We start from the raw sequence: 144,179 nt of genomic DNA, 5'->3' as shown, positions 1-144,179 counted from the left end.
TAAGAGGGTCCTGGTTACTATCGTCTGGATTTCTAACATGCTTGTATTAAGTAGTTAACAAAGAAAAATTAGAAATAGAGACCTGAGTCCTGTACTCACAGATGGTGTTTCTGAGCCATCAACATCATTCATTTCTGTCTTGTTTTTCATCTTGCTCTTGGAATGTAATTTCATTCTGTACAGAAAAACAGATCCAACAAAGCAGCTCAAGTCTTTCTCATAATTAAAGTTGTAGCTTTGAATACTCTGAGGTCAGATCTGGATTATCTACCTGATGTGGAACACTAACATCTTTTGCACTAAAAGAGCTGTCAGATACCTAATTCTGTAACCACTTACATACTCTTGTCTATTTCTAAAAGTGGCACTAAGCAAACAAAGTAGGCCATGGGCAGAACTGAAAGCCTGAGTGCAAAACCATAATCTAAGTACAACCAAATAGATCTGGAGCTACTACATATTCCTCTGAGTTTGTGTTCAAAGAATAGAATTGGTATAATTTCATTTAACCCTCTAGTAGTTAGACATTTTTTCTCAGCTAGTCACTAAGTCAAATTCTAAGGTATCTAAGACTCTACAGGAATTCTAGATAAATTTTTAGCCTGTACCTAAATATCTGATGGCTGAACTTAGGATAAAAGGCTTCTTATACTTTTCAGTGGTTCTTATTTGATGTGCTTCCTATTGTGTTTTTTTGCAAACTTTAAGACCATCCAAATTGCATGCAGTTTAGCACCTGTCTTAAAATTACTTCTGATTGGGGTTGAAATAAAAACGGCTTTGAAGTGCCTTATTTACTGTGTGCCTGTGCAAAGCATACCTATAGTATACATTTTCTTACAGTAGAAACTGCTTTTTCAAAAATGGCACAGGCAAAAGAAAAGCTGTGGGTGCCATTGTGTACTATTTTAAATAAAGCAGATTAGTGGCTAAAACACCCAGGCAGAAAAAGATTTAGATTTAATTCTCTTCTTGGCCTGAATGGGAGCTTTAGAGTGCCAGAACAAAAACTGCTTTAATCTTGGAGATGCAATGGTATTCTATACTAATTTTTGGGTATATAAACAGAATCAGAAAGTAGAGAAAAGTTATAGTGGAGTGCTATAAAAGGAGATGAAAAATATTGTAATGATACATATTAAAATAATCAAATGATTTGGCTTGGAATGGACCTTAAAGATCATCTAGTTCCAAACCCCCTGCATATTACTTCAATGTCTTCAATTCCTATGAAGGAGCATGAATAAAATTTCCCCCGGCCAAGATCAGAGGTGACTGGCATATCAACTACATATTGTTAGTCAAAATACCTGAATATGACAAGATTAATCTAACCTAATAGATACTTTTTTTCCTTCTTTTATGTTGGGAGTTTTCTATCACTCTCTCCAAAGGTGATGTTGTCCATTAATGCTGATAAATAAAATAGGGCAAAGACTCTTTTTTAAGCCCTTACCAAAATAGCAGTTTTGTTCACCTTTGTTTCAGAACTACCCCCCAAAAAAGCCTGTGTAACTTGTTAAACTGCCCATAAGAAATGGGTTTTCTCCAGTAATATTGCACCCAGACAAAACCTGAGCATTTTTAACAGATTACCAGCTAATTTGGGCCACAACTAAAGGCTAGTCCTTACAATTCAACTGTATGAACAATTTTGTATTAATGTTCAGATCTGTAGTCAAGTCCTTTTTTTGCTACTGTAGATATGTACAATGTAATCAGTAGTGGCAATATGGCTTGTAAGAAATGTGCTATGTGAGAATTAGATCCTCAACTTCACAAATTGAGTATATTATATCTGTATCAAAGAGCAATATTCTCCTTCTCACTCGGGTAACATCTCCATTGTTGTAGAGATTTTTCTAAAACACTGCATTCTTAAAATTATTTCTTTGTCAAAACTTAATGCTGTGTTTTGTTTTACAGTTCTTTGTACTTCATAAAAAGCAATGTGACAAAACACTAAACAAAAAACAAGAAATGTATCTTAGTCCCCAAAAAAGAAAATTTCAGTCTGAGGCATGCTTGAGTAGCGGTTTATGGCTGGAAGTATAAATACAGAGGTGAAGAAGTTATGCACCAAGAAAACTGCATGAGAAATAATGCAGTTCCATTTTCAGTATTTCATTTATGCAATACATTTAAAGACTTTGAAATATAAAATGGATGGTTGCACTGGATGCTTGGGGTTTGACTATTGCATGACATACAGCCATGAAGTGTAGAGTCTGTTTCAGCTAATTCCAAGTAGGTAATCTCACCACTTTCCTCAATAGTCTCTTTCCTTAATAGTCTCACTATTTTCCTTAGTAGCGTCACTGAAACTATGGTGGAAAACTAAAGGAAAAAGTGGTAGGAATTCCATGGTAGAACATTTAGGATAATTAAAAATTGCCAGTCTGAGATGAACTAAACATTAATTCTAGGAAAATGCACTGTCCTAAATTTTAAAATTTATCACAGTGCATAGGCTCTCACCTTAAAGTGTTACATTTTTCTTTTCCATTATATAATTGAAATATATAATCAAATAAAGTATTAGACTAATTATATTTTTTATTAGTGCATCCATCATCATTTTAATACAAGTATGGAAAAGACTAGCTAAGTTTTATAGCAAGATATTAGACAAAATGTACTGGCTTTTAAGTATAATGTCAAGGGATTTACAGAATGCTATTTCTGAGTGTATACATTTATTAAGATAAAAACAGTAATTGGGCATATACAGATTAGTCTTATAGGAGCTTCACTGAATAGGTGGGGTGTGTTTCTCTTATTACACTTTTGACCAACATAGAATAATTTTGGATTTGCTTTACACTTTTGTCAGTAAGAGGAAATAAAGACTACACTGCTGTTCATTTAGTTCAGATCAGTCCAACAAATTCTTTAATTGTATGAACAAGCATTTAATCAGATGACTCTTCCCCATTCACTCTTGTGAGAGCCCCCACCTGGAGTACTTTGTCCAGTTCTGGAGCCTCAACACAAAGAGGACATGGAGTTGTTGGAGCAAGTCCAGAGGCCTATGAAGATGATCAGGGAGCTGGAGCACCTCTCATGTGAAGAAAGGAGAGAGTTGGGGTTGTTCAGCCTGGAGAAAAGAAGGCTCTGTGGAAAGCTTAGAGCAGCCTTCCATTACATCTGGAGTATTGTGTCAAGTTCTGGGCCCCTCAGTTCAAGAAGGAAAGAGAACTGCTTGAGAGAGTCCAGTGCAGAGCCACAAAGATGATTAAGGGAGTGGAACATCTCCCTTATGAGGGAAGGCTGAGGAAGTTTAGTCTCTCGCTTGGAGAAGTGGAGACTCATTAATATTTACAAATATGTATAGGGTGAGTGTCATGACGATGGAGCCAGGTTCTTCTCAGTGATGTCCAATGATATGACAAGGGGTATTGGATGCAAGTTGCAGCATAGTAAGTTCAGTGTAAACATAATGAAAAGCTTTTTCACTGTGAGAGTGACAGAACAGTGGAGCAGGCTGCCCTGTGAGGTTGTGGAGTCTTCCCCTTCTCTGGGGGCATTCACAACCCACCTGGACATGTTCCTCTGTGACCTACACCAGGTGATCCTGTCCTGGCAGGGGGGTTGGACTAGATGATCTCTCAAGGTCCCTTCCAATCCCTAACACTTGGTGATTTCTGTAATTACCTGAAGAGGGCCTACAGGAAAGTGGGGAGGGATTTTTAACAAGGGTATGTAGCCTAGGACAAAGGTTAATGGCTTCAGACTTAAGGAGACGAGATTTAGATTAGACGTTAGGAAGGAATTATTTATTGTGAGGGTGGTGAGACACTGGAACAGGCCACCCAGAGAAGTTGTGGATGCCCCATCCCTGGAGGTGTTCAAGGCCAGGCTGCATGGGGCTTTGAGCAACCTGTTCTAGTGGAAGGTGTCCCTCCCTATGGCAGGGGATGTTTAAGATGATATTTAGGGTCCCTCCCAACCCAAACCATTTTATGATTCCATGATAGTATCTTCTCATCTCCACTGAAGCAGTTGCCTCTTTACAGACCCCAAATGAACTCCATGCTCTTTGCTGTACATTCAGAGCAGCTCTGCAAAAGAGCAGTATGTCTGTCACTAGTGGCATGTTGCTCTACACCTTGGAAACAAATGGAAAAAAAAATAAATCTGTGGGTTAACATTCTCTGTTTCCTGGCCCACACAGATAGGGAGAGATTCAGTGTTAGTGATAAAATGGTTTTATTTGCTTTATTCATAGAAGTAAGAGGAAAAATTAGGATTCATCTGTCAACATCCATTACTTTTTATATATGTTGCCACAGGCAAGAAACATGTTGTTGCTAATTTTAGTTTACTTTGTTAATCTCACTTTACTTTAGGTAGCTTGCAAATGTGGCTGCCTACCGTGACATGACCCAGGTTCACAGAATCATAGTATCATGGAATGGTTAGGGTTGGAAGGGACTTTAAAGATCATTAAGATCCAACCTCCTCCCTTCATGGGCAGGGACACCTACCACTAGACCAGGTTGTGCAAGGACCTCATCCAACCTGGCCTTAAACACCTCCAGGGAAGGGGCATCAACAACCTCCCTACGCAGCCTATTCCAGTATCTTACTACCCTCATGGTGAAGAATTTCTTCCTGATACCTAGCCTAAATCTACCCTCTTTCATTTTAAAACCATTACCCCGTGTCCTGTCACTTTCCCCTCTGTGAAAAAAAACCCCTTCATGTCCTGGAAAGCCCAGTCTTCCCCTTTCCTCTTTTTCCAACCAGTGGGAACCTCACCAGATCACCATGACCTCTCAAATGTGATGGACAGAAGCTTAGCGCCTCCATCCACCAGCTCTCTGAGGACCCGTGGATGAATCCCACCAGGACCCAAAGACTTGTGCACCTTCAGGTTCTTTAGGTGGTCACAAGCCTGTGCTTCTCCTACAGTGAGTAATTCATTCTCCCGCTTGCCAGAGAAGAAGGTTGCTATGGTTTAGCCCAGCTGGTATAAACCAGGCCTCTGCTTGCTCACCCCCCAACCCCACTGTGGAACAGGGAGGAGAAAATCCACCCCAAGTCTTGTTAATTGAGATAAGGATGGAGAGGCTTTCATTCCCATTATGATAACAGGCAAAAACCAGACATATTCAACTTGGGAAGGAAAAAGAAAATTTAATCTACAAGAAGAAAGAGAAAACGTGGCCAGATCTCAATACCTCTCCCCCACTCCAAACCCCTCCCTTCTTCCTGGGTCCAGATCCTTCACTGCTGCCTCCCCCTCAGTGCCACAGGGGATGGGCAGCGGGGGTTTAGGATCAGTTCCCCACACATTTTTTCTGCTGCTGTTTCCTCTTCAGGGGGAGGACTCCTCAAATTCTTTCCCCACTCCAATGTGGGGTTCCTCTCATGGGAGAATGTCCTTCAGGAACCACTCCAACATGAGTCCCTCCCACAGGTGCAGTCCCTCAGGCACAGACTGCTCCAGCCTGGGCTGCAGACAGAGCTGCTGCGGGAGCAGTCACCCCTTCTGGCATGGGGTCCTCAGTGGCTGCAGATCCACATCTGCTTTTCTCCATGATCCTGTACAGGCTGCTGCTTCATGTCTGCCCAACTGTGACACTTCAGGAGCTACAAATACACATTTACCCCACTTTGGTCCTTCAAGGACTCCTCCATGGTGCTTCTTCAGGCAGTGCTCCACTGTGCTGCTTCATAGGCTGCAGGGGAACAGCTGTCATCTCATCACAGGCTACAGGAAAATCTCTCCTCAGGCACCTTCTTCCCCTCCTTCACTGACCTTGATGTCTTTTGTCTGGCATTGCTCTCTCACCTTTTCTCGCTCTGCGGGTCTTGTTTTTTATATTTTTGCAGTTTTGTTTTCCTTTTCTTGAATATTTTACTTGCAGAGGCACATCCAGCTCTTGTGTCTGGAGAAGGTGATCTTTAAATATCAGTTTTCATGGGTCCCTCTTCCCTCCAGGATGTTATCCCATGACACTCTCTTGAGCAGATCCTTGAGGAGGCTGAAATCGGCCCTCCTGAAGTCAAGGGTAGTAAGCTTATTGTGAGCCCTTCTTGCTGCCCTAAGGATCTTGAAAAATGCCATTTCATGGTTGCTACACCCAACACTGCCCTTGAGCTTAGTGTGGGTGTAGACGAGTGCATCGTGTGTAGAAGTTTCTTGAAATATTTTTTTGATTTCTGTTGCTTTTTTTCTGTTTTTCTGTTTTGTTGAACATCTCAAAGCACAGTAAACATTTGAAATCTCAATACTGCAGTTAAAATAAAATAAATAGACCACTTGATTCTCGGCAGTCAGGAAAGTTCAATGAAAAGGAAGATGTCTGGAATGCTGAAGACTAAAGATGAACTAATGTTATAAGTCCAGTTAATAAAAGATCTGCTCTTGGCATATGTGAGGTCATCAGTTTTGTCTCACTCTGTGGCACTATACTGAACAGATTTTCAGTCCTATGTTCCACAACAGACAATAGTTTCTCTGTCCATAATTGCAATATACATAAGGAAACACAACCCAAGAGTATGTTCCTCAGCAGCTTTGGTAGGTTTTGTATGGTCTCTCTTTTTATGGTCTCTCATGTCTTAAACCTCTGCATCATTTTTATGGGTACTCTCATTTTTTGCCAGGAAGTTTACTCTGTTAATTATACCTTTAAAAATTACATTTCTTGTATTGGTTTGAAATACTCTTGCAAAGCATGGCTAAGACTCTTTTTATCTCCTAATATAGACAGAACCTAAACTATACATTTATTGCAGTTTTGTGAATCTGTTATTTTAAACTTCATTTTCTACCTTAGTAGAATATTCTTAGCAAAGTACTAAACACAAAGAACAATCACTAGCCTGTGATGCAGGACAGCGCTGTGGAATGGAAAAATGAAAAATATGATGTTATTTCCTCTCATTACCCACCTAATAAGATAAAAATGTGTACTATCCATGATTTTTTTGGTGAATATGACAAGATTTGTACCGAGCCTTATGCAGCCAGAGTAAAGGAGATTCTAAAATCCAATTATCTACCTTATAGTCTACTTCCTCCATATCATAAGTTCTATTCTGTGTATGCTATCTATATTCCATTCATCCTCTCATTCACTGGTGTAGTTGCTATATTCATACCAGCTGCAGTGCTTAAAGAATGGGTGTGCAAATATCAATGGTTGGAGTCTAGTATAAAAAAACCCCTTTGTATGCTCAACTTTCTTTGATAATCACAGAACAAAATCAATGGAGAACAAGCTAAATCAAATTATTTGGAGTCTTGGCCAGTAAAGCTTAAAATCTATCCAGAGATGGAAAATCCACCCTAGCCTCTCTTAGCAACCTGACTCAGTTTTTTATTATTTTACTGGTGAAAAACTTTATATGAATATCTAGTTTATTTTTACTAGTATCAGAATTTCTCTCATTGTAATTTTTGTCCAGAGGTTCTTGGCCATCACTGCGCTCCTTCAAGAAGAATCTGTTTCTAAATTCTGTGTAAAGCATCGTTAATACCTTCCCTAAGTCTTGTCTTCTTAGCACTGAACAAACTTAGGTTTCTCAGCCTCTTAGACATTTTGTGATCCATCCTCCCAAATATTTTGGTGCTTGTCTGATGTACATCAATATCGTTCTTGCACTGGCAAATGAATACTGGACACAGGACTTCAAATGCAGCCTCACTACCACTGAATAGTTGGGAATAATCACTTGCCTTGAACAGCAAGCAATGCTTCTGCTGACATAAATCAGAATACATTTGAACACCTTTGCCACAAGGCCATTATATTTGCAAAGCTTTAGGATCTGCAGGTCACTTTTTGGTCTCTGGCATAATTAGATGATATAAATACAATCTTAAATGAATAGTAGGAAATATTATAAAGTGTATGTGTGAAAAGGTGGTGTGACAACTAGTGTTTATCTGTAGTCCCCTCTTACATGTATCATGCAGAAGGTGAGTTGGTGCTATTTTTAATTATTTAATTATTATCTTGAATGACTGGAGATAAAATATATAACAAAGCCACAGGGATGAAATAATTAAAAATGTAATGGTGTTGACAGTACCATTGTATGCTGTTAATTTTTAGTGCCAGATGGTATAACTGAGATCACCAACTCACCTTCAAGTGATAGGCCATTTCTGTGGCAAAATGGTTTGTTAGCTGTAATGGTCACTTTAAGAAAGTATTTAAGTACTATATAGCTCTAACTAATGTAATTAAAGATATGTAACATAATGCTTATTGTGTCCCTGTGCAATGCTCCTGATTATGACATATTTAACTTATTTTCACTAATGTCAATGTTTCTACAAAAAAAGGAAATTCTATTTAAAATTAGCTAGATGGAGTTAATACTTTAGGAGCAATAAATGCTCAGAAATGTTCTACCAATTAAATTTGCAAAGTTCACATTACACATGGAAAATTTAAAGCACGTTCTCTTTTCAAACAGCTTGTGTCCTATACATTTCACTTTTGAATGTGTGTGTATATATATTCTGTATTAGATTATGAAAAATTCTAACAGTGATAAAGTCATGTAAGTAATTTAAGATTATCGTAGTTTTCCCATCAAGTAGAAAGAAATCACAAAAGTAAATACTGATGTAACATGTTTTTTTATCTGTTTGTCTCAGTATTTTTTTCATCCAAAACAATTTTTCTTTTGTGTATGATAAGTTCGGGGACTATACAAAAAGACACTGATGTGCTGCCAAGTTTTTTGCAAAGATTTCCCGTACAAGCTTCCTTTTATACTGTAATTTCACATCTACGTGAATGGGGTATTCATTCTCAGATAAGATGGGTAAGAAATTAGAAAATGTTTTCTTTTTGAAATAAGAAAGTTCTGTCCAATATCTCTAAACAAAGAAATGCATCACAGAAAAAAAAATTAACAGTAACACTTACTTTGAATGCTTATACTTTTCCTAGAAATAATATTTTATATATTTTATAAGATAACATTCTGCCTGTTTGCATTTCTATTTTGAACAGACTCTAGAGTTTTTCATGCCTTTGAAAAGTATGTCCTATACAATTTATATTGAAGGAAAAAAATTGATTTGTAATAAAAATACACTTAATTTTAAATCTCTTGTTCTTGTGAATCCCAGATACTTTAACAGAATCATAGAATGGTTTGCAAAAGTCCTTGAAGATCATCTAGTTCCAGACCTCCAAACCTGGCCTTGAACACCTCCAGGGATGGCATCCATAACTTCTCTGGATAATATGTTCCAGTGTCTCACCACTCTCAGCCATGTGCAGGATCTTGCGTTTGGCCTTGTTGGACCTCATGATGTTGGCATGATCCCACCTCTCAAGCCTGATAAAGTGATCCACTGAGTTGTCCATCCATTGAATCCATGTCTCTCCTATCTAGAGACAATGATGTTATTTGAGATAGTGTCAGACACTTTGCATAAGTCCAGGCAGATGTTGTCAGTTGCTCTCCCCTTGTTCATCAACACTGGCCCATTGTAAATGGCCACCAAATTTGTTAGGCATAATATTCCCCTGGTGAGCCCATGTTGGTTTCCACCAACTACCTCAATTTCCCATGTATCTCAACAGAGCCTTCAGGAAGACCTTGATTTTACAGAGGCACAGAGATGAGGCTGAATGGACTGTAGTTCCCTTGGTCTTTCTTTTTTCCTTTTTTGAAAATGGGGGTTATGTTTTCCCTTTTCCAGTCAGTGGAAACTTTGCCTGATTGCTGACTTTTCAGATACAATGGAAACAGCTCAGCAAGTTCATCCACCACTTCCCTCACGAGCCGTGAGGCTCTTGTCAGTTTCCATGGACTTGTGCTCTTTCAGGTTCCTTAGATGCTCTCAAGCTTGCTCTTCTTCTCTTCACCTTTTCTCATCAGTTCTTCTACCTCTTGGAGAAGGAAACCGTCATGCATGCATTCCAGGAACCTCCTGGATTGCTTCTGTCTTGCTTCTCCACCTGTCCCTTCAACAGACAGCTGGTTGCCTGAAATCCTCCTTGAGGACCAAAGCTTGTTAGGGTGAAGCTGCTCTTCTCTGCTTATAGATGGCCTTGGCCACTTGGTCTTCCTGCTCATGTGGCCCCCACTATGGTATCACCTGCCCCTGCCTTCCCTTTAGTCCTGACTTGTAAACTATCATCCACTCCTAGAGGTGTTTGTTCCTGTGAACCAAAGAGGAATGGCTAAGAAGTTATTTTGGGTTTTGTGATTGCACCCGTAGCCTTAAGTGTGTTAAATCTGAGTAAAATCTAGTACAGGAACTTAGATTTTTCACATAGGATGTCACCTGGATCTTCATATTAAGCTAAACTATCTGTCTTTCAAATTTGCATACAGATCTGATTTTGGACATTAGTTTTCCTGTGTAGAGTGTGCATATATTTCGAAACACTGAAAAGTGAAATTAATGGTACAATTAAACTGCATTTAATTGTCTCTTTAAAATGTCATTTATTATTCTTTTTTGTATTGTTCTAGTAAAATAAGAATATATTAGGTACTTATACAGTCACTGGTGAATTAGTTTACAAATTGCGTGCTGATAACCTTTAGAAGAGGGCACTTGACATTTGAAATTATTTGTTCACACTGGAACTCCAAACGTGTCAAATGTCTGTACATGTGTCAGCGAGCATAATTCTAAAAAGAGTTAAAAATATTTTTTTAATGGAGAATTTGAAAACTGGATGGATTGGAGACTGTGGGTCATGTTTAATGAAGAAATATGGGCCAACCAAACTGAATCTTCTCTGTCATAATACTTGAAGAAATAAAGAAGAATATGACTCCTTAACATTTATTTGCATTAATGTTTTAAAGAAATTAAATTATTTCAGGAAAAAGAAAAAAAAAAAAATGTCCTTTCCAGGGAAAATAAAGAATAAGATGCAATTTAGTCAAAATTTGCCTTATCCAGCTTGATATAGATTCAAAAGCTTATTAACTTATTTCCCATAAAACAGCAAGAAACATTGAGTAGTTATTTAATGCATGAAATCATTACATCTATAAAGCTAAACAATGTAAGTAATTTTTTTTCCATAAATTTCAAGGCTCACATGGGATTTTCATTAAAGTGTGGTTTTGTCATTAGATTTCCCTGTTTTAGAAGTTTTTGTTTCCAATCAAAACTGCAAAACCTGCAAAAAGGTCAAATAGTAAAGTATTGAGAATTTAGACATATGTTCTTAGTGCTTTTATGCAGCCACAGGATACAGAATTCTTAGATTTTTTAATCCAGTTTTATAAATATACTTACAGTTTATCACTTTGTTATTTTACTACTTTCAGTGATAAATATATTTTTAAGTAACTGCATTTCTAAGGTCATATACACGATTAACAAAAATGCTATACAAATTCCTTCTATTTGGATAGCAAGTGCTGTCTTCATTTGAAAGCACATTCTGTTGCATATTTACATGAGTTTTTTTGTTTTTTGCTTTTAAATTTTAAGATGCAGTAAGTGCATTCATTTTAGACAGCAATGCAAACTGTACATATAGTAATGGTACACCTTCTCAGGGCTTGAAAAATTTTATATAGGCTTTGATAGCTTCCATGGCAAATACCTTTTCTATGTTACTTTATATACAACCGCTGTTTCAGAAAAATATGACTAATTTGTCATCTACTGAAGGAAGAACTATTATTTTCTATTCTTTTTTATGCTGGTTTGTAGACAGAGTTGGAAATCAATCACAACAAATTCCTCATCCAATTGTTTGATCAATACTCCATGTGCTGTTCTCAGGGGATTTCTTTCTGATTGTATTTGTGTGTCTGTAACTGTGTCTGTGTAGGTGTGTCTACCTGTGGTATTACCAAATGGTAAACCACCAATTTAGTTTGATAATATTCCCAATATTGCACTGCATTTGAAATTTGAGGTGGAAGTATTAGATACGTCAGTAGCTGATGCATTGTTTTCATTAAACTAGCAAATTCCATTTCTTAGTATTTAATATTACTTATATAGTCTCACAATTTCTCTAAAAAAGGAATCTAAGTGAATTTTTTCTTCTACAAACTGCAGAACTCAGGTTGGATTTTCCAGTGAACTGTTTGCTATCAAGGAATTTCACTGCTCTGTAACTTTTCAACTTTAATACAGTCTGTACAACATTTGAATACTGAAGCAATCCTATTGTTATGTCTTCAAAGCACAGAGCAATAGCAGGGAAAACCTTAAGAGTTTTCAGATTACACTTGTTATTACAGTCAACAGGAAAGCCCTAAAAAGTTACCTCACAGCCTGTTCTAATGCATGCAACAATTACAACTTTCAACCTGCCATGAGCTTGACAATAATGGAAGCCTCTGTCTTCAATGTCCCACCCCAAAAATTCATGTGATGATGATTTTTGTTCCTGTTGTTGGATTAACTATTGAATCTTAACATCTTCTATCCTCTTCTGATCTTCCTAGAATTTAGAGAAATCCTTTATGAAACTCTCATGAATAGCCTACTCAGTGTGAGTGTCACATCCCACCAGGTGGGCAGCCCAGGGAGATTTAGATTGGACTCATTCTGAGAGAGGAGCCAAGATACAGTTAGATCCAATCCTCCCCTCCAACCTGTCCCTCCCAGGGAGGGTTGTAACTGCAAGCAGGAGAGTTAGGTTTTTCTAGCTGCCCCAGGGTCAGGGTTAACCGTCTCAGTTAATCTTTTTAAATAACCCATTTGATGAGATTAACATCTTGAATTCTCTCTGCAGTCATCTAAGAGTAAGAACATTACCCAGATGGCATATACAAAACACTACTTAAAATTGGATAAGATTATAAAGCTTGTCAAAAACACAAAACAGTCTCTCAAAACAACAGGTTGCAATCGGCAAAAAGTGAGCAAAATTAGAAATTATGTTACCCTTATGTGCTGAGAATAAGGTTAGAAACAGAGAGAGAGATAAAGAAATGAATAAAAAGATGAAGAAAGAGGGGATAGAAAAGATATCACCACCCTTAGATCCAGCAGTTCTCACAGCATCACATTGTGGTCCTTGGATGGTGGGTGGGCACCCAGTGTCTCAAATACGCTGCTACAAATACGCTTCTTTCATGCTACATGGCCCCACCTCTCCTGACTGAGGCTTGGTCTACTTTGTGCAGACACAGTGTTGGTTTCAAGAATGTTCTGGAAATGAGTTGGTGGTGTACTGGGTTCCAGGTGGTCACTTGACACACCTCATACCAAGAAATGACCTTTTTTTTTTTTTATGTTTGCACTCTGTCCTTTAACAGGAAAGTGGTCTTTCAAAAGGTGACTATCTCTGCAGGGCTCCTCTTGCTGGCTACTCTTCCTCATTGAGTCAGGACAATGTTGTGTTCATCAGGGTGGCTACCAAATGAGGGGCTTCCTTTCCTAGAATAGTGTTGAGATGGCTTATCAAATTACAACCCCACCCAAGCACAATGTCCAGTTTGTCAGGGCAGCTGCTTTGAGACAGTTATTAATTTCAGGACTCTACAACGAGTCACTGATACAGGTCCATTTACTGATAGACTTGCATTGCATTTTGTTCCCCAGTCACAGAAGACATCACAGAGGAAGTTAAGAGAAAAAATCTAGAGTTAAAGAGAACAAACCTACTTCATAAAATAATTTATAATGTGAAAAGGTATTTTGCTTTCTAAAACAAAATGGAAAGGGGGAAACATTAACAAACCTCCCTGAAAACTATTCTCTGGAGTAGTTTCTTCCTCTATAGATATTCTACTTTTTGCATTATCCTCTTGGTTTTTTTCTTTGAACAGCTGTACTTTTGCATCACTTCTGCATCTTAGCCAAAGAACAACTTTCAAGGGTATTGTGCTATTTATTTAATGATTTTGGAAGCTCTTCTCAGCTTTTTCTGGAACTGTATCTTCCTTCTGCACTCCAACACTAAGACTTAATCGATAAAGGTAATGTAAGTCTCTCTTTTTCTTCTTCTCTTGCTTTGAAAAATACATCTCAACCACCTCACCTTTACAATACCCAACTCAAGAAGTGTCAATGATCAATGATAGTGCAGTGTCCAGCCTTTTTGTTCATATACTTGTAACAAAGAGATATGCACTTACCTCTAATTGACACTTAAAAATCCCACTGCAGTCAGATATTCATATAAAGCCCATTTCTTCTTTCCTTATAAAAATTGGTTACGTACCATACTTCTTTCCTTCATACAATCTAATTTCTTCAAATGTTCATGACTATTCTATTGCAAATTGAGGTAGGAGATGTATTCTAGTCTGAATTACACTGGATCAAATATAGAACAATTTACAAGAGCATTATAAAATCTATATAATTATTTTAAGTTTTTAGGTAAGTTGATAAACAAGAAGTAAAAATTGTCTGAAGGACTACACAATATTTTATAAATACATGCACTGTATGAGCTTTATATAACAAACTTAAGTAACAAATGGAAATACACGTAAAGAGTAAAAATTAGTTCCATATAATGGATTAAAAACTTGTAACTCTTTTTTACCAAGCCCTAATCAAAGTCTTAACATTTATTTATTTTTTTTTTTAACTTTGGTCATATTGTCATAAGTCATAGGGAACATCCTCTTTTATATTCTATTATGCTGTGTGAAAGTGTATGCAATTGCATTTTAGGGTAATGCAATTGCCTTTTAGTTGCCAAGTCGAAGAAATCTGTCTCTGTATGAGTAATAATGCAGCAATTTTATAGTCTAAAATAGCTGCTGTCTTTTGAAAACTGCATATGAATGAACAAGGCAGTTCATGTAATATTTTTAAAAATTTTTCAAAGTTCAATATTTTTGGAGTTGAAAGGTCTTGATAAAAAATTATTTTAGATAAGCAGTTAAAGATCTAGCACCATTTAGGAAAGCATACTTAACTTTCAGTATATACCTCTGCTGTTAAAACAAGACTAAAGTGTTTGCTTAAATACAGTAAGAATACAGTAAGATTCTACAGCTGTATGCTAAGTTTGATTTGAAACATGTCGCTATTTAGAAGATTGGAAGGAAAGAAGTAAAAGTAACAGTTGTAGTTCTAGGTATACCAGTATATGTTACGTATAGAATACAATTTGTTTTTTTCATTGTCCATAAAGGTGAAGTATGAAGATTGTCACCTGTTAAATGGAGCTTGGTAATATGCTTAAAACTACCATGCACATACAAGTTTCTGTTTATAATTAGTAAAAAGTCAGCAAAACAACTATGCCATATTTCTAGGAGACAAGTTTTCCATGAGTCTTTAAATCATTAAAAGGACTTATATCAAAAAGATGATTTCCATATGTCCTTGTACGTACATTTTTGTGGGAGAAGAAAACAAATTTTACAGTAAATAAAAACAGCTTCTTGATAGTCATTCTTCTTTCTCTTTCTTAGGGATTGGCAGCTATAGAGCTGAAAACAATTTCTCATCTTGTTTTTATCTAGAACCTATTCTCTGAATTATAGCTGGTTGTTTATATTAAGATCTTGAAAACAATTACAGATAATATTCCATATATACTCCTGAGGGAGTAGGCAGGAAAGTGCATTTCTTGTAGTTAGAATAAGACGTCCAATTGGCTTGTCATTGATGAGGGGTTTTGTAGCTTAACTTGTAAACTGTACTGATATCATGTAAATACAAGATTTGGAAAAGGTTTAAATTTATATACATTTTTGTGGAAAAAAAATTAATAAATGGTAACATAAGAAAGAAACAAAACCAATTTTTCTTACAGGGACATCTTATACAGCTTTTCACTAAACACTCTTGACCAAAACCACTTCATAAGATGCCTCATTATGTAACTCACTAATGGCATTGCAGACCTTCAAAATGTCAGGAACTTCAACACTAAGTTCAGATGGGTTTTGAACTCAAGTGAAACAGGTTCCTCACAGCTTGTGATCATTAATTTGCAAGCTTTTGTCAGTTGCATGGTAAGCAGATGGAATGTACTCATCAGGGAGCAACCTAAATGTGAAACAAATAAAAAAAAAAAGAAAATTGAAAATGATGTCACCAAGCTGTCAGGACATTCAAATACTTCCAGCAATAAGCGTTAAAGAGAACTGAAGTCAATTAAACAAACAAACGAAAAAAGCTATATACAAAAGAAAATAAATTCTGCTATTTTAGTTCCAAACTGCATTTTGAGTGCATTTGAGACTGACACACTCTTTAAAAAAGTTCTGTTTGCTTAGTTTATACAGGACTGAGGGTAGATGAGGCTTCAGTCCGTCTGTTATCTGTCCTGCGATCTACTGTTTTTAAAAAAGGATAGATATATTAAATCATATTTCCAGTGTGCTGTTTCTACTAAATATTTTTAGTCATATGAATTAAAGAAAAAAAAAAACCTAACAATAAAATAAGGGTTGTTTTTTTCCCAGTTCTCTATTTTCTACTCAGAATTATAAACAGTTGGCTAATCTAGGGAACAGTATATGACACTGGGAAGTTTTCATTTCAGTATATCATTAGGATATGCCAAAATTTAGTCACTCGTCACAAATATAAAACATAATTTTCATTAAAGTCAAAATCGGCTTTGGGATTTCATCTCTCTTGATCGGTTGGAACTTTTACAAAGTTTATATGGGTGATGAAATTATATCTAATTTATCCAGTTTGACATATCTCCCCAATCAAATTTACAAAGGAGCAACTCTGTTAAATGAGTTACATAAATGAAGAAAAGGGAGGTCCCTTAAGAAATTCCCCTTGATGTACATAATTAAGTGTCTTGTTAGAGACAACTCTAGCAATTCTCTTCTGTTAAAACAATATTTTCTCTGAATTTATGCTAATTAAGAAGATTATCATGAAGTGACTTATTCTGCTGTTCATCAATCTTTGAAGTTCTTTCTGTGAACCAAACACAAAGTGGTACATTTACTGCCTTCAAATCAAGAGATTTTCTACTTCACTACTGAATATATGGAAACTGTTTTTTCTGTTTCTAGTATTTCAGCACAAAAAATACTGGACTAGTTATGTCAAGTTGAGACTAATTTGGAAAGTGAACTGACATAAGTTACAGAAGAAGGAACATCACCTCTAGCACAGAAAAGTCCTGGTAACAAAATGGGAGGAACTGTTGCAGAGAAGACCCCCATCTCAGGTGGGCTCCTCTTTGGGTTACCCTTGTGCCTCCATTATCCTTACCCTCCCAGTCCCAGGCAGAAAAAGAGCTATGGTTTGCCATGCAGTGACTGGAGGGTGATTCACCCCCTCCCCAGCAGGGCCATCCCCAGAGCTGAAGCTGGAGCAGGAGGAGAGGAGACAGCAGTCCCTGTGCCCAGTGCAGGGGTTAAACCAGCAGCACCCAGCACAGGCCATGGTGGGGCTGAGCTCCTGCACTGCTGGGTCCATGGGCAGCCAGGGCATCCCCCAGCTATGGCAGAAACCATATTTACTGGGCTGCAAGTAAAATGCTGTAGATATTCCCGAAGACCTCAGGAAGCAAATTATGCACAGTAGAATGAAGGAAATTAAATTCAGGATAGTCACAATTAGACAGACTGGTTTCCTATCAGACTTTTGATTAACTTGCAACTGAGGTGAAATGAAGTGTTCAAGGCCAGGCTGGATGGAGCCTTGAGCAACCTGATCCAGTGGGAGGTGTCGCTGCCCATGCAGGGAGGTTGGAACTGGATGATCTTTAAGGTCCCTTCCAACCCAAACCATTCTATGATTCTATAAGAAGGGATAGGAAAGGCAAGTCCAGCTGAAAAAAACTGCCAATATTTTCTAGCTTGGCAGTTTAAAGAGACTGAGAGTCATTCAATCTAGTTGCATTATTACTAATTCAGATTAATAATCTTCCTGTATAATACATGATTTCCAAAGGTAGCAAGTAATCAGAAGAGAATTAAAAAATAGTTAATGAAGATGTCTGAATAAAGCAATTCTTGAAACTGTGTGTTATTTGTTCATAGTGTAGATATGTACAAGTCTTCTTCATCCAGCATTAGCATCCTTGGTTTTTTGCTAAGGAATAAAATGGTCAAAAGAAATACCAGTTTTTCACATTCTGAATAAAATTAAATACTTTATATTGAAATGAAGGTAACAGTGGCACAGCAGCATGATATCAGGAGTCTTGACTAATTTTTTAATGTCAAATATTTTGCAATTTAGCTTTTGAAATGAAAATGCTAGTGGTTTACCTACCTGCTCATTGAGGAAGCAGTATCATCAATGGTTTCCCAAATGCCTTCTTGCTAATCTAATCAGAAAGCACATTTCTCTTTATGCTTTCATTTATCTATATGCTTTCCTACTCTAACAGGAAGGAAGGAAAGGAAGCAAGGAGGTAGCAGGTTGTGTACATCTTCAAAGTAAGAAAAAAAGCTGCTTTTGAAGGCTCTTTCATTCCAAACTACTGGCTGCAATTTAGCAGTTCTTAGATAGCTCTGTTGATTTGAGACCTGACCTTATATCCATAAAGACTTGGTGTAGTTTATCAGCGTAGACATTAGATGAGTTCTGTTAGGATCCTTTGCTGTGGAAGAAAGCCTCAAGGTTGAAACTGGGTATCTCTGATAAAACTGTAAAGAAAATGCTGGTTATATTATAGAGTAGATGGAAAGAGAAAGGCATAATCAAAAGCATCCATAAAAAAAAAGCTGGGAAGAAAGATAACTGTAGAAAATCATTGCAGTATGATGTAGGGTATAGGGAAATACAGGCTATTGATTTTTATATTTTGCACCATAATCTGTGTTTGCAGCTAGATGGCATTTCCAAATATGGAGTGTGTTTGGATTTTTACTGATTTTGGGCTTTCATTTGTTTTTTGGTGGGGTTTTTTTTGGGTGGGGGGATTTGGTCTGTTTTTAAGAACAAAAGCTATTATAACATGACTGTAGCATGTGATTTCTTACTCATTGATATCTGTCCTATTTTTCAAGTGAATTGGATACTAATATCAGCATTGTGGAAGTTGTACCAAAATACTCTGTGAACTTTAATTAAATGTGAACTCTTAATTAAATGGCTTTCTACTATCATCAGTAAACTGTATTCACTAAAGCTCAGAACAAAGAAAGTTTTAGAACAAAAACTCTTATGAATTCACATATTAGCAATTTAACATGGCTTTGCTGAAGCTTCTATCATTTAACTTTAAGCTAGAAATTCAGGGTGTGTAATTCCCACTCAGGCAGCAAAGTTATACACTTACATTGGTTTTGATGGGATTCTGATCATGCTCTGTAAAGTATACACCTTAATTCCAAGATTATTCTGGAATGAATCAGATTTATAGGAGAGGAAAAACTTTTAGTGACTCATAGAAAAGAAGAATTAGTAGAATTCTCTTGCACACACTTTAAATGCTTCAAATGGAGACATCAGGGAGGTTCAGGTCCTGAAGAACTGTGCAAATACTTCAGCATTGGATGAGACAGAGGAAGAGCAAATCCCTGGATTTGAGCCTAATAAACTGTGAGATTCTTAACTCCAGAAAGTCTACAACATTCTTGACAGATGAGCAATTGAAACTTAATCCCTCAGAAACTGCATGTGAAAGTAAGCATAGGTCCCTTTACTGGGGACCGTGGTTTGTGGTTGTAATTTTTGGTTGGGTTTTGTTTGTTTGGGGTTTTTTTGTTGCTGTTGTTGGCTGGTTGGATGTTGGGTTTTTTTCGGGGGTTGTTTGTTTTGGGGTTTTTAAATCACTTTACTAACTGGCCTGCAGCAGGCAAGAAAAGGTTATCTAACTTATTTATACACCAGAAATTCATCTGCACATTAAGAGTTTCTGTATAACAGCTAGGCTTCTAGAAAACTACTTCTTGTAAAAGAGCTGAAATGACACACTTCTAACCCCATTTTCCTTGCAGATTGATACAGTTTTATACATCTATCCTGTTACAGAAATTTATTTTTGAAAAATATTTTCAGGGAAATTCTTCACTTGAAAATGTTAATAAATTTCCAGCCTTTAAAAAATAGTATTTTCCTCTCCTGTCCTTTTTTTTTTTTGTCTGGTTTTTTTTTTCTTGAAAATATACCTCTTGTTCCTATTATTTTGGTTTGTGTTTTTTTGATTCAAGGGCTCAATTCATTAAGACATGAAAGTTACTTTTGTATGAAACATCTAAACTATGTCACTAGTGGTAATGCCTTGTGTTAGCCCTGCTGTATTGTGATAAGGTAGAGCTACTGTGATTAGACTTCTTCTGAAATCTGCTTGTCCAAAATTAGCCTACCTATTGCTAAACAAAACTTTGTTGTCCTATTTGGACAGGAACTCCAAGGTGTTGGGAAACTTTCAAGTGAGTGAAAAAAGACCCCTGAACTCTATCCATCCTGAGTGCAAGAATACAGATCTGTAGTTAATATAGTTGCATCTTTTAAACTACAGAAAGATCTGTGGTCTGTCTGGCCTTGACCATATGGATATGAAAAAGGTACAGATCAGACTTTAGTGAAGATGTATCCATTAAGTAAATCAGGGGCAGACTGAGCATTTCCTGAAACATAATGAAGGAAAAGAATTAAGACGCAAGCTATTCTTGCATTTAGTAGACAGAAATAAGAGCTGAAACATGAAAAGCAAAATCTAATGTCTTTACTTAGGATGAGATAATGTTAATGAAAAACATAAATGACAATAGTATTCAGCAGTGAAGTGTTACTCGTTCTTTAATTACAAATAGAGACTGAACATTACTACATTGGTGACATCTTTGTAAAATGCATTTCCAAGTTAGAATATATGTTTTTCAAGTGTTCCTCTTCTCAGACAGGGGGCTTGGCACAATTTAGACAAGTGAAAAATCACCTGTAGCAGCAGTATTTAATTAAAATAATAGTTTAAAAGTTTTTGTTGTTGCTCCCATGCCTCAACCATTTCCCAATTCCTAAAATAAAATTAACTTCTCTTGTGGTGTGAGATTGGTTTGTTACAAACAGTCTTTCCTTCAACAAAAACACTAAAAAAGTCAAATTGAATTGTCTCTGATTTAGTTGAACGTATTGATTTTACCTGCTTTTAGAGGTAATTAAGATTATATAACAAACCTTACTAAACAATTTCTGTATTGGATTACTCCCCAGGGTATTCCATTTCAACATGCCATAGCATTTTGGAAATACTCAGGTATTCCATTCATATCTAATTCCAGAGTGGCGTGGGTATTTTTTTGTAAAATAAAATACATGGTTTTTGTTTCAGTATTTGCTATGGTTACATAGTTCTATATGTAACAGAAAAAAAGAATGTCTACTTTGTATTTCCTAGGTACTTTCCAAAGGTTTACTTTCCAAAAAAGGTTCATTATACAGTAATTCAATATAGTATAGTTATTTTTCACACAAAGAATTGTCACAGTTCTATAAGACCTCTAAGATCATCATGTCCAACTGTCATCACCCCCCTCCCATTAAAATGTATTTATCAATATCTGTATTAGCCACTAGAGCATGTCCTGAAGTGCCTCATATACATGTTTTTAAATACTTCCAGGGATGGTGATTCCACAACCTCCCTGGGCAGCCCATTCTACTCTCTCAGAAAATAGATTCTCACTCATCTGTTCTGAACCTCCCCTAGTGCAGTTTCAAGCCATTTTTTTCTAGTTCTATCTTTGTTCACTTGAAAGAGGGCAGAATTAATCTCCCTAGAACCTCCTTTCAGTAGAGAGCAGTAAGGTCTACTCTCAGCCTCCTCTTCACCAAACTAAACATTCCCAATTCCGTAAGTCTCTCCTCACAGGACTTGTTCTCCAAACCCTTCACCAGCTTGGTTGCCCTTCTCTGAACTTGCTCCAGGATCTCAGTGTCTTTCCTGCACTGAGGGGCCCAGAACTGAGCACAGTACTCACAGTGCAGTCTCACCAATGCCAAGTGCAGGGGCATGATCACTTTCCTTCTGCTGGCCTTACTATTCCTGATACAAGCCAGGATGTTGTTGGCATTCTTGGCCACCCGAACTGTCCACCTGCTGTATCATATTCTGCTGGCTGTCGATCAACACCCCCAAGTCCTTTTCTGCCTGGCAGCTTTCCAGCCACTCCTCAAGCTTGTAGCTGTGCCTGGGGCTGTTGTGACCAAAGTGCAGGACTCAGAACTTGACCTTGTTAAACCTCATTTTATTGACCTTGGCCCACTGGGTCCAGTCTGTCCGGGTCCCTTCCCATCCATCAGGCACATCAACACTCCTACCCAGCTTGGTGTTGTCTTCAAACTTACTGATGAATTATTATTTTGTGAAATTCTTTATATTTCCCAACTGAAATTAGTGGGTGAGTCTCAAGGTTCTTATAAACTTCAAAATGAAGATTTTCATTAGCAGTTATTTTATTAGACATTAAAGAACTAATTATCAAGGTTAATATTAGTTTTACAGATAGCGGACTTGAAAAGAGTCAAGGCGTCCCTTCCCCTTCCCTTTGCTCAGATAATTTTATATTTAACAACATGATTATGTGTCTGTATACATGAGAAATTGCAGCTTTACTACTAGCCTTGATTCTGGGATTTCCCAACTTTAACTGTTGACTATTCAGCCTTAATCTTGCTTTTTTGTATGCATTTTTGTGTTGAGTGGGTTTTATGGGTTAGACAGCTTTAATTGTTCTGAATGGGGAATTTAAAGAGCATTAAAGCCAAACAGAATAGTAGAATAATCCATTTAATATATTAAAATAAACCAATAAGTATTTAAAAATAATTCTTCATTTTAATCAAGAAAGTTTCCATGAAGCCTCCATACAGAAACATAGCTGAAAGACATTTTAAATTCACATCTCTTAAATGGAAAATTAATGTAATTCAAATAGTTTTGGTGACAGGCCTGTAGTTTCGTGGGTCCTCTTTCCAGCCCTTTTTGTGGATTGGCGTGACATTCGTCAATTACCAATCATCTGGGATGTCCCCAGTGAGACAGGAAATATTGTATTAGAAAGCTAATGAAGATGCTAAAGTTCCTTTTTTCCCTTGTACAGCTAAGTACCAGAAATTTGTAACAACCATTACCAAGAAGAGTCAATAAAATTCCCTACATTAGTGTTTCCATGTGAATGTACTTAACTGTGCATGCAAAAATATGTGTGTACTTACATAAATATAATTAATCTTTTTCTTTTATGGACTATTACTGGCCAACTATTAAAATATTTTCTATAAAACTGTCTCCACTAAAAAAAAAAAAGAAAAAAAAACAGTGTTCATGGAGATGCAGTTGATGAAGAAATAAAATTAAGAAAATCCTTTGTGTATAAAAGATCTATACAGACTGTAATTTTCAGCACAAAAAAAAAAACCCTTTGCCTCAAGATACATTAGTTATACATAGGTTTTAATAAAAACATTTTTAAGTGATTGTCTATCATTGTGGCTGTTGCTAGGCTAGATTTCCCAGTCATTTTATACCTGTAGTTATCTAATAAGAGTTTTCTTAACTTCTTCATCTAATAGAAAATGGAATGATCTTTTAAGACAGCTGAAGACATTTTTTGTCCATGTGCTGGAAGAGGTATTTGCTTATGCTCTTGTGGAATGACATCAGGCAGTCATCATCATTGGCTACCAAATACCTCAGCTCTATTATAATGTAATATCTGTTTTGTTTTCTAGTTTGTTGCACCTCATGTTACCAGTGAAATCACACAAATGAAGTGCAAAATGCTAATGGGTTAAAATATTTGGGTGTAGCTTGTGTGATATACTCTAAAGTGTCTGCGCCTGAGTTCATCCCCATAGTCTCCCTTCAGAACCAGTGAAAGAAACAGGTATTTTGAAAAGGAAGTTGTTCTTGTTTGGAAGTAAGCATCTTCATTTCTTCAGATTATTTTATCATAAAATTACAGTTCCACTGACTGTGCAGAGATGTACAGACTGTTGGGATGACTAGCCCATACACAGATACCAACATTGCAATGACTGCAGTTTTGTGAGATGAATGCTTTCTAGACTCCCTTAATGGTCAGTGGAAAGAAATGACATTTCAAGGGGATGTAAATCTTGTTTTAAATTAGATGTCCACAACAGGTGAACAGATGAATGAAGCCTCTGCTTTTCTATGTGGTTCTTTCACTGAATTCTAAAAATATCCGACAGGTGGAAATTATTAGACTCATTTTCTACTCAGTACTGGTTAAAGAGCAGATTTGAGAAAATTGTATACAAGGCTTGAATACCAGTTCTTTCTCTACTTCTTCACTTTCAGTGTATTTATTATCTTCTTCTATGTGTAAGTAAAAAATATTCACTTCTTTGCTTATTTAATGGGTTAGGATTTTCTTCATGCATGCATTCAAAACTCCTTCAGTTAGACATTAGTACAATCTTTCCTAATTATGCATTAACTAATATTAATGAACACTAAGTCAAACATACAAATTAGCAGTAATATCGATCAGAAAATGCAAGACAATGAATCACAGACATAATTTTATTATTCATGTAAATGTGTGGATATTTATATTTACTACTACTCATATCAACTGCTGTTGCTATTTATTTGTAATGTTAAATAACATCTTTGTCAAATAATCAATATTCAGACTCATTTATCTTTAGCCCAGCATGACTGGATTCAAGTTACTTTGTAGTATTTCTGCCCATCTAGCCATCATCTGAAGTGTGGGAATGTATGAAGAATACTTCAATCTCTGCAGCTAGGATATTGGTTCCTTCCTCCGGATGAGTACAGTTAATCACATGTTTCCTAGGGAGCGTGTTTGCTGTGGCAGCTTATTGCATCTACTGAGCACTAGCTATGAAAAGTCACAAATATCTCATAAGCAAATACATGCATTTAAAAAATTCTCACTCCTTTTTCACCTAAAGATAAATCTCTGTGCTTGTTATAAGGCTGGTAAAAAAGGAAAACAAAACCACTTACTTGAAAAGAAATTCTACCGCAGACTGGAAATTAAACAGATTGAAAATAATAGGAAAATCAGTTTTAATAAAACCACAATACAAAGCATGAAGGAACATAGCAAATATAACATAGGGACAGCCATACCCATCAATTAAACATCTTAATTCTTCTCCATTCCCAGCTGGGGAAGAGCAATAAGTGCCAAAAAATTCTGTCCCTCTTCACTTCTGTTAAAGCAAACATAGTTCCAGCTGCTTGTACGACTGAAGACCTGGAACAGACAGATCTGTTCTACCCCACTTCTTCAACCTTGATAAATTATTTCTTTGCAATGTAATCAAAATTTGGGGGAGAAAAGAATTTAATACCTTTCAAGTAATGTCAAATTTGCTGGCAGCAATTTTTAATTGCAATTACACTTGTAAATGCCCATTTTGATGCTTTCATCTGGGCTTTGAGTTTTTTGTTTTTTTTTTTTAAATTTTCTTTTTCTTTTTTCTTTTTCTGGGAAGCTACATGGAAAAGACATGTCACTCACAATAATTTATCCAGTTATCCTGCATAAATTACAGAAGAATGTGTTTCATTTACAAAGGTGTTTTTCTCTTGGTGTTTATGGGCACCCAATTAACAAGGCAAAAAACTATGAGAAGCTCTAATCTGTATGGATACAGAATTTTCATTACTTCTTTGTAAGAAGTGAAGCCACAGCTTTCCAGGAAGATCACAAATTAGTTTATTGATCCCAGGGATATTTAGAGAAATGAAAGTGGTGCAATTTATTTCTTTCTTCTTTCTTTTCTTCCTTACTTCAATGTAATTTCTTTCATTTGTTCACTATATAATTTTTTTTCTCCCAGACATTCATAAGTAGCTCCTTTCAAATTAGGGAAGAAAGTCCAATTTCTGAATCAAAAGCTACAAAAGTCATAGAGTCTGTAAACACTTTCTCACAACTAGCCTAGAATACAGAAGCCATGTAGCAAGAAACACTACTGCCTTTTTTAGTCTGTCTTTTAAGCAAAGGAATATGACACAGCTGCCCATGCCAGATATCTAAGGTTATCTAAAACAAGAAGCAGGAATCTGCTTCAGATACTGGGCTTTAATCTTACGTTCAGAGTAACTACTGACTGATTTAAGCAGCTCTCCTGCTTTGGATTTAATATATTCATTGTTTTGAATCACAGGTACCTAATTTAGCTCTGTGAACTCTACCCTCATAGTGTGATGCCTAAAATGTACATATTATGATACTAACCATTGTAATTCCTAGCTCTTTATGAATATAGGTTTGACAAACTGAAATAGAACTCATCAAGACAAAACTAAATCAGTATTACACAGCATCCAGCAACAGAAATTAGTAGCTTTTTCAGTCTTAACAAAAAATCTCATATTTGGAAATGTTTGGGGTTTTTTGTTTTTTTTTTTAAGCTAAAAACACCTGCCTTCCTGATCTTATCTTATATCATATATCTGTTTCTATAGTACTTTTTATCTGTATGGCAGTATACCTTGATTCTGAATGTTTAGATATATTTTACAATGGAGAATCCAAAGAATATTATAAGCTACTCCTTAAACATTTTCCTGTACTAATTGAAACAAAGGACTATATTCCTGAAGAGAAATTGCAGAAAAGTGCTCTAAATTTATTTTCATGATCCCTATAGTTATATGTAGTAGTTTTATCGTACAAAGGTATTCCAAACTAAGAGACAATTTTTTGTCTTCATAGCTGTAAAAATTTACTATGATAGAAGATATATGTTAACTGAATTGCAATAAAAGGTTGGTTTTGGTTTAGTTTTTGTTTTTCCCTACTTAGCTCCTGCATGCCTCTAATCCCATCTAAAGATCTGTCTGTTGGACCTTCTCAAATCTATTCATCAATCTAAATATATCTGTTGTGTCCTTTGCATGTCCAGCAATTTGACAGTGCAGCTCCAAACTATGATGCTTTTCTTCAGAGATGTTTACCTTTACTAGTTCTAAAGTGGCTCTGCCCGGTATTTCAGGAAAATATATCTAAGACAAAACTTTTCTGCTATTTCCCTCTCTTTCATAACATACAGCTTCTCCTCAGTAGAGGGAAATAGATATCTGAAAATTAGCTCAATTAGTTCAATTAGTTGTGATCTCCTCTCTATATACCCTGCCCCTGCTGAGCTATAAAGAAATGTGCTTTCTTCTACACACAAACATAGAGCAAACATGAAAACTGTGCTTTAATATAGCCATGGATGTAGGTATACACCCAAGAATGCAGATCAGGAGGCTGTAGCCTGTCTTACAGTAACAACACAGATGGACTCCATAGGGAATGAGAAGAAAGTCAAGTTATTGTGTGGATACATAGCTGAAAAGTAGGAACAAAAGCATGATTTTACTTCTATATGAAATACATGTTATACTTTAAGGGTCTACGTTTTAAAATGCTGAAAAATTAGAGAAAAAGTTGCACAATAAAGTTACATAAATTATTCAGGGTCTGGAGAAAATGTCTGACAGTAAGAGCATTAAAGAATTCAATCTATATGTCTTACTGAAGGAAGATAGAGAGATGAATTGATTATGGTGTATAAAAAACCTTCAGGCAAAGAAGACTGAACCATGGAACAAAGATTTTGTTCTCTTTTTCTTCTCTTCAGTAAATTTCAGACACCTCTCTACTTTTTCACTCCAGGTATATCTAATGAACTTTGTGGAATCTATCTTAAAAAATCTCAAAAAAGGAAGCAGAATTTGGAAAACTGATCTACTGCAAATGTGAACATTTGCTGAACTCGGGAGATTTTGTATGAATGACCTAATTAAAGCAGTTAATGTCTTCAAATGGTGTGCCAACTCCTACACTGCCTTGTTTTCAGCAGGTACCCTGGGAACCTTGTCTTCCCAGGGTTTCATGTTGCTGGCTCTGCTGTGGGAAGTGTTGGATCTCTGAGCCCTGCCTGAAGCCTGGATCAAAGAAAATCTCATCTCCCTCGGCCAAGTGCTGGTGAAAGCCAAGGCTCCAAAAGACTGTATGGCAGCAAATCAAAAACAACTTGCTCAAGACAGACTTTAGAGAATGCTTGCCCTAGCACCACAGATCTCAAAATTTTCTATTGCAGTCTGGTAAGTGGGCTAGCATGAAAACAAACATAAAGCTATTGCTTTTTTTTGTGAAAATCACATTAAAATTTCATCCAAGATGATGCTCTGTAGAATGTTTGGACTACACCAAAGCACCAGTGTTTTTCACATTAGCTCATTTCAATATTTCAGTGGAAGATTTCTCATTGTCTTTTCCACCAAGTCTAACAGTTGCTGCTTCCCTAGTTCAAGAAACAAGATTTCTTGTGTTTGAGATACAGAACTTACTTTAAAATGATGTTCCTGTTTTTCACAGAAAGGAGAGGGGAGGCCTTAAAGCATATCCCAAAGAAGAATGGCTTATGTTTGTCAGGGCTGTAGCTTTCTTATAGAGAGTAAAAATCTTCAATTTCTCTTGAGACCCAGCACGCCAGTCAGTATTTCACCAATAAATATAGGCCTTGATCTTCAGGACCACACTATGGATCTACTCTACATACAACTTACATGTGTTTAAACCTCATAGCCTTGATTATTTTTTTAAGTGATCCAATTCTGGTCCCATTGAAAGGTTTGGCATTGTCAGAAACCCCTGCTTTTGTCTGAAAATTCATTCTACATCACTGAAGTCAGGTGATACTTGCCATTGAGCTTGCTTGTTAAAGAAGTCTGAGCAATGACTCATAAATTAATGGAACAGAAGTGAGACAGCTACTACCTTTCCATTCAGTGTTTATTGAAAAGTTAAGAAGGAAAAATTAAAAAACAAAAGATGCAGTCCTTTTTGTGAAGCAGAAAGCTATGTGACTGAGTGATAATACATGCCATAAGTAAACTTCATGCACTTGAAAACTTACAGGGAGATACAACCTCTTGATATACATCATCTAATAAAATCATTACGGACAAATTTGATTATAAGTTTTACATGAAAATAACCACAGAGGAGCATTCAACATTAATATGTAACTTTTTTTCTACTCATACTGTGGTGAGCAATACTGTAAGATTACTTAAATGTCAGTGAAAAACACTTTCTTCAATGCCACATAATTTCATTTTTCAATTATTTAATTAATTTGGTTTTCATCATTCCTTTTTCTACTATGTAAGAAATTTTTTGTTGTTGTTGCTTTAATTTTTGAATGAACGTTCTTTTCTCTTAATGATGTAATGTCCTGGCATGGCAGTACCAGCATAGTTATATATAAACTACAGGTTGGTTAATTATTTGTTCACAAAAACAGTCTTAAATAATCTAGAAGGATCATAAATTTAACTATGTACAAAGAAAAAGACATGTACATCTGAAATGCCAAATAATGCTGCTTCAGAGAGGCAAAGAAAGTGATAAATCTGACATAATTTGAGAACTCTTCCTGAAACTTAAATAGAAGAGAGTCTAATTGAAAGTTTATTTTGCATTCTTTTTCACCCCCATTTAATGCTCATTAAGAATCCTGAATGATAAAATTAAATTGATTCTGCACTAAAATTCTATGATCCTTTTCAAAGTTAATGTAATGATACCATATTGTTCAGATTTTGGGCACCATTCACATGGTAGCATAATTAAAATGGAAGTTACATATTTTCTAGTCTGCATTTTTATCAGCGAGAAAGCCTACTAAAACTATATTCTGGGGAAGTGAAATATGATTCTGGAGTGTAAACATAGAATGCTGGTTGTCATCGTCCAAATGTCCAGTGTCTTTCTGCAGATAATGCAAGATTAAGCACAGCATACATTATTTTGCTCCAAAGTGTAAGAAAGTTGCTCAATTGACATGCCAAGAATCTATGAGTGTCCCATGTGACTACATGATAAGATAGCCAAGAATCACACTAGGTTATTAATTAGCACTACCATACGATTTAGCCACAGTTAATTCAGGAAACCTTTGATATTTCTTCAGCTGTAGAACGATATGTGTACGTGCTAAGAACTGATGTATTTTTCCTGTGCATTGTAGTACATAGAAGAAAGTGTTTGATGTACCTGAGCTTTTTTGACAGGAAAGGTATGATACTAAAAAGAATACAAGATGAATTAGCCATTAAGTTGAGAGAGAGCAAAAAAAGATAATCATTATGAGAGAATTCAATCATCTGGTTCAATAATTAAACCTGAAGAAATGGACAACACAAAAATAAAAAAGATGTCATGTCTCAATTAGCAAGGTGACCTACTATGGAAACTTCAGGAAAAATGTGATGATTCTAAGGATCTACTTCTACTTTGAAATCAAAGCCAGAAGTCCTGCTAAAATGACTGTGAACAGAAACAAAGCCTAAACAATGAAAGGAAGAGTCTGGCAATATTTCAGCACTACATTAGTTTTAATGATTTGTGCAGTACCAAGTGTTTGGGTATCTGGGACTGAAAAATAAACAGTTTCTCTTGTTACATATTACTGCTAGTGTTATAGCCATTTACAAAGCATTACAACACATTCATAGATGTAGATTAAGTATTGTGATTATGCAAGTTTTCCTATTTGGAAAATAGGTTAATAAGCCTAGAAATACATTAAAACAGAAAAAAATCAAAACATAACCCAAAGTCAAAATTGTAGAAGGACTCTGCTGCTAGTATTTATCAATAAAATGCCTTATTATTGTTTTTTCCACATCTTCGTCACACAGAAGTTTACAAAGCTGTAACCTAGAGAAAATATTTTGCTTTCATAAACAAACAATGTAATAGGGAACCAGCTCAAGGTATAATTCTTAGGAAATCCATCGCAGATTAGCTGTCTGGTTTCACAGAAACCTCTTGAGAAGGTTGGCAATACTTTCTCTGATACTATTGTGCAAAAAATCCAGCTGCATCATTTTGATCACAGATTGGATGTTGAGAGATTTAGGGGAAACTTCCAGGCTTATTGAACTAGTGATTTCAGTTAAGTCAGTTTTTCATCCTCAGACTTTGCATTTAGATGCAAAAACTAATAAAATTTTGGATTTACAGGAGGAAATAACATAGCTTGGCAAATTCTGGATGGTAGAGACAAACTGAAATCAGTGACAATTTATGCCTAATTGTTACATTGCACAACAGCTAGGTGCAAAGTAACCATTCAGCTATTGAGGCACCTCTGTAAATGGGAAATGGCCAATCAGCCAGCTTAAAATGAGACATTCCTTTTGATAAATCAGGGTCCAGAAGTTACCAAGGAAGGAATAAGGAAAATTTTTGAGCCCTGCTCAGAATTAATTTTGCGGGAACATTGTTTTCAAAACTGAAGTTAACAGATGAAGTTCTTGGCATGGCTACGGTGATAGTTGCATCCCCTCTTCATTCCACAGTCATAGTTGTTTTGAGAGAAACAACCTTAAGGAAAAGCCTTGGGCCATTTCCAGAAAGTTTTATAGCTACACAGAGAAGAAACCTCTTTGCATAGAGAAGAAATTACTGTAGTATCAAAGGAAATCAAAAGAAAATCTCTTCCGACAGACTAACTCAAGCTTAGAATGCATGTTTTCTATATACCTTTTCCTCAGGACAAATTGGGTTTTCTTGTGATAGTCTTTTTGTACTAGTCTCACCAAAATGAAGAAGTTGGATATCTAAGCACATGACAAAAGATTTTCAAGGTCTTCAGTGACAGGAAGCAGAAGTGTACATCTGAAATTTTCTAAGAAGATAAATTATGTTATATTCTGTTGCTATGGAGTAGCATAGCACTGGCATATGACAGGAGAGTACACTTTAAACCAATGAAAAAAGAAACTGTAGCTTGGTTTCATGAAAAAAAAATAATTAGTGTTATCATATGGAAGAACTCTTATGAAATATATTTACACATTTAAGCTGTGGCCATCCCTTTGATATTCTTTCCCAAAGAGATATTCTGCCGTTTCTTCTTTCTGTAGAGGACTGCTGGTTATGTTTTCAGATCTATTCAGATATGCCTGAAAATAGAACTGTAAGATTAAAAGTGTGTAAGTGAAAACCCTGACATTAAAATCCTGAAAGTTACTAAAATACCATTTTATTTAGTAAATAACTTGTGATTGGAAGTCATTAGTCACTTTTTAACACAGCTTCATAGCTTAAGCAAAATTATTTTTTCTTGAAAAACTGACCATGTTTAATGCTATTATTTGAATTTGTATCGCAAGCTTATTTAGTTTATAAATTGATAACATGTAATTTTTAACTATAAAAACATGAAAAGGAGAGAATTAGGTACTAGCCAAATGTGAGGAAGTACCTAGATATAAATTTCTCTATGGTATGCAGATTAATGCAACATCAAAATTGGACAGGTTCTTTTGATAAACACCCTTTTCCCCTTTCAACATCTTTTCAACTCTATGTCTGAAAATCAGCTTATACATCTGGAAGAAGTTTGGCTTTTTTTTGCAACCATTGTATATTTTTTATAACACTATTGACAAGTCAGGACAAAGTAGTCTTTTATCAGCATTCCCGTTTCAGGAAGTACTGCTTCATGACCACAGACTCATCGAAAGGCTAGGGTTGGAAGGGACCTTAAATATCATCCAGTGCCAACCCGTCACCATGGGTAGGGACACCTCCCACTAGACCAGGTTGTTCAAAGCCCCATGCAGCCTGACCTGGAACATTTCCAGGCAGGGAGTATCCACAACCTCCCTGAGGAACCCGTGCCAGTGTGTCACCATGCTCAAATTAACGTATTTCCTCCAAATGTCTAATACAAGTCTCCACTCTTCAAGTTTTAAACCATTTCCCTTTGTCCTCTCACAAAAAGACAAATCCCAGCTTTCTTGTAGGCCCCCTTCAGGTATTGAAAAGCCACTCTAAGGTCACCTCAGAGCCTTCTCTTTTCCAGATTGAACAACCCCGACTTCCTCAGCCTGTCTTCATAGGGGAGGTACTCTGGTACTTTGATCGTTTTAGTGGCTCTGCTCTGAACACTCTCTGGGAGTTCTGTGTCCTTATGTTGAAGAGTCCAGAACTGGAAACAATACTCCAGGTGGGGTCTCGCAACATCAGAGTAGAGGGGGAGAATCACCTCCCTCAAGTGGCTGCCTGTGCTTTTTGTAATGCAACCCTGGATACACGAATCTATATTTTAGAAGCAAATGTAGGCTGACTCGATGGATCTGACTTTTTTTCTCAAACCTAGTTTTGGCATGTTAGAGTTGGATTCATGTATGGGGATATGTATATATATTAATATATAATATTAAATTTTAACTGCTAAATTCTTTCTAGACTGTAGTTAATAGATAATAGCTAAATTTGTCTCCTTCTTGCTGTGAAAATCACTATTTCTTGCTTAAATGTTTTACAAGCATGAAAGTCAGACAACTTAAAGCTTTTTATGCCTCTTCCTCTCATGTATTATAGTGAAAATTCTGGATTGCTCTTCTAGAGGTTTTAAAAAGTTAAAAAGAAAAGGTGAGGAAGAAAAGAAAAAGGGAAAAGAAATATAAAAGACTTAAACCTAAATTTTTTTTGTTTATTTTCTGAGTTTCGGTTTGGTTGGTTTTCTTTTGTTGTTGCTGGTTTTTTGTTTGTTTGTCTGTTTTTCAGCAGAAAGGAATGTTCAGATACATTCCCTTAATTATACTATTTTTCTCAGAACTGTAGCTGTGTTTATATTAAAATTCCTTTCATTTACCCCATCTATAGGCAAAATCTATATTTTCTAAGTAATTTGTAAAAAATGCCCCAGCTTGAGAATTTTGAATGTAGTCTTTTCTATTCTGCAACTATTCTCTCACGCTCAGCTAACAAAGCTGTCTATATCAATGAATAGGGTCGTCAACTCTCAAATGTGTTTTTTTTCTCAGGACACTAAAGCCTGTTTATGTCTTTGGCTGTGGTAGCTATAGAGTCTGCAGCATTATGTATGTGAGGCTTGAGCAGAATGTTAATGACAGTAGATATTTTAGACTACCTTACATCACAGAAGAGTTTCTGATAAGCTATAGTTGCACTGCCTGGTTTTAATACACATTTCAAAGCCAAATGTAAATGACAAAGACATAGTCATGTTTACAATTGTATCAAACAATGCACAGTAAATAATGTCTGATTCGTTTCATTTGTTGCCCAAACAGCAACAATATGCACAGAAGTGTTAGATGCAGAGGGATGGGGGGGAGAGAGAAAGGAGAAAGGAAAAAAGAAGAAAGCTGCTTTTCAACCTGAAATCCTCAACCCCCAAGTATGGCTTAAAGTATGATTGCTTGTGGGATGTTTGTATAAAATGTTAATGCTTTCCCAGTGAACAATAATACCCTGCTTTCTTTTTAGTTGTATGAATTCTGCATTCCATAATTTCATGGCATCATCTCAAGCATGAATTGTCAGATCTGTTTAAATTTTCTGTCACGGATGGCGGCTTTCAATCACACTGCCAAGCAGAGCACTGTGGTGAGTAGGAGACATTGTAGGTGAATTCACAGTTTCCTTTAATTATCCTTTCCTGTACACATAACGGTTTCTGGATTTAGAGACAGCCTTTTCTTTATCATTTTAAAATTTAATATTGTATTTTTCTTTCATCAGGGTAATGAGTGCTTGACCATGCTGAAAATCATGTTATAAACAATGACAGGAGTAATGACTAAGGTCCATATACATGTCACAGCACCAAAACACAATCTTCCAGCCTCATGATCATGTTAATGTTCAGAGTACAAATTAGAGGAAATAAATACATATCGATCAAGGCAGAAATCTGTGCACATTTTAAGGTATTTTAATAAGGGACTTTACACAATATGGTAAATGTTTCTCTGTGAGAAAAATAAACAATTATTCAAATTTTTGACAAAGGTGCTTATAAATTAGGAAGCAAAGATAGGGGTTTTTCCCATTGAAATGAAAAAAGCTATAAAACTCATGGGAAAAAAAAAAAAGCCCACAAACCTGATTACCTTGTGATCTGAGCTATATTAGGTAGTTGACAGAAATTTATGACATATTACCATGGCAACAATGGACTATCTCAAGAGTTGTATTGCTTGTGAAGGGAATAAAGTCTCAGGATCCATTATAATGCTTATAATTATCACTCAAATTGTTATGTTCTGTAAAAATTGAAAGCTATCTTTTTATTTAATTCTTTTTTGTCCTCTTCATACTTTTAAATTTTTTTTTTCTTAATTATTTTTTTTCCCAATAAGAATGTTTTTTTTCTTGACACAGGGTTGTACCTGTGGTAAGTACTCAAGTAATCCACTAGATGGAGCGTCTACCATGTCTAGCATAACAAACAAAAAAACTCAAAACAACAACAAATCAAGACAAACCAAACAAAAACATTGAGGAAGCTGCTTCTCACAAGTATCTGTTAAAGCCACTGAAAGTTTAGTGGAGTGGGGAAGCAAACTGCAATCTATTTAACTTCTGTTTACAAGACAGTATTTGATTAGGCCTCAACTACCAGAATAAAAAAAAAAATTTCGTTTCTACATAATGATGATGGAGTCCAGTTGGGGAATGATTTAATTTAAAAAAAAAACAATGAAAAAAAAAAACCAGCCAACAATTGGAGGAGGGAAGAGAGAAATTATTTCAAAACTCTCCAGTAAAATTTCAGTGCTGTCTTTAATTCTTACTGATTCTATATGTTTTGATTTAGATATGCAACCTGTAGAAATCTTTGGAGGACTGTTTGGATTAATCCTGTAAAGCAGTTATTTCTGTGGAAAATAAAAACTAATTATAAAGAAGCCCGTATAGAGTAGGGTGGGTGAGAAGGGGGGAAAAACGAAAGATGCACTTTAATGAAAGAGAAACAGCAGTGGACATTGTACTGCCATAGGATGTCTGTGAAAATCAGTCAGGAGCTCCAAAGCGTTCTTTCAGTTCAGTGAGCTCTGAGAAAGTAGAGCTCAACAGCTGTGATTTCAGAGGTAGTAGGTCTGTGCTGATCTGCTCAATCCACAGGCTTGGGCAAACCAATGATGTGCATCTTTTGTGAAGTTCAAATCCAAAGGATGCTAAGTTAGTTTCCTTACTCCCTCCTACCTTTTCCCCCTCACCCCTGCAGACAAGGCATTTACTTTTGGCAGATATATAAGAATGGATTTTCTGTAAGCTGGCTTTTGGCCAGGTTAATTTATGCATACACAAACTTATGCTTCACTAATTTACTAAACCCCATCATTTAAGCCTGTTCAAATGTGCAGCTGTTTAAATGAGGTTGGAAGCAATTTTGCTGCACGATGCTGATGTCAGTTAAAAGCTCGGTATTAGCAAAATGAGAAGGCATCAACAGAGTGTGTCTGCTACAGTGATCTGTGTTCCCCAGTGTCTAATGGATCAGGGAGACAGATATGCCTAGCTCGTTGGCCTGTAAAGTTAAATTCAGATCTATTAACTATTACACACACGCCTGTATACGAGGGGAAGCATTTGAAGTAGAATGAGAATTAGTTAGGTTCTGGCGAACATCCAGAGTGAGTCTGAATGGAGACTTTCAGGAAAAGCAGGATACAAAACTGCCAAGTGTGAAAATGGTTGCAAATGATGGTTTATGTATTTAAAAAAAAAAAAAAAAAAAAAAGTGTTCAAAAATCTAAACATATATCATCCTAGCCTTTCCCAGGCTGTAATCCCATAAAAATAAAATTTCATGTTGTACAAAGGCTGTGGGTAAGATCTGCATCAGTTCTGGATACTAATTATCAGCTTCATGAGATGATGAAAATGGAAATTTCTTTTAGATAAAATAAAATACTCAGAAATAACTGTAAACTACTCTTCATTATGCAAATAATGGTTTCTAAGAAAACAGTAAAGTCTTGTTTATTTGCAAATGGGTCTGCCTCTCTTTGAATCAAGTAAGAAAATATTTTCTTTTGCTGGGTTAGTTGTATCTATGACAGATATTATTTCAATTATGCATATTTTAGATATGAGGAGACAGATACAAAGCTTCAGAATTGTTTTTTCTTTAAACAATATAAAGAAAACATCATGAAGGATCTGCTTTTAAGTATCATTTTTGGCAAATACCAGGCAAAAAAGGAACTAAAAATATATAAGTAAACATTGACCAAAGGCTGCTTATTACAAGCTTGAAATTTTACAAAAACCTGTTGAAATTTGGAATAGACTATTAAAGCTAATAACACTACATAGATTCTTACTATTGTGTCTGACAGATAATTATTTTAATGTTCTGAAGACTTATTTGCTGTATTTTGTGATCTTAAAATAAGTAAAATTAGAAAAATCTGAGAAGTTTGAAGAGTGTTCTTTCTCCACAGGTCCTACTGAAGCAGCATTTTTCAGTTCCTGCCTTAGAGCACTCCCATCTATGCAATTGCTGGAGTATTTAGGCGTGGCTGATCTGAGACTGAAACAGAAACCCTTGTGTTTTCCAGCTTTTTTGATGTTAAATTAAAAAATGGAATAAAAACTTCCAATTGCCTTTGTTTTGTATTTGGGTTTTTTTTCAGAAATTGCTGCTGTCAGCTTGTGTTCAGTTTTGCTAAAAATTTAATGGGTGTATTTTCATTACCTCTAGCTGCAGCTGGGTTGAGATCTCTTGAATCTGACAGGGTGCTATACTGATTCAGTGAAAGGTAGTTACAAAATTAGTTATTTTATAGAAACACACAATCTGAGCTGAGAAGAACATAACTGTTTCTGGCCTTTTTAAACATGAGTTGTTGACTTTCTTAGTCATAATTACTTCTTTGGAGCTATTATGCTCTCATGTAAATATGTATTTAGAGGCATTTTAGAAATGGGATTAGCAGACCATGACTATGCCGAAGAATTTACACAACATATGCAGTAAAGATGACAATAGTTATGTATAAAGTGTTATAAACCACTCTGAATGTCTTAGCTGCTTAACTTCCACAATACAGCAAAAGACAGAGAAAGCACTGTGACTGAGGACAAAATCATGTTTATAGTATCATATAACCAGTTATATAAGCTTAAAGCTGTGTCATTCCCGCACATTCTCAGGGACAGTAGCTAATTCCAAAGGATACACCTGTCAAAAAGCCTAAAGTTAGTGAAAGTAATACAGCAGAAGAAAGCTCAACAGCCATCTCTTAGGTAGTCTACAATAATGTATTTTGAAATGTGAGAATACAAACAGTTTGGGAAATAAGCAGAATCTTACTAAGTCAAATTTTACTTAAGAGAAGAGGGCTGAGGTCACACTTAAGACACTGAACTGGTATCCTGGGTCAACAATAAATCTTAAATGTGTGTCACAGAACTAAAGTATCATTCAAATCTCAGAGTATATTTAAACCGGTTTTATATGACTGTTCAAGTGAGATTTGCTCTTCTGGTGACACAGATGTGTCACAGAATCATAGAATCATAAAATGATTTGGGTTGGAAGAGGAATTAAAAATCATCTAGTTGCAACACCCTTGCAATGGGTAGGGATGCCTGCCACTAGATCATGTTGGTCATGCCCCATCACCCCTGGGACAGAACTCTTCCAGGGAGGGGGCATCTAAAACTTCTCTGGGAAACCTGTTCTGGTGTCTCACCATCCTCACACTAAAGAATTTCTTCCTATTGTCTAATCTAAATCTACCCTCTTTCATCTTAAAATCATTATCCTTCTCACTGTCATTACATTCCCTTGTGAAAAGCCCCTCCCTAGGTTTCTTGTAGGCCGCTTTAGGTACTGGAAGGGTGTTCTGAGATCTCCACAGAGCCCTCTCTTCTGCAGGCTGAACACCTCAACTCCCTCCATCTGTCCTCATAGGAGAAGTGCTCCAAGCCCCTGATCATCTTTGTGGCCCTCCTTTGGACTCACTCCAACAGTTCCATGTCCTTCTTGTGTTGGGGACTCCAGAGCTGCATACAGTACAGCAGGTGGGGTTTCACAAGAGCAGAACAGGGAAGAAGAATCTCCCCCCTCGACCTGCTGACTATGTTTTTTTTTTATACAGCCCAGGATACAGTTGGCTTCCTGAGCTGCTCATGCTGAGCTTCTCATTAATCAATACCCCCAAGTCATTTTCCTCAGGCCTATTCTCAATCTATTCTCCACCCAACATTTATTTGTGCTTGCTATTGCCATAATCCATGTGCATGACCTTGCACTTGGCGCTATTGAACTTCATGTGATTTGCACAGCCCACCACTTAAGCATCCCTTCCCTCCAGAGTGTTTACCACACCACACAGCTTGGTGTCACCAGCAAACTTGCTGAAGGTGCACCCAATTCCACTGTCCTTGTCATCAACAAAGATGTTAAGTGACACCAGTCCCAATACCAGCCCCTAAAGACTGCCACTCGTCACTGATCTCTACTTGGACATTGATCCATTGACTGTAACTTCAAATACAACCATTCAGCTAATCTAGTAGTTGAATGACAAAGCAAAATTATTTATGAAAGGAACTAAAGGTAAATTAGGAGATAAACCATTCATGGAGCATATGAATCAGGATCATATGACTTGTATAAACATGTGTTTAATGTGCCAACATTAAGTGGTATGGTTAGCTCTTGGACACTGAACTGTTGTTTTTCTGAAATTTAGCAGACCATACGCTTCAATATGACATCAAATATAATATTTCTGTACGCATTGCTCTGAATAATATACAGCAAAAAAGGATGGGTAATGAACCCAGGAGCTCCTTCAATATTTCTACAGCCATGGGATGAAGAGGAGCAGACATTTTGTTATGTAAGATTTTTCATCTCATTAACACAATCACCTTGTAATATGGTAAGAGGACTCTTACTAAATTCTATGGGAACTAGTCTAATATATGGTCCCTTTAAGAACCAATTAATCAGTTTTCAAAGCCTGAAATGTGTATCATTGTTTTTATCTTTATGTATTCCTATACAAAACGCTTTTCTACTGCTACCAACTTCTTTAATATCTCACTGAATATTTTTACTATTTAAATTCTTCTCATTACAAGTTTAGGAAAAGGAGCTTTAGAAATCATGTTCAAGGACAAGCTATATTCATCTGTCCTGCTATGGGGCAAGGAACTAGTCTACAAGATCTTTCAAGAACTCATTTCTTTCATGATTAGATGATTTTCTCCAAAAATTATGTCAGTTTCTAGTAGCATTTCAATTTTTGAAAGATAAATTATGCACAAAGTTGTTGTAATTAAAAATAAGTTTTCGTTGCATTAGATGTGGAAATTTATAAAGAAGGAATAGATTTTATTGCAACTGAAATAAAAAACTGTGAAATTTCTCCCAAAATAAAATTTTGATGTCACCATGTTTTTAATTTCAAAATTAATTTTAGAAATGACATTTGATTTGAAAATGGATGTTGTTTAAAGTAATACTTTAAAGCTGAGGGAGCTGGGGTTGTTCAGCCTGGAGAAAAGAAGGCTCCACGGAGACCTAATAGTGACCTTCCAGTACCTGAAGTGGGCCTACAGGAGGGCTGGAGAGGGACTGTTTGTGAGGGCCTGGAGTGACAGGACAAGGGGCATTGGCTTCAAATGAGAGAAGAGCAGATTTAGACTGGACGTTAGCAAAAATTTCTTTGCCATGAGGGTAGTGGAAAAATGGAACTGGTTGCCCAGGGTGACAGTTGAGGCCTCATTGCTGACGATATCACTCGCTGAAGAGATGGGCTGCAGTGCAGGTCAGCCCTGACTAGGGGAGAGATTGGCTACTAAAAAGGCCGGTGAAAGGAATCTCTTGGGGGGCTTTTCGAAGCCAGGAGAGCGCCCAGCCCACGCCTAAGAATCCTGACAGCATTTTGTGGGCAGGCTGTTGGAGCGGCATAGATGGAGCCAACACCACCTGCAGCCTCTCACTCTCTGACCAAAAGTGTCCACGAGGAGTGCAGTGACCTGCATGGCAGAACAGGGTGCGGCACCATGCGCAGCACCTTGCGTAGGCAGGGTGAGGGGGGTTGTGCTGAGAGGGCACTAACTCATCAAGGTAACAGAAGCATCCACTCAGCTGAAGACAATAGCACCTCTGAGCTCTGCAGACTCTCATGCTCATGCAGCTTTCCAGACTGCATGGCCCCTGGGAAAATGCCACCACCCAGGTGTCAGGCTGCAGCCAACACACACAACATTGTTGGAAGGTAGCAGTAAGCATGCCTCTGGGAGGTGTGCATAGGTGTAGAAACTCCCCTGCCTAGTGATGGAGCTCTGGGAGGATGAAGGCAGGATGAGGGCCACTGGGGACTGTGAGAGGGAAACAAGCTTCAACTTTATTGTGCAGTAACTTTCACTTATATAGTGTTTCTGTGACCACACCCCCGCCACCAAACATCAACATAACATTTTATTGGACACCCGGTGTGTTTACCTGTAGGACAGCGAATCCCTGGTACAGGTAGCACAGGATTATGGGCCGATCTAATTGGCCCGTCAAACATGGGGTTGGGCACAGCAAAGGAGTCACACCCCCTACCTTTCGGGAGCATTCGAGAACATTCTACGAGATTAGATATAGTTTAAACTTTCCCTGGTGCAACTTCAGGCTATTTCCTCTAGTTCTATCATTGTTCATTTGAGAGAAGAGGCCAACACCCACGTCTCTACAATCTGCTTTGAGGTAGTTGTAGAGAACAATAAGGTCTTCTCTCAGCCTTGTCTTCTCTAAACTAAACAATATAAATTCCCTCAGCCTCTCCTCATAGGGCTTGTTCTCCAGACCCTTCACCAGCTTGGTTGCCTTTCTCTGAACTCCAGCAGCTCAATGTCCTGTCATGAGGAGCCCAGACCTGCAGACAGTACTTGAGGTGCTCTCTCACCAATGCCACAGGTGAGGGGCAGCAGCAGGAGCCCTGATGAGAGTTCTCTTTTCTTTGTAGCGGCCTGGGTGCCCTGGAATGGGTTTGCCCCAAGTGAGGGGTCATGCCTTGGTTCTGGATGCCATTCACCATGGTTCTGGTGTCATCCAGTGAGCTCCTGCTGGCCTGAGAAAATCTGTGGGAGAGGGTGTAAGTCTCATGCTGGGCCACACTGGTATCCACAGCAGGTCTCCAAGGTGAACAAATCCTGGCACGGTGGAACAAAGTAATTAAGGGAAGTCAACAGGCCAAATCCATAACCCTGGGGTAAGAACTGGACCTAAGGGATGGGTCAGTCACGCTGGGGCGCAAAGCGGGGCTGAAAGTCTGCTGGGCCCTTCCCTTGGATTGCCCAGCTGCCCCCTGCCCCCAGCCCACCATCCCTTCTGCCCACCACCGCCCTCCTACCTGGTGCCTCAGCAGCAGCCATACTCTGCCTCACCCCGGCCCTTTCAGTGCACACTCAGTGGTGGGAGACAGAGGGCTCCTGTTCAGCTCAGCTGTCACCAGTGTCTGCATGTTGTTCTGCTGGGGAGGGTCCCCTGTGGATATCCATGAGAACCGGGCAACTTTCAAACAGTATTTGCTCCAAGCTCAAGACCAGTGTATCCCCATGAGGAAGAAACCAGAGGAGGTAGGAGACATGTGTGGGTGGGTAAGGGTCTTCTGGAAAAAATTAAAGGGTCAAAAGGAGTTTGCAGAATGTGGAAAGCAGGACTGGCCACTTGGGAGGAATATAGGAACATAGAAAACTCAAGGATGCAATGAAGAAAGATAAGGCACACCTGTAACTAAAGCTGGTGAGTATCAATGACAACAAGAAGAGTTTCTTCCAGTAAATCAATAAAAAAAGAAAGATTAGGGGAAATGTAGGCCCACTGATGACTGAGGCAGGTGCCCTCGTGGCCGAAGACACAAGGGAAGGCAGAGTTACTGAATGCCTTCTTTGCTTTAGAGATAAAGTATGTCAAGAGAACTTTCCTTCAGTAGAAGATGACTCTACTGACTGGAGGAGTCACTCCGGTCTTCAAAAAGAGGAAGAAGGAGGACCCAGTGAGCTACAGGCCAGTTAGTTTCATCTCTATCCCTGGCCGGGTGTTAGAAAAAATTGCTCTGAACATCGTAACAAAACATTTGAAAGCAAAGAATGTCATTAGGAGTAGTCAGTATGGATTCACCCAAGGGAAATCATGCTTGACCAACCTGATTGATTTCTGAGACATTGTTACAGGCTAACTAGATCAGGGGACAGCAGTGGATGTTACCTACCTTGACTTCAGCAAGGCCTTTCATACTGTCTCCCATAACCTCATTAGCAAACTCAAGAAATGTGGGGTAAATGAGTGGACAATTAGGTGGATTGAGATCTGGCTGCGTGACAGAACTCAGAGGGTGGTGATCAATGCAGTAGGGTAGAGCAGGAAGCCTGTAAGCAGTGGTGTCTCCCAGGGGTCAATACTCGGTCAGTTCTTGTTCAACATGTTCATCAACAACCTGGACAAGGGGACAGAGTCTATCATGAGCAAGTCTGCTGATGATTACAAGGCTGGGAGGGGTGGCTGACACTACAGAGGGCTGTGCTGCTGCCTGGCATGATCTGGACAGCCTGGAGAGCTGGGCAGAGAAGCAGCTGATGGTGTTCAATAACAGCAAGTGTGGGGAGGAAGTACCCCAAGCACCAATATAAGTTAGGGGTAGACCTGCTGGAAAGTAGTCTAGAGGAGAAGGATCTTGGGGTCCTGACAGTAAATTATCCATGAGCCATCAGTGTGCCCTTGCTGTCAGACAGGCCAATGGAATCGTAGGTTGCCTAAAGAAGACTGTGGCCAATAGGTTGAGGCAATTTATTCTCCCACTCTACTCTGCCCTGGTGAGGCTACAACTGGGATACTGCATCCAGTTCAACAGAGACTGGGAACTACTGGAGAGAGTCCAGTGGAGGGCAACAAAGATGACTGGGCGACTGGAGCATCTCTTATGAGTAAAGTCTGAGCAAACTGGGACTCTTGAGCCTGGAGAAGAAAAGGCTGAGAGGAGACTTTGTTAATATCTACAAGTACCTAAGGGGTGTGTGCAAGAAGATGGAACTAGGCTTGTCTCAGTAGTTCCCAGTGACAGAACGAGGGGCAATGGGCAGAAGCTGGAACATAGGAAATTCCATTTAAACAAAAAAAAATTTTTCTTTACTATTATGATGACAATGCACTGGAACAGTCTGCCCAGGGAGGCTATGGAGTTGAGTATCTCCTTCTCTGGAGATATTAAAATCTGTCCTGGATATAGTCCTGTGTAACATGCTCTGGGTGATCCTGTTTTAGTGGGAAAGTTGGACTAGATGATTTCTAGAGTTCCCTTCCAGCTCTGATAATTCTGTGATTCTGTCATATTCAAGGTGAGGCTTGACAAGGCTCTTAGCTCTTAGGGTGACCTTTGGAGGTCCCTTCCAACCCAAATCATTCTGTGATTCTATTTTTCTTACTTTGAAACTTTGAGTTAAAATCCATTTTTCCTTCAACTCTCCTAATTAAGAAATCAAAATGCTTCTAAAAATCATCTTTTTTCTATGGTAAAGTGTGAATTTTGCTTCTTCCTCTAGAAATCTGGTTAGTAAAATAAAGAAAGGCAATGGGTGTACTGATTAATAACTATGCAGTTCTTACTTCATTTAATATTCCATCCTTTTGACCTAGGGATGAAAGATCATAACATGGCATCTAGCAAGATAGTATCATCTGTCATGTATGTATGCCATATACTTTAAAAGTATTTAGCAGGAGAAATGGCTCATTTGAATTTTAAAAAGGCTTAGTAGTAAAACTAATTTTTATACCTAGACCAAATTCCCATTTATTTTGAGGAAAATGAAGCCTTCATACTAATAACTGCAAGGTTATTGTGCTCGAAAAGGAAAAAAAGGAGGGAAAAAAAAGTCAAACAAATCGAACACAGAGACAAAAAAATCCTCAAACCCAAGGACACCGAAGGAGAAACTGAAAAAGGGAAAACAAGAGGTAACTTTATTAGAGCTCAACTAATGAATCCTGATTTCCGTGATGTAGCAGTAGTCCAGTCTAAAGCTTTCCCAACATCTAAAGTATTCATGATTTCTTTTTTGTGTGGATTATATGACATCAAATAGGTTGTGTTAATACTGCAGCCTTTCTCTCAAGAAATTTGGACAACATCTTTTATTTGGTTGTCATGTTTCACAAAAACATAAAACACTTTAATAACCTTTTGAAGGCTAGGAGTCTGCCAGATTTCACTGAGAATTTGACTGAGATTACCTTGCTCTGCAGCAGTTATTTGAGGTACAGACATTCAGACAACCAGGCAAATGCATGCCAGCTTGTGATTTTATAGCACTCACAGAAAAACAGGTTAAAAAGAACCAATGGAAGTGCTGGTAAGCTAAGAGAAGGGTGAGCTTTGGCAAACTTCAGTCAAGAATAGCTTGATAGGCTTCTCCGGTACTGGAAGCCATTAAGTCCAGGGGACTTAATTCCAAACAGTTTGTAAGAGCAGAATCTATGAGCTCAAGTATATACCATCGAAGTCCTGCCTTCACATAAAACAGCTGTCAAGGACAAGAAAAAACAGTACTTTAACTTTACAATATAAAATGGGGTAAAATCTACTCTGTCAAGACACCATTTCTCTCATCCGAAGTGTGAGCAGTAGCAGTGTATGAGAATTTCTACTAGGTGATTTTTGCTAAACAATCATTCTTCAGAGCAACATCTCATGGTACACACATTTCTATCACTAGAATAAGTGACCAAGTTTATTATAAAGTAACCTACTCATGTTTTACCAGGGTTACTGTGGATTTTTGCAAATAGAGCTTTGATCTAATTTAGTTCTAAGAGTGGTTTGTTACTATTGTTGTTGATGGACAAGAACTAGAAGAATTTTCACCATTAATAGAAAAGCCAAGCAGCCAGTCAGCTGGTGTAAATAAAATGTTCAGTTAAGAATATTGTCACACTACTTCTTCCTTTATTCATATCAACTAATAGCTGAAGATATATGAAAATGCTATGAAATTTAGGTAAATAACCACCTGAATGTAGTTGGGCTACAAAGTAACTGAACTGAGAATATTTCAGTAGGTGCCAATTTGCATGCTTGTTTTACCACATTGCTCAATGATTAAAATATTTCTAGAAATCAGAACTGTATCACAAATTATTTAATAATTGAAAAAAGAAAAGGTCCTAAGTTAATCAGATAGTAAAAATTCCAGAATTTTTTTTTTTTTTTTGGACAAAAAGATATTTTCCAAGTATCTCACTTTCTTTTTTTTTTGGAGTTCACCCAGAATCAGTTCAATTTTTGTTTGCAGCCTTGCTTCAGTTTGTAGCATAATACAATATTTCATTTTGTAGCATTGAGAATGAACTAGCCTGCCTCTTCTATTTTTCTGTTAACATCTGTGAAGCTAAGGAAAATAATGCAAATTGTGCTTCTGTTGTGTAATAAGGCAGGCACCTCCAGAAGGCGAATTACCCCAAAGGTTCTCATCTAAGAGAGGTTGCCCTCTGGGCATGAGCAAGTTTTTCTATTGATACTGAATAAACCTGGATGACTAGCTTAGTCCACATAATTTTAAGGCAGCAAAGGCTAGTGAATCTCATTCCCATGGTCTATGCTTGGCATGCACATAAAGGAAAAGAAAGATTTGGGGAGGGTTGTCTAGACCCTACAACCTCCACTTATAATTAGATTAATGACAACTCTCCAAAGACACCATCACAGAAGGAAATTATTCATCTGATCCAAATCTCCCAGACAGCAGCTGTAAGAATTTTAGAGCCTTCAGCAGTATTTGTATTATGCCACAGCTTAAAATGTTTTTTTTTTTCACTTACTTGTATGAAAATGTTTACACCAAACTATAAAGCAAACAAATAAAAAAGGCATTACAGGTAGGATTTATCTTACCTAAGTTTAGACATCTAACAATTAGTTGTCTTAGGCTAGGATAATAATCCTAGGCTCTTTTTGTAGCTTAGTGAAGATTAATAGACACCTGCAAAAGGCAATCCATCTCACTAAGTTTAGACAGTCATCTTGAGCCAAGAAGAATCTCTCCTGGATGCATCTATCTTTTTCCACTGAATAAAATGTGATAAGACAGTGGTTAGTTCAGAATTCAACCATTCACTGTTAAGAATCTAACAGGCAGATTGAATCCAAACATAGACTGGATAATTTTCTAACTCCTTTTCTTAACACTTTCATTGCTGGACATCCAGTAAAATTAAATGACCAAGCCTAGGAATAGAGCAGATTTTTCATCTGAAGGACCATATTTCATGAGCTTCACAGGGAAAGAAAAAAAAAAATACACATAGCAGTTTGTAAAAAGGGATTACAGGAATGCTTCCTCCCCCCAGCCCCTAAAGACTGACATTTCTCATAGATAAAACAGTTTCCTACAGAGCAAGGTCCTTTCCTTGAGGTCTGCATAGCAGAGGTGGCCTAACCTGCATTTCATTGAAGAGATTTTAAGGCTACCTTTAAAGAAAAGCTTTAATAAAAAAAGCTACCGCACCAACACAACCTTGTAAAAATACAAAGCATTTCTGTGAATCCAACATTTAGGATTGCGCTATTGTTATCTTTTGTTAACTCAAATAATATACTTCATAGTTTTCAGAATTCAGAGTTATACGGCTGCACACCAGTCCATCCCAGTGCACCACAGATTTATACTGTATCAGCCTTTACAGATGCTCATTAGCTGTGTTGTAAAAATCACCAATGAGAAGACGAAACATCTTTTGCTAGGTAGAAAAACACTTTTTCAATTTGTCAGAAAAGAGCTTTTCTCATCTTCCTATTTGAACATATATTCAAATTGTTGAAAATTAGGCCATTTTTTTCTTGTTCTACACTGAAACAAGTGTTCTGCATCAATTGAGGGCTCCTGCTGTTCACCTGAGCACCCTGACTCACCAGCTGGACTGTAATGTTCTCAGAGGTGGAGAGCAGTTAAATCTGTTCAGGAGCTATTCCACTTAAAAAAATTAATAGAGTGACTAAATGTCATCTATTGTGTGACTTCATATGCTTAACTTGCTGTCTAGTACAAATAAGCAGAAATATATTTAAGTTGAATTTGAGCATATCTTTCATGTCTTCACAGAGTCTAGGTTTCCTTATTGTTTCATATTCCTGGTTTTGCTTCTTGATGAAAAGGATAGGAACTGCTTTTCCAATTTTTCCCTTTTTCATTGACTCATAGAATGGCTAGGTTGAAGGGGACTTTAAAGATTATCTAGTTCCAGCTCCCCTGCCACTAGACCAGGATGCTCAAAGCCCCTTCCAACCTGTCCTTAAACACTTGAAGGGGCAGGGCATCCACAACTTCCCTGGGCAGGCTGTCCCAGTGTCTCACCATCCTCACACTGAAGAATTTTTTTTCATGTGTAGCCTATATCTGCTCTCTTCAAGTTTTAAGCTTTTATCCCTCATCTTATTGCCTCTAAATGCACTTGTGAAAAGTTCATCCCCAGCTTTCTTGTTGTCACCCTTCAAGTAGCGAAAGGTTACTATAAGGTTTCCACAGGGGCCTTCTCCATGCTGAGCAACCCCAGCTCAGCCTGACTTTCATAGGAAAGGTGCTTCAGGCCTGTGATCACCTTTGTGGCTCTCCTCTGGACTCATGCCAGGAGCTCTATCTCATTCTTGTGTTGGAGGCTACAGAACTGGGCACAATACTTCAGGTGGCATCTCACAAGAGTGGAATAGAGGGGGAAAATCACCTCCCTTTACCTGCTGGCCACAGTTCTTTTGATGCAGCCCAGGATACAATTGTATTTCTGGGCTTTTTGTTCCTGCATTTCTCAGGAAGTCTTAGGTGTCATGAAGAAGTAATTTATTCAGTCAAATTCTTTACTACTATTCATCCCAGAGAGCTGTTTTCACTCCCCTCACTTACTTCTATTCAGTTTTCATACTTCATACTTACTGTGATTTTCAACATTACTTCTACTTTGTGCTGATATTAAAATGCTACCTTACTTGGTCATGTGGTTCTTGGTGTTCTCTAGCTCATTAAGACAAGTGCACAACCTTCCGTGTGCTGAAAACCTTTTAGGAATTTTCATCATCACAGGCATGAAAAAAAAGCTGATTATTTCTTTTACAAAAACCTGTCTTTTGAACTAGGAGGTGACTGAGTTTTTTTTTAATCCTTTTCTTATTGATTTGGTAAGCAAATTAATACATTTTTTCTTGATTTCTTCTCGATGTTCTCTAATTTTCCCCAAAGTTTCTTTAAATCAGCAGCTAAAGCATTGTCTTGAAGGTATCACCATACTTCTTTGCATTCTTGGAGGTTTTCTGTTTTTTAATGCTGTGTAATAGCAACTCCAAATTTATTACAAACTATGTTAATTTTCATTCATTTCAAAGTGAAATTAACTTGATAATCTGTATGAAGTATTAAACTCCATTAGAAATCCTAATCCTTTTCCAGCAAGTGCTGGCTACACATTTATTCCTCTTTATTTTTTATTTCTTCTCCAAGTACTTTGCTTTTGGTTTTACTGAATATGAGCTTGATAATTTCATATCACTTGTCCAAGTTATTAAAATTATATTGAATTTTCACTTTCTTTCCCAAAGAAACTCCTCACTTTATAGAAACATTCACATTTTTTTAATTACTCCTTAATTAATTTCATAAATTATTAAAAAAAATACTGAACAAGACAAGGACAAAATCCAAGGGAACATCAATTATAGGAGTTGAATACTGACATCAAGTCATTAATATACATCATTTAAACACACATCTTTTAACCAGTAATGCCCATATTGATTAGTTTGATCAGATTTTATTCTTTAGTTTGCTAATGACATACATGACTGTACCAAAAATATTACTATTGCAAGGACTGGCTAAAGAAAAATTATCCACATGTCCTCATAAGCTAAGAAAGTTATAAAGAAAACAAAATAGAAAAAAAAATAAAGAATGAAAAGCACCTCCTTTGAATTCGAGATATTTTGCTCTTGACAATTCCACATGGGCCCGTTTTTTTTGCATCTCCACATCTCCACTTTCTATCACAAAAATGAGTCTGTTGTAATGAATACTATATAAATTTTATGAAGAGCCAGACAGAATATTGAAGGTTACTTTTGAGTTTTATAACATCTGTATGAATTCAGCTTTTCTGTTTTTCACCTATAATGAACTATTGAAGGTCTCATGGTCTTAATTGAAAAACTAGTGACTTATAATATGGTCCAGTATGTTTACAGAGAATGAATGATGAGATGCAGATACAGTTTTCACCTTCCTTCAGGACTGGTTACAGACCCAGAATTGTCATACAGCACATAGAAATAGAACAGGGAAAAGAAACCAGGTGTCTCTTCTCATTCTCATTACTCTGACCAGTGCAATTTAAAAGAATTTAAAAGAATGTTCTGTTACTTTTTGGGTAGAGTGTAGGATGTGTTCAGGAGTCTGGCCATCGTGTGCAGTTTGCAGATTTGTCAAACACCGCATTAAGAAGAGGCAAATAGTTGCCCTACTTCTTAATGTTCTCAAGGTGTTAAGATGAAAACATAAATGCAAGTCTTTTTTATACTATCCAAAAGAGCTGATATTGTCACAAGTGTTTAAGAAAGATTTAAGTAAAAAAATATAGTAAAAACTGTCCTTAATTTTCTTAGAAAAGGCGGTTTCAAAAATCTCTCTCATTCACTTCATTTACTTTTTATTTGAAGATACAAGATGAAATCAGTTTGCATAGCCAATCAGGCTATGTAGCTAACTGAATATCTCTTTGGGAGCCTTAAAAACACTTTTTCCACTGATATCTATGTAGGAAATGGCAGACTGCATTACGTGTCTAATACTTACACATATGCATCTCATTCTGTCTTAACTCTGAATCAGTGAAATTATAACACGAGTAAAGAAAAATCATTCATTCCTGTTATTAATTTGAAGAAGAAAAAGAACTGTATGGTTTGATGAGGTTTTATTTGGCTTCGTTACTTCCAGAAAAATCCGTAGGTGGTTGAAAGATGGTTGACTGGAAAGCTAAAAATACAGACAGGATTGGAACGTCACTTTTTAGTTCACTATTTTGTAGAATTGCTGAATGTGAAGCAAATGCCATTTATGCTTGCTCTTTCTACCCACATTCAGTTCCCATCTCCAGCCAATCCAAGTGTATTTGTTCCTGCTGCTGCTGTTGTTTCCTTCCCCCTGACAGTTGTTGTGCCCCTAAATGACGTTACAATACAAATGTCGACAACTGTCCACTGTTCTTCCCATTAGAAAACCCTGTACAGCAGATGGTTCAAATAGCCCATCATATATTTACTGGGTAGAGGTAAAGAAGAGCTGCCAGATTGCTGGCTTATGGCTTTATGCCACATAGTGTGAATGACAGGTTGAGAAAGCAGAATACACACAAAATAATTTTTTAATTATGATTTGTTACTGGAATTGGTTTGTTTGTTTACTTGTCCCTTTATCAAGACAATACTGGCAGTAGCCCATGTCATAGACTATTCCCCAACAAATTCAATTGTCTGATCAGTTGTGTGGTTTCTTAAGAAACAGAAGGTACACTTCATACCTTTAATTCTATACAAGTCTTTTATGCTGTCCTTTAGAAAATGAAAATGAAAAAGAAAAATTTGGATATACTATTACATCTTAATTAAATGATGTTAAAAGAATGTGAAAACTTAGTATTATGAAATAATTCAGATTTAAAGTGACTTCAGGACATCTTGAATCCAATGTCCTGCTCAGGACTGACAGAGCTGTCAGTTATAGGTCAGATCATGTTGGAAAAGACCTTTAAGATCAAGTCCAACTGTAAACCTAGCACTGCCATGTCCGTCACTACACCATGTCCCTAACCACCACACCTACATGTCTTTGAAAACTGTTCAGAGATGGTACTCAACCACTTCCCTCGGCACCCTGATCCAGTGCCTGACAATCCTTTCAATGAATAATTTTGTTTCCTAATATCCAATCTAAACCTCCCCTGGCACAACTTGAGGCTGTTTCTTATTGTCGTATCACTTGTTACTTGAGAAAAGAGACCAACAGTAATAATTTTATTTCATTAGAGAAAAAAGAGGTTTTTTAATGACACCCATTGTTACTGTATATAAATTCCTCTCATGTGGAATAATCTGCAAACAGTAAAATCTCTCCTGATTTCAAGGAGTTTCCAGACATTCTCAGGTTACAGAATTATCTGTGCCTTTACACACACACACACACACACAAACATATACTTAATTAAAAATTAATTCCCACTCAATGAAGATTTTTTTTATTTGCCTGAAGTTGGAAATACAGCCAGAAACACTGAGGTTTTGTTTTGGTTTGTTTTTTTTTATTTCTATTTGTATTTCTTGACTGTTTTCCCAGAAGAAAACCTTTGTAACCTAAGTAGTTTTTTACTCTGCTCCATGATTGAAAAACTAAGTAAAAGATCTGAGAATTTTTATTTTTATCTAATGCTGGCCAGAAAACAATTTTTCAGTTTCCTAAAAGAACAGAGAAAGCATGCAGTTTCAGAGCACTTTATTATTGTTCTGATGTAGAAACAAAATGACCCTTATGAAGAATGTTTTTGTGAGAAGGCTGTGATAGATACTGTCTCTGCCTACCCAGTGTCCAGACAATAAACCACTTGGCTAGAACATTTAACTTGGGTGTGGGAGTAACTGATCTGCTTGTTTATGACAGATAAGGCTCCCACAGGCCAGTTTCTTGCTCACTAAATTATTGCTTCAGCCTCTTTTAAAATGTCAAATTCTCATGTTGTATATCTTCCCTTCTATGTGAACAGTTAAATAAAGAAGACAATTTTATAGTATGGTGAATATGGGTGATTTTTAAGATGACCCATGTTCCAATGTCTGTTCTCTCTGATTCAAAGATTAGATTTTAGCCTCTATGCCTGATGAGGATTTTCTGGTTTCCTTTCCATAAAAATATTCTAGCCTGAAACAATGAATTGAAACATTGCAATGTAAATGTTCTTACTTTTTTTATTGTTATTATTTTTTAAAGGTGGGATAAAAATGTTGGTCTCTTAAAAGCTACCTCTTGCTTTGGTGGACTACTCTGGTATCTAACTCACCTCAGTGGCTGCCAACATGGACTCTGTAGCCATTATTATCCCATTACTTTGTAATGACTCAGCAATGGTAAGCTCATGCACGTGAATATACCAGTGACATTCTCTCTAGAAGGAAAAGTAGGTGTGAGCAGAATAGGGGAAATTGGAAGATTTAGGGAAATGAGCAAGAGATTATTCTAAACATCATTAGATAGTATGAATACCACAATAAATTTTATGTCCTGGAATGCATATTAAGAAAAGGAAATGAAGCTAAAAGATTGAACTTGTGACTCGATGCAAATATCTGTCATCAACTGAATTTTACTAATTGTTGCACTTGAGAGTACAATTTTAACTTCAATGTTTATGTTGAACATCACTGTATATGTTAGCAAAGGCCCATTCTGTTGCAAAATGTGATGCTGCAGGAGATGCTTTCCACCTTGGAAGGAGTCTTGTTGTACCCAAGCTCACCATCATGGGGCTCTTTTGGTCTGATTGTTGTGAGCAACCTCCTGGTGGGATTTAGAGATGCTGCTGCTCTTGCAGGCAGTCCTGGCCCTGCCCTGTGCAAGAGCTGCACCCAAATGACAGTGTTCAGAAGATGGGTAGATGAGGTGCTGCAGTGGATGGTTTAATAGTTAGGGATGTAGGGAGGATGGTTGGACTTGATGATCTTAGAGGTCTTTTCCAACCTTGATGATTCTGTGAAAATAGGAAAGGATGTTGGAAAGTCTGTTAAAACAGAGACTGAACAAAAAGTCTTCAAAACCAAAACATTTATCATTGAAAACAAAAGAATGCAAATCAAGAAGTATGTTTTTCTACAAAATATTGTCATTAATCAGAAAACAGAGAGACAAAGGAATATTGTACAAATGCCTAAATGAACACTGTTGAATAAGCTAATGTCTAGCTGAGTGAACTGAGAATATGTAGAGCACACAGAATGAAGACGAATTACATAATCCTGCAATTGTCGTTTCTGGTTTCAGCACACTGCTAACTAGCAGGAGAAAATTAAATATTAGCAACTAGTAACAGTTAAGGCAAATAAAACTAATTCTAAATAATACAGACACTATATATAATTCTTTCCAAATTACCTAGTGTAGAACATGTTGCTTGCAGTGGCCTTGAGACAGCAGTCTGAGGCATGCTGCAAATAGAGCTATGCAATAAATAAAAAGGTGATAAATTACCACAGGTTTAATCTCAAGCATAAGAGAAGCCAGGTTCTGAAGTCAATTGAATGGCAAAGAAAAGATGATGAAAAAATCACCACTGAAAGCGAAATAAGTGGTATATTCTTCAGATATTTTTGTCTTCTGACAAACACAGGAGTCCATTTTTCCACATATTTTCCTGTTGGCTTTATGTAAGTCTGAAAATCAAGTAGTCCTGTTATGCTTTCTCAGGCAACTGCTTCTGTTTACAGCACTCAAAGTGGACCAAAGCTGCAAAGCAACAATTCCCCATATGTGAGATTTCTTGGCTAACTTAGAAGGCTATTTTCAGGGAAGACTGGGGTGCTAAATACATTATGAAACTGCCATCTAAGATAGCTGTGGTAGCAATTCATGTTTATAAGTATCTCTCAATCATGCAATTTAGTTCCCTGCTATAATGAGTACTGCAAATATGGCAATCATTTCCTCTTTAAAAAAATAAAATAACCAAAAAAAAAAAAGTATTCAGAGTGAGGTCTGAGTTCTGAAAAATGCCAGGGATTTGCAGTAATGCCTTTAATACCAGGGAAAAACAAACTGTCCTTTTACTTCAGAATCCAAAATATTTGAGTTAATCTAAAGAGGTTTTATGTATTTTCTGAAACAGAAAATGCCTTTTTATGAAAGAAATGTCCATGGGAAAAATTCAGAGATGCAAAAAATCGTCATCATTACCATCACTTTTATGCACAGCCGGGAAAAATACATTGACATCTTCTTGGCTGCCCTCCTGGAATGGTCTTGTCACTTTCACTTTCTGCTTGCAGGGAAAAAAACAAAGTGAACATAAGCCTCCAAGGCAGGGAGCCACACAATCACAACCCACTTTGAGCAAAGGAAGCTGGAGACAAGCCCTATGCTGGCAATCAGTCCTCTGGCTTGGCAAAGAGGCAGCGAGCCTGAGTGCCGGTCCTGCCGCCGACTGCCCTGGAGGTCCTATGTGGTTGTGTTCTACCTTCCTGAGACTAAAGAGGCACTCACTAGGAGTCTTCCAGGATGTTTCTTGTCAAAGCAGCAATTCATCTTGATTTGCTCAGGAGTTAATCCTCTTTGAGAATACCAGCTTCTGAGAAGAGAGTCAAATTTTTTCTATTTTTTTTCTTTTACCTCCTCTGATTCTAAGCATTGATCTGGATTAGGGATATAGTTCTTTATTTCTGTTTGGTTTGGGTTTTTTTTCCCCTTCTTCTTAATGTACAGGAGTCCTTAAAGCATCCAGAGTTTTTCTATTTGCCTAGTTTTATTCTGTGTGGGGAAGCTTCTTATTTGTGTGGATTCTGTGTCTGTGCATAATGTGTACATATAAAAATATACTCATGTATATAATATATTTATATATAGTATGTATATATTTATAGAAAATATCTGTATATTTATAGAAAATAAACTTGTACATTGATGAAGGGTGTTATACCTATACATTATGCAGTATAGAACTTCTGGTGTAATTCTTGATCCATTACAGCCTAACTTCTGCAACTGGCTTAACTGAAGGCAAGATTCAATTTTATGTTACATGTGAGAAACGATACTTGTTTTATGAGAAAAACTAAAATGTTGGGAGAGGGGATTGGTTTATGTTGAACAGAAACAGAGTACCTCACACCTTGCTTGACAAAATTGCAAACATATGAGGAAATTCCCTTGTGAAAAAAATTGGCCAATTCCAAGTATTTTGTGTCTTATTTCACAAATTGAGGAATACTTTATTTATTAATAATAGTAATAGTAACAACACTAAAAGTAAAGAAGAAGATACATTTCACAATGCAAAATTAAATTTTTAAGAATAACTAGCACAAAACATTTATTTAAAATATGAGAAAATGGAAGATTTTCAGATTAAATTTTTTGCTGACTGCAGCATGATTGCCTCCAAACTCCCATCTTGATTGAAAGAGGAAAGTTAGACATAAACTGTGTCCTTTTGAAGGCACATTCATATTTAGCTGTTTACTGTACTAAATATCTATGCTCTATAGAGAAACTGGATAGCTTTCATCACTATTTTTAGTTTCATTTTTTGTATTGTTGATTTGGGCTTTTTATGTGGGCAGTTCATTTTGATTAGGAGCAATTTAATTCACATGCATTATAGGAGTAATTTCAGCTTATTTTTAACTTCATAAGCTGGAAGTGCTTCCATATTTTACATGAAGTGTTAACATCTGACGATACTATCCTTTTGTTATCTACAGCAATCATTTATGATCATCAAAGTAGTAAAATATATTTATTCTTACAAAATTATGTAATTTTGGAAGAGATGGGACTGCTATTTCTACAGCTACACTAAAGCTGATTTTTGTGCAGCTAGTTTTAATCAAGATTATTTCTTAGTTAGGGTACTACTATTTCTTACCATAGGTAATTACTATAGGTAATAGCTCCTTTGTACAGTAAAGTGGCAGAAAAAATGCAGATATTTTTGCCCACGTTCATGATACTGTTTGATATTGTATTAACAGGAAAAGGTTAAAAAAGGGAAGCCAGCTATACACTGTATGTAGATCACAGACTGAGTTTGCTTGTTTCCAAATTCCCCTCATCTGGAATGTGCAGATAAAGGTCTATGCTTCTTGAGATTTTTATGTCATTTAACAGGATAATAATTGTGCATATGACCAACTGTGGACTTGCTGGGTACACTGTGAGAAACCTGATAACCAATTTATCATGTCTCACATTCACAATGAGGTCCAAGAAGTTCTGGTGCCACTGTTAGAACACACATAATTTGTAGCCAGTGGATCCTGTCCATGGGCATTTTGTAACAATACTGGGATTTGAGCTCCAGCAGATTTCTCCAGTGATCTGTTTAGACCATGGACTGTGCTGAAGTGTCTTTGGTGGGTACTGCATTTGGTAGATACAAGTATTGCATTTCAGCACTGTGCTAACACAGCTGTTGACATGACTGCAGATATTAAAGATGTCATTGGAGTATGGTGGGCTTAAGAACACTTTCTGCCCCACCCTGGCTGAGCTGAATGTTAAATACACTGTTAAATCTCACTTTTTATGTACATTATATTTTTATTATTGTCAGCATGACACACAAAAGATGAAGCAAGATTTTGTAATAAAGTTGTCTTGCTTCACTCATGAAATGTATACACAGGCTGTGATGTTCAGAAAGAAAGAGGTAAACCTGAGCTAATGTACTTTCATCAGACAGAACAATGTGTGGCTGAAGTACTTAGTTTTTTCTTTATTATTATTTTGGCAAGTATCAAAATTTGACAGGTGGATCCATTGTGCAAGTCCACAGTGAACCATTTTTTATTGTTTTTTTGTTCAAAAAACACCCTTTTTTTCCCCCTGAGGTAAGTTGAAGTACCTCAGATTCTTGGGGGCAATTTTGATCAGCACAGACTATAGAAGGGAGAATAAGTCAGCTAGCTGAGCAGAAGAAATACAGGCTAGCAAGCAGGCAAGAGAAAACAAGCAAACAAACAAATTTCCCTTTCAGATGCCCACGAGACCCATATTTTTCTTATTAAGAAATATTTTATGTGAATTTACATGTGTGTATTCATGATCTGTGAAGCTTTTTTTTTTTTTTTTTTAAACAGGAAAAACCAGGAAAATACTAATGGAATTAATACTTTGGAAAAGCACTTGCATTTTCAACATTCTAACAGTGTTAGAAATGTAAGTTAATAAGCTGTTTGATTATTGATTGAATAGTACTATACAAAAAAAAATGATGCTCACTTGTGTACATCATGAGTATGCCACATCATTAGCAGTCTGCTTCAGGACTTAAAGGAATTCAAGAAAAAAAAAAAGAGGCACACTTAAAATAAAAATCTAAGACACAAGTTAGAACATTTGTACTTTGTGTAGTTTTAGGGGATTAATTTATTCTTTGAAAAAGTCTAAGAAGCAAATATTTCTCCCCTTACAAAAATAATCCACTCCTGCTGACAAATGTAGTGGAATCAGAAAACAGAAGGCATCTTTTCTAAACAAGATTTCAAGAGCATAAGGCTACTGAGACTTAAGTGGTTGGGAAAAAAACCCAACCAAACCCAAAACAAAACAAATTGAAAAGTCACTGTTACATTTCAGACATATCGCAGTTTAGAAGTAATGGAAAACTCTCTATGGGCTCTCTGCAAGGCATGCGTGTGTATAGAATCACTGGATTATATCAGTCCAAATGCTAAATAAAACAAGAGACCATTTAGGAGGTTAAGTTCTAAAGATTAGTAAAATGCCGTTATATCTCTCTAGGTAGTACATCATCAAGTTTCTGCCTTTATACCATTTTATCAGTGTTCTCAGAATCACAGAAACACAGTATGGGTGAGGTTGGAGGGGCCTCTGGAGTGTCTGGGAGAGGTCTCCGTGGCAACGTCTACGGGAGGCAGAGCGGGGAGCGGCAGCGAGAGTGTGGCTGCTGTGCCCGCAGTGCCTGGGGGAGGAGGAGGTGCGCAGGCAGGGAGGGAGGAAGGTCCGCAACGGGGGAGCTGGGAAGAAGGAAGAGGGGAGCAACTCTGGGTGCAGCTCCAGGCACAGCTCTGGGCACAGGGGGAAAGAAAGACAACTGTCTGAGCATATCTGGTGGGAAAGACTGCCCTTTTCTTGGCCTCGCCTTGTTTGGGGTTTTTTTTGTTTGTTTGTTTGTTGTTGTTTTTTTTTGTTGTTGTTGTTTTTGGGGTTTTTTTTTTGTTCTTTTTGGTGTCTGGTTTTTGGTTTTTGGTTTTTTGGGTTTTTTTTTGTTTTTGTTTGTTTGTTTGTTTGTTTGTTTGTTTTTTTGGTTTGTTTCTTTTTTGGAGGGTGATGTGTTTTTAAATTGAGGGATTTATGAGAACAGTATCCTACCACCAGCATGCTCCTCGGGCCAGGCAACAGGGAGCACTGGGGAGTCAGCAGTCCCTGCTACTGCAGCACTCTTTCCCCATCTGTACGATGCACACGGCAGTACCACATCGCTGGAGTGGCAAAGCCGCTGGTAATGTTCAAGGGTTTTGTGGAGCTTGCTGTGCACTGTGGATAACAGGCAGCATCTGCCAACCTGGGCAGATTTTTCCTGTGGATATTTGGCTGTGGAGAGGTGCCTCATTCCTGCCTCTGTATGTCACCTATCCAAACCTCCTGTTCAGGTTTAACCTAAGGTAGGTTAAACAGGATTATGTACAGACAGCTTCTGAATATCTCCAAGGATGCAGATTCCAAAACCTACCTGAATAACCTCTGCCAGTTCTCAGCTGCCCTCACAGTAAAAAGTGACACTTTGTCCCCATTGACTCTTACCCTGTCATTGAACACCACTGAAAGAGACTGGACTTGTCCTCTCTATAGCCTCCCCTTAAGCCCCCCCAATGTGTATTCATACACATTGATGAAGTTCCCTGTTGATCCTTCTTCAAGTTGAGTTGTCCTAGCTCTATCAGCCTTTCATCACAGAAGAGGTGCACTCATAATAATCATCTTTGTGGTCTTTCACTGGAGTGTCCTCTGTGTGTCTCATACTGAGAAGTCCAGAACTGGACACCCAATTTACAGTGTGGTCTCAGCAGTGCTGAATAGAGGGGAAGAAGGATCACCTCTCTGAGTCTTCTGGCATTTTTTAAATGCAGGCAAGGATAGAATTATCTGCCTTTGATAAAAGGGCACGATGGTGGCTCATATTCAGCTTGGTGTCCACCAGGATTCCCAGATCCTTTTCTGCCTTTCTGAGTGTGAGGCATCGTGCATGTACTGGTACCTGATGTTTTTTCTCCAGGTGCAGGACTTTGCAGTTCCCTTTTTTGAATTTCATAATGCTCTGTCATCCCATTTTTCTGGTCTGCTGAGGTTGCTCTGGATGGCAGCACAACTGCCGGTGTATTTCTCTTTCTGATGCACATATTTAGAATGAAAGAAAAAACAAAACAATACAAAAACAAAAATCAACACACCAAACAAAAACCCCCCCCAAAAAAACCAACCAAAAAAAAAAAAAAAAGCCAAAACCACCCTGATCCAGTCTCTTCAATTTATGTAAAAAATTAATGTACATTGATCCTTTTTCATGTGGTATATAAAAAGTGAAATGAAAATATACATAAAATATATTTATGAGTCTTCAAAGTGTAAAATTCAAAACTAACACTTGTTATTGTTTCAAGATATTCAAAGAGCACAGTGAATATCTTTACAGTGATATATTTAATCATACAGATTTTAAAGAGACTACATAGTTACAGTATAGGAATCTTAAAATGGGTTGTGCACAAAAATCTCTCTTTTCTAACTTTTGGCCTCCTTATTGCTTTGGCAGAACTTTCAGTATATTTGGTTAAGGGCTGGGAAAGTAATCCCAATAACAAATAAACAAATACACATGATGAAACAATAGAATATTGCATCATTCAATGCATTCTTTTCCTTTGTGGGAGAAGCAGGTTTATGTTATATGATAATGCTTCACAATATATCAAAAAAGTATTACAGTATATTTTGTAGAAGTGATGGTGCCATAATCACATGCAGCATCTTCATAGCACCATAGAATGAAATTATTATTGAGGAAAATATTGTACAGGGCAGGTTCTGAATAAGAATTTGGCTTAAATGTCAGTAAACAAAAAAGAGAAAAAGAAAATTTCATTTTCAAAGACTTTTTAGATTGACGTTCTTTACTGCTTTACAGGTTAAATGGAAGTTAAAATATATTATACCAAGTACAGTTCTGGGCCAGATGTCTTAAAAACATTTCTTAAAATCTTTGTTTTAATATAGGTTTTATAGCATACATTTGAGCAGTTTCAGTCAAGAAATTTTTCCTTTAATAAAACTGATGTCATACTGTTCTAAACTTTTCTAACCTTACTGAAGTATTTAGGCTTATCTTAAAAAAATGATGGCTGTCAGCAGTTTAGTTTAGGCACTGAATCATTGTGATCTGTCAAATCCACACACTTAATGTAATGAAAGTAATTTTTTGATACACCTACTCTTCTGTGAGCCACTTTAAGAGCTGAAATAATTTGTTTGCTTTTAAAAGATACAATTCTCTTTACAAACACACTGTCTAAAGGCATTTGCCATGAAAGCATTGACATAGCTTATAATTTTGTAGGTTATCCTTCTAGAAACAGTTACCTAATGTCCTGAAATATCTGTAAAGGTGTTCAGTAAATATCCACCTCGCTGTTTATTATGATAAGAATAGTTAGGCTGTAAATTCCTATGGAAAGAATTTCAGAGGCCTACACAACATCCATTCACCCAGTAAACTTAAAACTGAGCTGAAAACACTTTGAACTTTGAAATTAGAATAGTACCACTGAGGTTTTAAAATTTCTTTATATTTTCAATTGATTTTTTTTGTATGTTTTTTCTTTTTCTGGATTTCACTTTAAGAGAAGAAAAGAAAATTCATACTACATATGCTGTGTACAAAATGATGGTTGCATTTATATTGTCTCCCAGTTGTATGTTTTAGTTGCCTAATGATTTTATTACATCTGTCAAGATAAATGACACATTTAGAAATCTAGCTGCAGATGTGTTTATGTGAATGCCACATGATAAATTTTCTTCTTAAGATTCGTTCACTCAGGTAAAGTGAAACTGAAAAATTCTGTGGTTCATTGTATGTATCTAAGAGAACTTACAGAATATATCATAATATCTAATCTAATTATTCAGGGTATCAATAGTTAAAAAGTCAACATTATTTTTTCAATACAGAACATATAATACAATGCTATTATTTACAATCTAAGCGTTTTAATTGTCAGCAAATTATATAAAATTATATAAATTATAAATATATAATTTATAAATCATATAAAACTCTGGACTGGTGAGAAGAGTAAGTGGATTACCTTAGTGAATGGAAAGCATATTATCTTCTTTCCTTTTGATCCTTATTTGAACAAATATTTCAAATTCTTCATAAGTTAATTTTTAATACAGAGTTTGTATTGGTCTCAATTTCAACTCCATGGGCTATTTAAGCAGCTGCAGATCTGTTCAGTTATAAAAATTAAGATGGGACTAGAGAAACAAACAGTTCATATTTGCAGTCAGTTTGACACTAGATTATTTACCTTATCACAAAGCAGCAAAGCTGTGACAAGCAGCATCTTCTTGGCCCACAGCAAATGCAAAATACTATAGGCTTATTCTAAATGTTTTTCCCTAAAAAAACCTAGAAATCCATTGTCTTTGTTTAAACCTAGCCAGCACCACGGAGCCATTTTAATAATCCTCCCTAGTGGGATGGGGCAGAGAATCATGCAACTGATGCTCTGTGGAGCAAGTCGGTCACACAGATCACACAACAAACTTCAGTATGAAACCCCAGACATCCAGGAATTTTGTGTAAGTGATCATGGACTGGCCCAAAGGCAAAGATTTTGGAAAGTCACCAGAGGAGGCAGTGAGATGGGCTGAAGAGGCCCCACTGTATAATAAATTACCAGAAAATTAACTCTACCCAGCAAAAACCCTCAAATGTATATGTTTATTTTATAGAAGAGTAAAGTTTGTAAAGAAAAAGTCTCTAAAGGCCATAAGAAGCTGGAGTTAAGAGCATCAAATATAAACCTGTCTGAAAAACGCCAACATTATTTTTATGAAATAAAGCCCCAAGATGAAGATAAAAACTCTGAGATTAATGTGAAAGGGTTTTTTGCTTGAGATGAATACTAAATCCTGATAAAAATTCAGGTAACTGCTCTGTTATGCTACAGAATGTTATATGGGAATCACTGCAGTCTTTTTTTGTGCTGTTCCCAAACTCGAAATACCATAGATTGAGAGCCCCAGGTACAGTGTTTATTTCCAGAAGATCCACTCTGTACATCTGTAAATCCTTACAAAACTTATTTAGGTTGATCTATCATTTACCACATATAAACCAACACTGTTAGAAAGATTATGTAATAGAAGATATACAGATATATGTACAGCTGTGAACTTCAGTTCAAATTGGCTAAATAAATTATTGAGTTTTCAGTGTAGCAATTTTGCTTCTTGAATGGGGACACTCTTAATTTTATATATTTTTGTATAATTTTATATAATTTTATATAATTTTATATAACAGCTGTTATATACTCCTACCTACCAGAAAGCATACTCACACACACTTGAATGTCAAGAAGCATATGTATTTTCTTATTATACCTTTGTAACTGCAACTTTTCACAACCCTGTACATCCCAGCATAATAAAAGCCCTGCAATGACTGTACATATCACTACAGGATTTTCACACTTTGAATTCAAGCTCTTTAAAATATATATTTATGTTTCATCATGTCTTTAAAATATCCCAAAATATCATTTCATAATAACTTTTTTAGAGAAATTGAAAGTAAACAAGGAAGTGTGGTGTGAAATATAGTATATATTGTAGAATATTTAAAGCAATTTAAATTATTTGAGTTCAGTAAAGCTTTCTGGATTTGTTCTTGTACTCTGGAAATATGTCAAAGTGAAAAATTACACTGCTATCTTATGTTTCCATTGCTTGGGCTCTTCTGGTCCATGACAGCAAGATAAAATAGAAAAAAGATATACTTTTAAGGGTTTTGCTTTTGTTTTGTATTTTGGTATGTAAGAGATATATTTTTATTTTCCCAATAAGTATTCTATTTTTAATGAATATATATCTAAAGTAATCAAACCTTTCTAAGTACAGATATTAAAAGTTGGTTGAATTTTATAGGCTGCAGGGCTGATATCAGGCTTGCATAAATATCTCATTCTACCCTCCCATGCTTGGGAGGTTAACTTTCAGCAACACATTTGGGACTAAACTTAATAAGTAAAGCCATCAGTAATATACAAACTGAATTTTACTAGTGGAATGTTCTGTTTATTTATTTGTCTTATTTCCTTCTTTTTATGCACGCTGTATTTTTATTGTCACTACTCAGTGTGAAGAGTTTTATCATGAAGATAGGACAGTACAACATGTAAGTGTAGACTGTGGCTCAAAACATTGAGAAAGAACTGCAAAACTTTAACAATATGAAATTTAATGATAACTATTTTGATCCAGAAAAGATTTCTGAAGACAAGGAAGACATTGTATGGTGTTCTTACGTCCCTTCCAACCCAAACCATTCTATGATTCCGTGGTTTATAAGCACTATATTAGTATGTCTTTTGAGGAAAAAGGACCTAATTATTTCAAATGCTAGATGTGTTTTTGTCGTGATTTAAGCATGTTGCTCTGGAACAAGCAGAATCTACTCAAGAAATACTGCTACATAGTTTGTAGCACTTCTGAATTTATTCAGAATATGTCTTTTATGCTATTCTTAGCAAATACAGCTAAGGTAACAGCTATTGTTACTAGGCTTTGTTCGTTTTGGGTTTGATGGGATATTTTTCATCCTGAATGGCCCTATAAACTCTAGAGGAATTCCTGAATTCAAACTATGCTTTGAATGTCATGCATGGATGTCAAAATCTACATTTAGGAAGCTGGTATTTACTAGGATGTGATAAGATGGCCACTCTACTTTACTGCTGCTACTACTACTACTACTACTACTACTACTACTACTACTACTACTACTACTACCACCAGATCTAACAGTACTATTACTTGTAGTTCCAGACTACTAACATAGCACAGTAGATAGGACTTCTGCTCTGTCATAACCCAGGTAGGGCAACCAGGGAGACACAGATCAGACACTTTCTTTCTAAACTCTTTCTCAGAGAGAGGAGCCTAGCTGCAGCTGCATCCAACATTAGAGTGTCAGGCCTGGCCCTCCCAGGGAGAAAGTGACTTGAATGTTACAGTTTGAGGAAATGTCATATACCCCTTGATGGGCTTAAGGTGAAATAACACCCAAGCTCTGAATTTGAACATGAAATTCAATTAGAACTATGAGAGGAATAACTCACAAAAGCTGATACTTCAATTATTATATATGCTCAGGCTGTGAAATCATGAAGGATGATTATTTTGATGTTCAAGCTATGCAACCTGGGAAAATATTGTGGTAAGCAATGTGTTACCTAATGATTTTACAAAGGATAAAGAGAAAATGAGAGAGTAAGAGAAGAAAAGAGAGATAGATAACAGAAAATCACTGGTCCTGGATCCAGCATTGGTTCAGCCAATAGGAGAGGGTTAGTGTCAATGAAAGTCCCATGAGTAGCAGCTGGGGGAGATGGAGGACTTTAGTCTGGAGAAGAGGGGGTTCAGAGCAGACCCTATTGCTCTCTTCAACTACCTCAAAGGAGGGTGGAGCAAGGAGGGAGATAGTGTAGTGAGATAAGGCAACCAGGTGCCACTAATTGCCAGGGAGTGGGCATGAGCTTGTGTTAAGCCCACCTGTGCCTAATTAGGGTGGGCCCCCACTGCACATGAGCAGGACCAGGGGGCCAATAAAAGGTGAGGCCTGAGTCACAGGCTCAGCTCAGTCCTGAGCAAGCCAGCAGAGAGGTTGCTTCCTCTTGGAGCAACAACACTTATCCAGGCTAGTCAACCCTGAGGGCTATAGGCTTAGAGCACTACTCGTGAGTCTCTGCTGGAACACCTGGTTGGACCTTGAAGCATCGTTCCCTAAAAGAGGTTCATCTTGTTACAAGACAGCTTCTTCTTGGTGGCATGCTATGCTGGGGGGGGGGAGAGTAGGGGACGGGACGGGATAAGGCTGGATATTAGGAAACATTTTTTTTCTGATAGAGTTGTCCAGCATTGGAATAGTCTGCTCTGAGCAGTGGTGGAGTTACCAATCCTCTAGATATTTAAATAACATGTGGACCTGGTCCTGAGGGACAAAGTTAATGGTGACCTTACAGTGTTGGTCAAAGGTTGGACTGGATGATCTTGGAGGTCTCTTATAGCCAAAGACATTCTGGGAAATTCCCTAAGCCCATCAATGCAGCCTCTCATTTTATAGGCCTGCCTTCTTTGTTTCAAAAGGAGTGATCATGACTGAATCCTCACATCTGAGCAGCTGGAATGGACTTCAGCCCTTTCCACTCTGTTTTTTCTTCTCAGTCATTATGGTTAGCATGATAAACAGGACCTGGGCCACATGCAGACCCTTACAGCTGTCTCCAACAGTTCCTTTGGAATGCTAGTGAGGGTATATTGCATGGGTGGGAGGGCTTACATTGGTGTTTCACACCACTTTCCAGAATACACACCTTGAGGAGTGGCTCCCTCACATGCCCCTAGCAGAGGAAGCCCTGTGGGAAGTTCAAGAGAAGGCAGGGGCTGTGATTACAATAGTATGAAAATAAGTGCATAGAGGCTTGAGGCAGAGGAAAGAAGGAAGAAACCATGACACTCTACTTTGGGGTGAAAACTTGCACTCCTGAGGGCTCTCCCTGCTTTTCCCTGCCTTCCCCTCACCACCCTTCTCAGTTAGAGCTTTCCAGGGGTAGCCCAAGCTGGAGGTAAATAGAAGACAAAAGTCACTCACACACAGACAATTGTTAAAGCAAGATGAAAACTACTCAGGCCACAATACAACCTGAGAACCTGCACTGCTCATGCAGAGCCTATGGCCTTCTACTAGCAATAACAAAACCCAGACCTGCTGACCTAAGGTGAAAACAAAAGATAGTCCCTCCTCTTAAGAGTTTATTAAGGAAAGAAGAAATGTCAGAGGGCTACAAACACACAAATGGGAGACTAGCAGGTAGACAGTCAAATTGTCCTGTTCAGTGGGTAGTAAGTGGTCCCAGTGCAGCATCTGCCTAAAAATATGCTCCATTTCTGGTTTGTTTTGGTTTTGTCTTGCTCTCTGTGTGAAGGCAGGAGGAGGGTCACAACAGACCTGTTTTTTGAAATGAGATATGACAAAGTAACTAGAGCAAGTCCTTGTTCAACACCAGGTGCTGCAGAAGCACCAAAATACTTTTCTTGAAAATTTAACAGGTGGATGGTGGAGATTAGCATCACCAAAGGATTGGAATCAAGAGATGACATTTTAAAGGTCAATGTATTTAAAGAGTGTGCATTGAGGGGACGTGTGGAAGAATCTTGAGAGAAAGGAGAAAAAATTTGTTGGATGTGACAGAAAGTGGTGGGTTAGGAATGCAAAGAAGGTGACATTATCAAAACAGGTGCTAAATTTACAACTGGAGTCTGATTAAATAACAGGAAGTTCAGCTTGCATTTATTAGGGAATGGCAAAAAGGATGTATTGAAGTCTAATGCTAAGTGTTGCCCATCTACATTAAAGATTTATCAAAATGTATGTACTGTAAAGACTGCTTTTCTTCCCATTTTCATGGCGAAACAAATATCAGTTTGGTTACATAAACCTAGATAATCTGGATAGGAAAATGGACACAGAGGTTCAAATCAAATAGGAGTCTTCTTGACAGTACTTATATTTCTCTATATTGAGGAGAAAAGGAGAGAAGCATTCTTGAGAGAAAGAGCAGCTACTCTTGTTTAGTTATGTTAGAACTGATGTAATGGCAATATATATGCTCAGAGATGCCAGGAAAAAAATTCAGATTTTAGTTTGGAATACTGATGTTTTTGGAAAACAATTCTGTAGTAGAGACATGATATAGATATGTGTGTCTGATGCTGATATTAATTGTCATAAGCTAAAAAAGAAAGAAGAAATTAAATGGATGGCCATTTGGAAGAGGGTTGTTTTGTTGTTTGTTTTTTCTAAAAGATAGTGGAGGAAGTAATGAGACAACAGAGGACAAAATGGTGCTCAAATGAGGGCTTTGATAGGTTTTTAATCCTGTCTATTAGAACAGCACCTTGAAAAGTAAGACTCTTGAGTTCAGGTACTGAGATAATCCTATTTGCAGCTTCAAACTATGGAAGAGAGCTCTCACCCCATGCATGTTCATGCCCTTGTCTGTACAATGCTCAAGAACTACAATTTTCTTTAAAGATAAATTACAGTATCAATAACTGCATTATTTTTTCTTAGTTCTTCCTTTGCTGTGTTGAACTATTGTACCCCAAAGACCAAACCAAGACCATAGCACCAATAAAAGGAATAAAAACACACATTAAATTCCAAATGCACATACATATGAAATACTTTTCCTTTAGAATGCTATCATTTGGTACTGTAATTCGTATGTATATTTCACTTGAATGACAGAAAGGGTTTTATCTTACTTTTCACTTCAAAGAAAAAGATGTCCATATTGTATTAATTTTTTCTAATGAAAAAGACATTTTTTTAGCCATTTTAGCTACTTGAATATACATAATATAGACTATACAGAATAATCTTAAAAATGGAACCATTTGCTATATTATTCAATAAAATTGACTGAAAATTACTCTTAGTAATGCCAGGTTTAGTTAGTGTTCTTGTGTATGGTTTCTCTTTGCCTGATATATTATAATTATGTCTCATTAATACCCAGTAGTTTCAGTTGTGCACACATCATGAGATGAATTCTTGGTATGAGCATGCATCTGTGAGAATATTAAGTGGCTGGTTTGCTCATTGCAAACTACTTTCTTGATCAGTGATTCTGATCCTATTGATACAGCAGTTTGTAAGCAAATTTTGCTTAATGGTTTAGGGTTTTTTAATGATGTCACCTGATAGGTGGTTCAAGAATTACTAATTCTTCAGTTTTTCCTGGTAGATATGAAACAAAACCTATTCAAATAATTAACTGAAATAATTTTTTTTACTGATAATCACTGTAATTTGGATCAGTAGTTGACAACTTGTTCATAGCCTCCATCCTTGTGAGGTCATTGTAGTACTCAAAGCTTCAGCCCTGTTTAAAAAAAATATTGTACACAGTGTTATTTTCTACCATTCCTTCACTGTATTGCAGGAGCTAATTCTACCACGTAAACATTGAAAAGTCAAATTTGGAAAGCTGTGCCATAAGAAGTGTTATGATTCGATTACAAAATCAGCAGATAGGGCTACATTGCCAGGTACAATATTTTTATACAGAAGTTTTATTTATTTATTATTAAATGAATTAACTGATGGTCATTGGGCTTTATTTCTGTTTCTAAACCACCACGTGTTAATAGGAACTGCCTGGGAAACCAGATCATTGAACTCAATTTTTCTTTACACCTAGTTCTGTCTGTACAGTCATGTGCTTAAAAGAAAAATTGAATTTCTGATCCCCACAGTGATCAGTAAATTCCCTTAAGCATCAGATATAATAATCTGCATCTGAAAATGCTTATCAGTATAGACAGCGCAGCTTTAGATGGAATAAATATTTTCAAAAGTAACCCTTGAATTTGTGTAATAGCTTAGCAGATCCTTCAGTATGATTTGCAAAGGTCGAATGAATCCTCAGTGCATATTAAATCTGAACAGTACTCCAAGGAATCTCACTGATTGGTACATTTGTTCCCTCATAGAGAACCATGTGTCAACAGCTCAATTTGATTGCAGAATCCTTGCTCTTTCTTGCAGTTTTGAACTCACAGCACAACTATCCATTTGTACACAAAGAAGAAAGAAGTTAACTTTTTTATAAGGTGAAGTTTATAAGATGGCTTCTACCTTCAGAAAGAAATATTATGAAATAACGTTATGGTTTAACCTTGGTTAGTGGCAGGTGCCCATCAAGCCACTCTAGCTCCTCTAGGAACTTGAAGGGGAGAAAGTACAATGAAAAATTAATTGGTCAAGATCAGGATGGAGACAGGGACAAAACAGACCGTGTTTAAATTTAGGAAAATTGATTCCATGTATTGCCAAAATAAATTCCAAAGCCTGTGAGTATTTAAGAGTTATTTCAGCAATGCCCTTAATAACATGCTTTAGTTCTTTGTCAGCCCTGAACTGGTCAGGTTGTTGGACTAGATAATCATTGTAGGTCCCTTCCACTGTAATTATCCCATCCTATACCATCCTATCCCAACCTATCCCATCCCTATTAACCCATTCTATTCAGCAGAATAGGATAATGAGAAATAAGAACAAATCTTAAAAAACCTTCTCTCCATCCCTCCTTTCTTAACAGTCTCAGCTTCACTCCTAACTCTTCTACCTCCTCCCCTTCCAGTAGAGCTGAGAAAACAGATTGTAGTCAGTTCATAACACTGCATCTTGACCATTTGATCTGAAACTGGGAAGACCATGAAGATGCATTGATATTCTGGACATTTAATACTCAACAGTTAAGATGGAAGCTTAGTATTTATAGTTTTGGCCTTTTCAGCACAAAACAGACATTAACATATTGGAGCAACCTCAGCAGAATTCACCAAGACTGTTGGAGACTGAAGTACTTGCCTAGTGAGGAGATGTTGATGGAGCAGCTGTTGATCACACTGGGAAAGACTCAGCTTTGGGAGAGAATTGTAAAGCCATCTGACAACACAGATGAAGCCAGATTCTTCTCAGAGGTGTTTAGCAACTAGATTAATAACAAGAGGCACAAGTTGCAAAACTGGGAATTTATAGTATCTAACTGGATTACTTTTTTTTCACTGGGACAGTAATCATACGCTTGAGCTTGCCTGCAAAGGCCATGGAGTCCCATCCTTCAAAACCGAAATAGACGTTGGCTTGAACAGCTGTTTTGGCTCTGCTTCTGGAGAAGAACTGAATCACACAACTTTTAGAGGTCATCTCCTGCTTAAGTTACTCCATGGTTTTAACCTAATCCCTTTTCCATCAGAAAATAACGTAAAAATTTCAGTTAAAACTATTGTAAATGGGGGTTTTGTTTGTTCGTTTGTTTATTTGCTTGGGTTTTTTCTTTTGCTCTAAGTCTCCATTAGTAAACACCCACAGCAACACTTTCAGGTCCCAGTGTTGGCATTGCTGCTATAAAAATGGTTGCAGCTGTTTTTGTATCTGTTATGACATCTGTGGTTTTATAGAACACCTGGAAAAGTATATCAACTGTGTTGCTATGTTAGAAGTTGTGTGAGTTAAATCATAATGATACTTCTTTGAAAAGCAAACCTAATTTCTTATGAAAAAAAGTACTGATTTTTAACACCTTTTTTTTTTTTCATTTTGAAGTATTCTTCTTCACCATTTAGTTCAAAAGAAATGTATCCCACAATGTGCATGAAAGATTAAATTTTGGGAAACTTTGACCTATTTTCTTGGAAGAATTTAATGTACCTATTTCCTTAATAGCTCCTCATCAAAAGTCATTACTCTTTCCTAAATGGCTCTTGGTCCAAAGCTCGATTAAATGCTACAAAATTTCATGGGTATTTTTGCATTCAAAGTTTGAAATTTCTTTTGTAGCTATTTTGTCACAGAAATTAAAAAAAAAGCACTCTTGACAATACCATATGTTACATTTGTGCTCTCTACTGATAAAAAACTACAGCAAAACAAACAAAAGAACCAGATCTGCAAAAATCATTATTAATTTTATTTTCTCTTAAAGAAATTAACTCAGAAGTTATTTTCTTTTTTTTTTTCCAGTTTGTCAGTTCTTTGTAATACATTGCAATTTTTATAGTGAAGGTATGAATAATTAAGCACATAAATATAATGAATGTTTCTAATAAAATAAAAATAAGCATTTAAAAGATGGGATAGCCAAAGAGCTAGCCACTTTAGCACAAAGCCTAATGAAATAACATAGCAGTGTCACCTGAAGGTAGGGCTTGACAAATCAGCATTCCATTCCAACTTTCATTTTTGAATGTTTTTCCATATTTCTTATGGTTTTTGTTAATGCTAACACATTACTATACCATAAAAATTTTAAGATAGTCAATACCCTCAGACTTCCTTCATTGCTACCAAGAAGAAGTAAATATTTTACCACTGGTCAGATTTGAATATGTGTATTAGGATGAAATTAATGAAAAACAGTATTGTCTCTTTCTGTCTACTGTCTGCAAAAGATTAGCTCAGATGCAAGTATCTACAAAGTATAAACCCATATTTTATCAGATGACCAAAAATTATGTCTCAATAAAAATTAAAACTTTAGGACATTTTGGTAGCAATTTTCTTCCTAGCTAGATCAGAAATAAATAGCCTATGCATCACCTAAACCAAAAATTCCAATAAAGCCACTTTCTAGTTTTTTTTTAGCTTTCTGTCTATGGTATGATAAACTTTTTAATTGCTTTTTTTTCCCCAACTATTCCATTATTGTTCTTCATCCTACTTATTCTTTATATTTTAGGATTTGGGAAAGAAATATCAGTGTATCTATATTACAGAACACTCTGTGTAACCTTGGTAACTTTACATTTCTAGGTTTAGGGTGTTTTAACATTCAGCATTTAATTCCAACTTTATCCAAGGTTGGGGAGCATAATTTTTCAGAAAACAACAACTGCAACAATAGAAACAGAAATGTGACTAATCTGACTACTCTCTCTCTCTCTGACTACATAAGAAATAAATTGATATCAATGGAATTCTTCTTGCATAGCTGATTAATTCTTTCTTCGCATGCTTGGGTTTCAGAGTTCTCAAGCATTCTCAGATCCAATATTGTTGTTCTTAGCCTAATCCTCATAATTATTTCATTTTTCCTTAACCCTCAAAATTTTTTTCTGTTATTTGTTTTCTTATACTCCTCTTCTGTTTGCGCATTTGGAATTATGTTTCCAGTTTTGATTTTTGGGGTTAAAGCCCCCTCTTAACTGAATCACTTCTTTTAGACTGATAGCATATCACCACTTTTATGTTATCTGTCAGTATTTTAGTGAAATGTTTAAAGAAGAATTTTAGGCATTAAGATAGACAAAGTTCGGACAAAGTCTAATTTCTTAAATAAGTGGGAGACATCATCCATTAACAGAAGTCTTACTGAATCAAAAGGCTAATTGAAAGGTTCTGCTAGGAATGATGACAAGTGTTCTTTGTAGCACAGATGCAATTAATATATAAATCCATGACTTTCCCCTAATAAAATATTTTAGTACAACACCAATCCCTTTCTTTAATTGGGTTCTTCAGCAATTCTCTTTTATTCGTAAAAGGACAGATAAATTTATTAGATATTTTGTATGTCACCTCTTGGTTCTGACCTCCATACATTTTCAGGGAAGCTCTTAAAAATTTGACTAGGTCATCTACTCATCTACTAATGTTGCTATTGGAATGGTGCCCAGGACAAGTCATGACTGGCAATTTTGGGTGCTGTAATAATAACAGTAAGTTTTCCTTCTGCAAAATAACTGCCACGTGATACTCAGTTACACAGTATTGCACTGAGGCTGTTGAATTATATTAAATGAAATCCCTTAGCAGACTCTGCATTAGATAATGTGGTTAAAAAAAATCCTGTTTTGAATGGTTCTCCTCCCAGAGATGTTAGAATTGAAGGAAACAGAAGGAAGATGGGATGCTTCTTCTGTTTCACCGTAGGTGTGGTAAGCCTGTCTTATCAATGGCTGTGCCCGTTACATGGTGTTTGTGGTATGACAAACTTTTAACACTACTACAAATGTCAAAAGGAGAATACCTGTCCAGACATCACCCTAGAGAAGGTATGAGGATTTTGACTCTATTAGATACTGAACAACAATTCCTCTGGTTTCCATGGGCTCATTAATCATCTATCAATATAGAACATATAAAAATACAACTGTTTGCTTTCATCTTGTCCTCAGCTATTATCTAAGGACAATCATAGAACCATAGCATCTGTTGGGGTGGAAGGGACCTTAAAGGTCATCTAGTTCCATTCCCCCTGCATGGGCAGGGACAGCTACTACCAGATCAGATTGATCAAAGCCCTATCCAGCCTGGCTTTGAACTCTTCCAAGGACATCCGCAGCCTCCCTGAGCAACCTGGTCCAGTGTCTTACCACGTACACACTAAAGAATTTCTTCCTAATATCTAAGCTAAATCTCCCCTCTTCTAGTTTAAAGATGTTTCCCCTTGTCCTATCACTACATGCCTTTCAAAAAAGTCCCTCTCCAGCTTTCTTGCAGGCTCCCTTCAGGTACTGGAAGGCTGATATGTCTTCTCCCCAGAGCCTCCTCTTCTCCAGGCTGAACAGCCCAACTCTTCAGCCTGACTTCATAAGAGAGGAGCTCCAGCCCTCTGATCATCTTCATGGCCCTTCTCTGAACTCAGCCCAAGAGTTTTATGATCTTCTTGTGTTTGGGGCTTCAGAACTGGACACAGTACTCCAACAGGTGTCTCATGAGAGCAGAGGGAGAGAATTACCTCCTTCAGCCTGCTGGACATACTTTTTTTGATGCAGCCAAAGATACATTGTAAAAACTAAGTGTATAGTATGAGATAATGATTTTCTCTCTGTTCTCCTAGTGTACCATCAGTCTGTCTTTCATACTTAAGATCCCTGAAGGGAAACCAAATTTTTTCCTTACACAGAGTCTTGGAGGTCAGGAGATTTGTCTGTCAGTACTTCTGATCCTGGCTTGTAAAGCAATCATTCAGCTTTACCATTAAGCATTTGAGACTATACCTACTTCATTTAAAATGCTAATATATTTTAGTTTTCCATTGTAAGTGCAGTTTTAATTTCACAGGCAATAGGGAGAGAAAAAAACGTAGAAAGACTGTAGGTAATTTTAACTCTGATATGCTGACATCTGATAATTTTTTTATCTATTATATTCATGTGAAATATAATTGCAATTTGAGAAGTCAGTTTCCTTTTCCATCTCTGTTAGATACAAGCTGGCAATACAGGCACAATGCATCCTTTTTGTACTGTTAATTTACTTTTTAATTTTTAATTTATTTTTGAAAGCATTTTTTCTCTCAGAAATTTAGAAGACTACTAAGTGATGCTAGTGTTTGTGGTTAAAATTTAGATATTCATATGGACAATTCTTTTAGGAGTGTTATAAACTAGTGCAATCTTTCTTGAAATAGATAGATTAGATGCAGCCCCAGTGTATTTCTGTTTCTTTTCAGCCCATTTTTTATTTAATATTATTAATTCTTTTGAAGTGGTGAGAACTAGACACAACTTTAAAATAATTTGATTATTTAATGCTTGGAACAGTCCTATTCCCTATTAGTACTTTTAAACTCTTTCTTGAACCTAGTATAGAGAGGTCAAATCACTGCATCATTAATATTTAAGGCAGACTAAATGGAAAGAGATGCTTATAAAGTCCAGACATCTTTGTCACTGATATAATAGTACAAGAGACAATTTTCTTCATAAGAACAGGAAGATAGTTCTGTCTGTTCCATGTTGGATCATTTATCTCTGTTACATTGATGAATTCATTTTGGTGACAATACTTTGTCTGAATAATGAAAAGCTGAATGAGATAGCTTGATGGTCAAGATGAAATACTTAAATTTTCTCCCAATTACAGCAAAGCTTATTTTTAAGAATCCCTGTTCAGGTAATCCATCTCATTTCTCTCTGTTTCTTTCTTTCTCTCTTTACTTTCTGGCTCTTTCACCATGCTTCCAGAGAATACAATATTGTAATGTTTATTGCCATTGCTTTATGATTTTTTTTTTTAAAAAAACAGCTCTCCTCACCTTTATCAGCTAATATTTTTAACGATAAGAAATTCTTGCAAATCAGGTATTTTACCATAGCTTTGGTGCACATTATTTTTTTAAAAACACATTATCAGTAAAATCAAAATTATCAGTATACCACAGAGCAGAATTTGGTGACTTGTTTTTAATTTTGAAGAAGCTAACACTTCAGCAGAAGTGCTAACCATTTAATTTAATGGCATGATAAATAGATGTATGTAGTCAACAAGTGTTTAATTCTAGAAGACATAACTGGGTTATCTAATTTGACTTGCTGATTAACAAAAACTGTAGAATTGGATGCCTTTAGTCCTGTGTTAAATTCACTGACTAATGAAAAACTAAAGCACTTCCAAAAAAGGACATCCATTCATAAATTAAAGGTGTCAAGAGATAATACAATTGCTCACAGTTTGAGTAAATGCTGAATTAGCAACTCAATTAAAAGTTTGCCTCTGCGTGAATGCTCCTGACTTTCACTTTGTCTTGCTTTTCTCTCATGGACTACAATCCTTTCAGTACTCAGATTTCTCCCTCTAAAGATACTGAGTACTGGTAAAGTTATTAAATGTACTTCACTGGAATGGAGAGTTGTCTTGAAAAACTTATTTTTGTACTAATTAGTTTAAATTGTAAAAAGTTAAGGCCTAGAATAAAACAGACCATACCAAAACACAAGGGCAAAAATCCACAAAAATAACCACATTATCCAATTTCTACTTATTTAGTCTTTGCAGATAGCTATTTTCATAGTAAAAAAAATGGTTTGTGTTTGGTAGCATTTTAAGTTCGTCATGTGCTCACTACGACAAAAACATAACTTCTGCAAACCATAGTATCCAAATTCAGTATATGTAGATTTACACAGTCTCAGCCTGCTCAGTAATGACAGAGACTGCCTTTGCTGATGTGACAGTTCTCCTCCTCCCCAGAATTAATTTTTCAATAATTTTAATTAAAAGTACTCATCATTATAGAGATAAATCTGTTAATGTATATAAAGGGGACAACCATAACTAAGGAGCTGCAAATGAAAGAGAAATATAGAGCTTCCTCATAGAGCGAGGAAGAGGCTGGAAGAAAGGATGATTTACAGAAGTAAAGATGATATGCAGATTCTTCCTGCAGAGTTGAAACAATAGTGCTGCTAGTGGCATTGTTATGTACAAACTGAATTATTTCTCAAATCCTAGAGTCAGAAACAATTGCCCAACTAAACAAAATCAACCACAGAAAATCAGTGACAAAGTCCTTTTGGAAATCAAAAAAAAAAATAAAATTCACTCAACCCAACCATCTTGAATTTAATGTACTTTATATATTATTACCACCATGTTTTTAAATTGAAATAATTCTTCGAAATAGAATACAAATACTGTTGCTTTTATTTGATTAAATACATACAGATTTCAAGCCTTCCTTTACAGAAACTGGTTGATTTTTTCTTGTCTCCATATGCAAAAATATGTTTAGCTCATATAGAGAGTGGGTTATTAATAGAATTACCTTCTGGATAACAGTGAACAGCACAATCTTCTGTTAAAGCCTGGATTTAGCCAACTACAGCTAAAACATGGCTCTCACTCCTGGTTACAGCAGAGTACCCTTGTGCTTAACAGGAGAGTTCAGATTCTCAAACAGAGGCATCTTCTCTGCCAAATGTGACCCTAACAGCTCTTTTGTGTTGAGTAATTTACAGTGTCGTATAACTGATGCTCTCTCTCACTGCTGACACTCCGTTAAAAAAAAGAATCTGAACATTTGAGTGGCTGTATGCAGCCTGCAAAACCACCGCTGGACAACGAAACTGACTGAGTAGTGTCAGCTTGTGCTTGAAAGGCTTTCTAGGGTATTTAATGAAGGTAGATAAGCTTCATCTCTAGGAAATGAAGCATAAGAGACAACTGTTATGGTCTGAGGTAACATTAACATTTATTTTTTTGTTTTGGATCTGTGAAACAAAGTCCAACCGTAGAAAGGGTCGGGTGCAAGCAGGCTCAGCTCTGGCCAGCCAGGTCCTCCACCCTAGCCAGGGATATTAATTTAAAAATTGCTCTTTTGAGACAGTTGCCAATCAGTGAGGTCAGACTCACACAACAACATCTACATGTTTTCTTTTTTTAGGAAAATTAGTGTTATATCTGATATTTTTCAAGTACCATTGCACAAAGGTGAAATTTTTCCTTTCCTGTGGAATTGTTGCACACATGGCTTTGATTTTTTCTTAAGCAGTTAATAGCAGATGCAGATAGACAATTCAAATACTGTCATTAAAGTTTCAGTGTAATTACAGATAGATATTTCATTAAAATATACACCTAACCTCAACTTTCCTACTGATGTCTGGATAAAATCCACTTGATATCCTGAGACTTTAAAAACCAGTATTTATCTTCTCTTTCAGCTTGATTTATTCACCTTGACCATGCCTTTTTGGGCTGTAATCACAATCTTTAGTACAAGCTTATGTCTTTTGGGCACCTCCATAAACTACAAATAGAATTCTTAGCCTTCATATGCAAACTTTCAATAAGTATTACATATTTTTCTGACATATTTTGTTTGAATGCTATTTTACTAATTCTCATTAAATTAAAAAAGCAGTTTCATTAATGATATTAAAAAGAAAACATATTATCTTGACCAAGCAACTCTTTTCCAGATAACATATTTGTCATTTTTTTCTAATTAGAAGATTAATGATTTAATAACATAGACTTGATTATCTTTAATTATTTCTGATGTTATCCCAACCTTTTTTCTTGTTGATTTAACTATGGAATCCTTGAAGTTACAAATCCCAAACTCAGGCATTTCTTGAAAACTTTAAATTTCAAATTTCACTACAGAACCACTCTCTTTAAATAAAAGTGGATCCAGATTCAATTTCAGGTAAAAATCGTATTTAAATTCTGGGATAAACACCTTTTTTTATTTTTCCTAATTCAATGTAACAGTGAAAATCTTCTGATCCACAAGTTTAATTATAACAATATTGTCTTTGACAAAGTTCTGTATGACATGTTTCCTTTTTATTGATATTATAGCAAATTATATGATTAGAGCTCATTTTAGATATATTAATCTGAATAAATTTAGAAAGATTCCTACCAAATTATAGTATGGACAAAGATGTACTACAAATGTACTACAAATCTTACATCTTTTATTTCCGTAATTTGAATTAGTCTCATCCTTAGAATTATTATTTTAATTCAGAATTTGGATTTAGCAGTGTTTTTACTGAAAATCCAGACTGTCATCTTAGACCTGAAACAAGTATCTTCTCAAAATATTAAGATCTTAATTGAAGATTGATTAGACCTCAATTTGCACTGATAAATTGCTTTATTGATTTTTATATAGAAAATGACAGTTTTAATGTAATTTAGTTTTTATGTAATTTATGTATGTATTTTTAATTGTAAAAAATTATGTACATATTAAAATGCATAATAACCAAGTGTTGCTTAAAACAAGTTTTAGAAAATTCAGACTGTTAGAAAATTCAGATTCTTAGGCAAGGCAAATTGGAGGTAGAGAGCAAAACTTGTATTTTTTTAATTTATGGACAAGTGAACAACTTATTCTGCAGCAAATCAATAAATTTTGACTTTTAAAAATGTTTAATTTTGACCTAAGCCATACAGTAAGTACAGGTGTACCCTGATTTCTGAATTGGTCACACCTTCATGCTCATTTGTATGAATATCTTACTGTGCCTGTTAGTCACAAACTTAATTTCCCAGTTTAGGTATCCTATGGCAAACAGTTATCTCATTTCTTCCTCAGAGAGACTGAACTGAATGTAGGAGGTTTACAGTAGATTTAGATTTCTAGCTGAAAAATACTTCTTTTCATCAGAAAGAAAGTGAATTACACATATAGTAAACAAACTCCGCCCCGACCCCTCTTTTTTTTTCTTTTTTCACAGGTGAGGGGTTTTTCCAGAGAGATATATATATATATATAAGATTTAATTTGCTTGAATAGCCTAAGAATGAATCATAGAATTTCTCAGGCTGGAAAAGACCTTCAAGATCACTGTCCTTGTCCTAACCCTATTACCCTATTTCTGATGACCCACCACTAAATCATCTTCCCAAACACCACATCCAGATGATTACTAAGCACATTCAGGGATGGAGACTCAACCACCTCCCTGGAGAGCCTGTTCCAGTGGTTACAACCCTTACTGTAAAGAAGTTTCTCCTGATATCCAGCCTAAATTTCCCCTGATGCAACTTGAAGCCATTTCCCCTTGTTCTGTCATCTGTCACCAGTGAGAAGAGACCAACCCCTCTCTCACTACAACCTCCTTTCAGATATTTGTACAGAGTGATAAGGTCTTCCCCCAGCCTCCTTATCCCCAGACTATGCAGCCCTCACACCCTCAGTTGCTCCTCATAAGGGAAGTTTTCCAAACCCTTCTCTTTGCTGTCCTTCTTTGGACTTGCTCCTACACCTCCATGTACTTTTTGTACTGAGGTGCCCAAAACTGAACGCAATACTTGAGGTGGGGCCTCACCAGTGCTGAGTACAGGGCAGGATCACTTCCCTAGTCCTGCTGGTCACACAGTTTCTGATACAAGACAGAAAGCCATTGGCCTTTCTGTTCACCTGGGCACATTTCTGTCTCATGTTCAGTTGACTGTCAATCAATTCACCAAAGTCCTTTTCTGCCAGGCAGCTTTCCAGCCACTCTTCTCCATGCCTGTAGCATTGGAGAAGTTGGGTTGTTGTGACCAAAATGCAGGAACATTGGGCCTTATTGAATTTCATACAGTTGGTCTCAGCCCAAGGATCCAGTCTGTCCTGGTCCCTCTGTAAAGCCTTTCTACCATCCTGTAGATCAACACTCCCTCCCAACTTGGTGTCATCTCGGAACTTACAGAGAGTGCATTCAATCCCCTCATGAAGATCATTAATAAAAATTATTTTCTAAAACCTAATGTAAAAAAATAAAAAGTAGGGGGGCGGAGTTTATTCTGATTTTTAGGTTTTGGTTGTTTTTTGTTTGTTTGTTTTAACTTACTTTCCATTTGAACTATTATTCAACACCTCTGACATCACTGACAGGCATTTTGCCTGTTAGTCTTAATAAATGTCTCTGTCTACCAATGTACACTTACAAAGGGTCATTATAGGAAGAGATATCAGTTTCTTAGATGTCCCTGCTCAGACTGTCTTAATAAAAAGAACTATAAACTTATTGAAATATTCTGCTCAGTAATTATATCTTAAAATCATTGTGTGATATGCCTCATCAAGCTGCTGCTTCATTTCTTACTTCATAATTTTGACAGAACCGTTTGGAAAATCAATGCCTCAGAGCTGTGTTTGGATTTACTGCTGAATCCAATTACAGTGTATTATCATAAAAAGCATCAAAGTGAAATTTATTGATGGTGCTTGCTTAGTGAGCATGCAACTGTTAACTCTAAATATAAATAATTTAATGGCATGATATCTCAAAAGCAAAGAGAAATAAACCATTTACTTTCAGATATAAAGAAAAGATCTTGGGAGCACTGTACAGTGGTCTACTCTCATCTGACAAGATTCCCAGACAGAAGCACAACCCTTAAAAAAATTATAATTATTATTTTTATTATTACTGTATTGATTTTAAATAATGTACATTAAATATATGCTATTATTTGCACAGCTGAAAAATTACTATTTGATATTTATAGGTTCAAGTTCCCTTGAAACAATGTAATTTTCCTATATCTCAGATGAGATTGATGTTTCAGCCTCAGACAGCCATCAAGCTATTCAGTCATTAAGAGACTGGACTACTGAATTTTTTTCATGCACCCCTGAGGTGCTTCAGCAGTCTGTGCTATGCTATCCATGATTCTTTGTATCTCTGTAAAAAAAAATAATAATCTCTTTCTCATACACACTGAAAAGCCTTATAGAACTTCCACGCTAGCATAAGAATGAAGGATCTTGCATAAATGGGTGCCAGAATAACCTGTGACTTCAGAGAGTAGGAGTAAAAAGAAAAAAGAGAAAAAAAATTAATGCAAGCCTTAAATAATATGATAAATTTTCATCCTTTTTAGAAACTATATGAGATACTTTTTTGAAAGATTTTAATACATAGGATTTATTTGTTTATTTATTTCCAATTTTTCATACAAAGAATGAAAAATGTTTGGTGGACTGTTGGGTTTTTAATGTTCAACAGTTTGTAAAGTACTCTACACACGTGCATGTTGTACCATGGTTTCAAAGGAAAATATTAAAGATAAAAATTTGTTTTTAAAAAGCCACAAACAATAAATTCTGATGTGTTGTGTTCATAGTTCTTTGTTAACAAAATTGATTCTATATGTTATCAAATGAGTAGAGTTTAATAAATCTTTTTATTACTAAATTTCTTAGTTCTACTGAAACATAAGTTCATTACAGTGTAGCAGCTTTTGTATTTAATTTTCACCTATTTTGCTAGTTTATTTTTACTTTTGGCTTTGCTACTATCATCCTAAACTGCTGTGCTTATTACTTTGGGTCTCTGTTGAACATTCCTTGTACTCTTAGATTCTTTAGATGGATATAGGAAATAAATTTTTTCTCCAAAATCTTTTAAACTGCCTGAAATATCAGAAGTCAGATAAACATCTAACTTTATCAGGTCAAAATAGAGTATTTAAAACATCTTAAAATAGTTCAGGCTGTGTTTTCATACCTGTAAAGATAGACATGAAATTGGATGGAACGCTCTCTAGCCTTTAAAGTAAAATTCTCTTTCTTTAAAGTAGATTTCTGACTACAAAATATTACCATTATGGTCGAGTAACAGTGTCATCCAGTGTCTCAGATTATAATTCACCTGCTGAATAGCCATATCCCAGAATACTTTTCCAGTTTAAAGATCTAAATTTGCAGATAAGAAATAATTTCCCAAGGTTAAAACATTTTACAGTATTTATTGACTAATTTATACCAGAATGTTTACCTGTTTGTCAGTTGCCAAGAATTATCTGGATTCAAACATAGCTTGCCTACAGTTTACTTATAGCTATTAAAATACAGAACTGAACTTCACTTTCATGCAAGTGTTTTACCTGGCTACATGTTGTCTCTCTTAGGCCACTGCATTGATTAAGGGAAAGAATCCAAATGATAGAAGTCAGGAATTGAATAGCACTTCTGAGTTAAAAGAATATATAACTGCTAATGCTACTTCTTTAGAGAAATCAGCATTTAAAGAATCTGAGCAAGTCACTTCAATAGTATTAACTGAAAAACATTTTAAACACAAATAATTGAACTCCACAAATGTACTTCCTGCTTTGTGTAGTGGTATACACCCTCATCCATAACAAATTTCTTTCTATCCAGTCATCTGTTGAGATTTAGAAACTTAAAACAATTCCCACCAGACACTATTTACTCATTAAAATTGGACTACAAAGCAATTGCACAAGCTAACCAGCTTCTCATTACTGCCTTTGCAGTGTCATACAACAAGAACCAGTCAGTGCACATATCACCAAAGGAAAACAGTTATTGTCTCCTTAGTTCCACAAAAAACATAGACTTAGTTCTGATGTCAGAAAATACTTTGTGGGACTTAGTGGTGGATCAGAACTCATAAATCATCTAAATTCCATTAAAAAGTACCAAAGTGAAAGAGGTCTAAAGTTACACAAGTATGACAACTCAGATTGTGAATACTGTGTATTGAAACACACTTAACACCTCTGCAAAAGGCTCTGCTTTTATTATCATGTCAATGGAAACAGAAGAAGACACCTGATTTTTAAAAGCCTAAGGTCAATGACCTTTCTATGTCTCTTTTTCTTTACTTCTAAAGTTCATGCAATTACAGATTAAAACAAATAATATATGTACAGTTGCAGACGGTGAGAACTATTATTGAAATACTGTGGAAGGACAGAAAAAAAAAGAGCAGCATAAGGTTCCAAAGACAAAATTCTAAAAGTATCATGCATTCAAAGGAGAAATAGGCTATCTTATAGAATGGGCTAGATGACAATAAGGAAGCCATGGTAACAAATTAAGTATTATAAAAGGGAAGATGCATTTAGAGAATAATAATTAAAATTAAATTAAGAGTTTGAGGTGTCATCTCACTCTTTGTATCTTCCACAGCGAAATGCATAAAGCAGAGAGTTCCTTAGTCAGCACTGATCTTCCATCATGAAATATGGGGTATTCCCATCATGAAATATGGCCTGCTATTATCTCAGAATTCCAAAGGGCCTCACTTTAGGATTGATATTTATGGGATCACAAGATGATTGACTTTTGTCAGTATTTTTCTATTGTGGGACACAATTCTTGTGAGTTGATGTTGTCAACTTTCAGAGTAGGCTTATGATCAAAGCAGAAAAGGTCTTGGGTACATTTCTAGGCAACAGAAATTCCAGGTATGATTTGAGAGTGCCTAATTGTCCCAACTCACTGCAATTGTACCAGGACAAGAAGGCACCAGACTGTCTCCACTCACTTCCCCAGCAGGCAACGTGAGAAGGTAACAGATTGTCCCATCCCACGGCACTTGCAAGTAAAACAAGGAAAATGTGGCTGCTCCTGACATTACCGTGTGGCCCAGGGCAGACTCAGCACTACCACACTCACTCATGAATAATGTACAATTGATGGAAAGCCAGGATCAAGTCTAATAATGTATTTCCTATGCCATTCTATTTATTCCAGCTTTGCTTAGCCTTATTTAATTAAATTTTATATGTTGATAAGATAGAAATCAGGGATTTTTTTCCTCATTGTAAAAAAATATTTTATACTGCATTGCAGACTGTACTATACATACTCTACTAGGCTATGCTATATATACCATATAGCATGATACAAGGCACAAAGCAATTTTTTTCTAAAGGTGTCATCCTGTAATATAAATATAAATCTAATATAAATTAGATTAATTCTTGGGAAACTGAAAAGTGTGGTGGTGCAGCACACAAGCTACCTCTGCACAACTTACATCAGGAACAGCAAAAATGTTCCCATAATGATTTTTATGTCTGTTCTGAAATGGAGGAAAATGTTAATTATACTGTCTGTATGTGATAGTACAGGGAAAATGAAAAGAGATGACTCATATTTTGCCCAATATCAGCAGAAGGACAGTGCTGGAATATTAGTCATCTCAGTTATCTCTCATTAAAAAAATTTTCATGTGTTGGTAGAAATATTTGCCCTCTTGACTTAATGCAGAGAACCCCAGTTTTGTATTTATTTATGGAAGATCTCTCTGAAAATACATTCTGAAACATATATATTTTATACATATATATTCTGAACTGTAAAATGCCTTCTTAAAATTTTGTGCTGCACTACCTGTTAGAATATGCTGATTCTTAAAACCTTTTGACTCTATGTCTACTCTGACATTAGTAATAGTCAAGAAGGCTGTTTTGTAATATAGGGGTAGACATTATAAAATATATGTTTATACATATGTTTATTAAGGCACAATCTCATCAGCCTCTTTGCATGATGTGAAGGTTAAAATACAAAGCATTGAATGAACACTGTATGCATGGCAAGATACAGGAAACATAAGGGAGGAGGCAGAAACAGGAATCTTCATATTCCCCCTTGGAATCCATCTGGTTTTAGCACTTACAAATGAGATGTAAAGCTAAAGATTCCTTGCCTTTTGAGAAATTTGCACTGTAGAAATTTGTGGTTTAGAGCCCAAGCAGATCACTGGATGTTGACTGAAGTTTTTCACTACACCAGTCAATGACTAGCAATTCAGGTTGCCAAAAAACTATGGTTGTGGCTGATTTCATCAGTGAGAGTTCTGATAAAATCAGAGGTTCCTTAGTACTGCCAAATACATAGAATGATCTTAGCTTTAAGACTAATCTTGTCTAATTTACAGTGATCAAGACAGACATCCTCCAGTAGCTTTTACATTAGTATTGTCCAGGATGTCATAATAATGAAGTCTCAGGGAGGATGCTCTGAGCTTGAAACACAGATGAATCTGTTTGAGCACAGATAGCACTATTTCAGTAAGAAATGTATTTACTGCTTACCTTTACTTTGGCAATTCCAAAACTGCACAGGCCAACATAAACTCCATAGAGCAGAAATGAGTAGCTATTACATAGGTTTGACCCAAACTTTGTCACATCCTTTTTCATCCTTGTCACATCCTTGTCACCACCTTTTTCCAAACCTTGCTAAGATGTTGCATATGAGATTATGCTGTCCACAAGGACTCCATTTAAAAAAAAAACATTTCTGGGTGAATTAAAATTTACTTTCTCTGGTAGCTCAATAAATAGCTAACAGCATAGGAGAGTTTTAAAGAACAACCTGAGTTTAGTGAAAGTAACCAATGGGAAAGTCTCAATATTTTCTGAAAGGTTATTATTCTTTAATTTGGTTAATCTGTGAATTGAATAAATTGTAATTTAATTTGACTCATACACAAGAAATGATGCATCATAAAATGAAATAATTAAAAGATACTCTGAAAACAACGGCTAATGAAAACTACTCCAACAACCGGAAAAAGGAAAAAAAAGACCCAAGTGGTTAGCTGTGTATGATATAATTATCAGGTCTAGAAACCTGGTTTACTTTTTCTTTTATCCTAAACCACTTTGTACTTAATACTGTCTGCTTATTATATATTTATTATTTACATTCTTCTTATTTGTTTAGAAACAACAAGTTTCATTCTTTCTTTCAAAATAAAAGCTGTACATTTAAAGGAGCCCTTGCTTGTGAAAAAATATTGAAGGCTCACATTAATACATATTTTTACAGACCTGATACATTAAAATAAATAAATTGGCATTTATGTAACATATACCAATAAATAATTATTATATTTTTCTAGATATATCAATTTTACTCTCTGGCTGGATAAACCCTAGAGGTGCTTGGGTGCTCTTCCAATTTGCTCATGGTTCATCCGACATGCATATTATTAGGAGCTCTAGGTATGTATGAATAAATAAAAAGTTTTATGCTGTAAAATTTATGATACAGCAACTAGTTCCTCTCTCTCTCTAAATCATCTGTTACAAGTCTTTTAAGTAGTGTTATCTTGATATATTCTTTTGAACTTCATAGAGAGCCCTTAGAAAGGGAATACAATAAATTATCCAGAGTGTGTGTAGTTAGGTCAAAGACGAAAGCTCTGTGCTAACAAAGTGTCATGGTCAGCTTGTAACTCAGAATGTGTTTATGTCTCAACTGATCTGTGTTTAATCAGAGGGATTAAAAACATGCATCAAACTATTTTCATTTTTTCAGCATTATAAAAGGTGTTATGAAATATTTAATACGCTGTTGCATACTAACAATAATGGCATTTGACCGACATTCTTAACATAATGCTGCTGAAAAACTGTTGTTCAAATGAAAAGGTCTGGCAGCCCATATGGGAAGGGGAAGGTGAAGGGTAGTTTGGGATGAAACTGAAAAGGAAGCAGTTCTTGCAAGTGACAATATTTCAATGCTATTTTCATGGCTATAAGAAGGTATATTACAGTATATTACAGTCTCCTACCATTTAATTTAAAGCTTGACAGATTTCTTGTTATTACATGACCTGAGAAATCTTTCAACAGTTTTTTGAAGTGACAGATAAATACTGAAAGAATAATCTAGGTATTGTCCAAGGGGAAGTGGGAAGCAGAGGAATGGGGAGTACTGCTTATGACTGGGAAGCAGAAGTAAAATAAATCATCAAAAAAGAAGTTGAAGTCATCATACTCCAGTTGTAGAGTAAACTAAAGAGCTTTGCAAAAGTTTTCCCAGTCTGGCATGGTTCTTCACTCTGAAAAAACAGAAAGTTTTGAAATCCATCATCATAATTGTGACTCAAATTCTGAATTTTTCACCTGAACCTATATATCTCTACTGGGATGAGGATGACTATGAGGACTGCTTCCTTGAATGTTTACACTGTACTTTCCTATTTCCCTGCTTAAATGACAAAGCCTGGCAAGTGACTATACATACTGCAAGCTAACTGTGAAGCAGGTAGAAATGTCTGGAAAATACCAGGCTTCACATGTTAAGTTTTTATCAGGTAAGGTAAGTATGTTTTCTATTTAATTATCAAATATTTAATGTTGCTTTTATTGTTCACAACTATGTTAGACAGATCAGAAGATTACAGTCCTATCATCTGTCACCTTGTCAAGAAAAAACCTAACTGAAGACAAGTTAATAAAATACACCTTCCCTAGTGCTAAATTCCTATTAATGCTATCTAATATAATCCTAATCTTGCAATGAATCCTTTACTGTCAGATACACATATAAAATCAGGATCTCTACCAGATTATTTTAATTCATTAGAACCACATTAACAAACTTGGAATACAGAATATCTGGATTATTTTCTTCTGTACAAAAATATTTGTGAGAAAGAGATTTTTTCAGTGAATATCATCAAACTGACTATCTTTTCATGTATTCCTGCAACTTTTACTTTCTGAGCTATTTTGTTTCTACAAATTTACTGAGAATCAAAGGCTTTGCAAGTAAGACGTACGCAACTTTAAAGAATGAAACAACTATTTATCAACTAACACATTATAGATAATGGGGATTAACAGGTTAAGCATTAATATGCTCATCACTCATGGTAGAAGACGTAATAAATCTTTGTTGGCCAAGGACTCATCAAGCACATGAGTAAAGGTTGGCTGCTGTCACTCTTTGAACTGTGCCGCTCCATTTACTTCTATTGAGTTGCAATTTGCAATTCCCTGTTTTTTTTTCCTTAGGATTTTATAACTTTTCATGTCAATATTTTCCCTCCTGAATCCCTGACCTACAAACCATGCGATCTCAACAGTATTCTCTCTGTCTGAAACTTTAGCTTTCTTACCTTGAATGGCTGTGTTTTATGTACTTTCTCATGGCTCCTTCCCACAACTTAGCAGTTTTCTCAGAAATCTAAGCCAAGGTTGCACAGCTGTGTTCTAACAAAAGCAGGCCTTGTACCACAGTCAGTTGAACCCCTGGGAGGAGGGTTACGTACCTACACTGTTTTTTTAAACCAGGTCAGGGACCATCCCAAGGAGCTGGAATACAGCCAACTGAGTTATTAAATCACTGCCATACTTCTTAGCACAGTTTGATCAGGGCCAACTAGCAGTCCCCAGACAGTGCCTTGGCATGCTTTGAGGGGTGGGTATTGCACAGAAACTGTTAATATCAGGTATTTTTGATGTGGCTTCCCAGTAGTGGGATGTGAGGCAGTTTAATAATGCAGGCTTCAACACCAGAGACTAAATACAACCATGTTTAATTTATTGGTGCCAAATTAACTTGTCATTCTACAAATCTGAACTCGGCAATAATGCCAAAGAGAAAAGGCGAATACTATCTAAATTCAGAATTCATCTATTATCTTTGTGTTGCAGATGAGAACGGGAGGTGTTAAGGTCACTTAAAAAATCACCAACAAAGATATGGAGATAAAGGTGATTTTTTATATAGATTTAGAAAGTGCAACTTAACAGCATTTGATGGCAAGGGTCACTGCAGTACTTACTGTTGTGGAAGGGATGTGTATGTGTTGAAATTGGATGGAAGTGACTTACATGGGGATCAGGGGGAATGATTTATACAGGGGTAGGGGAGATTGAGTCAGGAAATGGGTTGGTGTGAACTGCACAGAGATCAGGGAAAAGAATGAGGAAGGCCTTCCCATTGAGTCATGAGGTTCAGAGTGGACCCCTTTGCCTTCTAAAGTCCACAGAAAGGGGTCTACATTCAGCTTAATCTACTTCTAGTCCCAGACTTGGTCAGCAGTTTACAACTAGGAGCTTTAAGTGTAGAGATTTCAGTGTACTGCTTTGAACACATACCTATGGGTCTAGAAGGATCTGAAATAACAGTAAAGAACAGTTGATTGTCACCATTGTAATGAAAAACAAAATTAGATTATATGATTTTCTATGAACTTAATCAATAATCAACAATTTTGTATAATTAATACAGAGGTTCAAGCAAAAATCTAACCAAGTTTCTGACTTAAATTGTCCTCACACACAGATATAGAGGCTAACTTGTAGAGATGTTAGATTTTGGCACCTAATGTCATAAAAGAAATTGCAATACACCCCTGATTATTCCAGAGAGTCAAATTATAATAACCTGGTATAATTTGATTTACCCCCATATTTAAGAGAAGTGGCTGGCTACTTACTCTTTCAGTCAGATGAACCAACTTCCTTTGTGAGACACATGATGAAAGCCCTCAGTTTAGCGCCATCCTGGTGAGCTCCAAAGGGTCTTTTTCTTAAAACTAATATTTATAGGATCCCAAAAAGACTGATTTTGGGAAGTATGATAGCCATGATTTAGGTTAGCTTTCAGAGTGGGCTTGAGATCTGATCAGGAGGGGTCTCAGGTATGTTCTGAGACATCAGAGTTCCATGTAAGGTTAGGGAGTGCCTAATCATGCCAAATTACTGTATTTGCACTAGGACTACAGGATACTAAATTGTCTGGACTCAGTGCTTTAGTAGACAAGATCAGAACGTGCCAGATTGTATCAACCTAATGCACTTGCTATTGAAAGAAGCCAAAGACAGGCCCATGGTGCTTGTATCTAAAGCAGGAACAACATTGGCTGATACTGATATTTCCACACATCTCAGTGCACCAATCTTGTCTGCACCACCAACCTTGATGTCAGCCCTAAATTTGTAGCATGATACTCTGGAGAGACTAGGGTAGTAAAAATATTTGAATGTTCAAAAACACCAGTCTTCATAGAATCACAGAATGGCTTAGGTTGGGTTAGGTCCTTAGGTTGGACCTTAGAGATCAACTACTCCAACCTCTCTGCTTTGCATCCCTTTCAACTGGACAAGGTTCCTCAAGACCTCATCCTATATGGCCTTTGAACACCTGCAGGGGGGAGACATCAACAGCTTCTCTGTGCAGCCAGTTCCAGAGTCTCACCACCCTCATAAAGAAATTCTTCCTAACATACCTAACATCCTTCTAAACCTATTTTCCTTCATTTTAAAGCCACTTTCGCTTGTCCTAATATTGGACACTTATGAAAAGTCCCTCTTCTGCCTTCCCATAGGTTTCCTTCAGCTATTGGAAGGTAGTTAGAAGATCTCCCCAGAGACTTCTCTTCTTGGGGCTGAACAATCCCAGCTCCCTCAGGCTCTCATATTATTATAATTCAAACTAATTCCACAAAGCTATGAGAAAAAAACAAACAAACAAACAACAAACAGTTTGGGAAATGAGGATACTTTTATAAAAGTGCATACAACTTTTATTCCTGAACAAATATAGACAAACACACATGTATGAACACATGAAACTGAGTGTGTTCTGGTGAAGGCTGGTAACATATTCCTCCACAAGTAACTTCAAAGAATTAACATAATGAATGTGTAAATTTAAACTAAAACGTTACATTTTCACTACCCTACAAACTGAAAGCAGCCTTGCTGATTGGTTTTGAGCTTTCCAAATATTAATATTTTTCAATTTCAAGTGGCGTAAAGTAATTTTCAGGCCAGACAGAATAGGCTGTGTTTGTTCTTTGAACAATGACAGAAGTGCTGAAAAGTAGGCCAACAATTGGAATACCGGGTTCATCCTTAACTAGTCCCATTTTTTCAGATTTTGCAGACTCATTTCATAGTCTGCAAAAACATGAAACATTTAAGTTCTTAGATACATTTGCTTGGCATTGACTCAAAGTGAAATTGGAATATTCCTCTCAAATTGTAATGTATTTTAGCTTCCCAGAGCTGCATACTTTATCTAGAGAGATGGAATTTATGTTTTCTTTCCTTACAAAAGTCTTAAAAGGAAGGAGCAAGAGGAGCAAGAGGAAGAAAATTAAGAGAAAAAGGAAAAGACAAAATATATTTTTTTAAATAACTATTCTATATTTACTCAAATGGGAACAAGGTAGTGTATATCACAATGCAGTTTACAGAGAAAAGAACAGAAGTAAATTAAAGCCAAAGAGTAGAAACTCCATATGCCACAGATTGTTTAACACCTGTTTTTCTCCAACATCCTGGAATCTAATGTGAGAGAAACATTAAAGTTGTGGTGGGGGAGCTGATGATTTATTTAATCTAACTATAACAAACAGTTAAAACTGCAAAATATACACACATAATAATTGTGTAAAAGGTTTCTTTGTAAAGCTAGAACTGGCACATCACCCTATTATGAGACAAAACATCAAAAAATTGAGGTTACCCAGGTCTGTGGTATGTAGTTGTTTATTATTGTTACTGTCCTTATTGTTGCTATTTTGCTGCTGTTTTGTGCACTTCTTTTTGATTCCAGGCAGTTTTCCACTGGTGTCTTATTGTGCTTTTGTACGAAGCAATCAGTGATGCTGCTACCTTATCTTGCCCTACAGGAGAGCTATGTTACCTCACTCCATCTGCCATCAGCCTCTATCGGGTTATAAATGAGAGAGATGATGAGCACTCTGCTTGCCTCCCTCAGGTACTGTGACTCACCCTCCTGGAATCACTTTTTGCTTGGGGGACCTTGGCTGCTGCTATTTTCCTCCTTTCTCTCTCCCGCACCAATGCATAGCCAAAAGCAGGCCATAGGACCAGAACAGTCAGCCATCTGCTTCCTCTGCAGAATACAAAAAGCACCAAAAAGTTAGAAATAATTCATTCTGACTGCATTTTGATTTATTAAGAATGCTGCATTCTGATTATGCACACAGAAAGGGGAGCAAGGGAGAAAGAGATAATTATTATTCATCATTGCAATTTTCCAACCATAAAGGTATCAGAAAGTAGAAAAAACAACTAATCTAAGTAAATTCACTAGGCATTTTGCAAAAGGATACTCTCTGTCAGCTACTGTGAAAACTAATGTATTATCAGAATTATTTTACATGCACATGCACATGCATCTTTTAAATGGTACAAAAGTTACCTTTGAATGGTATCAGCAGAGGATTTTGTTGTATTGTCATGGATACTTCACATCCAGAAGTTTAAAAAAATAATTAACTAGACAGAAACAAATTAGAAGGTGAACATTTTGCTCACAATGTATCAATGGAATACACATTATTGGATAACCTGCATGACAGGCAAAGCAGACCTTGTGGTTGATAACAGCCTAAGCTGAACCACTTGCTTAGCTACCTTAGTAAATAAAAAATGCCAGAGAACATTTTCTGAACCTAATAACTATTTCAAAATGTTAAAAAAACTGTCTGTGGAAAAGCCAAAAAAAAATAAAATGAACTGAACAAGGAGGAGTTTCTAGGGCAAATTCAATATTATGGAAATATAGGTGTATTAACAATGAATGTAAAGGTATCTTTCAATTATATTTTCTTAAAAATGCCATAACTATAGACATCCCTTCAAGTTTTTAAAATTTTATCAGAATAAGGATGCTTGGAGAAAAATGTGGAAGTGACTGTTAAAAAGCAGACTTTGAATGAGAACTTCACCTTCAGTTCACTTATGCACAGAGAAAAAATACAAACCTTGCCACAGAAGACTGGAGTTTTCTGTTTTCAGTAAAAATAATTTCACATCCTAAAACTGAGGACAGACCAAAAGGAACATGGAAACACAGAATCACAGAATTATTGAGGCTTGAAAAGACCTGAGATTAATACATTCAGCCTATGACCTAGCACTAGCATGTTGTCTAAACCATGGCCACATCCAGCCTTTCCTTAAACACCTCCAGGGATGGTGACTCCACCACTTCCCTGGGCAGTCCATTCCAATGCCTGATCACCTTCTCCATGAGTAAGTGCTTTCTGGTATCCAGCCTAAACCTCCCCTAGTGCAGCTTCAGGCTGTGCCCTCTCGTCCTGTCACTAGGGAGAAACGCTTCTTCAACTGGGAAAAAAATAAGACATCCACCTGGCTACAACTTCCCTTCAGCTAGCTGTGGAGAGTGATGAGGTCCCCCCTGAGTCTCCTCCAGGCTAAACAACCCCAGCTTCTCCTTAGTCCTTTTACAGCCTCCTTGCTCTCCTCTGGACCCACTCCAGCACCATAATGTCCAGAACTGGACACAGTACTTGAGGTGAGGCCTCACCAGTACTGAGTACAAGAGGAGAATTACATCCCCAGTCCTGCTGGCCACACTATTCCAGATAGAGGCCAGGATGCCATTGGCCTTCCAGGCTACCTGGGCACACTGCTGGCTCATGTTCAACCAGTTGCCAACCAGTACTCCCAGGTCCCTCTCTGCTGGGCTGCTCTCCATCCACTCTTTCCCCTGTCTGTAGCTGTGGCCAAAGTATAGGACCCAGCACTTGATCTTGTTGAACTTCATACCACTGGCCTCAGGCCATGGACCCAGCCTGTCCAGGCCCCTTAAAACTCATTTTCTTTCTACAATATTTTAGAGGAAGTATAAGAATCATAAGGAGACAGATTATTTTTATTTAGATTATTTCTACCTAGCTGAAAAAGTTCAATCTTTTAACTGCCTTTTAATTTAAAATTTCAGTGACATTTTGAAAACAAAAAAAAACGTTCAGAAATAAATTGCATGAACTGTTGGTAGTTCCTGCTTATTCTTGTTCAGTTTATATATAGTCAGCAGCTAATATTCTTTCTGAGAAAATCATAGAGCAGTTTGATCATAAGAATTTTTATAAAGAATTTTTATTTCTTGGGGAAGGACTAATAATAAAGAATTCTGAAGTACTGACAGAAAGATAGCAAATAAAATGATCTTTAGAGCATTTCTAAAGCTGTAATTTTACTGGATTCTTCATGCTAGGCCAAAAAACTTATTCAGTTGCTCTTCGCTTTTGAATGCTTTCAATAAATTCTTGCAACTGCAGGAGTCACAATTTAGCTTATGTTTTGGATCTGCGGGGCAAGGTTTTGGTATTGAGGGGGCAGGGCTGCAGGGGTGGCTTCTGTGAGAAGCTGCTAGAAGCTTCCCATATGTTAAATATAGCAACTATCAGCCAGCTCCAAAATGTTCCTGTTGCTGGCCAAAGCTGAGTCCATCAGCGATGGTGCTAGCAGCTCTGTGATAACGTATTAAGAAGGGAGGAAAATACCTGAGCAACACCAGTGGCAGTCAGAAGAGAGGAGTGGGATATGTGAAACAACTCTGCAGACACCAAGGTCGGTGTAGAAGGAGGGGGAGGAGGTGCTCCAGGAGCTGGAGCAGAGATTCCCCTGCAGCCCGTAGTGAAGACCATGGTGGAGGAATTTTCTGCTTTTCAGCAGATGGAGGTTAACAGTGGAGCAAATACCCACCTGCAGCCCACTAAGGAACCCACACCAGAGCAGCCGGACGTCTGAAGGAGGCTGTGATGCTATGAAGACCCTGAACTGGAACAGACTTCTGACAAAATCTGGGATGCTATGGAGCAGGTTCACTAGCAGGACTTGTGACCCCATGACCAACCCTTGCTGGAGCAGGTTTTTTGGCAGGATTTTTGAACCCATGGGGGAATCACGCTAGGAAAGTCTGGCTCTGAAGGCCTGCACCCCATGGAAAAGACCCATGCTAGTTACATGAAGAACTGTTGCCCAGGAGGAGGACTCAAGTTGAAGAAGTTCATGGAAGACTGCTTCATGGGTGGGAATACACGCTGGAGCAGGGGAAGTGTGTGGGGAGGATAGAGCAACAGAGACAGTGTGTGATGCATTGAGGAAATACTAAAAGTTATGACATCTGATTTTGTCAAAAATTAGAAGAGAGACATATAAAACATACTTACAGTGAAACGATCAATTAAACCAAACATGTTGCTTGTTTTAATAGGGTGGTCTGAAAATGAGTGATGGTGCTGTGTAACTAAACTCTCTTCCACACTTTGAAAGTTTCATTTCTCTTTGTTGCAGATAATGCTTTTGAATCACTATGAATAGTTTCTCAGACATTTTAAACTAATCAGTTTTGAATTATTTGTTCTACTCAGTGCTTTTATCCATCTACATATATGTACAAACCTTCATATACCTTTCAATGTATTGTTCTGGTAGTGGACAGAGGAGGGAATAACCTAGAAAGAAAAAAATAGCAAAAGTAAGTATGGATGTATAAGAAACTAAGGGCTTCCTACAGCAATGCAATACTCTTGTCATTAAAGAAACAATCTTGAGAAAACTGCGAACTGCAAAAAGTATATATGTATATTGTATATCTATATATATAGATAGATCTGTATATCTGTATGCTGAAATTACTGTTCATCATTAATTTCTCAGGTGTTAAATTTATTTATAGATTTGTCAATTCACAAAGGCTAAGGCCATAAAAATTTATTAATTCATCCAGTTTGAACAGTATATGACAAGTCATTACTTTTCTTTCACTGATTTTGTAGTGAAAACAATAATTTTTATTTCCTCTGAAGTGTATTTTCTAGAACAGTATATTGTTTTTATCTGATTAAGCTATTGTAAATACATTATTTTAAGATATTATTACAATATTTTAAATATCTTGCCATCTTCTTAAGTGCTTCAATTACTGTTTGGTTTTTTTCCCCATTTTTCCAGTTTAAGCCTTCAAAAATCTTGTTTCCTTGGTTCTAATAAGTATCTCTTGTCCTTTTATTCTTCATTGCTTTTGCTGCTTCTGAAATATTACATGATAACTCAGTGTCTGGATGCAAAATGTACACCAATAAGCACCAGGGCATGAACCACTGGAGCACAGCTGTGCATTCTGTTTCTATATAACATAGCCACTGGAAGGCTTTCAACTGAGAACAACTAATATTCTTTGATATCACGCCTGCACATAGTCCAAGGATCAACGGCATTAACAAAGGATCATTTTTATTGCCCAGTGTGTATACAATCACTCTGTTCCAGAATGGAAAGAGAGTGTGATTGTATGAGTTTGCTTTGCCAAGTGACATGGATTACCAATAACCTTGTGTAATACACAGAAGTGTACTTCTATGGATGTGAGGTCAGTTTGTATAAATTATGAGATAAGATTACAGTTGGGCTAAAAACATTCAGGAAACTGAACTTCAAATATTTTTATAAAAAATAACATGGTGTTATTTATGATCTTTAAGGTCGCTTCCAACCCTAGTCATTCTATGATTCTATGACTTTTCATGTGAGTTACACTCAGCATATAATGAAACATTGTGTGGTTGATTTTTCTTGCATTTTGAAATGTGATTCTTCTAAAAAATACAAGAAGTAAGTAAGTGCTGAGGATGGCCCAGTATGGCACCACTGTTTAGAAGCTAAGACAACAATATAAACAGTGAAGAATTCAGGAAGGAGAATGATTTTGTCTGAAGGTGTGTTTAATGAGATTATTAGTATAAAAGGGTTTCCAGATGTAGCATACAGGAGGATTATACATCAATTCAGGCTAATAAGAGTCCAAGAAAAAAGTCTTAAGTACCAACCAAAGCTCCCTGTTCAGCTAGGTTGGTCTTTGATGCCCCCAGCTTGCCTTACAGGACACGGGGATGGCATGCTCCTGTGCCCTGAGAACTTCCTACTTGAAGAGCATCCAGTCTCCCTGGACTCCTATATCCTTCAGAATTAATTCCCAGGAGATTCTGGAAATCAGACTACTGAACAAGTTAAAGTTTGCTTTTTGGGAGTCTCAGGTGGCAGTTTTGCTGCCCCTCCTCCCCATACCTCTAAGAATAGAGATCTCTATAATTTTATGGTTGTGTCAAAGGCGACCTGCAACAGTCACATCTCCTGTGAGCCCTTCCTTATTCACAAAGAGTAGGTCCAGCAAGGCACCTTCCGTGGTTGGTTCACTCACCAGCTGAATCAGGAACATATCCTTAGCACATTCCAGGAACCTTCAGGACTGTTCCCTCCATTGTGTTGTAATTCCAGAATACATTAGGGAAGCTGAAATCCCTCACAAGAACAAGAGCATATGACCACGAGATTCTCTCTAGGTGTTTATATATTTCCTCCACCTCACTGCTCTGGTTGGGAGGTCTATAGCAGCCTCCCATAGCAATATTAACCTTGTTGGCCTTGCCTCTAATCCTGATCCAAAGACACTCGACCCTGCCATCACTACTTTCAATTTTTAGGCAGTCCTAACTGTTCTTAATATATAGGACCACACCACCACCTCTCCTTCTTTCTTTCTCTTTTATAGAGCTTGTAGCCATCAATTCTGGCATCCCAGTCATGGTAGGCATTCCACTATGTTTCTGTGATAGCTACTATGTCATAGTTTTCCTAAAGGATTGTGGCTTGCAGATCTGTCTGCTTATTGTTCATGTGTGCATTGGTATAGATGGACTTCAGATGGACTAATGATCCCAACACCTTTTTGTGGGTATGTACCCTAATTCCTACCTGTACCTTCTCAGGTATTACTATTCTTAACAAAGAAACTTCTAAGAGAAAATTCAGGACATACATTGTTATAATTGTACATACAGTTCTTTATGAATTATTCCCATAAATATTTGGAAAGAAAAATATCACAGATTGCTGAACATTTTTTTTCTACGTTTCTGGATTTTATAGACCTCTTTGGTAAAAAACTAGGTCAATAAATAAATCTGTTAACATTTTAAAAGCATGTTTTTAAATATTAAACATTCTTCTATTACATTTAATAAAGTATTTACAGAATTATTCTATTTTTTCCTTAAGAAAAAAGCGCTCAAACTTGAGGTTATATGGTTAAGTTATATAAAAGCAATGAGTCTCTAAAGCTTATTAAAATTTATTATTTATTGCCTTCTTATTAAATCAGCCCACTAATCTCAGACTGAAAACTTGTAAGCAAACTTCCCTGAAGCAATATGAAATCCTCTGTATAAATTAGCGAGCTACAAGATGGATACATTTTTATCTCACTGCTTTAGCAACTAATCCAACCTTCCCATCAGTCCTTTCCAAAAGAACTTTAAGAACAATAGCTGTATAACGGTGAGATTACACAAAAGTAAGATTATGAGAAACAGAAGAAGCCAAAAAGCAGTAAGGAGAGGACCTTGGCTGCTGCCCTATTCTTTGTTTGAGAAAGAAAAATCCTGTAAGATTCCTGTAGGACCTTCCCTCTCATCAGAAGGAATGATTCTATGAGGAAAGTGCTTAATGTTTCCTGAAAATACATTTTATATAGTCTGCAAATGTTTGTCTTGCCAGATTTTCCTAGTTTTTCCACTTGTTCCCAGTGAAATGAAAATGACTGTAAATGTTTCTTTTGTATCAAATGTAATGAATGGAACTAGCAATGTCAAAGCAATTACATTTGGAAAAAATGTTCACAGCCAATTCACTGGTTATAGAAGATTCTAATTTTTGGGACTGTGTTAGTTAGGTTATCTGTTAGGACACCTTTTAGGGTAATTGACTAAGACTAGCTTAAGAAATGTATTCATTACATGTTGACTAAAACCCATAAACAGTGCTAAGAGACAGAGAATGCTTAGCCAGGAACCCTTGTGATATATATTTACTAGTCCAAGGATTTCCCATAAAAAAAATTATGAAATGTTGCATTTAAAGAAAGTTTTGTTGCACGATCACCTATCTGAGTGTTCTATGGGGCTTTGTAGAGCTACTTTAGGGAAAGTCATAGGGACTACTTTTCTAAGAGTCTAATTACCCTGGAGCTAACAAAAGCAATATCGTAAGACACCAGGATTCCTCCTTTTTTCTATCCTGTCTATTCTACTTGGAGCAATGTTAAGCAATGCTTCACTTCCCCTAAATATTCTTTCTGTGTTAGAATCACATAATTGTTTAGGTTGAAAAAGACTTGTGAAATTGAGTCTACCACTAAACAACTTCCCTAAGCACTGCATCTACAAGGCAGTTATGTACCTCTAGGGATGGTGACTGAACCACTTCCCTGGGCAGGCTGTTCCAATGTTTGATAACCACTTTGGTGAAGTTTTTCTTGCTGTGCAATCAAAAATTCCCCTGGCACAACTTTAGGCCATTTCCTCTTGTTCTATTGCTCGCTACGCTGGAGAAGAGACCCAAACACTTTCAGATAGCTGTAGGGGTGATAAGGTCTCCCTAAGCCTCCTTTTCCCCAGGCTAAACAGCCCCAGTTCCCTCAGTCCATTGTCTAGACCTTTCATGAGCTTCATTACCCTTCTTTGGACATATTCCTTCATAACGTTATGGAACATCTGAAACTCTTTACAGTTAACATTTTTTCATGTCAGAGAGCAAAAAATATTTAACATTTTTTAAAATTTCTGTTAACCAGAACCTAACTGAATTAATAGTGAATATGTGATTTTTGCAGAAAAGAATCATGCTTTTACAGCCTAGGTTGGTCCACAATGTAAACACTGAGAGAGCAAGTTAAATCTGAATATACAGATTTGACAATGCACAGAACTTTGTTTTCTATTAGAACCAAAGGCATTATGAAATACACTATTTATGTCAATTGGAATTAGTTGAGCAATTGTACGTTGTTTTTTGTTATAGTTTCATTCATGTATATTTTTTCTTAAATTTCAACCCTTTATTTACATATCAGAGCCTAAAATTCATTGAAGCGTAGCCAATGCAGAAATTGCTTTCTTTGTGTCTCATTATGTTGAATCTTTCCCTCTCACACTGAATGCAACCATGTTTATGGATTTTTTTCTGTGTAGTCCTATATATAGATACATTTTCAGTTCCTGTAATTGTTCCTGTTTTTCGGGTATTATTTTCTTTATCTTAATGTTTCACTGCAGCAAATTGATTTGCTTTATTTTTGGCATAGCTATGACTTTCTGAAGACTTTCAGGAAGAATTGTTCAGCGATTTCAAATGACTAGTAGAAGGATTTTTTTGTGTGGATGTTTTCATGTGTGAAAGTACTTTTTCAAGCTTAACATCAAAACAAAGTTTAATATTTAAAAAAAATCTTCTCAAATCTCATCATACAAGGTGTTTGCCTTATTTTTTCTCAGATTTTTATGATTTGTACTACAATGCATAATTTTATTAGTAGACTCGAAGAATCTGTGTAATAAGTCTTTCCCTAGGTCCAATACTTGAACATTAAACAGCTGCAAGAAATATAATCAGGATTAACTTCGTACTTAGATGAATCTTGATTCCTTTATACCTGAAGCAAAAGTATGCTATGACTACTTTTTTCCATGAGTTAGGTATAAATCTACAAAAGTTATAGGATGTAGTTGAAAGGCTACTGCCTCCCTTAAGTCAACTTAATGCAACAGAATGCATTACTTTGTGATAGCATCCAAATAAAGATGTTAATGGTCAAAGAAACAGTCACACCAACTCTGGAGCATCAGAGGCATTTTTTAATGTAGCATAATATGAAAGGATATTTGGATATATGAAAATCTTGTACAGTGTATATCGCTGCACAAATTACAAATTATATGAACACTGTGACCACATTAATCACAATGGAGATCCAAAATTTCTTTATATTTTCAATTACAACAATGACTATGACTTTATCCACAGAACACTTTATGCTGAGTAACTCAAAATAATTCACAAAATTTCAGAGTAATATTTTATATTAAAAAAATCTCTTTGCAACCTATATGACCTAAAGAGGGTTTCTACTGGTGAAAAATATATATGTTTTTTAATATTACATAACATCACAATCCATCTTTGAGATATTACAACATATGGAAAACATGTTCAATATAAACAAAAACAAATACCAAAAAAACCAAACAAACAAAAAAGATTTTTTGGTATGATATGCTTGAACAATATAAAATGAGTAAGAGCACAGTGAAAAATATTCTGAGGACCTAATTCTTCAACTTCACAGAATCATGAATATCTCCACTCCAAAAAAGCAGGTCAGGAAAAAATTGTGAATCCTACAGAAGCACCTTGGTGATTAATCTAAATCACAGAACTATTTTCAAAGTTTTTCTAAAGACTAAGGCACTTCCCGATTATCTGCAGACCTGTCATCCTTCCCAAAATCTTAACCTGGTGCTGACCTAATTGAGGTCCTCAACAAGCAGTCTTAAAGATATGTTCCTCTATTCCAGAGTCAAAACAGTCATTCTTTTTAACAAATTGCACATTTAGCCACTTTCCATAGGAAAAGGACATTACACAGGAGGATTAAGGATCTGTCTTGTTAAGCACAGCAAATTACATCACTGTTCTGTATTAGTTCATACCTGTACATAGGATAATTATATTATCTGTTTGATTGTTATTTCTTACCCAACATTCAGTAAAAACAAAATATAAGAAACAGGAAAAACTGTAAAATTTTAAAGATTTGCAATGGAAAAGCTCTAACCTAAGATAAACAGATATTTTTAAAATTGGACTTGATGATCTTAGAGGTCTTGTCCTACTGTAATGAGTCTATGAAATGTATTTTCAAAAAAGAAGCACCAACATGTTTTACGATTGTCATAAATCTTATGTTGAAGAGGTGCTGATACAGTGTTAGGCAGTGGTCGGAATTTTATATAGCATTTGACAAAATGAAATAAATAGATTCCAAAGAAACTTGGGAAGTATGTTGCTATGATTTATAATTAGTGGATACTTAATAAACATAAAGCAATGATAACCATAAATGCATAGTTTTTGAGATTTGTTATTACAAACAAAAATACTTGCAATATTTGTAATATAACTATAATATAAAATATAAGAGTAAGGAAAATGGTAAAAGCTTCTTCAAGCTGAAAGTTCTATGTAATAAAAATATATAGAATGAAAGGGAGAGACAAAATGATTTTGAGTAAAGATTTAGAAAGCTAAGTGAGTTTAACAGGAAGGTGATGACAGAGTAGGCCATGTTATTCCACAAATATCTGAAGGTTGTTGAAATGCATGGAAAGTGATTATTTGATGTGGTACATAGTGTAATAACTCTGATAAATAATAAAAGAACATTAGTACTTAATATCAGTGAACACTTATCAAGTAGATATGTATGTCTGTGGAGACCTTTAGAGATAGATTTTGCATAGGTTTAAACAATATTCAGTAGGGAAAAATCTGACAGGCCAGTCTATAATCCATGTCTTTTTTGTAGTCCCCTTTAATTTTTGTTTGAATAAACAGCATACACTGTGAAACACTGTTATGAAGCCAAAATTTTAGAGCACTGCATGTCAATATTTGAAAATCCATGGGGAGTTATTGGAAGGTGCTGATGTTATGTCTGATTCCATCCTAATGAATCTATGTTAACTCAATCCTCATTCCCTTTCCTATTTTGTACTGTGCATCCCTAAAGAATTCCATAAGCTGTCAGCTAGATATCTGTGTAATTTACTCAGAACTTGAAAGATATCCAAGGGCTGAAGAAGTACAAATTCAAAAGGAATACTCATGTGAATCAGTAATTGTTTAATTCTTATCTGGGTAATGACACAATATAATGAGAAAGACCAACACAACAGGTACATATTATCTAGATCTTTGGCATATCTGGAGTTGACACCACCAATAAGAAATTGTCTGTGATTCAGTAAACTCTTACTCATTTTGTTCTGATTGTTCATTGACATATCTCTACTCTCCTGGTTACAATGGTAAAAAGTTCCACAGCAGCAACAAGATATCCAAAGATAAAAATACTTTTTTTTCAAATTACAATGCAGAGAAAAAATGAAAAATTGCAAAGGGCCTTGGTAGTGCTTCTCAAATATGAGAAAGCCATGACATACAGAAATTTTAACTATTGTCTTAGCTGAGGAAACCATGGATCACAGATTATCTGGCAAGATTGAATTCTCCATTTTATAATTAATTCATTAAATATACGTACATATGTATATACATACACACACATGGTAGATCAGACAGATTAATCCATTCAGAGTGTAGTTTCCAGGGAATTAAGTCAAGGCCGTGGAAAAAAAAATAAAAGAAAGTAAGATCAAGTAGAAAACACAAGTTTATTCTAAAGGCTAGGATACCCACCTGGGAGGAAATTCTGGTACTTTTTTCCAGATCTAAGTAGGTATTTTATAACTCCTAATCATCATACGAACCAGAGAGAAGGAAGGATTTAATCACAGAAACACAGAATGGTTTGGGTTGGAAGGGACCTTAAAGATCATCTAATTCCAACATTCTGCATGGGCAGGACACCTTTATCTAAGCCAGGTGGCTTAAAGCTCCATCACAACTGACCTTGAACTCTTCCAGGGAAGGGGCATCCACAATTTCCCTGGGCAACTTGGTCCAGTGTCTCACCATCCTCAAAATACTGAATTTCTTCCTACTCTCTAAATGAAATCTACCCCCTTCAAGCCTTCATGTATGATCTCTTCAACCACTGGAAGGTTCTTACAAGGTCTCCCCAGAGCCTTCTCTTCTCCAGGCTGAACAATCTGGAGAACTCTCTGACTGTCTTCATAAGAGAAGTGCTCCAATCCTCTGATCATCTTTCTGGCCCTCCTCCGGACCCTCTGTTTCCTTCAGAAGGAAGTTACCTACAATTACAACCCATCTTTTCTTCCCAGTGGAGGTGGACATGATACAAGGGATAGGCCCTTCTAACCTATGGTGTTAGTAGGCCATTAATATTGACTGGCCTTCCAGACTGGACATTCAGAGCATCATACTTGTTGTAAAGAAGCACCTGGGCGGATGAGGGGCCCAAGGAGGATGTACATATGGTGGCCCAAGCATGGAGTTACCTCCATTCACTTCTTACCTTTAAGCTACTGCCTTCTGCCTGGCATGTGCTGGATACAGGGTCCCCTGACTGTGGGTTGGGTTTTTTTGTTGGTTGGTTGGTTGGTTGGTTTGTTGTGGCATCTTCTTTAGAGAGACGCGGCATCCATCTTTTTCAGCTGGCTACTTTAGGATAGACTAGGTTGGCTATTTAAGTTGGCACCTTTGAAAGTGTTTCCTAGGTGTACTTTTTTGATGCTTTTCTGCTAGGCTGAAGCATTAGATTTCATGTGTACACATTTTAACATTATGAAGTCTGAGCTGGGTCTATGTTGAGCTTTGGTCTTAAAACTTAGGGGAATACAGTGCTCATTTCTTCAAATCCTGCTTTTTCTTTTTAATCCTAGATCTCTAACTAAATAATTCAAAGAAGGCAACTGAAGATGTTGCGGTCTCCAGAGAGAAGTTTCAGCAGAAGATGTATCTTCTTCCTTATTTCATGTCTTCTGGAGGATATGAAAGCTGCAGAAAAAGTAGTAAACTGATTTTGAATAAAGAGGAACCCACATATATGATCTGGAACCAATGAATGAATAAGTAATATTTTTCTACAACTTTACCTATATTTTGGGTTAGGTGCTGAATCATAAAATATTATTCCACTATCTTTCATAACTATGTTGAAGCTATTTGTTCCTTATTGGAATTTCAGTCAGGATGGTGAATAATCCACTGATACCAAAAATAACTTAATTTGATTCTCTTGTTCTACTAATTCTTTTTATTTATTTATTAATTTACATTATATTTTTTATAAGCTATGCCAGGTGCCTTTCTCTTGTATATGAAAAGAAACAGAATATTGGTTCTTTATGAAGTTTCAGTCCATCATTTTCTCTTTATCCCTTGGAACATTCAGGCCAACATTCATTAATTGATTCCAGCATGAGTTTCATTATGAACTGTACTTTGTATAGTATCTATATTTTATTCCTTTTTTTTTTTTTTTTTTTTTTTTAAATACTGATAATAAAAGAAAGGATAATGTGAATATTTTTGAAACACTACTATTTTAAATATACTGTCTGGAATTTGGCAAGTAGCAGAAGCGGAGATGGAAAAAAGGAGACTATGAAGTCCAAGTAATGCAAAAATCTGATAACTGTTCATTTGTGGGGTTTCTATGTTAATGAAAAATATTGACCTATGATATGTAAAAAAGAAATTACAAAATTACCTTCTTATTGTGACTATTATCTAAATTAAAACTAAATTTTATTCCTTCAAAGTGTCAGTGAATATGCCTAATTCTTCTGTTCACTGAAGATACTGTGAAGATTTTTGTTGACTTAAGGGGTCAATAGCCTAATCTTTGCTTCTTTTTTAAATAGAAATACTACTTAATGTCTTGATTTGTCATAGGGACATTCCTTAAAAAAAGAAAAGAAGCAAACTGTGCTAAATCCAGAAAAAGAAAAGCAATAAATGCATCTTTTCAGTATTCAACCAGACTTAAAAGTAAATTTCAGAGATGTTATCAAAGAGGTTAACAGAACAGACTTCAAGAACTGGATTTTAAGCAGCTTAATCAGTTTCCACTCAATTGGTATTTTCATATATTTCTGCTTTTAAAGCACTTCTACTCTAAGGCACTGCAAGCTTTATTATATATGCAACTGTGCTTAAGTATGTATCAGTTTATGAGTATGTGCAGTAGATGTTAATTTCATAGTAAGTGCCAACTGCAGATGCCTTACAGCTCTTTGTACTGGCTTTTACCTTTCCATTTTTATTTGATTTTTTAGCAATACCATTTTCTTCTTTTGTGTTTCTCCAGGCTACAGTCTATTCTGATAGAAAAATCCCTTAGAACCAGAATTTGTATCTTTAATATAAATACTGACAACTTGCCTATGACTATATTTCATATAGAAACAATTACAAAGAGACTGGATTGTTCAGAAGCTGTTAATAATCAACTTTTTACTGAAATTTAAAAAAAAAAATACAGATACATTACCGTTAAAACAATGTTGATTTTAGCTGCAAAGTTAAAGGCAGAAAATCAACAAACCCTAAGTGCTTTCAGGCCTGAGGGAAGAAAATATACCATTTCATGAAATTAGAATGGGGAGGCATAAAAAAGCAGTTCATAAAAATCACTGACTAACCATGTCTAATTTCCCGTAACCAACAACCTCTCTCCCCACCCCTCACCCTCTCCAAACTCTGCATGCTTTTCATATATTTTTCTACTTTGGCAAGCATTCCCTTAACCCATTGTAGTTTTTCCTCTGAAACTGCTAGTTCTTCAAAATTGTTTTGAACAAAAGCTGATTTCTAGTGTACCTTTTTGGACTCCTGTTGTGCTCAACCTTCCCCTTACACCTCTAAGATAAAACAATAAGATGACAGAGGCTGCTTTCATCATACTACAAGCACAGCAGTGATTAATATTATAAAAAAAATGCTTCAAAGCACAAGGCTTTTTGGAAGGTATTGCCAGATCTCTCATCATTCAAAGAATTTCCCTGTTTTTGACATTGAAGGAGCTACTTAGGCTGGTGAAAAATAACAAATGAATAGATAAAGATTTAAAAGTTATTAACTAGATATTTATTTGTAACAAGTTAGTATTTATTGGGGTTTTTTTCAGAATTATTTATTGTCTTTAAGTGTGTTCAAGGAACTTGATTTAATATTATACACCTAATTTAAGCTTAATTAATATTTCTGTTTAAAATAGGTAAATTATCCTGGTGATTATAGTTGCATGCAGTATTTTGTTCCCTATATTATTTTAAATTAACATTGTATGACTATGCTGATACAGCCAACCTCATTTATATACAACCTCATTAACTTCAATTCAGTGTTGTGAATTAACTTTGATTCAGAAATTGCTGATATATGCATAAAGATTATTGTAGAATCAGGAACGTACATTGAAAAGGCAAGCAGATACTTTGTCTAAGTAATTTTACATTTCTTTACTAGTTAGCTTGAGGTTTGCTCATACAAAAATCTGCACATATTAAAGTACATGCATATGCTTATGACTAAATAAGGAGAATTTGTAAATTACTTTGGGAAGGAATTTTTAACATAAAAGCATTAGATTCAACCATTTTTTGAACTGTGCTTAAATGGCTAGGAAATTAATTAAATAAGGTCTGAAAATTCTCAATAGCTGGATATTATTTTCCAGCATTATTTTAGATAAATTCCTAAAATCATATGCAAAACCGAAATTAAAATATTTCTGATAATAACAGCCCATGTAGATTTGATTTTGTCAGTCAGCTCTGAACAAAATAGTCAAAAAGCCTGCATTTTAAAGGACTTTTCCATGAGTCCAAGAATTCAGCTTTCCAAAAATCAAATTAGGTCTTTAAAGAAAAAGTCATAAAGGACTTCCTGCTATTTCAATTGTTTGTAACTTTTTAAACATTCATACCCTGTTGTCTAAATCTGTATCTCTAATTTACAATTAATATAAATAACAGATCTAAAAAAACCCCACCCTAAAATGAATAAATCACCCTGTGCTTTTTTTCTGCATTTCATTGAATCCACTGTCAATGGCGCATTTTAGGGAGATAAGTAAGTGTTGTTTAAATGTTAGGTAGTAATACAAGTTTTCCTGTTAGCTCCACTTTCAGCTCCGTGATGAATTATTTAAATGTAGAGAGCTTAATCTGTGGTTACTCTGGATACTATTCAGCTCTCTGAAAATACTGTTTACATGATATTTAAAATCGCTATTACTGCCCATTGAATTAAACCCTTATATGTGTGGTTCTTTTTACAGAAAGTAAAACTCAAAAGATCAAACTGAAAAACAGACTGTCACCTTAAATATCCATGGATTTGGACATGCTTGTTTGAGATACCAACTGGAAGTTAAGGTAAAGAAAAATTCCCAATCTAAAAGAAATTAATATGTAAGGTACTGTTACTTCTCATAGAAATTCAAATTCTATTCTTTTCATAGCCAACTGACATCTGAATACAGTATTCAGTGCAACAGAGTGTCAACTATTTGCAGACATCATTATACCCTTTCAAATAATCAAAACACAAGAGATTGGTATCGATACTCTGAGCACCACATTTCAGTTTTCAGCCGCAGAAATTTCCCTGTGTTAAATGCATTTCTAGTAGAATGCTTACTAGGTGATCCCTACCTGATAATGAGTGACTGAAAATGCAACCACTGAAGGACTCAAATAAACTATCAACTAGCAAATATAGCACCTGGACATGTGGTTAATAAATTAGCAGATTAGAATTAATATTTTTAAGTAATTGCTCAATTGCATTGTACTCAGGAATTTTGAGAGGCCCGTAACACAGTTTGATGACAGAATACACCTTGCTGTTGTATACCTTTTGTGTTTAGAAATTCCTTTTCCTTTAAATTCACTACAGCATTTCCAAAGACTGACCTTTGGAAATTCAAGCAAAACTTTTTCTTTCCAATGCCAAAAGAGGCAGAACAATTCAGATAATTGGTTTTATTGCTTAGCCATACATAACTCCTTGCTGAGAGTACCTGGAAAAAAGGTGGCATCTGGCTTGTGACGTAGGTACAGAGGGGCAGAGGTAGCAAGAGCAAGACATCAGACTATAAGCCTTAACTTGGTGTTTGTCAAGAAGGGAGAAATGAGGTTGGTAGACACAAAACTTTAAACTAGGATCCCCCCACCATGAAATTGCAACAAGATCTATTAGGTACTGATTCAAATTATTCATAAATTGCCTTTACATGTTACATTTGAGAATTTCTTTAAAATTGGCCCATCCAAAGTTATAAAGCAAGACAAAGAAACAGCATACTTATTTTTCATATTTTATAGAATAAAAATATTTGTTCTTTCTCTGAATCAAAGGCATTGTTCTTTCTTGTTCCATATTCAAAATCATCTCAAATTGTTGATGAAAAAAAGCATTAAAAAATGAATTCTGAAAGGCAAATAAAAATAATGATATTAAAAAACACTGTAAAAAACAACTTAAAATTCAGTGCTGTTCATCTTTAACATGCTACATACTATTTGAGAAATTACTTATTATTGATTTGATTAATTTACTATGTTGATTTTACAAAAAGCTGCCAGCTATTTTATAAAACTTGTAAAAGTACAGCTCACTCCTATGATATTTCTAGTTGAATACTATGATGCTACAATTGTACAAGAGTAATTATATGCATCATTAATCCATGTCTTGCTCTCAATAAGACTGAATATGAATAATATTTATACGTTTTGCTTCTAAACAGAAAACCAGACAATAAAAAAGAGAAGGCAATGCCATAAAAAATTAATAATACAATAAAACAAAACAAAGCCACTAGAAACAGCAGAAGACCCATAAACAAATCCCCGGTCAAGGATGTCAGTTCAGATTTCTAACCAGATGTTTTTCCACTCTTAAATCTTTTGTCCTTCCATCTTCCCTACATGTAAGAAAGTTATTAGCATCATATTAGGAAATATGAATAAATTTTATGGGAAATCCGATTACCAGTAAAATTAAAGCACAGATTTTTGCATGAAGAATTGCCAAATTTTTGTGTAGTGTGGGCTTTTTATACAGAACAGTTTCCACCCCTGATAAAATAAATCCCTGATAAAATAAAATCCCTGATAAAATAAATATTTCTAATACTCTTTAATAATGCTACCTTTAATAATACTACCTAAAATGCTGTACTAAAAAGCATTTTTAGTTTTCAAAAACCTATGTTAACCAATTTAAGCTAATTGGTATTTCTCCTTCCATAAATTCTTCTAACAGCTGTGTAACATGAGATTTCTGTTTAAAGATTTAGTAGTTGCATCTGGCACAGTACAAATTTTAAAATTTTCCGTCTTAAGGATAAATAAAAGTACTTATTTTCTAAACTAAAATTTACATTAAACTATTTCCATGAAAAGCAAATAAACAGGAAGACTTGAATGAATGATAGTTGAAAACTTAAAAAATTGTAAATTTAAGCCTCACAATTACTGAAAAAATGGTGGGATTTTTTTGTTGGGGTTTTTTTCTCCATAGAATTCACCTAATTTGTATTTTTAACAAAAAAAAAAAAGGATCCAGCTCCGGGAAGTCAGGAGAGGTAGGATGAGTAGAAAGCATTAAGGCCTGGCCATGTTTTCTCTTTCTCCTCGCAGATTAAATTAGTTCTTTTTCTTTCCAAGTTGACTTAGTCTGTTTTTTGCCTGTTACCATAATTGGGGAATGAAAACCTCCCTGTCCTTGTCTCGATTACTGAGCCTTTGGGTGACTTTTCTCCTCCCTGTCCCACAGTGGGGGTGTGGGCTGAGTCAGCAGAGGCCTGGTTGGTACCGGCTGGGCTTAAACCAGTGGCATGCGTTACTGGTCTGGATTTAAATTACAGCTATTGTGACAGTAATCTACATGGCACACTCTCGGAGATTGCACTAATAAAATCTGAACAACAGAGTAAGAATTAAAAATACTGGTCAACTTTATCAGTACAAAGTAGACTTCAGAAGGCATTAAAAAAAAAAAAAGTTGTAAAATAAGTATTTCTAGTCTCTGTTCTGCAGGCTTACTTTCAGAGTTATGCAATATTCTAAAAATTATATAAATTGTATCATAGATACATATACATAACACCTCAAAAATATTCACTTAATATAGATTTTGATGAGAAAAAATGCCTTGTAAGACCCAGTCACTCTGCGGACTGAAAAATTAACATTTTTAGAGCATTTGGAATATCAGGTACACAATGGATGATTTTTACACATCCTTTCTCTCAAGAACAGTCTTTCAATTGGCAAATATTTTCGATTCTCTTATTTGTTACTTTTTATTTCAATAGTGAATATTTATATTCCTTTTCCATAACTGTAGTATTTGAATTGCAGATATATAATTCAAAGCCATATGGAAAACAAAATATTTCGTGCAATTACTTCACTATTTAATTTGATAAAATTTTATCTTCCAACAGTATGCAAGCTCTGCTCTCTTTTGATCAAAAGCTCTCTAAGCTATTATTTCAAAATCTACAGATGGTATTAAAAATTTACATTGTTTTATCAGTTGTATTTGTAACTAAGGGAGAGAATATAATTTTTTTTCTCTGTACCACTCGTTCGGACTTCACGTTAACAAATTCACTGATCTACTGAGACCCTTCCTCTAAACTCAAGCAATGGATATCAGTTTTCCCACAGGTTAAGTTACCTTTGGGGTACTTTCACTTTGTCATGTTCCTGTGCCAGGAAAGGAGCAATCTTCACCCTATTCACCTCTTAATTGAAGCTTATTTTCAGAAGACAGGAACTGTGGCATCTACTGTTACCAGGTCTTTCCTCTAGTCTTCAATTCAAATGTTTTTTTCACAGGCTGAAAAAAAAAGATAAGCCCATTAATGAAAAAAATCATACTCTATCAGATTCTCAGCAGGGAAATCCTCTATAATTTACACTTCAGTGTCAATGCTTTTGCTGTGACAAAGTTAGAAGTAATGGGGGTGTTGATGAACAGGTGGCTGAATATGAGGCAGCAGTTTGCTGAGGTTGGCAAGAAGGCCAATGGCATCCTGGCTTGTATCAGAAATAGTGTGGCCAGCAGGACTGGGGAAATGATCCTGCCCCTGCAGGCAGCACTGGTGTGGCTGTACTTCAAATACAGAGATGAGGCTTAGGGCTCCCAATACAGAAAAGAGAGGGGCTGGGGCAAGTCTAGAGAAGAGCAAGAAAGCATGTGAAGAGTCCTGAGAAAAATCTTTTGAGGAGTAGCTGAGGGAACAGGGGTTGTTTACTCTAGAGAAAAGGAGGCTGAGGGGAGACCTTGCTGCTTTCTACGGCTACCTGAAAAGAGACTGAAGTGGATGTTGATCCCCTCTCCCAGGTAACAAACAACAGGATAAGAGGAAAGGACCTGAGGTTGCTCCTGGGGAGTTTTAGATTAAATATTAGAAGGATCTTTTTTCACTGAAAGGGAAATTAAACACTGGAATAGGCTGCCCAGGGAGATGGTAAAATCACCATCCCTGAAAGTGTTTAAAAGAGGTGTAGATGTGGTGTTTAGGAGCATGGTTTAAACAGTCAACTTGGTAGAGTTAGGTTAATGGTTGGACTTGATCTTAAAGGTCTTTTCCAACCAGAACAATCAGAAATATTATTTTCTACTCTAACATGAAAAAATTGAATTATTTATTGTATCTTCTTTTTAAGACAGATTTTAACTTCTCAAATTTGAAAATTCTGTTGAGAGTTCTTTACTGTATTAAGCAACCAGGACTTTTTAAATTCTCTCAAGGAAACTTTTAGCTTTTCTTGCTAATTAACAACAGGATTCATCATCACCTACATTAAATACAAGGTGGATGCCTCTTTTAGGATTTAGGATTATTATTTTAGGATTAAAAAAAAAAAAACGGCAACAAATCACAATCCCATTAGACTGTGTCCTGAAGTGTCTTGTTTATATGGTTTTTAAATGCCTTCAGGGATGGTGACTCCACCACCTTCCTGGGCAGCCCATTCCAGCACCTGTCTACTCTCTCACTACAGAAACTCTTTCTAATATCTTGTCTAAACCTTCCCTGGCACAACTTCCAGCCATTTCCTCTAGTCCTATCATTATTGTCTTGAGAGAAGAGGCCAACACCCACCTCCCTACAACCTCCTTTCAGGTAGTTGTAGAGAGTAGTAAGGTCTCTCTTCTTCAAGATGAACAATCTCAGTTCCCTCAGCCTCTCTTCATAGGGCTTGTGCTCCAGACCCTTCACCAGTTTGGTTGCCCTTCCTTGAACTCTTTCCCCTCCAGCAATTCAGTGTCTCTCTTGTAGTGAGAGGCCAAGGACTGAACACATTACTCAAGGTGTGGCCTCACCAGTGCCAAGTACAGAGGCACAATCACTTCCCTTCCCTTGCTGGCCACACTATTCCTGATACAAGCCAGGATGCTGTTGGTCTTCTTAGGCAACATTTATCCTCATTAAATTTAAATCAAATTTTGCCAAATTAATTTTAGGCTGGTTTATGTTTTTATAACGGAATGTCTTAATTTTTATTTCCAGCCTTTACAGATGTTCACATTACCTCCAGGACAGTGCCTAAGATGATAGCAAGATTAATTTTTTTTTCCTAGGGTAAATAAAAGTATTGATGACATTAGAATATAATTTACGACATAGTGCACTTCTGAAGTTATGCCTATTATTAGAAGTACCTCGGTTTCAACAATGCAATGTACACAAATGTTTTCTTTAATGCAGTGCACAAGAGGCTGGTAGTTCAACTTAGGTCATTAAAGTTAATTTGGGCAATTATATTGCTTAGTGCTTTACATTAAACTTTTATAAAGTAGTATGCTGTAATGCAGCTAAAGGCAATATTGAGTTGATTTTTTTTCATGAGACCTTGCAAATAAGGTCATTGCCATCTTGCATGATCTTTAAGTTCATGTGATGTAATGTATTTTAGATGTTAAAGAAATACAGCAATGAAATTCTACATTTTTATTAAGCTAAAGCAAATATTTTAAAAATCAATTCTACATAACCATTGTGAATAGATATCACAGAAGTGTCACTGAGACAGAGCTTCCCTAGAACTCAGAAAGTAGTGAATGATTCTGTACTGTCCTGTGAATGTATGGTGGCTGTAAATTATTTACTGAAGACAAAGCTGTCTCCTGAATTAATCTCCGTACTACTACTTTTTATTTAGTCCTGACAAATAATGATCCCTTTATGTGCTCCTGTCTGTCAGTCACTAGTCATCATTAAAGTGTAATGAAGTTAAGTCTTCTATTGAGCCCTTGTTGATAAAACGAACATATGAATGCAAATTTACTTCATCATTCTGTTTGCATACAGTACTGACAGAAATGTGCTTTGCGTAGCCTGGGATACTACTTGTAGTAGTGTGAACAATGGTACTCCATTAGTGACATGGTTACTTTATCTGTCTTAATACATTGATCAAAATGCATTTGTCCTGAGACTCCTTTGCAAAGGATCTTGAATGTGGCTCAGTAGACCTTCTCATCTTTCTTTGATGCTGAATGCAGTGCATTATTCCTTGTTTATTTTTCATTTGTAATCAAACAGGAAGAAATAGCAGTGTCTCCTGACCTGAGAGAGTGCTATGATGGATGGAAATCTGCAGGCATGAACTAAATGAACTCAAGGAACTCTTGTGTAGAAAGATAAATCATAAGCTAGTGATCTCTCTATATATAGGTATTTGAGGACAAAAAGCAGTAGTGCCCTGAGCATGATGCAGGTGGTATGGAATAAGGGGTGGAATGGTTTGACCCATGGCAGAAACAATTTTCTTTTTTACCAATTTTGCTTTTCAGTTAAGTCTCTTCTAAGTGACTGCACTTTCTGAAAGTAACAGCATGTATTCCAGCTTGATTTCTATAGTTACTGATAGAGTAACAGTTTGAATGGTATGCAGAAAGGCTCTTACTTATAGAATCCAAGGTCACTACTTTATTCTGCTCAATTTCTTACAAGTCAGAAATGAAAGGGCAGAGAAAGGGTCACACCTTGGTCCTCCTTTGGGGAGGAGCGCACTGGACACATTACCCAAAAATGACCTAATGAAATATTCTATTTTATATGAGTCAAACTCAGTACAAATCTGAAGGATCATGACAGTCAAGCTCTCTTCATGCACAGCTGACATCCTGAGAAGACTCTGTCCGTTCTTCTGTCTTTAATCCTGATCCATGTATTCCCCATCTGTGTGTTCCTGAATCCAGTTCCTGTATGCTGCCTAGTCCAGTCTGGGACCTTTCCATTGTCTACCCTGCAGCAGCAGTGGTAATGTGGTTGTCCATCAGGGCAGGCAAGCTTGACGTTGTTTTTCGTCTGTGAATATTTCACAATTTATCTGTTGTTATTATTGTTGTTGTTGTTATTACTTTTTATTTTTATAGATTTGTTTCATTAAAGGTGTCTTCATGTCTTCTTAATTTTCTTCTTTTTTTCTCTCATTGCCCTTTCAAGAAGTGAAAGAGTTAATAGACAGCATCTGTTATTTGTTTAATAGCCAGTCCAGATTTAAACTGTGACATAGGATTACTTGACTAATTCTGTGCAGAAGGTGGTTGTTCTGGGCACATATTTCAAGACATGGGCATTTTTCCTGTCTTTTTATTATGAGAGTCACCACCTAAGTTAAAATACTTCAGTATCATTATGCTCTGTGACAAAGTTTTTAGAGAGCGGTAGTAGCTGACAAACTGATAGACCTAGAATTAAGCTTTCAGAAACATAGCTTATTTAGATCTTAATGAGTGATCTCAATATCGCAAACTAGTGACATGTTTAGAATAATTTTCCTGTGTTTAGATTATCTGTGTTCATCAGGTATACCTTTGGAGTGAAAAGTTAAGTAGTAGCTGCAGTCCAGGGACTTAGGAAAAAATATAATGTTATTGTTTTTTCATATGACAAGAAAGCCAGATTATCTGTCCTGGGGAATGAAGGAGCAAAGTGGAAATTGTAAACAAATATTTCTAATGAGTTGATTTTTTTTCTGTTCCCTAATATTCAAATGGGCTAGGAAGTTTTATTATCAGACTCTTTTGAAGATGTTCTGCTGAATTCCATTTGAGGTCAGTACTGAGAAGTCAAATATTAAATGTATATTTTATGAAAGACATTCTCCGGTTAGTAGACAGGTATATCTGCCCTTTATTGCTTTTGGGTTTGTCTTTTTTAAAGTTAAATTGTAATGATTATATAGCTTAATCTTTAACAAAATTATTCAGTGCCCTATGCTGCATTCTCCTACTTTGTATACACCAGTTCTGAAAATGAGTTAACTAAGATCAAAGATTGAGTGTTAGGATAAATCTTTTTTCTGAGACAGGATCTCTTTTCAGTGAACATTATCACTGTGTGATTTCTTTGTGAGGAAATAAATTTAAGCATACAGCATATAACATCTTAAATTTAGAAAACGTGGTTTTCTTTTTCACTTCTGTTATTTTACAGGAGTATAATTTCTTGAAAAACTCTTACAGAGAAAGGTCTCTCAAAAACAAATCTACTTTTTAGACTTCTGAGAGAAACTAGCTTTAACTATATGATGTGTCATGAGCCTAATAGTCAAAATTGGAAAATTTACATGCAAATTACTATGTATTGCATTGACAGATAACTATTAGAAGCTCAAAAAAAGAGTTTTAAATATATAGGTAGAGACTTAGAAACCAGTACCTTTTATTTGAGGATAATACCCAACAAAATATTTCTTTTAAATTCAATTGCTATTTATTAGTAGGTGTAGCTAATCTCCTGGTCCTTGATAGCAATGAAGTGACTCTAAATTTCAAAATAGATGCTAAAAGCAAGTCCACATAAATATGTAGTATAGTCCTTGCCGATTAGCTATAACATATTTTTTGAAAGAAACTTAATATTTGTGTTAGGCCAAGAGTCTTGAAATTCTTGGGTAATACAATTGATATTTTTAAAGTTTTGAGGACTTAAAAGAACTTACAACAACTTTAAAACTTTTCAAGCTTTAAAGTAAAACAATTTTCTGTTTTTGCCATTTGAAAAATGTTATTTCAGACCAACAGTAAGCCAAAAACATTGATTATCAAGGGAATACTCTGCTTCAAACCAAACCAAGGAAAAATCCATCAGAGGGGTTAAGTTTATAAAAAAAAATAGGGAAGTAATCTAAAATACCAAGAAATACTAAGTCAAAATAAGATCATCAAGGAACTTCATTAACGTAAAAAGGCAAGGAGAATACACCTGTGTGTTGCAGTTTTTTTAAGCAAATACGAAATGTAATTAAAGCAGATGTTTTCCTGTGGAAAATCTGTATTTTTAATTTTTTCAGTTGATGAAATTGCTCATCAAGGTAGAAATCTCCTCAGGAAAAAAATGCAGCAGTTTAGGTTTTGATAAAACACTTTTTAAATGAGAGATTTATCTAAATGCCAGCAGACTTACGAGCACTGTTTTTTTTTTTTTTAATTATTTTCTGTCACTGATTGCAAAAATACAAATATGTTCAGAAAAAATAACAAATAAAAGTACTGAAATTATTCTAATAAGGTCTGAAAGAAATTTCAGTGTGGGTGTTCTCATGAGTGAACGTAACCATTTAAGGGATAGCATTTTAATTTATGTGTATTTGCATTAGTAGTTTTTTGTTAGATAAATTGTCTTTCCTTTACTAAATATAATTCATCAATTTAATATGAAATCCAGTACTCTTGCAAGCATAGTAAATAAAGAATTTGAATTAATGCTTTAATTCAGATCAGGACTATAATTTTGAAGTGAATCTCCTAATTCTCCTCACTTAACACATGGGCTTATGTTCACATCAGAGAGGAGTTTCAGAGAGTGTCAGCTAAATTAATTTTGGGTGAAAGTGAGCCAAAACACAAAACAGAAACATTTCTAGAGTTCTCTAACAGCTAAAATCATGTAATATTAGATCTTCAATATTTACTGTTTCAGTCTGAAGGCCAGCACCCACTGAGCAGCACTGCTCACTAGTGTAGACATACACACAATTTTCTCCAAGTAGGAAGCTGGCAAGGAAATAGCAGAATGTCTACTTGATGTATAATTCATTCAAATGGAAATAACTTCAAAATCCTTGCCATAATCCTGCTGCAACTGTGCATCTGCAGTATTTGTATTAAGGCTTAGCATTGCCATGAAAGCAAAAGGAGAGGAATGCTTGCTTGGGGGCTTTGAAAAGGATTTGGAACCACTATATTCTATCATCCAACTTTGATTGAGTGTATTTGGAATCATATTTTTCAAAGTTTTATTTGCTTATTTTGTCTTGCAGCAGAGGCAGACCTTACTTTTTTAATGTGACTTATTTAATGTGACTTATTTAATGTGACTATTGAGAAAATCATGTTGGTTGGTTGTTACATTTAAAATGTCTCATAGATTAAGTGTATGGGTTCCTTTGCATCTTGCATGGTAGAATCATATGATTCGAAAACACTTCGAATTTATCCTGGTTCCATTTATCCTGGTTAGTGATATTTCATGTGGAAAAATTAAAACAGGTTATATTTCTGTAATATGGTTGGTTTTTTTTTTCCTTTTCATGTTCTTGATATCAGTCTGAGCAGTATCTTTTCCTTCTGAAGAAAATTCTATCAGCTTTAGCATTATTCTCTTGGGAGCTTACCTTTTCCATTTATTTATGTGTGGATAATCAAGCAGCATGATAATAAAGTAAACTGCAGACGATTCATGTAACAAACCAGAATGCATTCTCCTCTGTTTTTATTTAGTCTCTTTCATTGGGGTTGAATAGCAATTTTAATATTTGGAGAGGTGTTCTACTGTTCAGTGATAGTGAGGTACAACAAAATCCTTAAACTGTATTTATGGAAGATAAAGAGCACATATAAATATTGACTACTAATAGCAGAATAGCCTTCCAAGCTGCACAGGAATAGCTGGAACAAGGAGGCTGAGGATTCTCAGGATAACATGCTGCAGACTAAGCAGTGATACATCCTTCTTTGTGACCTTGGTAATAGGGTTTTAGCAACAGAGTGGCAATATATGTACAACTGAAATAATTTCTTTTTTTATTGTTCCCTTTTTTCTATAGCTTCATATATTTTTCCCCTTCTACAGCAGACATACTAAGGGTTCTAGTTCAGAAAAGCACTCAGTAGGTGCCTCGATATAAATATACCTGAGTTAGTCCTCTGAAGACTACTGGTATATTTAAAATTAGGCACCTGCTGAAGAAATGTGTTGAATTAGAGCCTAAGTGATTGCATGTGTAAATTGTAGTTGATACCAATAGTAATGGTAGGAATCCATCTTTTCAGCCAGATGGTAGGACAAAAGCATCTTCTGGTTATTATATTAATTTTATAAATGCAGACAATGACAGTTACATGTTTCAGACATGATGACAGACATTGAGTACAAAACACTGATTCCAGAATCATTGTGCCCAAACCTTCTGTTTTGAAAAATAAGAAAATCAGTACAACTGTTGAGATATAATATAAATATCCCCTGAGTTTCAGCATATGACTGTTCATGAAAATAATTTAGAACATATAACAGGTGAAATACTTTTGCCATAATTGAGCATCCATATATTTACATTGGGTTATCATAAGCATGTAAACATCTATTATAAAGCATTTATACAGAAAAAGTGTTTAAAAATTTTGAAGTTTTTAAAGAATGAGTTGAATCAGAAAAGTTACATGAGAGAACATATATACAGGCAGATAAATTGCTTACAATTAGGGTATTTTAAACGAAAACATCTGAAAAACTTGTCTCAGCTCTTATTAAATCACATACTTCACATTATAACCTTGCTGAGATGAGGAATGTTTGAATGGTACATGGAGGTAGGAGGTATTGAACAATTACAAACACATGTGGCCTTCAAATGCGTAACACTCCTACGAAGTAATTATTTACACATTTGCAATTATTTGTAGATTTACCAGAAAGGGCCAAATACTTGAAAGTGAAATTTTTATGTGAAATATACCATTAGACTTTTTAAAAAGCAAAACACTGCACAGGTCACCTGTTTGCCATTTTAAAAATGTATACTGTTACGGTAAGTAGAAATTTAAATACAAATTATTTACTCAATTTCTTTCTAATTTATGATTTGGATCAGAAAATAGCTGTTGGCCAGTTGTTATAAATAACCTTCATATTTTAGCCAAAGAGACAAAGACTAGGGAGCAGATTGACTGAACCGAGGACTGGGACACCTTCCCCTAGACCAGGTTGCTCAAAGCCCCATCCAACCTGGCCTTGAATAATTCCAGGGAGGGTGCATCCACAACTCCCCTGGGCAACCTGGTCCAGTGTCTCATCACCCTCACACTAAATAATTTCTTCCTAATGTCTAATCTAGATCTACCCTTTTCTAGTTTAACACCCTCGTTCAAAAGCCCCTCCCTAGCTTTTCTGTAGCTTTTCTGTAGGTACTGGAAAGCCTCTGTGACATCTCAGAAACGTCTCTTCTCTGGGCTGAGCAACCACAACTTCCTCAGCTTGTCTCTGTTATGAAAGGTGCTCAGTTGCTCTGATCATCTTTATGGCCCTCCTCTGGACTTGCTCCAACAGCTCCATGTCCTTCTTGTGCTGTTATTTCTCAACAGCACACAAGTATTATCAAGTTAGAATATAATGTAAGAGTTTATCCTGTTCAATACACACAACTGAACACTTGTCAGATAAAGCATTCTTAGTGATTACCAAACACATACTTCATATTTATTGTTCATTATTTGCTTAGTAATTAGATTTTCTAATTCAGATGGCTAATATTAAGAACAGGTACTAACATATAACAGAATAAACAAATCCATTTAATAGTCTTTCTTTATTACTAATAATTCATTAAATTCCTTCTTGATGTAAATTTTCATTTGATGAGGAAAATGGATTGAATTGAACAGCATGGTAAACTGCCTGATTCTCAGTTGATTACCAATTTCATCACATGTGTTGGCCAGACATTTTTGTAAAAGTAATGGTCAGAGCAGTCTACTTCCAACACTTATCTGTTCTTGATCATAAGTACCACAACTCTCCCATGACTTGTGCATCTGGCTGTGACAGAAACAAGCTCAAATCTAACCCAAAGACATTTCAAAAGCTTTTGAACAGATTAAAGCTGAAAGGTTTCATCTCCTCAAGAAATCTCGACATCACCTTTTTGTTCTCGACTAAAACTCTGGAGAGTATAACAGTTCTTGCAGTTTTAGTAGATATTAATATTTTTTCTCCACAAGTAGCATTTGCTAACATTTCCAAATGTTACCAAAAATGTGGTAACATTTCCATTCTGCATAAAAAAAATCCCTAAATCGTCCTGGTGTGTATTTATAATTACTTAAAGCTTTTATCAAGTTCTGTGAAGAATGCATGTTTTCTTCCCTATTTGAATATTAATAGTCTTAAGGCACTTAACTCTTAATGACTCTTTCTTCATTGTATGTATCATAGCTGTTTTAAGTATCTTCAGAAGTCTCTGTGTCAATTAACTTCAGACGAAACGAAACATTATTATTTTAAAGTCTCACTGGCATGACTGCCTTACTCATGTGGCTTGCCGCTGCAAATTACAGAAGTACAGTTGAGCAGTGTCTTGGGTTAGTGCAGTGGTGTTTTGGAAGTGGGGGGGCCACAGGGATGTCTCCTGTGAGATGCTGATGGAAGCTCCCCCGGTTAGAATTCTGGTCCCACCTTTGACCAAGGCTGAGCAAATATAGGTAGCTGGGTGCACCTCTGCCAGTTACATATTCAAGAAAAGGAAAATGAAACTGCAAAAATAATAATAAACAGAGAGTAGAGGAGAGGAGGAGGTGAGAGAGCACTGCCAGACCAGAGTGAAAAAGCTTTTCCTTATGTTTATTTGGAACCCGTTATACTCCAGCTTGCACCTGTTGCCTCTTGTCCTATCATTGGACACCACTGAGAAGAGCCTGGTTCTATCCTTGTGGCAGTCACCCTTTACATATTTGTAAATATTAATGAGGTCATCCCTCAGTGTCTTCTTCTCCAAGCTAAAGAGACCCAGTTCCCTCAGCCTTTTCTCATAAGCGAGATGTTCCACTCCCCTAATCACCTTTGCGGGTCTGCACTGGACTTTCTCAAGCAGTTCCCTGTCTTTCTTCAACTGAGCGCCCAGAACTGGACACAGTATTTCAGATGCAGCCTCACCAGGCAGAGCAGAAGGGGAGGAAAACCTCTCTCAATCTACTAACCGCATCCCTTTTAATACGCCCCAGGATGCCATTGACTTTCTTGGCCACAGGGGCGCGTTGCTGTGCCCTTTCTTATGTCCAGCAGGACCCACAGGTCCCTTTCCCCTATGCTGCTCTCTAATAGGCCAGTCCCTGACTTGTGCTGGTACCTGGGGTTGTTCTTTCACAGATGCAAGGCTATACCCTTGCCCTGGTATTTCATAAATTTCTTCCCGTCCAATTCTCCAGCCTGTCCAGGTTTTGCTGAATGGCAGCACAGACTTCTGGTGTGTCAGCCACTCCTCCCAAACTTGTGTCATCAGCAAACTTGCTGACAGTTCACTCTGTTCCTTCATCCAGGTCACTGATGAATATATTGAATAGTACTGGTCCCAGCACCAACCCCTGAGGCACTCCACTAACTACGAGCCTTCTACTAGACTTTGTCTCATGGAGCAGAACTCTCTGACTTCTTTCCTTTAACCAGTTCACTATCCACATCATTACCTGATCATCCAAACCACATTTCCTCAGTTTTATCTGCAAGGATGCTGTGGGAGATGGTGTCATATGCTTTACTGAAATCAAGATAAACCACATCCACTGCACAACCATCATCTATCCACCTGGTTATGTCCTCATAAAGGCCATCGGGTTGGTTAAATATGACTTCCCCTTGGTAAAACTGTGTTGAGTGCTCCTAATGACTCCCTTACCCTTTATACATCTAGAGACAGTGCTGAGGATAAGTTGTTCTATCACCTTTCCAGGGATGGATGAGAGGCTCACCAGTCTAATAGTTAACTGGGTCCTCCTTGCCCTTTTTGAAGATGGAAGTGACATTTGCCTTCCCCTAGTTCTCAGACACCTCCCTGTTTCCCCACAATTTACGATAGATGGTGGAAAGTTGCTTAGCAATGACTTCCTGCAACTCCCTCAGCACCATTGGGTGCATCCCATCAGGACCATCATATGGACATATGGATGTCCAGATTGCTTAACTGATCCCTAACCCAGTCCTCATCAACCATGGTACCTCCTCCTTTATCCTGACTTCCCCTAGGGCTTCAGGGGTCTGGAGTTCCTAAGGACAGTCTCCAGAGGTAGAGACAGAGACAAAGAAAGCATTCTTGTGCTTGCTGAGAATTGTATTTGTTAAGCATCTTGTTTCAGACATCAAATTACCTGCAGGAATAACAAAATTATTCTCCATTACAGGGAATATATATATAATTTTTAGTTAGAATTCTACCAATACTTACCTTACTCACATATTGAAAGTTTATTTCATTGTCTAAAATAATTATTTAATGTGGTCCAAAAATAATCCCATAAAGATATCAAATACATCAACTTAAAAGGTATGCTAAGGTATGTACATGTCAATATGCTACAAGAATTACTACATAATGTCCAACCATAAACTATTTTTCTAGTCAAAGGAACATGGTAAGTTCCTATTTTTATTGACCATCTATACTCTCCTAGGTATCTTTCTTAAAATAAAGTGAATCTTTTGCTTGATTAGCTAGTTTTCATTCATTATATTAAGGATTCAAGTTCTTCATCTGGGAATAGTGCATAGCTTTCAGAACACTGAAGTTAAAATTCTATCATTTTTCTTTCAGTTAAATTTAATGCTAAGGTCTTCTTAAATGAATTGTCTGCCAATGTTATGAAGAAAATATAACCACAAGCCAGAACAGAAGATAGACACTTTTTTCATCTACAAGGCATGGAAAACATGGGTATGAATGATACAAGCAGTCTAGGATTTTGTAGAAATTCAGATGGATAAAAATACTCAAGATGAAGAAAATTGTGAGTTTAGGAAAAAAACATAAATGAGTGAGAAAACTTAAGAGAGGAAAAATTGAGGGTAAATAGAGGGATAAAGGGATAAAAGTAAATAAAAGAGATAAAAGTAAATAGTAAAATAGGGGCTGGTAAATACTGGTAAATACACTTAATTATGATAAACACTTCTCATTAAACTTATTTTCTAATGTTTTATCTTGGTGAGATCCTGTCTATTATGAATACACATAGAGGCCTTGCAACTAAAGTACTAGGTGGGACCACGGGTCACAGGATTATGTCTGGGTGCCAGTAAATGAAGAGAAGTTACAATGCATGCACACTGTGTGGGTATGTATGTCAAGGCACATCATTGGTAGAGGGAATCAAGGTGGCCTAGTTAACAAGTAAAATAAGAGACTTGGGAGCCAGGTATCAAAGCTGCTGTAGGTTGTTGGCTACTGGAGAAGCTAGCAGGTCTGAGCCATCTACTAAGAAGGTCTAAGCAGTCAACTGGAAGACCCATTTTTGGTGTTTACTGGGCTACTGTATTCAGCAACTGCTAGGAGCAGGCATGACAGAAAAGGAATTGATAAATATTATTAACTGTTAACTCTGTGCACCACTTAAATAAATGCTTATAAAATAGCAATAGATTTTTGATTCTATTTCTCTTCCAAGATTTTTTACAATCTGTTGCTATGGCTGTGCATCACTGAATGCTACATATTGTCCTTCCTCATCTCTGGCAGTGGCCTTCTGCAGGATAATTTGTGCTATTGCAGAATGAAATTATGCAGCTTGAAGCACACCATTAACACTGTACAAGGTTTTCCGGATGTCCAAGCATCAAAATGATTTGTATATAATCTGTGGATGTTACAAGCCTAATGTTATTAATCAGCTGTATAGAAGACAGAGATGAGGAGACTGTGACCGGGTTCTGTGGAAATATTTGTTCTTTCTTATGAGAACGTAAGGCCACCCTGTCTATCACAGATGTAAATAGTAGTTAGAGCTGACTGAATTTGTAGTTGCCTGAAGAAAATGTCTGACTAATTCATATTTTTAACACAGATGGAAGATGTACACTTATTAGATGAAGCCATGATGTTTGCCTGGTAATAGCATGAAACTGTATTTTGCATGTAGTAATGATTTTTTTGTATCAGCTTTTTCTATTTATATGTATTGCATAAAGCAAAAATTAATCCTTTTGAGCATAAGTTACAGGAAGAACTTGAACAGAATAAGGAAGAAAAGCAAATAAGAGCTTTCCCTACACTGTGAAAGAAAAAATGCATTGTGAACAAGGCTGGTAACAAATGTGGGTTGGAGATTGTTAGTGTGTTGTAATTTCTCTTTTAGACCAAGAAAAACACACAAAATTTGCCCAAATGCTGCAATTAGTGATGATGAGGATAATAAAAATCTCATATAAAATGCTAGCTTCAGGCACTAAAAAAGATAAGTGGGCTTTGACTACCTAAATAGTTATCGAGAAAATATGCTGCTGTCTAACAAGGTGGTTCAACCAACCTGAGATCTGAGCTGTCCTTTCGAGATATCTTTCAGTGTGTATTAACAGTACATGTATTCTAACAAGATTTTGCTCCAACTTAGAAGACTCATTTTGGTGCCATATTTAGACGAGATGCATCCTGAACTCTTCATTCAATCCTTCTCTAGAGGGAGCTGATGACAAAGCTCTTACTGACTGGGATGATGACAGAGCTATTATTGTTTTTATCCTAGGATCTTCAGATATATCCTACTCATTTTCTGCAGTATGCACTTGTAGTGCTATAATTGAGATGTCATCTTTGAAATTTATGAAATCTCAGTGGTTCTGCAGAGCACAGCATACACACTCTATCTTGTCCTTTACTACCTTATGATTTTAGTCGATAACACTAAATGGATTAAGGTGTTTCGGATTATTTTGCACATACTAATTTCAGAGAAAGCAGTAAAGTTAGGTTATGTAAACAAAACACACCTCAGACAACAAATCATAACATGATATAAACTGGAAACAGTCATGGTTTAAGAAAGTATGAAACAAATTCAAATTAACAATTTTTAAAATAGAACTGTGGGGAAGAAAAGAATTATATTGTTACATTCTTTTAAATGTCAGGCCTGCTGAATGTATTTGCTCATATGAAACAGAACTATTTATGAATATTGTCTGGGAACAGATTTTTAAAGTGTCACATGCCAATTAACACAGTACATGTGAACAGAAGCATAATGAATTTGAGAGGATAATATTCCCACATGCAGAAAATGTCAACAAGAACATAATCAGCAGCTATAGCATATGGTATATTGAGCTCAACAACTTGCTTATACCATCTTGATTCTTCCACTAATAAGATCTCTCCTTATTAACAAAATACAAAAGAACATAGCTGAAGTGCCATTTAGAAGTGTCACTTCTTTTTTGCAATTCAGGTATGAAAGCTGAATGATGTGCTTGCTAATGTCAGCCTTGATATTATATAATACCATGGGGTTTGTATAGCATTATTATTATAGAGTTTAATTTATAGTTTAGTGAAGTTACATAAAACTGCTCACTAGCTAAAATAGATTTTTACCAAGGCATTTATGTGTGTGTGCATATGAAAACATATTTCTGAACTCTTAGTATCTGAAATCACAATAATCAATATTTTCAAAGACAAATGTGAAGAACTGAATTCGTAACTTCTGGACTGTGCTCTAGTTAGAATTTGTTCATACTGAACATAAATGACCAAAAGATTATTTATACAGTGTTCTAGGCAGGAAATTTTGGCTAGAGCAAAACTATTTTGAGACCTCCCTGGTAAGGGGATATAGAAGGGTGGCAATGAAATATCAGTGTTAGACTGCATGAACATTCTTTGATCTTCCTGTTGCTTTCAGAAGGTGAACATATCAGCAGTGTCTTAAAACCTTAAAAGTCATGGACGAAGCAAATAGGTACATGGACATGAGATCTGAGCCTGAAAATTTGACTGTTGATAATTCCTTCTGCATTTCTCAAGATTAAAATTACTTTTATAAAATCTTAGGGCATGAAAGGTTGAAGCAACTTCATTAATTATATAATATTAATTTTTTTTTATATAGCTAAAATGAAAAAAAATATATACTTTAATCAAAACCCTGGAAAGGTTCCCTCTAATTTTATCAGAAATTTTAATCAAACAATTCTCTTCCATCTTCTGTTCTTTCTCTTCTAATTTCCCTATTAATAGTATTAATGACATGTAGTTATTAGTTCGTATTAAAGCCATTAAAACATGGCTGTAAATCACTCAGTTTTTCCAAAGATTCCTCTTCTCGATAGGACCAGTCAGGTTTAATTTGCACATAATTCAGGAAATACTGTGCATGAGAGTAGATCAAGACTATGCTCAGAAGCATCTTACAAGAATTTAAACACTCTGCTGAAACAAAAGTACTCTGCGTTTTGAATTTGGGATGAGGAGGTGGACACTGCCAGAAGACTAACACAGATTCATTTCATGTACTTCTAATGCTTAAATATGGTGACTTTTTTCTGAGGTGTAAAAGGATGACTATAAGAAATCAGCTCTTCGAGGATCTCAGATTTTGCTCTAGAAATGTATATTTACCTCCAATGAATACAGTGAATCATAAAGCTTCTTTCTTAAGCTAAGATCTTCATTTAAAAGTGTCAAGCTATGAAGTTAATACAAGTTGGTTGTTAGACATTCATGTTCTCACTTTCACTCTGTGAATGATCAGTAGACTTGATCAGAGAGTTAAATTCTATGAAACTTAATTTTAAAATACCATAACTTACTTTAGTTCTGTCTCTATTTTAGTATCTTTTCTTAATAAACCCATTCAGGAATATGAAAAAGACAAAGCATGTTCTGAGACTCTGAAGATATGAAAATGAGGATGGAAATATAAAAACAAGGAAAAAATTAAGAACACTTCAAAGAATGGTAATTTAACAGAAAAAAATATATTATTCTATTAGGGGCTTTTCCATTTTTTTAAACTTTATTGTTATGGAATCCTAGCTAATTGGAGAAACTTTCTTATTGTGAAGGTAAAAGATATAAGGAAATCCAATCAAACCATCTTTTAGTTCTACAAATCCATATTTCCACTTGAGCAGAATAGCTGACAGCCTTAGTGGGTTCTGGGGTGTCTTTTCTCCTTTTCATTTAGAAAAAAATCAAAGCAAACTGGGCCAGAAAAAAGATCACACAAATAGGGAAGCTCCAAAATGAATATTACAGGCTCTGTTGAAGTATTTAATTGTTAAATGTTCTGTGTTCAGCGGAGCAGGAAATAAAATCCATATCCTAGGCGGGTGTCAGGTAAATTTTCTTATATTTACTTTCACTCTATGGTCCACTGTATCGCAGTATATCATCTTCATCCTTAACATGCATGAAAAAGGAAAAAGAAGTTTGTAACTAAGTATTTACTATTCATGTGTGAATGCATTGGTAGCCATAAAATAACTTTTAATTCACACATGAGCAACTAGTTTTGGCTGATGAAAGTGTGCAGGATTATTAACATGTGTTAGAGGTGCTCTCCAAGGATTTTCCTCTCTTCAGTTCCCCCTTGTTCTTTCCAAGTGGCATCATTGTGCTCTTTTTCTCATTCTTTTACAGATGTCAAACCCAGCAGCATCTCTTAACTGTCTTGATTTTTTTTTTTTGTAGAATTTCTTAAACTTTCAAGCACTGTCAGAAACTTCGTTTCTGTGATAGTTCTGCAGAACTGAGTAATTTTTAATACTGGGCTTGTTTGAACTTCTCATTTTCTTATCCTTGAAGTAGTTATTTGATGGCAGAGTTCAGGTGTCTGTTCCTATTTAATGACCTCCCTCAATAATAATTTGAAACCATTTTGCACAAACAAGAGCCTCTCAGAATTTATGAGTGACTGCTCTCTTCACTGTTCTGAAGACATTGTTACCTTCTCAAGAAGCTGGACTGTTACTGCTATGCTTAGAAATATATAAAAGATTATTTTTTGCCCTGAGTATTACTAAAGGTTATCGAGGTTGTATAAATGATAATTGAAAAATATATGTATCCCTTACACATTCATATGTCTTAGATAGACATATGCCTACAAAGCATGTAGATTCAAACTTTTCTGGACAGGAAGTTTTACTAAACATGATAAGAAAAACTATGTGAAAACAAATCCTCAGTGAAGCTTGTCTTTCAGGACAAAGTCCTGGAAGATAAGGGTTTGAATCACCCTAGAGAAAAACTCAAACTTTTGTATCAGGTGAATTTTTTTTTAACACAAAATTTTGAAAAGAAGTTGGGACCTATTTCAAAAGATCTTGTGTCCCAGTTTTCTCACACGTAACAATCCATAAGGATTATGAACCCTTGAGTTGAGGAAGGTCCTTCCTTGAGTCCAAGGAGGAAAGCGTCTTAGTCCTGAAGGATGGAAGGTGTTAAAATAATCCACATCCCAGCACGTACAAGGGATTAGCATAAACATCTTAGAAAGCTGGTAAGTCTCTGTTTCAGAATACAGTTGAGATTCATATAGGAATAGAAAAATAAAATATTACTGGAACTTGAAAGTAACTCTTGGCTGATTTATCTTTTCTCTAGTTCTCATCACTGGCAAGCTCCAGTTCCAGTTTCACCTAGGGACTTATCTATTCTTTAACTGAGACTGAAATCATAAATATTAAGATTCAAAGTTTGAAAGTGATTACTTACCATTATGGAGCCTTATGAGCTTCCATGGTGTGGCAGAATAAGCAAACACCTGTCAGCATGATACTGAGTCCTGCTAATGAGTGAAACATTCAATTTCTTACTAAATATACACAGTCTTGAGTCCTTGTCTAAATATGGATTAAAAGTTGAATTCTTTCCCAATAAATACCTCAGCTTCTGAAAAAATAGAGACAAGAATGAAGAGAAAGAGAAAGGGAAAGGGAAAGGGCAAGGGAAAGGGCAAGGGAAAGGGAAAGGAACAGGGAAAAGGAGGGCAGGGAAATGAGGGACAGGGCAGGGAAGGGAAATGGAGGTGAGGCAAGGCTGTTGTGAGATCTTTGGTTTCATTAATGTTAACTGAAGCTTTTTTTTTTTCTTTCTTTCTTCTTCAAGATTTTCCAGCAAATTGTTACAATTTGTTATTGAGAAAGTAGAGAAAACATTGCAGCACAGACTCATTAGAGTGTCTCAGTATTTACTTATTGCTGTTGTAGAGAGTATTTAGACCAATGAAATGTTCAGGAAGAGGAAAAGCAATGGGAAAGCATGTTACCAAAAACTATCTATTATTTTATGAATGTAGTCATGATGATAAAGAGGTAGAACTTAACCAGTATCAGCAGTGTATTTCTTTATACACACTAAGGAATTGTTTTGCATATTTCATTCCATTATATGTCTCTTGCTATTGTCCAGTTCCTGGAGGAAAAATTAATTGGGCCCAGCCATGTATAACACTGCTATCTGCAGTCTCTTGAATATTCATAATCTAGACCATATGCAAACAACATAAAGATACTCTTAATCTGAACAATACCACAAAAGCATATTTGTATTCAGCACAGACTAAACAGATTCATTATTATGAGTATGAGCAGGGTCAAGTTGTAATAAGGATGAATATTTTAGTACTAGGCCAAGTTGAATCATTTGCTTCTCAATTGAAAAAAAAAAAAAAGGCATGGACAGTTCATTCATATGCTGTACACATAATGCTCAACTCTCTTCTGAGTCTTTTCAGTGACACTTAATTAGGGATCATTTGTTATGATTGCAATTGGTTTAAATTATATTGCCCAGCTACAAAAGTTGCAGGGATTCTGGCATTGGCAATACATTTGAAAAAAAAAAATTACTCCATCTGTAACACTGATACCCAAAGAATACATTAGAGTAAAAGAAAATCAAGTTGCAACATCTGAGTAATTAAAGATTAATGGCATTCTTGTCACTGTTTTTTAAAAACAGCCTTAGAAAGAACGAAGTCAAAAGGAAAGTGTTTTTTTAGAAATGTTTCCAAAGGGGAAAAAGAAACTCCACAAAAGAAAGAAATATAAGAAGATAGTATGAAAAGTCAAAAGGCAAAGCAAATATATAGAAAATGGGCCAAAATCCCCACTCTCAAAGTGAAGGTACTGATGAAGGTGGCTCTAACTGATGAAAAGAGCAGCCCACTGTAATTAACTTTCTCAATAGTATCATATGTCCATATAAACAGAGTTTTCACACTACCAGGATAATATATGGGTACTTTAGAAACTACTGGAAAATGTAGTAGTGAGTTCATAATGTGAGATATTAGCAGTTAAAATGATGCTCATGGGGAGAAGTTAAATCAAGAAAATAATGCTCATCACTGCACTGAGATCAGTGCAGCAAACACAATTTTCCTTGAGATCAGAAATTGTGAATTTACAGAACAGCAGAAAATTATATGTCCTTTTCTATGTCACTCTGACTTCAAAAATGTTAGCTTCCCAAAATGAAATCCAGATGTCTTTCTTATTCAGGTGGCCCCAGAAATACACTTTTTCAAAAGTCGCTATCTTGAATATTGATCATACGTGAGCAATCATCCAGACACAGTTTTTCTTTCATATTACTTCTTAGCTTTTTTAAAAAAAATATATTTGATGCATTTCTTGGAAATTATATTCAAGAAAAATTCCAAGGTTAGTTGTGGGTTTTTTTAGCAAGTTAAACCAAGAAAAGCTTATATTCTTGATAAATAAAAAAAAAATAAATATTTGAAAGAAAGATTAATCTTATAATTGCCCTTTACAGATTCTATACTAACATTTATAACATTTACATGATGAATTGTGTAAAAAAAAAATATTGGATCCCTAGCACATTTATTAACAGATATTAAGAGAATAATAACCAGTCTAGAATTACCACAAATTATCTTTACATTGATTTTGAAGTGCAAAGTTTTTGTTGTATGAAACAATGAAGATATCTATACCTGTAGTCTCTTAGACTGAGCATGAAATTTTACTCTATTTTAACAGCATAAGTATCTGGAAGCTGGGAAACTATGGTGATGGATATGTTAGTGCATATCCATCCCATTTCTATTTACTTCACAGATATTTATTTCTGACAATGGTCAGAAATTGGCATTCTAAAGTGATCTTTAGTCTCATCCCTTAACACTGTTCTTACCTATATTAGCTTCATAATAATATTTTTTCACAATAGAAATATTGAAAAACAATCATTGAGGCTCAGATTTGTAGTTAACTTTGACTTGCTCTGACATATTTCTATGAATCTTCATGTAAGGGAAAGTTCCTGATTGTCTTAAAAAAAGTATATATTTTTTTTCTTCAGGGTTTCTTTAGGCTTATGGCTACTATCTAACTTAATTTTCATTCCATTTCTTTCATGTGCTTGTGTCTATACTTACCTGTAAAAAACCCAACCAAGCACCTCTTTTGCAAAATATGTAATTTGAATAGATTTTCATATTAGCTTCATGAATATGCGTATTACTCCAAAAATTTAACAAAACTTACAGAGCAAAAAGATTTGTTTTTTTTCATCACTAAAACTTTGTTCAATTAGTATGTTTCAAAAGTTGCACTTTTAAAGTTGTACATTTTCACCTCATGAACTTCTAAACCATCTGTATAAAAAGGAATAAAACTGTAAAGCAAGAATAAATAAAAGCATGAATAGAGTAATGATTAAGATAAAGATCTGTTACTATTTTTTGTAGTGTAACGAGGCAACCAGGTGCCACTAATTGCCAGGGAGTGAGCATGAGCTTGTGTCAAACCCACCTGTGCCCAATTAGGGTGGGCCCCCACTGTGCATGAGCAGGACCAGGGGGCCCCCTGAACATCAATAAAAGGCCTTTTATTGGCCCCCTGGCCCCCCCACTGTGCATGAGCAGGACCAGGGGGCCCCCTGAACATCAATAAAAGGCCTTTTATTGGCCCCCTGGCCCCCCCACTGTGCATGAGCAGGACCAGTGGGCCCCCTGAACATCAATAAAAGGCCTTTTATTGGCCCCCTGGCCCCCCCACTGTGCATGAGCAGGACCAGGGGGCCCCCTGAACATCAATAAAAGGCCTTTTATTGGCCCCCTGGTCCTGCTCATGCGCAGTGGGGGCCCACCCTAATTGGGCACAGGTGGGCTTGACACAAGCTCATGCTCACTCCCTGGCAATTAGTGGCACCTGGTTGCCTCGTTACACTACAATTTTTAGTGTTTTTTCAGTATCGTCAGTACCTATTATCAGTGTTGGGAAAAAAATTTAATGTGATATTTCAGAGTGTTGAGTAACACAGAGTAGGGTCATTTACAAAATTATGAGATGATGCGATGTTTAGTTATCCTTATCTTTTGCTAAATATTTTTGTCAATCAAGGATTTAACCCGAAACATTTACTCCATTGATTAATAGTGCTGTCATACTAGATGGCTTTGATGAGGACTTGGATGAAAAATTATTCCATACTAAAAGCCTATTGATTAACAGCAAAATTTTGTATTTCACCAACAAGGCAAATGACATTTTAAATCTTTTACCCTTTTTCTGCCTTCAAACACTTGCTCTGATGTTAAATTTTGAGCAGTTGTCACTAGTACAGTAAAAGATTAACATGGCTGGGGTGTTTGACATATAAAAGTATCTGCACCTATTAGTGATAAACACCCTGTTCTTTCCTTTCCTGATGGATTATATGTTCTTTCATTAAAAGTAAAGGAAGAGTGACAGGGACAAGCAATAATCTAGATTCTTCTCTTAAAATGTTGCTGGCATTTGATTTGGCTTTTTATATTTTTCTAAAAGAAGTGTCACTGGAAACTGATTCTATTGGGGAAAGTATGATAAAAAGCATCTCTACTCCAATAGCAAAGGGGACTGTCAAGCTGTGACTCCATCAGTTCTCTTCTAGACTTGCCAGACAGAAGTGTTAACAAGGAAGTGCTAAATAATTTGAATGTTTTAAACTGCACTTTAGGTAAAGAAAGGTTGTAAATATTAGCACAAGCCATACCAAAATCTGCAGAAACTGAGATTTTGTAATTACAAGACTTTAAACAACTCTGAAGAAGCAATTAACTTGGTGTCATGAGACTAGTGTGCAATTATCACTCTGTATTTTTATTGATTATAATTACCAATCTATAAAATTTGCACCCTTATTATCTTAATTTCTAGTATTTCTGTCCTAGAGCATCCTTGTTTTTCCTGGGAAGAAGTTAGAAGTGTAATCTGGGGAAAGACGCCTCTCTTAGCTATATTTTTTTTCTAGATGAGGTGCATCTGCCAACTTCATTAAGAATAAGCTTGCACATTCTGCATTGCAAAATTGAGCAAATTTAAAAATCTAATTCTTTATAGAGCCTTGGCAGTTACTCCACACTCTGCTACAAAGTAGGTCATCTTCATTTTTTTTAGTTTAATGGATATTCTTTTGTACAATAGCATCATTTACCTCCCCATTTACTCTAATTGAGGGCAGTTTGATTTGAATTAAATTCAGTTTTATGACTGAAGCACCATGCTAGCAGAAATGTCAAGGTGAACACAGTCTTCTTTTTGTTTACTTGACTAAAGTGCACTTCCAGCTAAAGAATATAAATGCTACATACAGCATCTACCAAAGGCAATACTAATAAAGCAGAAGCTATTGGAACAGATTACCATTAAAGAAAGGAGACCTACAGGAATATTTTATCACAATGAGGTATTTCTCCCACAAAGTATCACTGCTGCTCAAATAATGATTAGATCATATATTAGGAGAGAGAAATAAAGAACTGAGACTTCTGCTTATGCAAATCCATCTGGATTTAAGTATACCAACAACACCTGCACCTCTAAATGGCTAAATTAATCAGATAAATGGTACTCTAATTGCCAGTCTCGTACTGATACAGTCACTTTTTTCTTTTCTCTCTAGTTGCTGTCAGTGTCCTGGTTTGGGTGAGGATAAAGGTAATTTTCTGTCTTGTACTTTTGCTTTCAGCTAAGTCTCTTGTAAGTAGATGCACTTGCTGAAATTACCAGCAAGTTTCTCAGTCAGTGTCTGCTTCTGGGACTGATAATGCTCAATGTTTATAGTTACTGCTAGAGACTGGTATGCAGAGCCAAGGACACTGCTTGGTTCTGAGGAACATTTTGCCCTCTGGAAGGAGAAAAGGAGTAAAAAGGTCACAGCTGCAAACCCTCCCTTAGGGAGGAACAGACAAGATAAATGACCAAAAATGACCAAAAAAAGTATTCCATCCCATACGTGGTATGCTCAGTATAAATTTGAGAGATCACAAGGGTCCAACTCTTCCTGCTTCTTTCTTCACGTGTCCCTGTTTGATTCGGCATCCTGGAAGGATTCTGTCCGTTCGCCTGCCTGTGGTCCTGATCTGTGCCAGCCTGAATCTGTGTGTTCCTGCCTCCAGTTCCTGACTGCTGCAAACTCCATGAGTCCAGCCTGGACTTTCCCAGGGCTGCCCTGCAGCCTCTGTGGTGACATGTATTGGGGTAAAGGAGGGAGGAATGTGGTATCAATTTTCCTATATATTTGTATATATTTAGTAATTTTCCCTTTTTATCATTACTGTTCCATTAAGCTGTGTAGTTTTGTTTCCAACCCATAAGTCTCTCTCCCTTATTCTCTTTCCTTCCTTTATCAGGGTCGGGAGGGGGATGAATAGAGAGCATCTGTTATTCGGTTTAATTGCTGGGCCAGTGTTAAACCGTGAGTCAGATAGTATGCTGCCATACTTACATTTTTCCCCTCATTGCTTTATAAGACAAATTAAGAACAAATCTCTGTGAGGAAGCTTCCAGTTCCCCCTGATTCACTATGAGGAGCTGACACTAGAGTACCAAGGAAGCCACTGGAAGCAAAGGTTTGTGACTTCATGCCAAGGAAAGGAGTAAGATGGCTGAGAATTCCAGCTGGCTTTAAAGGTCTTTCATTGCCTTCTCAAAGTAGTCTATGTCTTCATCCCTTCTGTCTGCTTTTATATTTTTGTTTGTTTGTTTTTTTTTTCTTGTCTCCTAAGTTTCTCCAAACCTTAATCCTCTAGTATAATTTCATATGTATGTTTTCACTTATTCTGCCCTCTGTCAATATGTGAATCTAATTTCTCTGCATTTATTTCTGTTTGATCCTTTACTGTTACACACTCCCTCTGTTTTTTCTTTTAATTTTTTTTTCAGTTCCATTTTTTAAAGTCATACCTTTTTTCACCACCTTTTCTCATATTTCTCCATATAAGCTCTTTTTTTCACCTCTCCGTTTCCTTTGCAAGCTTCCATTATATCAGTTACCATGAAGCTGTGACTGTAAGGGTTTCCTACACAACCTGATGAAAAATAAACACTATGTAGACTGAGCAGTCATTAATGGCTTTTTTCTTTTTGTCCTAACTTACCAGCAGACTCCAGCTTGTGACAATCTTTTTTTCCTGTTTCTACTTTTAAAATGAAGTCCTAAAATGTCAGGTTTTAAAAATTAATTGTCAAAACTATCTTCACCAGGAGAAAGTTCTTTAGCATTGCACAGGAGTGATTTGTAAGATATCCTTTAGGAAACTAATTTTACTGCAGATATATGCTTACTTCAAGTCTTCTCCTGGTAAAATGGAGGGGCTGATGAGTCTGTGAGAGTCTCAGTACAAGAGGCTACAGCTGAAAGTTTTTATATTCACTTTAGAAGTGGAGTTATCTCACTACTTATCTTCACACACTGAAAGGATAAAATTGGGTATGAACACAAATAAAGTTGTACATGGAGACTAAATCTGTTTCAGTTTTTCTACTGGCTTTAGGGGGATTAAATTAAATCTTCAGAGGGGATTGATATGAGGTTGAGACTTGTAAAATAATGTTATCCTGCAACATGGTAGGGAGTGCATAACGCAATATACTATGCTAATTAAAAATAAAGGAATTCTAGACTTAATTCCCCTTATTCATGCCTAGTAAGTAAATAAGTAAATAAGCCAGGTAATAGTGTTACCTTAAAATATGGATTTGTAAATTCTCTACATTTAATATTAATACTTTTCTTCACCTCTTGCTGTTATATGCACTCTAAGTTTTGTTTGTCTTCCTGTCTTTCTACTCTGTCCTTCTTGTCAGGATTTACTTTCATTTGCCCCCTCTCTGTTATTCCTCTGGCCTCTTTTTGTCTCTTTCATCTCTTGGTTATATATTTCTCTACCTTGAGATACTCCCAGATCACTTTAGAAATGTAGGTTGAGTTTTTAATGTCATTCTTAGAAAAAGAAATTACAACCTTAGTGCTCAAGGTTATATACGGAAACTCTTACATCTCTCTTTTAATGCTTTTTCATGATCCTGAGATTCTTGAAAAATAAAAACTTTAAGAACTGTCTGATAATTAGACAAAGTTGCTTGTTTGATGTTGGTGTTGTGTTAGCCATCAGTGGGAACAAATTTCAGAAATGTCACTTAAAAATAAGTTAAAACAGTGAGTTTTGGGTTTAAGATGCACTTATTACCTCCATTCTTCCTTGTTTAGGCAATGCTGTGAGCTGTGAATCACATAATGGTATGCTTCAGTCCCTGCAGTTACTATGGGGAATGAAATGCATGTCTCAGTTTCATAGATTCTGTTGGAGAGCCTATAGCAACGAAATTTAGGACAGCCTTTCTGTGTTAGACATCTTTCTGAATAGCAGTAGCTGGTCTTTAGGGAATGAATTTTATAGGTGGTTTTGTCAGATCAGCATCAAATCTTACTGTTAATGATACAAGATACTTACAGTATCTTACAGTATTTCTGTAACATATGCTCTATACATGGAAACAACAGTCCCATATATGTTAACACAACTTTTTTCATAAAGTTCTCATTACTCACATAGTTGTCACATGCATTAATAAAGTTTCCAGAATTTATTAAAAATCATACTCTGAACTGCAAAATGTAAATATTTTCTTCTGTTCTCTTTTTTTTTAAATTATAGAATCATAGAATCATAGCATTTGCAGGACTGGAAGGGACATGTTGATAATACCCAGGAGGATCTGCTCTATGATCTTACCGGGCACAGAGGTGACACTGACCAGCCTATAGTTCCCTGGATCGCCCTTCTTTCCCTTTTTGAAAATGGGGGTTATGTTTCCCCTTTTCCAGTCAGTGGGGACTTCATCGGACTGCCATGGCTTTTAATTGCTGGACTGAATTTTATAGGAACAGGATCTTTGTTCCTAACAGTTCACCTGCTGGACATATGATGCTATTTTGTTGTAGAAAGTGATCAGGTTTCTATGGCATGACTTCCCTTTGATGAATTTATGTTTGCTTTCTCCAGTCAGCTTCCTCATTTAGTTGGTATGGTGCCTCAATAATTTTAAATGGGAAAGCTTTACATTGTGGGCATGTAAGTGACTATGTAGAGGGCTTTTTAAAATGCTGTTCAGTTTAAGCATTTCTAATTTTGACTAAAACGTATCATATTCACCATCATGCTATTTTAAATTGTGTTTTTGTATCTAATTCTCTTGTTAATATAGTCTGTTCAGCTGCTTCTAGTCTGTGGAGTAGCTCTCTTTTTAATCAGCTGTTGTCTCTAAATCTATAAGCTTCATTTCCCATGTCCCATTTCACTCTCAGTAGCAAATTGGGATGAACAGGCAGAGATGTTGTTTGTTCTACTCCACTCTCTGGTCTGGACAATCACACTACAGAATATTTTACCTTTTCTTCTTAACCTCAGCTGTATACACCACAAAACAATGACAAAAGCAACAGCCTTAACAAAAAATCTTTCTCATGACCACGGGCATTTTTTTTTCTATTACTAGAGAAGTTTGTAATTGTAAGTGTGCAAAATCCCACATGATAGAGGAATACCTTGTTTAGTTTGTTCTCTCAAAAATGCTGTGGTAGGAAGTGAGTACGGATACACAAAAGTCTCTGGAGGAGCTGTGAAGTTGTTCTTTATTCAGGAGGCCTTCAAAAGCGAGCTAAATTAAGAGAAAAATGGAGAGAAAACAACAAGGTTCTACTCATATGTCTTTTTTCACACTGCCTTTATTATAATAAATATCAGTGGTTAAGTTTATATTTCAGAAAGCTAATTGCAATGTATTTCGAAATGCTCTGTATTAAAGGATGATTTTAGCTAATGACTCCAAATAAGATTATTTAACTGCCTGGGGGGAAAAAAAAGACAAAATGTCATTAATCTTTTGTCAGTGGTATTTTTAGCTAAATAAAATCATGTTGCTTTTGATGCAACAGCTTGATTCATCCTAGTTGGGCTGAATAACTATAATGGTACATTGATTTATAAATTGGACACCTAGGGTCACTAATTTATTGTTCAGTTCTGATACCAGGGGAGAAGTTCCATATTCCAAGCAAATACTACTCTGACACACTAAAGAAAGTGTAGGTGGATATTATAAACAAGATGGATGTATAAAGCATTAGAGATTTCCACATTGCATTGACAAACTTCTGAAACCAAAAGTGTTGAGCTTATTTGCCTTATTAGCTGTCATTTTTCTATATGGCTGATATTAACTTTGGGTAGGAAAACAACACACTGGAAGAATTAAACCAGAAAAATTACCTGGCATGGACAAATTGTTAAGGTTTAGCACTAAGATTTAAATGGGAGCGAGGCAGGGGAAGAAGAAAAACTAGATTTCTTGTTATATGTAAAGAACTTAGAGATATTTGAAATTTCTTCCTTAATATATTTTTAAAATAACCTCAGTGACTCAGGAACTGAAAGTAGAGACAGGAAGGGAGGAGGCAATCTTATAAAGCTAATAAGCTAATACAAACAAGTTTGAAAACCAGTGCAGTAAAAATTAATTAATCCTTCTGAGAGGAAAAAATATCAATCTATGTTTATCTGGTCAAATAAACTTTGAAAATTTTAATTTGCCCTGTTTCTGAATCAGTTCTTAAATTAATATTTTAACACTAATAAGCTGAGCTTTTGCATTAGTATATGTCAGAAGCTATTCTAATAAACTACCAATAAAGTAAACTTAAAAAAATAAAATAGTTGCAAAACAATTTTTAGGAAAGAGATACTCAAAATTTGATTTTTTCTTGAGAGTACTATAAATGAAGAGCTGATTTCATTAAATGTTTTAAATGGTCAGGAGGCTTTCGTTTGGACCAATGGAAAACTAAAATTTGAGAGGACTTTCACTGATTTTATGTTTTTTGTAAATTTTTCTACTTCCTTAAAGAACAAACAAAAAAGGAGCATTAAATATAATGCCTTGATGCAAACTTATTCTCACAAGCTCAGAGATTTAATATTTCTGGTGAGGAAGGAGAGGAAGGTGAATCTTTTAAGTCAATCTGTCATCTTAACGTTGAGAGTTTTATGGGCAGATTTTCATTGCTCTTCGAATATTACATGATTATAAACATGAAGAACAAAATATGCTTTTATTAATTTTATACTCCTTTCTCTTACCTTTCTCATCGACTTGCTCTCATTAAAAAATAAATTAATTTTGTTAAATTTTTTTTTCTAAGCAAGTCAATTGTAGCAAGTTTTAAAAAAAACAGAATATAATTTTTCTTCCTGATTTGAAGCATTTTGAAATGTCTATTTTTATGTGTAATATTTGTGTTATTAAAAGATTAGTTTTGCTATTCCTGCTACACAACTTGTGCAAAGCCAATGGAAGCCATTTCTTTTTAGCATATTTTCTCATTTTACAATACTTTAAACTTGAATGCTAAACCCAATAAAATAAAGACAGTGACATTAACCTTCTTATACTGGCCTTGTTTGGTGAGAAACAAGTAAGTGTCACTGAATAGTTATTTTGCAGAAATAAGGCTGTATAAAATATGTACCTTTTTATTGATGAAAAGTTTTAATTATACCTCTTATAGTATCTCTCTAGTATCTTTCCACTGATGTGAAATGTTTCTTGAAACTAACTAGCATCTCCTCTTCAGATGTCTTTTTTCAAAAAAAGCTTTGAGTTGCCTTCACAAAAGCTTTGCTTCTCCTTTCCTGTCAATCTCAAGTTTTGACATATAAGTTACCTACAGTCCTACGATAAAAAAAAAAAACCCAGAAGGTGATGAAATTTCCTTTGAACAGTTACTTCATGGCACTTTCAACTTTATGGTTAGCAATTAACACAATATAAAGAAACTTCACCGATAACACAGGTATAATCTGGTCACAGAAGTGCTATAAAACACAATGAAAAACTGTCTTAACTGAGTGCTCTAAGTTCTGTCTTTAGAGGGCCTGTGAGACCAACTGTTTCTGGTAGCCACCTGGCTGGAACTTCCCATTTTATGTAGGGATTGTTTTGACAGCAGCCAAGCATGAAGATGAAGAAGTAGCAGCTGCTGATTTAGTCTCCTCTGGCATCTTCCAGGGGATGAACTAAGGCTCCCTGAGCATGTTTTGTAAATCATGACACATTAATAGCTTTAAGTTGTGAAGTCCAAAAGGAGGTTATCAGTGATCAGACAGCAGTCTTTCTCTGAATTTATCAGGACTTATTATTTTAATGAGTCTAATAATATGTTTTAGAGGATCATGTAAATTTCAGCCAGCTTTTCAGTGAAGGGATCAGCTTGTGCAGCACTTGAACTTATGACGAGTCTGTTGAAATTCAATGTACAATGGTCCAGATTATCAATTGAAAAATGGCTTGTTTTAGAAAAAATTAAGAAAAAAAATATTTTCTTCACTTCCATGTGTAATGTCATACTATGAGGGTGTACAGGGTGCAGATGGCACCGGCAGCAGGGTCTATGGGGCGGCCTCTGTGAGGAACGTCAGGGGCTGCCCTGTGCTGGACACAGCTGGCTCCAAGCAACTCCCCAGAGGGTGCAGAGGGTGCTGCTGAGTCTGCAAGCAGAGGCAGTGGTGCTTCAATGAAAACTATTTAAAAAACTGGAATTTACAAGTTAATAAAAATACCTGAAGGGTTCCGAATTCTTCCAAAATCATATGGAAACAATTTATAGCTATATTGCATTCAACAGTAACAAGATGTACATGGGAACTGCACTCAGTATATAGATAAGCTGCAGATTTTTAATAATACTGCATCTTGGGGAACAGAGCACAATTTGGACTCGCACATTATGTTGAAAATAATGCTGAGTATGGACACAGATGAAAAAAAATGTAATTCTTTTTGATATCTTCACACATTAAAATTCTAGTTCTTTGTAAATTAAAAGTCCTTGGCATGCAAGATGTCATTTCTTTTAGTCAAGGCTGTTAATGCTTTCTTTTTAAAGTGTTCTACTTGCCACTTTAAAAGAGCATTTGCTGCTTCCAGTCTGTTAAGTAAAATAATGAATAAAAGCTTAAAACAAATGTCTATGAAAACATTTGAAACTATTCCCAATCTTTAGTCTCTCAGCCTTAGGCTTTCAAATCTGACAAATTCAAATGGAACCAAATTGCTATTAAAAAACCCATAATTGCTATTAAATTGCTATTAAAAACCTAGAAAAAAAATGTATAAAAGTAATGATCCCAGTTCTCCAGTATAGTGTAAAAGCTTTGAGAATGCTCTTTCACAAACAAACCAACATGTTTTTGCAGATAAAAGTATCTAAATTTCATGTCTCCTTGCTGAAATTGTCACTACAATAATACCAGATCTGCAATCTAAACAAGCCAGCAGTTCACTGACCTTAAAGTTCAAATGGAAATTCTGAAGTGTTTCGTAAAACACATTATTTGTAACATCCAGTCCTCCTTGCAGTGATCCATTGCAATGTTCCATTAGTCCTATGCAGCACAAATGAAAAGACAAAACCTTCATGTGCTCTAACTTATTTCAAAAGATTTGATGCTGAATGTGGAACACTTTTTTTTTTCTGAACATGAGGTATTATTTGAAATAAAAGCTATTTTTTTCTGCCATCTGTGGAACTGCATATTACATAGTGTGTGTCACCTGGCTTGTATGTGTTGAGATTTACATTGAAAATAAAATTACAAACAAACTAGAAATTAAAGGCATTTAGCCAAGAAATAGAACTGTGTTTCTACAGCATAGGCAAAAGGATAGTATAGATCAAAAAAAAGAGCGAATGGAAGTAAATGAATGTCGCAGTTCAATTGGTCGCAGACTTAATTAAGCAGAGGAATGGTGGATGTATTTCAGATGACACTAACTATATTGTGCTCTGACCTGAAATACACAGTACTTGAAATTTCATGGCTCTGTCCCAAACTATTAGTAATGGCAGCTTGTATGCAACAGACTCAGTATGTAGCAAATGATAGATAAGCTAAAATCTGGGCATCTGTCCCATAACTGAATTGTAAATACAATCCTCCGTCTGCCTTCAGGAAACAAGTGTCTGTCTTACACTTTTTAGCATACAATTAAGAGATGGCTTTTAATTAATATCTCCCATGGTCTATTGCATTCAATTTCTTTGTTGATAACTTGATGCTATAGTCATAGAATTTATAAAGTAGTCTAGGTAAATATTAAATATGTTTCCTGTGACTACAGTTTATTTTGGAATGCTTGAAAATGTAGTTAAGACAGCTGGCAGTTCAAACTGATTTGAAAATCATGTCCTTTTGCTTCAGAAGTTTTTTACTTTCCTTCTAGTGAGATTTCTCATAATATTTAATTTAATAGTTGAACTGATAACAGGTAAATTGAAGGTCATACTCATAATAATTCTTCAGTGGAGATCAGTTCATTCTGAGGTTTCTTTCATGATGAGTGCTTGTTTTTTGGCTTGTTTTTGAGTGTGATTTGTTTGTTTGTGGGTTTTGTTTTGTTGTTTTTTTGCTGTTGTTGTTGTTTGCTTGTTTGTTTTTCCTGAGAAAGAATATGTCTCTAAATTTGCACGTAGCAAACTTTGTCTTTAATTTGCATCTGATTTTTTTCTCACTATATCAAATTTGGCTATTTTACTCTTTTCCTTATTTTCAGCTTATAAACAAAACAAAAACAAATAAAAAAGGATTTGTTCCAACTTAGCTTGCTTAGTTTTAAACTTCCTTTCATGATTGCAACACAGTGAAATTATGTAGCATTTAACATATTCCAGATTTGCTCTTATATCTTTTTCCAATTTCACAATATTGAGCAAAAGACTTTGTTTAGGTAGTATTAGCATTGTCTGCATTGTTTCGAATTTGTCCTGATCAAGTTTTCCATCTGCATAGAGTATATGACAGCAGCCTGATAACTTTGAAATTCAGACAATTGTTTCACCTTCATCTAGTTTCAGGATCTGAATTTAATTCAGACACAATAAAGCTGAAACATCCTCTACCTTTCCTGGAAAAAAAAAAAAAAAAAAAGAGTAAAGGTAGATCATATTCAGACCACGAGACGCCAAATCTGTACTTTTTTGATGGGACTTTTTATTCCAGTAACATTTCTGGCATGGAAATTAATTCCAGTGTAACAAAGATTTTCATCAACAACACTTACACTGAAAGTAAAACCACATTTTTAATTTCTAATGAAACTCTGCAGTATTTTATCACAGTGATTGGAGTAACTTAAATGGGATGATATGTACAAATGACATATTGTTAAAAATTCTGATTTTTAGATAGGAGACAGTAGAAACAGTGATAAACCAAAGCTTATACTTTTCTCTATGCCAGCTGAAAGCATTCTACCAATATTCCAAGTTAAAGTTTCTACTGATGTGCAGTAAAAATGTATTATTTTTAAGATCTCTAGAATAATACTAACAGGAAAAAGTAATCCCTGGTATTCAGTGAGGTGAGAAATCTTGATATTATGAGTTCCTGCAGAGCTGTGGAGCAACCAAGGACCCTT

Source organism: Calypte anna, chromosome 3 (assembly GCF_003957555.1).
Source record: "Calypte anna isolate BGI_N300 chromosome 3, bCalAnn1_v1.p, whole genome shotgun sequence".
In the NCBI taxonomy this organism is placed as follows: Eukaryota; Metazoa; Chordata; class Aves; order Apodiformes; family Trochilidae; genus Calypte; species Calypte anna.
This window is presented reverse-complemented; position numbering follows the sequence as displayed.